The sequence below is a fragment of the Rattus rattus genome, chromosome 1, assembly GCF_011064425.1.
Source record: "Rattus rattus isolate New Zealand chromosome 1, Rrattus_CSIRO_v1, whole genome shotgun sequence".
NCBI lineage: Eukaryota > Metazoa > Chordata > Mammalia > Rodentia > Muridae > Rattus > Rattus rattus.
The window spans coordinates 253,614,551-253,756,725 of NC_046154.1; the positions used below are offsets into that span (position 1 = coordinate 253,614,551).

Sequence of the window (142,175 nt, forward strand, 5' to 3'; positions counted from 1 at the left end):
ATAAATAAATATTTTAAAAAATTATTATTGGGGGTGCACACGTGTCAGTCTTTAGAGGTCAAAGGGAACTTTTCAGGGTTCTGGAGGTCAGTCTTTACCTGCTGGGCCATCTGGCAACCACACACACACACACACACACACACACACACACACACACCTATCTCGAATGTCTCTGTGAAATTCACAAACACATAGGTTCTTCCCTCCCTTTCTCCTTTTCTTCCTCCCTCCCCTTCCCTCTCCCTATATCTGTGAGTGAGGCTGTCTGTCTGTCTACAGGGTAATGGCCTGGAGCCTTCAGTGATTCTCCTGCCTCAGATTGCTGTTGTGCAGGTGTGACCTACCATCCTTGGATCCCCCATGGCAGGTCCTGTTGGACCTGTTGGAGTTGGTCACTGCTGGAGACACATGTAAAGCTTGCAGGACACACTCACCGAGCCTCAGGGCTGGCTAGACCATCGATCTGCTTGGCTGTCCACTGCCTCCAGGGGTTCGACAACAGACTGCCACTCCTGAGACAACAGGCTTTGTGGATGGAGCAGCTGCAGGTCCTCAGCCTGTTCAGTGAGGGACAGCCACTATTGGACTACCCAGCCTATGCCATGTAAGCCAATCTAGTGTCTCCCCTTTTGATGTGTATCTATGCTGCTGGTTCTGGCACCTGTGGAGAACCTGAGCTAACACACCAGGCAAGGGCTCGGCCATTGAGCCACACCACAGCCCCTGCACTGAATCTTGGAGAGCCTCCTTCTCACCTCCATGAGGCAGACCAGGAAATGAGGCTATCTTGGGGGTTATCTTTCCCCAGTGCCATCCTGCAGGTTAGCATTCCTCTTTCTTTTTGTTTGTTTGTTTGTTTGTTTTTGAGACATTTTCTCTGTATAGCCCTGGCTGTCCTGTAACTAGCTCTGTAGACCAGGCTAGCCTTGAACTCACAGAGATCCACCACCTTCTGCCTTTTCGAGTGCTAGGATTTAATGTGTACCACCACTGCTCACATGTTCCTATTTCTAACCTCTGGGACAAACACATGGAAAGCTTGTGTGGCACAGGAAGCTCAGATGACCTCCATGAAGAGAAACTTCATGAGTAGTTTCTCTGTACCCAGCCCTGTGTATGGTCATCTGTGTAGATGGCCACGTGGCTTTGCTTGGGTCTCCCATTTATCACTGTGAAGATAAATGCTGTACCAGGCTGCCCTAGGCTGCCCTCATAGGCCCTGCTCTAGACCACACTTGCCTCCAGTGGTGGTTTCCTAGGTGCTTTGGTTGCCTGACCTTCAGCAGTCCAGAGTAAGCTTACACCCCAAAACTCAGCACCCCTCAATTCTCTCCACAACCATTCATCATCCCCCCTTCCACCAAAACACTGTTCTCAAGATAGGTGGGAGGGGAGAGCAGAGCCTCTCATTTTGCAGGCAAGTGATATGTATGGAGCAGGAGAAGGGCAAACAAATTCAGACTACGTGAGAGTATTTATCAGGCAGGGCAAAAGCACTTGTCTTTTTCACTTTCTTTATTGTTGGAGGGGGTTCTGAGAGTCAGGGAGGCACAATTAAAGGAGCCTGCTTGTAGATCCTTTAAAAGCCAGGGGAGAGTCTCTTCAGGGATTGCCACAGAAGACCATGTGCCAAGTTAGTCACTCATTGCTCACCTATAAAATATTCAAAAGCATGAAGTGTATTCGCGGCTTCAATTGCCTGGTTTGCAATAGGAAAATGCAGAGGGCTTTGCTGCTAAATGCAAATGTGGGCTGTCTCCGCACGGATGCTTCTAGAGTCGTTTGCATGAGAGGCTGTTGGTCTCTACCACTCGCTCCTAGGAGTCCCCCCACAGCTCGCTCACGGGGAGAGTGCTGAGGCAGTTTGAAGATCCCAGGCTGTCTTGGTTGTCTTCTCATGCACTTAGCCTTTCCAGTGAAAAATCACAGACGGCTCTCCTGCCAAATCGCTAAATTAGCAAACAGATTAAATAACATGGCTCCGAACGCCAAGTTTAGAGGTTCTGATTACAGGAGGCTCCGGAACGCCACCCCGAGGTGCAGAGAGATTGCTTCCACGGTGTAATCTGGGGAGTCAAGCATTTTCCTCATCAGCAAATCCATTGGCTCTGCCTGTCCCCTCTCGACACACTTCTCATGCTGCCAAAATTGCTTGGAGGCTTGGAGGTAAGAGATGTGAACATCTCAGGGTGTCGGATTTCCACCACTAGAGGTTCCTTCCCTCTCCCCAAACCTTTAAAAGCTGTTTGTATAAAATGCATATATTTTTGGAACATTTTAGTCACAGGAAACAGAAACACGATGAACTTCGAAGGTGTGGTGGGGTGTGATGGTTTGGATGTGCAGTCTTCCTACATTAATGGTGATCCTTAAGCCCCCTCCCATGGGCCTAGAGAGATGGCTCAGTGGTTAAGAGCACTGACTGCTCTTCCAGAGGTCCTGAGTTCAATTCCCAGCCACCACATGGTGGCTCACAACCATCTGTAGTGGGATCTGATGCCCTCTTCTGGTGTGACTGAAGACAGCTACAGTGTACTTATATATAATAAATGAATAAATCTTAAAAAAAAAAAAAAAGGAAAGAAGAAAAAAAGAAATGCCAACAGTGGGACATACCTGGGTGACTTCTCCCTTGTGTGTATACACCTGTGAGATTCTCTCCTGGGCCGGGCTAGGGAATGTGTGTCCAGCAGAACTCACTGGCGCTCCCACCCGCACCCCACCCTCACCCCCATGCCCTGTCACCACCTTAGTGGAGAATGGAGATAACCTGCTTTTACCTGCTAGTGCGGTGTTCATGCAGGCAGAGCTCTTTTGTGTGCACTTAGCTTCTTGTTGTCTATCAGGATACAAATGTGGCCTGATGTAAGAAGTAGGGCTCCACCCCTGTGGACTCTCACCCTCTGGAACCGTAAGCCCAGATAAACTCTTTTCTAAGTTGCTTTGGTCATGCTGTTTTTTTTAAAGCAACAGAAAAGCAGCTAATATATCCTGTCACTGAGCCCTGGCCTCAGCCCAGTCTTGGCATATTGTTCAGTGATACAGCACGGTGTGCAAACATTGGCTGGCTGCCCATCCCCCCTGACCTCCAATCGCTATGAGTTCTGCTTATGCTGAAGTTTGGGGCCGGGTGAGAGGTGCTAGTGTTTGAAACATCCTGGGATTCCTCTTCTTATAGCCAAGCTCTCTTCTGACCCCAGAGAGAGCACTCCAGACCGTGGGCCATCTGTGTGTATTGCTCTGCGACTCTGGGTTTATGGGGAAGGTATCAGGAAGGTAGGTAGCTGAGGTTTGGTAGAGACCACACAGTGTGGAGCCCAGCGCGGGGCCACTGTGCAGTCAGAGCTCCGAAAGTGTGTGTTCCTGTCCTTCGCTCCGCTTATGGATAGGGACCCGGCATCTCTGGAAACCACAGATCAAAAGCCAGTCAAGTGGATTCTATGACAGGAGCAGCGGTGCCTAACCCGATTTTCCTAATTATCCTCTAAATGGGGTGCATCCTCGGAGCCACGCGGGCTGTGCGTGCTGCATACTAAGAAGCCGAAGATCGTGTCTGCGGAGGTGGGAGCGAGGTCCTTATTTCTGCTTCCCTTTAGGTCCTCTCTTTAGGCAAGATTAGTGTTTATGTGGGCTGAAGTCTGGCATTTTGGAAAGTCTTGGGCCACACCACACAGATAGACAAACCAGCCGGGAGGGAGAGCTTGAGGGTCAAGAGGGGGAAGTTAGGCCAACACTTTTCCTTTCTCTCTATAAAGAAAATGCAGATTAAACTCTAGCCATCAAAGTGTGCATGTGCGTGTGTGTGTGTGTGTGTGTGCACTTGTGTGTGGAACATGTGTGTGTGCATGTACATGTGGAGGCCAGAGAACCTCAGGTACCATTCCTCAGGGCCCCATCCATCTTTTAAAACATTTAATTTTTTTCTTTACACACACACACACACACACACACACACACCCCGCCTTACAAGGTTGTAAGCTGCCTTGTGGATGCTGGGAACCAACTTAGGTCTTCTGCAAGGTGCTCTTTTTTGGTAAAGTTGTTGTTTTTGTTTTTGTTTTTGTTTTGTGTTTTGAGACAGGGTTTCTCTGTTTAGCTCCGTCTGTCCTTGAACTCACTCTGTAGCCCAGGCTGGCCTTGAACTCGTAGAGATCCATCTGCCTCTGCCTTCCACGTGCTGGGATGAAAGGGATACAGCAAGTGCTCTTAACCACTGCACTGTCTCTGTAGCCCATCCGTCTGTCTATTTTGTTTGTTAAAGGAGGGTCTCCCACTGGGACGAGGGCTTGCTGATTCATCTAGACAGGCTGGGCAGTGAGCCTCTAGGGCTGGAGTGTCTTTGCCTCCTCAGGGCTGGGATTACAAATGTGCACCTCCACACACAGCTTTGGATACGGATGTGGCGGGCGGGGGAGTTGAACTCAGGTCCTCATGTTCCTGGAGCAAGCCATCTCCTCAGCCTCCAAGGCTGCTTTCTAATGCTGTCAGTGGCATTTATGGGCTGAAAATCCATTTTTAACCATTGCAGGACTCTCAAATCATCTTCCAAACTGCACTGACTAGAACACCACCTTATCCTGTGCAAGCGGTGCATGAAGAATTGGGTGAGCGCACAGCTCTCAGCCTGAGGCCAGGAAAGGCGTCCCTCACCAGGGAAGGATACTACAAACTTCACCAAGAAGCAGGTATTACAGACTTGCCTTTAACATTGGATTCTGGTTTCTGCAACTCAGATGCAACTCAAACTCTGGTTTCTACTGTCCTGTATAGCGTGTGTCAGTTTTCCTGACAACAAATACCCCTGTCTGTGGCTTCTCTTCTTGAAACACAGGGGCCCCTGTCAGGAGCTGGGAGTCTGAAGCTCCTTTGTGATGTATGGCATTTTAAAAATCAGGAGTAGGGTTGGAGAGATGGCTTAGCTGCTGAGAGTGCATACTGCTTCTCTTAGTTACTTTTCTATTGCTAGAACAAAACACTACGACCAAGGCAACATATTTATTATCTATCTATCTATCTATCTATCTATCTATCTATCTATCTATCTATCTATCATCTATCTATCTATCTTATATGTGCATTGGTGTTTTGCCTGCATGTATGTCTGTGTGAGGGTGTTGGGGTCCCCTAGAACTGGAGTTACAGACAGCTGTGAGCTATCATGTGGATGCTGGGAATTGAACCTGGGTCCTCTGGAAGAGCAGCCAATGCACTTAACTGCTGAGCCATTTCTGACTAAGGCAACTTATAAAAGAAAACATAATTTAGGGCTTATAGTTCAGAGGAGAATGGCAGCATACAGACAGGCATGATGTCCAGGCATCTGATTTGCAAGCATGAGACAGACACAGAGAGAGACAGAGAGAAAGACAGAGAGACAGAGAGAGACAGAGAGAGACAGAGAGAGAGAGAGAGAGAAAATAGGAGGAGGAGAAGAGGAAGAGGAGAAGGAGGAGGAGGAAGACAACCAAGTGGAATGGCATGGGAGTTCAAAGTCAGATTCTAGTGATACACTTCTTTTAACAAGGCCACACCTCCTCATCCTTCCCAAACAGTTCCAACTGAGGTCCAAGCATTCAAATATGTGAGTCCCGTGGGGGCCATTTTTATTTGAACCACCATGCTGTTGTTGTAGAGACCTGAGTTTGGTTCCCAGTACTCACACCAGCGATAACTCCAGCTGCGGGCAATCCATACTCCTGGGTTCTGAGGCACCTGCACACATGTGTACAAGCCTACACAGACACTCACACATAGATTTAATTAAGAGTAAAGTAGGGGTTGGGGATTTAGCTCGGTGGTAGAGCGCTTGCCTAGGAAGCGCAAGGCCCTGGGTTCGATCCCCAGCTCCAAAAAAAAAAAACAAAAAAAAAAAAAAAAAAGAGTAAAGTAAATCTTTTTTAAAAGGCAGGATTTGATTTGCCTCTACAGTATTCAGAGTAGAAACTAACAAAGGAATTTGAGACTTCTGTGTGCTTGCTGGTCTCGGATAAAATAGTCACATCAATTTCTGAGTCAATACCTCCCCACCCCCGCCCTGTGCCCACAGCCCCACAGGTGCCCAGGACAGCATCTGATGCCTGAGTTCAGTACCTTGGCTGTACCCTACCAGGATCAAGACAGCTCTCTTCCATTTTCTTTCTGGTTCCCAGTTCTTTCTCCTTTGTTCCGTCCTGGTCAGTGATCCTCCCTCTGGAGTTCTGGGGCCTCCCAAAACAGCATGCATGTCTTGTGGGAGCTGCTCTAGTGGATTCCTAGAAGCCGTGGGAGCTGGGGATACATGGAGGCTTGCTTCCAGCTCTCAATCCCAAAGTCTCTGTCCTGATCATGTGTGTCCCCATTTCACAGGTAACTCCATTTTGATCGTTCAGTGTCCTCCCAGCTTGTTAGCAACATCCAAATTCTATCTTGAGATGGAGAAGCTTTCAAGACCTTCCTGTCCCTAACCCTGACATACATTCTGCAGGGGTTTGCCAATGTTCTCTGAAGTTCCCTTCTCCCTGTCCCCCTTCCCTCTGACATGCCCTTGTCATCTATTTAGTTGCTTTTCCTGTTACAAATGCACCTTAAGGAAGGATTCATTTTGGCTTGCAATTTGAGGGTGCAGACAATCGGATTGGGGAAGGCATGGGTCTACTCAGGTCACTTTCTCCTGTGTTTGTGTGTGTGTGTGTGTGTGTGTGTGTGTGTGTGTGTGTGTGTGTGTGTGTGAAATTTACTGGAGTGGCTTGCAGTCTGTGGTCCAGCTAGTCCAACAATGGTTGTCTACCAAGTGCAAGAATCCAGCACTTGTTCAGTCCCTGAGGCTGGATGTCTCAGTTGCTTTTCAATATAGACCGGAATCTGGAAGAAGTGGGCTTTGCCATCGAGAGCGAGGGCAAGCAGGCAAAGAGCAAAAACTTCCTTCTCCGTCCGTTGTATAGGCTGCCAGCAGAAGGTCTGGTCCAGATTAAAGGTGGATCTTCCCACCACAAAAGATCTGGATTTAGGATGGGGGTTGTCCCTCCTCAGATGATGCAATTCCCCACAGGTGTTCCCAGCGGCCAGCTAGGTTTTAGTTTTTAACTCTAGATGTAGTCAGATTAACAACCGAGAATAGCCATCGCACCTTTTTATTCACTTTGGAGCTCAGCTCCTGGGGTGCTGCTGTCCACCATAGAGACAGGGTGTTGTCTGTCCCTCCCTCCTCAACCCAAAGGAGATAGATCATCCTCTGGGCACACCCAGAGCTCTGTTTCCAAGGTGATGGGAGTTCTCATCAGGTTGACAATCAAATTAACCATCACGTGGGGTGCAGGAGTTTGCATTTCTGAGATCTCCGGCATCCAGGGGACTCCGGCTCCCCCATGGTTAAGAGGGAAGGCAACCTTAGCACTGAGGAGTAGACCAGGGAAAGCCTGTGCTGCCAGGAGGAGGGTGGCTTCGTAGAGATAAGGGAAGCCAGGAACTGGGCCAGGGTGAGAGACCCCGCCCATCCTAGCCTGTGAGTTTTCTTCCCATCCTACTGGAGGGAGGTGACTCTTTTTATCTTGGTCTGTGGAAACTGTTCCTCCCTCACAACTCTCTCTTCCCTATTTCTTCCTAAACCCTGGCCCTCTCCGACCCTCTTCTCCTCCTGGGATCCCCACTGGCCCCAACCCACCCTTGGGCACCCCATTCTCCAGGACAAATTCCAAGGTGAAACCAGGGGCATCTCAGCTGATGGGCCAGCTTGGCTACATCCCTTTGGCCAACGTAAAGTGAATATTTCCTGCGTTGAACCGAAATCGCTCAGCAGAGGGAGTGAGGCTCTGAGCCAGTACAAAGGGAGAAGGAAGAAACAATCGCCCTCCGCGCCTTCCCCCCGCCCCCGCCCCCGCCCCCACCCTGACTCCCCATGATTAGGTGCTGCATACAGCTTTACCCTCGCCCGGGCCCTGATAGCTCCTATCTCTGTTGAGCCATGCATCTACCCTTCGCCTGGAGCCACAGGCCATTTGGGCTTTTCCTCTGCCTACACCTCAGTTCCCATACTGCCTCTACCCCGCAGCGTCTCTAGAAACCCAGTTACTTCGCATCTAGTAAACCCCCCTGTCTGGTCCCACCCTTGTTCAGCACCTACTGTTCCCAAATCAGCAGCAATCAATTTTGTGCAACACAAAGCTGGCCATCATGTCTGTGAGCCTGGCATCCTTCCCTGGGCCTGCGCTCTTCCTCCAGGTACCTATACTGTCCCTCCCTGATTCTTCCAGCCCTTGGCTCCCATGGAAGCCTTTGGCTGAGTTTGCCTTGTATGAAGCTATTGTCCTGCAAAGGCACCCACTACACCCCCCAAGCATCGACTCAAGGGATGCCCTAGTCCTGCGCCAAGATCCTGGCAGAGACTCAACATCAGACCGTACATGTTTGAGGGACTAATTGATTCTGGGCTTTCAGCACGGTGAGGCCGCACAAAAGGGGGCCGGTCGTGCCTGGCACTACGCGCAGGGTCCCGCTGTTTGGCGGGCGGGGAGCTCAGCTGCAGCACCGGGACCTCGGGGTCAGTAGGCAGGGGCGGGGAAGCCGCGGCCGCGCCCTCCTGGCCACTCCCCGGCCGGCGGTGGGTGGTGCGCACTCGCTTATGTCCTCCGCGCCACCACGGTCGCCCACCCCGCGGGCCCCCAAGATGAAGAAGGACGAGTCTTTCTTGGGCAAGTTGGGCGGCACACTGGCAAGGAAGAAGAAGACCAGGGAGGGTGAGTGTGGTCCCCGCGTCCCTTTGGCGCCAGCGGGGTGCCAGCGGTGTCCCCCATGCGTCCGTTCCCTGCCCGCCTCGGCGGCGCCAATGAGCCCTCCCGTCGCGTTCAGGCTGAGCGACCTTTGGGACAGGCCGGTCCCTGTCCCTACGACCTTTGCGGTACTGGCCCGGTGCCCAGGACTTGCGTCCTGCTCTGGACACAGGCCTAGCAAGCTACGGTTCCTGTGCCCATCCTTGTCGTGTGACACTCTCGTCACAGTGATTGGACACATGCTGGTTGAGAGGAAGGGCTGCTGACTGCGTGATGCCTGCAAGCATGGCTCGGTCCCTAAGCTGCGAGTCAGCGAAAGGGCACAGGACACATAGTCCAGGAGCCAGGGAAGCCTGGAACCAGTGCCACAGGGGGTTGGGAGAGGGGGAGGGGCGTGGGGGGAAGTCTTGTCCCCTGTTCTGGAAAGTAATTTAAAGACGATTTTTACTTGTTAAACTTTTAAAAAACAAAACTGCAAGGGATGTAACTTCTGCGCCCTGGCCAGCGCCCTAAGGTACTGCAGTTCCCGGCCCTCCCCCTCCTTGCAGAAACACTCCTGAAGTTTCTATTGTTTTTGACCTGCAGGCTCTTGCCCTTGGGCTGAGATTCCCGGCGTTCACCAGGAATGGGAGGGGCTTGCTGAGACGGGACAGGTAGAAAGAAGCTTCAAAGACTGACTTCCTGGGGATCACCTGCTAGGGACCATCTAGTTAGGGCGCGTTGAGGGTCTCCTCCAGCCACTGGAGCCAGACTAACTCCTGGAAAGCCTGCCTGGGCCTCCAGGGACAATCCCTGCCTAGGAGGTGACTGATAATCATCCCGTGGCCTGGAAGGACCGGGTGGGCGGGGTGGGGTGGGGTGGGGAAATATGTTTACTCTTAAAGGAGCCTCCAGGCCCTAAATTAGGGGCAGACTCACTCTGGCCGTTCAAAGTATCTTGAAAGGCAGGGCATGTAGGGAAGTGCAGAGCTTGTCTGGAAGTTTGGTACAACCTACACTTTGATAGAACCCGTGAAGATACTGTGACCCCCACACCCTGCCCGGACTTGTCTTCCCAGGCCTTCAACCCCAGAATGCCCTTTACCAAACTAGATTGTCCAGTTCCTTGCGGGCAGGCGGGCCTGGTCTTCTTCCCTAGGGTTTATCCTATGGTTTATTTCTAAGCAAATGGGCTCCTGCCTTCTCGAGTCTTCCACTGCAGACCCTTCAGGTTGGCCCGCGTCTCCATCAGGTCTCCTAAATGAGACTTACGTCATTGTCTCCCTTGGTCACCCACTGCTGTCTTTGGTTTCTCAGTGTCAACATTGTGATCCTGCCTAGAAATCCATTTTCTTCTTCTCACAAGTGAGGACAGTGGCTGACCCGAGTTCTTTCCATCACCCTGTTTGGTTTTTGTTTTTGAGCTGGTGTTTTGCTGTGTCACCAAGTCCCGGACTCAGTCCTGGATTCAACTGATCCTCCTGCCTCAGCCTTGCCTGTATCAGGAACTGCAGATGTGTGCCACCCTTTTGTGGCCCACCATCTATGTGAATCTGATGTCCTTCGGATACCAAGGCCTTTGGGAAGTAGAGGAGAGGCTCAGTCTTCCAGGGCCTTGGAATGTAAGCCTATGGCAGTCCCATGATCCTAAGCAGTAACTGTCAGAGGGCCAGGGAATGGGAGCGGCAATGCTGGGGGATAAAACCAAAGAAAGAAAATCTTGTAAAGAAAAGCGTGTGTAAGAGCATGGATGGTTACAGCTGCTGTAACACACAGCACAGGGCTGTGCACACACAGGTACAGGGCAGAAGTCAGTTTCTTACTATTGTCTATGTTTTTATGTATCTATCATCTGTGTATCTATCTATGTATCTACCACCTGTGTATCTATCATCTATGCATCTATGTGTCTACCATCTATCATTTATGTATCTATAATGGATGTCTCTATGTATCTAGTACGTACGTATGTATGTATGTATGTATGTATGTATGTATGTATCTATCTATCTATCTATCTATCTATCTATCTCATCTATCTTTCTAAATAGATACCAATCAGACTGGCTTGGCACTTAAGAGACCTGCCTGGGTTTGCCTTCAGTGTGCTGGTATTAGCACTGCGTTTTCTTGTATTTTTTGAGGCAAAGTCACTCACTGAACCTGGGGCTCTTTGACTGGGATTAGCAAGCCCTGGGGTCCTCTGTCTTCACCTCCACTGACTTGAGATTCCAGGAGAGCAACACCTGGCTTTTAAAAATCACCAGTGCCGGGGACGGAACTCTGGTCCTCACAAACCCTTTGCCAACTGAGCTGCCTTCCCCACCCCTGTTACAGCTTTCCCCAGGTGGTGCTTACATGATTGGAACACAAGGGCCGCACCAGTGAGGTAATGGGGCTGGCCTCAGTTTCCAATTGTAAGTGCTTCTCTGCTTTGCTTTTGTGAGATCTTGTGTGTCCAGAAGGAGGGAGGGCCTGACCTAGTTTAAATGCATCTGGTAACCCAGCAACACCTTCTCCTGCCTGCTGCTTCTGGTATTGCCATCCCGTGAGTTAGCTTGGCCCTCTGCCTTGGTTCTCAAGGTTGGAGTACCTGTCACCCTTATAACCAGAAAGCCACAAATCCTAATTGGTCTCTGAGGCAGGCATGGAGGGAAGGCTTAGCCTTGGAAGGGCTGAGTAGCTTCCTTGTGGTCCTCTGGGGAGTGGAGAAGGAATGGAGGGGCTAATGTGAATACTGTGTAATGAGGTCTTGAATAATTGAGCTCTGAGAGCTGCCAGTAGTTCTGCAGACCTGTTTGTTGCCTTGGCAACTGGCCCTCCTGACTGCTCTTGGCCTTGACTTTGGGCCATGGGAGCTTATGGACCGATGCCTACTAGGGAATGACCAGTAGGAGGGCACAGGGCTTCCCAGCCTGCCAGTCAGAACACTTAGTTGATTTCCTCCTTTGTTAGAAAGTCCAGGGCGGACTCTGGACATTTCCTGAGTTGAAGACACTGGAAGGGGTGAGGGGATGAATGGCCGGTGAAATTCATGGTTTGGGGTCGTATGGGCATTCAACCCCACCCTGCCTTACAGAGTGGCAGGGAGGGGAGGAACCAACTGGGACAAATGCTTTGTCCTATTCCAGGAGGTGTGGGTAAGATAAGGGGCAAGCTAGGATACCCAGCACAGGAAGTGTCTAAGAATGAACAGGGCGTGATTCAGCCCAGACATTTCGGTGTCATGGGGTGGCCCAGTCAGAAAAGGGAAGTGTGACTAACTCTGCTTGTCGGAAAACGGAAGGGAACGCCTACAACACTCAGGCCTCCCTATGGGGAGTCTGAGTTGGAGTCCTGAGAGATCAGGAGCCAGTTTAACCTCTGGAGGTCAGGGTGTATGTGTGTGTGTTGGGGTATGCTAGGTGCTAAGGAAAGGTGCCCCATATGGGATCTGTTCTATCAATTGTGTCTGTCTGTATCTATTGTCTATCTGTCATCTATCTACTCTACCATCTATCTACCTATCTATTATCTATCTATCTATCTATCTATCTATCTATATTTGTTATCTATCTATCATCTACCAATCATGTCTATCTGTCTAATCTATCTATCATCTATCTATCTATCTATCTATCTATCTATCAATCATGTCTATCTGTCTAATCTATCTATCATCTATCTATCTATCTATCATCTACCTATCATCTATCTATCATCAATCATCAATCATCTGTCTATCTGTCTATCTATCTATCCATTTATCATCTATCTAATCTATCTATCATCTATCTATCAATCATCTGTCTGTCTAATCTATCTATCTATCTATCTGTCTATCTATCTATCTATCTATCTATCTATCCATCCATCCATCTGCCATCTATCTGTCTACCATCTATCTGTCTAATCTATATATGCACCTTACCTATCTATTTATCGGCATGTACTTTTGTTTCCCAGTAAAATGGAGTGAAGACTGAAGATGCCCCCTCTACCTCAATTCTTCCAGGCAGTGTGGAACTTCATTTCAGTTCTAAACTAGCTTGAGAAGTTTTCATCTCAAAGCCCATAGTTGACAGTAGGGCTGCTCTCACAGTAGGGCTGCTCTCACAGTGTATAAGGAAAGATCCCTGCCACTGCACTGCCTGTCTTGCCCTCCCTTCCCCAAGGTCCCAAAACTCTAAGATTTAAAAAAAAAAAAAAAAAGATTTATTTATTTATTTATGTGAGTACACTGTTGTTGTCTTCAGACACACCAGGAGAGGGCACCAGATCTCATTACAGATGGTTGGGAGCCACCATGTGGTGCTGAGAATTGAACTCAGGACCTCTGGAAGAGCAGTCTCTTCAGCCCTGGATTTGTTTTTTTGAGACAGGGTTTCACTGTGTAGCATTGGCCTTCCTAGAACTCTGTGGATCAGGCTGGCCTCAAACTCACGGAGATCCGACTGCCTCCACTTCCTGAGTGCTGGGTCTCCCCACCCCCACCCCACCCCGTGCCTGGCAACTCTTGGATTTTTTTTTTTTTTTTTTAATTTTTAACCATCTCACAGTTTTGCCTTTTTTTAGAATCATGAACTGGAATCTTAGTGCTTGACTCAAGGCTTTTCATACTGACTTCCTTCACTCACTGTCCAGCTAAGTTTCCTCCCTGTGTCTATGGGCCACTATGCCTGGCTAAGAGTCCAACCCGAGGGGTTGGGGATTTAGCTCAGTGGTAGAGTGCCCTAGCAACCAAGGCCCTGGGTTCGGTCCCCCAGCTCTGAAAAAAAAAAAAAAAAAAGAAAAAAAAAAAAAAAAAGTCCAACCGAGGACTGGTGTATGCTAGCTGAGCACGCTACCCATTGGGCTATACCCCCAGCCCCAAACATCTGAAATTTACTCATGCTGTGAAAGAAGAAAACATAATGCAACCAACTTGTCAGATGTCCTAGGGGTGTCCTAGTAGATAGGAAAGGGGGAGGGGAAGCCAGTGTACCCCTAGGGGAAGTGATGGTCCTAGATCTGAGGGCATCAGGAAACAGGTAGCAGACAGCGGGTTGGGGACTGGGGACCTCAGGAGCCAATCTGGCTCAGGTCTCCTACTCAGGACAGCAAGGTCTGGTTGGGGAAGGGGTGAGTAGATGTGGGGACTCACACACCCCACATCTTGGGGGTACACAGCTAGATTTGAGGGGCTGAGGTTCCGGCTGGAGCTAACGACCTGTTGTAGAATTGTACTGTGATAAAACCTTGACCAAAACCAACTCGAGACCAAAACCAACTCGAGGGAAGAGTTTATTTGGTTAACACTTTGTGGTGGTTTGACTATGCTTGACCATGGGAAGTGGCACTGTCAGGGGTGGCCTTGCTGGAATAGGTGAGGCCTTGTTGGAGGAAGTGCGTCACTGTGGAGGTGGGCTTTGAGGGTTCCTAGTGCTCAAGCACAGCTCAGTGTGGAAGAGACCCTCCTCATGGCTGCCTACAAGAGTCCCTTGTTGCAGCAGCCTTTGGATCAGGATGGAGAACTCTTGGCTCTTCCAGTACCATGTCTGCCTGGAAGTTGCCCTGCTTCTCACCACAGTGATGATGGACTGAACCTCTGAGGCTATAGGCTAGCCCCAACTAAATGTTTGCATTTGTAAGAGTTGGTCATGGTGATTCTTCACAGCAATGGAAACCCTAACAAAGATACCCTTCCAGGTCACAATCCACCATTGACTGAGGAGGGAGCCACAGAGGAAGGCAGCTTATTGGTTCACTTGTTGGCTTATAATCAGCTAGCTCATAGAGCCCGGGGCCGCCTGTCACAGTGGCTTGAGCCCTCCTGCATCAATCAACAGTCCAGACCTCTCACAGACAGCGCCACAGGTCAATCTGATCAAGGCAGTTCTTCAATTAAGGCTCTCTCTTCCCAGGAGCGTCAAGGCTGACAGAGAACCCTAACCAGGGCATGTCTTAAGCTGAGAATAAAAGACGACTGTGATTAGGCAGAGGAGGAGGAGAGTGCCCAGAGAAGACCCCTCAACAAGGCCCTTTTAGGAAAGTGCAGGGGGTGCCTTGTGTCTGGGCTGTGGTTTGGCATGGGGGAAACGGTCAGCCACAGAGGGAGATCCTGGGGGTACAGCAAGAATGACCTATTTGGGGGTGACATCCATTAGAGGCCTTGAAGGTCATGGTTGGGAGGCCGACTGATATGATGGAGGAGTTAGTTTCAGCACTGTAGGTTCAGTGGGGTGGGGAGAGAGGAGGGAGCAGGTGGATGTCAGCAGGTGAGGAATGGGGACATTGCGTTGGGGTTTCTAGAATGTTCTGGTGGAAAGAGGAACAGGGAACTTTGACACTCTACAGACCTAGTCAACAAGGAGAACCTGCTCCACAGAGCCTTTCTCCAAACCCACACCTGAGTACAGGGGTTGGAGTCAGGGTTGTGTCAGGCTAAGCCCTTGCAGTACCACAGAGCTGAGGCCTAGCCCCTTTCTTCCCTGATGATCATCAAGGAGGCCATCCTGCTGAGGAGAAAGCAGCTCTTGGTTCATGAAGGAAGGTCCAGTTAGGTGGACCAGGCTCTCACGCCTGTGTCCTCAGGCACTCTGGCCATCGCTTTTCTGAGCTGAGGTCCCCAGTACACAGCCAGCTGTCTGTCACCTGTTTTCCTGACGCTGTCAGGTCCAGGAGCACTGCTCCCCCTGGGGCTTGGGCATCTCCAGAGAGAACATGAAGGGTCTTTCATGGGGGCTGTGTGTGGCTTCATTAAGTTTCTTGTCATCATTTTTCTGACCATAACGTTAAACCTAGGCATTCCTTCAAATGTCCTGGTGCGTTCTATGGTCCCCAGGGAGCATCTTGATCTGTAGTGGCCGCTTTTCTTGGCAGCCTCCTGAGATTTCAAGAAACCAGGCTTCAGCAGAGAAAAAGGTGCATCTTGGCCCTGAGAACTTCGCCTCTTTCAATCTCTGCTTCTCTGAGCCTTTTCTTCTATTGCAATGCCAAGTTCTGCTGCCTGCCGGTCATAGCTTTCCCAGAAAGATCCAGTCAACCAGCCATCCAACCCAGTGATCCTTAGAGGCACCCTGCCTTGAATTCCCATCTCATCTCACTGGAATTAGTATTTACTGAACACTCTGGAGTTGCTCACCGGGTTGCTCTCCTCAGAATAATTAACGGGTGTTTAGACAGTGTAATGGGCCAACACCTGCCGCGCTGGTTCTAAAGTGCTCCTCTGATTGATTCCGCCCCGCCGTGGCTGGCCGAGGTCAACTCCGTGTACCTAGCTATTTTCTTCTTGGCAAATACATGATTCATCACAGAAAGGAAAAAAAAAAAAAAAAAAAAAAGCCGCCCGCGCTTCGAAGAAAACGTTTTCTTCTCTTTGCATTGGCTGCGTGTTTCACTTTTTAGGAAAGAAAACGCCTAATGAGTGCGTTTGGGCTGGAAAACATCCCAGTCTTATGAAGTGGAATATAAACTCAGCTTGGCTTAATGGTGTTAATCTTGTCTATGCAAATGGCTGTCGGGGTAAGAGAGTGCAGACATGAGCAATCCATCGCAGGCGTCTGCATCATTAATTCTTAGTAACACGTATTCAAAAGAGAGAAGTAAACACAGGCTGAGCGAGAGTTTGCATCTAGAGTGCATACCGTCAGCCGTGCGCCACCAGCCCTGGCCGAGCATGGCTGTGTCAAGGAGACCCACACACACTCCATGCTGTGGGATCTCGCCCTCCTTCTTACCGGGTGGAGGGCGGGGCGGCCAGGCCAATGGAGGTAGATGGATTCTGCTGAGTTGGTTCTAGTTGGTCTGTAGAGATGCAGCTGACGGGCATCAAGGGTATCACTGTGGGGGTACACGGCCTGGCTGCGGAGATCCGAGGCTTCTTCTCTACCAGACTCTGTGTCTGCCGTCCTGAACATAGCAGCTACTTCCTTAGGAATGGAGGAAGGAGCCAAAAGCCTTGTCAGCAGGGGTGGCTGCTAAGAAATGTTATTTACCGAAGAATGCCGATAAGTGGTGGTATAGCAAGGGGTCAAGTGGATTTCTGCTTGGGAGCAAGCTTGGCTAGATAACAGAATTCTGAGGGTGTGCTGGAGCCTTCCAGAAAAGGGTGCTGGAAACCCAGGGTCTCCCCACCTGTGTGAGCGGGGTCGCCGGGATGGAAACCTTCCTGGGCTCGGATCTTTTCAGTAGCCCTGGCTGCACTGTCCTTTCGAGCTCCACCCCACTGCAGGTGACTGGATGCTGGTGACAGAGTTGCACCTCGACCCTAACTCTATGCTAATTGCATTCCTGTTGCTCTGGTGACCACCCTGGCAAACATAATACAAGCATCCATTCTAGGTCACAGTTAAGTCACAGCCTTCATGGTTGGGAGTCAAGGCAAGGACTTGAAGCAGCTAGGCACAGCCAGTTACAGGCTTAGTCCTCAGCTTTCTCTTGTTAAGAGCCCCCACCAGGGAGTGATGGCACTGCCCACTTTCAGGCTGGGTGTTTCCACATCATTTAAGACAACCAAGACAATCCCGTACAGCAACGGTTCTCCACCTTCCTCATGCTGCAACCCTTTAACACAGCTCCTCATGCTATGGTGACCGCCAACCATAAAATTATTTTCGTTGCTACTTCATAACTCTACTTTTGCTACTGTTATGAACCAGGATGTAAATGCCTGTACTTTCCCAACGGTCTTAGAGGACCCCTGTGAAAGGGCCTTTCTGACCCACCTCCCAGGGGTCAAGACCCACAGGTTGAGAACCACTGTTCTGTGGGCCTAGCATGATGGCTCAGTGGTTAAGACCATAGACTGCTCCTGAAGAGGACTAGGTTTGGTTCTCAGTGTCCTCGTGGTAGCTTATAACCGTTAGTACCACCAGTTCCAGAGGATCTGACACCCTCTTCTGATATCCATGAGTACCAGCACACTTACAAACATGCAGCACTACCCCCCAAAACGTCCGTCCCCTACAGACACACCCACAGGCCAATGCCATCTACAGAGTCCCTCACTGACAATGAGGCAATTTAGAGTGTGTCAAATTGACAGTGAACTCTAAACACATGGCACCCCCCCCCCCTCCCCCCGCTGTGACCCGGAAGCCCCAGCTGCTGTGACCTGGAAGCACTCCCTTGGAAGCCCTTGCTCTGCAGCAGATACCTGAACCTGCGGCCAGTGAGGGGAAAGCCTTTGCTCCAGCCCGCCTCTCCATTGCGTGTCAGCCCAGCCGGAGGGCCAGGGAGCGTTGACTTCTTCTCCTTTAAAAATGTACAGATCCCAACAATCTAGGCTTTAATATCTAGTTATCGAAAAGTTAAAGAGGCCACAAAGATTTTTATATCTCTTAGGGCTTGTGTGCACCGCATGCTTGAGTCTCGAGGCTTCTGGAAGCAGCTGTCTGGTTCAGCCGCCCAGAGCTGCCTGCTCCGTTGCCAAGGCTCAGGTTACTACGGGGAACTGGAACCCCCAGGCCTTAGCTTTAAGTGTGCGAATGGTGTGGCCTCCAGCTCAGCCCCTGTGCTGTGGGTTAACTGTTTTAGTATCAGATTCGAGGGAATCTTGCCCAAAGCTTAATTTGTACTTTACTTTCTTCTCTTCTTCAACATTGTCTTTCAAAGAAAGGATTATAGGTGTCCACATTCAAAGTGTGTGTGTGTACACACGTGTGTGCCTGTGTATTTGTGTGTGTGTGTATGTATGTATGTATGTATGTATGTATGTATGTATGTATGTATGTGTGTGTGTTAGTTTCATTTCTGTCACTGTGATAAAAATACCATGACCAGAAACAACTCAAAGGTTTATTGGGCTTATAATTCTACGAAGTTCATAATTGTGTGGCAGCCAGGATAGCTGGTCACATCACAACATATCACACACACAGGCGAGAGCAGAGAGAGAATAAATGCGTTCACACTTCATGCTCAGCTCAAATTCTCTACTCTCATACGCTCCAGGGCCCAGCCTAGGGCATGATGCCACTCACAGTGGACGGTGTCTCCTTACGTCGGCCATTACAAACCATGGTCACAGTGTGCATGTGTAGTATAAGCGCGTGCTTATGTGTACGAATGCATGCATGTGTGTGTGCTTAATTTATTTGATCATTTATTAATTCATTTATTTACTGAGACAGGGTTTCTCGCTGTAGCCTTGACTGTCCTGCAACTCACTCTGTAGATCAGACTGGCCTCGAACTCATAGACATCCACCTGCCTCTGTCTCTCCAGTGCTGAATTATTGGTGCCACCACTACCTGGCTTGTGTTTATTCTTGATAGAAAACTACCTAAACCATGAGAGAAGCAGCACATAAATTAAAGACAAAGCAAGCCAGGACAGAAACCAAGTGGATGGTGACAGTGACAGGGCCACTGAGACTCTGGGTCCCCTGACATCATAGCCCATGCTCACCTTATGCATGGTGCCTGGTGAGCTGGGAAGTGACACCACGTAGGATTCCTGCCTTGTGGGGTAGCAGAGGCTGGGTGAGGTGAGGGTCTCTTGTCTCACCTCGGCAGGAGGCATGGCCAGCTGGGAATGTATCCTCTCCTTTACTAACTCTGACCCTGGCATTTGGGTGACACCTAGCTCCAGAGTCAGAGAGATGCTACACAGGATACTGACTGCATTCTGTGCTGAGGGATGTGGAGGACTGGACCCTGGAGGTCTCATTCTGCTACGGGCTGCTGCCCGAGAATGCCTGGCTCAGTCCTGCAGGCCCCACAGTTTTCTGTCACAGAGCTCTGACTGTCCCGTCTCTCTCTCCAATGTCTTGTCATTTTCATGTCACATCTTCTGCAACATGGGGCACTATCCTGACAGTGTCTGCCTTCATGAAGGTTGGCTTGAGACCCATCTTCCCACTAGCCGAGGTTCTGGGTCAGCTGGGTCACAGGGAGGCCATGATGGGGAATACTCATCTATCATTTGTACTTATCAAGCCTGAGCCTGGTTTCCGAGAAACCCCCAGGAGGAGCAGTGTCAGGAAAACAGGTGACAGACAGCTGGCTATGTACTGGGGACCTCAGCTAAGAAAAGGGATGGTCAGAGTGCCTGAGGACACAGGCGTGAGAGCCCAGTCCACCTAACTGGACCTTCCTTCATGAACCAAGAGCTGCTTTCTTCTCAGCAGGATGGCCTCCTTGATGATCATCAGGGAAGAAAGGGGCTGGGCCTCAGCTCTGTGGTACTGCAAGGGCTTAGCCTGACACAGCCCTGACTCCATCCCCAGTACCCAGGTGTGGGTTTGGAGAAAGGCTCTGTGGAGAAGATTCTCCTTGTTGACTAGGGCCTCAAAGTTCCCTGTTCCTCTTTCCACCAGAACATTCTAGAAACCACCGCACACATGTCCCCATTCCTCACCTGCTGACATCCACCTGCTCCCTCCTCTCTCCCCACCCTACTGAGGCTACCATGCTGAAACTGCTGAGCCCTCTCATTGGCCATTGGCCCCTTCCTTCCTCCCCACCCCCTTTCTTCTTGCTTTTCTTTTTCTTTTCTTTTTCACCAATAGGGATTGGACCCAGGGCCTCTCATATGCTAGGTGCGTCCCCAGGCCCACAAGAAGGGTCTTGCTGGAGGAGAGTGAGAGGTGGCAACCAGAGAGGGATCTGGAGAGGGAGCCTAGGAGCTGGATGAGGAAGTCAGAAGCCAGAGTACCTAGTAGTGTCTTGTGCCTGTTCCATACCCTGTCCTATACCCCCTGTCCCACCCCCACCCCCAGCCTAGAAGGCTCTGTAGACAAGTCACGTTTAGTCTTCTGACATCCAGAACTCTAAGTTTGCAGGTCTGAGTGGTTTTAAGTCTCTGATCATTTTTCTACAGTCATTGGACACCAGTGGCTGAGGACAGACTGCTAGGTGGATCTAGAGATGGGAGGTGAATAAGTCAACCTCTACCGTGGCCTCCTGCATAGGGTGAGGAGATCTTTGTGTTCCTACAGGCGTGCGGATTTTAACATAAGGCGGTGCAGGGCGGGGGCTGGGGGGCGTCACATGAGTCACACAGGTGCCAACATCATTCTGTTAGCGTTTCACCTCAGTCAGCCAGGTGCCACCCCTTCCCATCAAACAGAGAAGAGATGCCAGGAGAGAGGATAGGTCCATGCGGGGAAGCCAAAAAGATACAATGGGAACCACCCAGCATGGCGCATTACGTAGCTGCTTTCCTATGGGAAGGCTTGAGTGTGAGGGCTGAGAGCAGGAGCTGGGTGCCCGGGCCTCATCTCTGCCTTCTCTTTCCCGACATCACCTGCTCCAGGCATGCGTATACTTCCACAGAGACAAGGCGGGAAGATGTGCCCCTCTCGGGGACATGAGGACGTTCTTCAACTTCCTGTGTGGCTGTTTGAAAGCCCTTTGCCAGGGGGGAGAGAGTGTTGTCCCGAAATGTATGCAGGAGACTTGTTATTAGTATAATGAGATTTTAATGATTTGAGATTTTGTTGGAGCAGCACACATGGAATTTCAATCTTATTCTATGCAGCTGCTGGTGTTTTTGTTTTATTTGTTTGCTCGGGCCTCATTGGGAGGATGCGTTTCTACAATTATTATTTAGTTCGCTCTCCCAGAGATCTGCTTTTATGCCACTCTCAATGTTCATGTTGAGAGAACCTTGGGTGTGGGGAGGATATACTTTAAAAGTATATACATATAGGGCTGGAGAGATGGCTCAGTGGTTAAGAGCACTGACTGCTCTTCTAGGGATCCTGAGTTCAAATCCCAGCAACCACATGGTGGCTCGCAACCGTCTGTAATGAGATCTGATGCCCTCTTCTGGTGTGTCTGAAGACAGCTACAGTGTATAATTTATGTTATGTATAAAACATATATAAAATTATATATATTCTTTTTAAAACTGGGAGCTGGCGTGACCAGAACTGGGATGTGAGAGTTTCAATTTCTGTTCCGTATTCATAATGGCCACAGAGTGAAAACAACCCCAGAGTCAGTAACTGATAACGAGGAAACAAAACATGGTACAATCACAAAATAGAGTAGTCTACAGCAGTGAAAAGAGAGGAAGCATTGGTATGGGTTACAACATGGATGAACCTGGAAGGTGCTAAGAATCTGTTCACAGAAGGACAAATATTGTGTGATGAGAAAAATCCAGAGTAGCCAAATTCATAGGTTCCAAAGGTAGTCAAGTGGTCATTAGAGGCCGGGGGTTAGAGAGTGAGTGCTAGTGCTTTGGGGTTGAGGAGATTTTTTTTTAAGTTGATGGTGGTGATGGTCACACACTCTGAATATTCTGAAAGTCACTGACTCGGCTCTTTAAATAGGGGAATTATACACACTGTGAATCCTGTCACTATCGAGCAAGGAAGATGCAGAACTCTATAGACATGGAGTTCTGGGCTGCCAACATCTACCTTCCTTCAGCTGTGTGTGTGTGTGTGTGTGTGTGTGTGTGTGTGTGTGTGTGTGTGTGCGCACACGCACAAGGCACATATGTACAGAGGTCATAGGGTAACCTCAGTTGGTGTCCCTCAGGTGCTGTACATGTCTGTCTGTCTTTTCTGTCTTTCTTTCTTTCTTTCTTTCTTTCTTTCTTTCTTTCTTTTTCTTTCTTTCTTTTTCTTCCATTTTGAGACAGGGTCTCTCTGGAATGCACTGATCGCACTAGGCAAGCCCCATGAATCCTTCTGTCTCCACCCCACCCTCACCCCATCCCCGGGTTGGCACGCGTTTCACGCTGGCTGGATGCTAGGCTTGACACTGGGAGTGGATGACGATATGCACTTAGTGTGTGACTTTAAGCAGACACGATCTTCTCGCTGGGGTCTCAGAACAGGCAAACCCCAGACATGGCGTGGTTCTTCGACCCTGTGTTGGTGGTCAGAAAATGTTGGTTCAGTGCTCGATCAAATGTAGACATTGACTGTCACCTCTTTCCCGGCTGACTTCTCTCTCTTTAGAGCTTACCACTGAGCATAGGACATTTTGCATGTGAGGCAAAAAAACATCAGACCATGAGCTGGGTCCCTGTCCAGGGACCTAGCCTTTTTCTTTTTTCTCTTTTCTTTTCAACCCTCCCCCCCCAAAAAAAATTCCTGTTCCAATCATTTATTTAATCTAGGTCTGTCTGCCTGAGCATAAAATGACCAAGTGCAGAGGCACATTACGTACCTTTAATCCCAATATTCAGAAGGCAGCAAGCTGGGCCTGGAAGTTTCCCTCAGGCCAGGGGAAGGTGGGGACTGTGCCCCAGCTGCGGTGGGTACAGGTCTTGCCCATGAGACAGATAGGAGTCACATAGAATCTGGAATGATCCTTGGGAGAGGCTGACCAGAGAGGAGAAAAGGCACATGCATGTCCTCACTGGATAGGGTATCCAATTCTCTGAAGAATACTCCAGAAGAGCCTGCCTCCCTGGGTGGGTAGAATGAGGCAGAATGGCCTTCCTGGGTGGGTGGGTAGGCCTTCCTGGCTGGGTATGCCAGCTCTCTTGATCCTCTGGAAATTTAGTTTTTTATGTGTATAGGCGATTTATCTGTATGTCTGTCTGTGTGCCATGTGTATTTCTGTGCAGTGCCTGTGGAGGCCATAAGAGGGCACAGGATCCTCTGAGATCCAAGTCATGAACAGTTGTGAGCTGCCCTATAGGTGGTAGGATTTGAACCCAGGTCCTATGGAAAAACAGCCATTGCTCTTAGCTATGGAGCCATCTCTCCAGCCACTGCTGTGGGATTCTGCGGGGGATGGGGGTGAGGGTGGAGGGGTGAGGGGCTAGGGCAATGGAGCCTTTCTTGGTTTTGGTGACCTCAACCCAGGGAGCTAGGTGCTGGACGCTGACAGTCACCTGACAGTCACCGACGATGTTCCAAGCCAGTGGTGTCCCGAAAAGGACAAAAAACCCAACAGGGTTAAAGAGTGATCAGTGATCAGAGTGAGATTTATTAAAGTGAGGAGACCTCAGGAGTAGGAGGGGCTCCGAGAACGCTGAGGGACTGACCCGACTTTGGCTTTTAAGAGTTTGCAGCAGGGATTGGACTGAGACCGAGGTCATCTTTATGGAGATTGGTCATTCTGGAGCACATCACAGGTTGAGTGAGTGAGGAGTCCATGTGTCCTGCACATGCTCTCTGAGACCAGCAGGGGACTGGTGTCACACTGGGGATGGGGTCACATGTGCTGTGTGAATAACTCATGATCTCCCATGGGCCCTTGGGCTGTCCTTCCTACAGGACGCTAACTCCTATCTAAATATGAGTCTGGCTATTTGAAAAATCTCAGAAAACCAATGATGTGTTTAAGGGGTTGTGGGAATCTTAAGCACTTCCCTCCCCTCCCCCACACCCTTTTCTCCTCCCCCTTCCCCTCCCCCTTGCCCTCATCACTGTTGTGGATCCCAGCTGCCAGGCTAGGCTTCTGGTCCAAGTAGTTTGCGGCCTTCCTTAGCCTGAAATGACTCATTTTTCAGATAGGTAAACTGAGGTCTTGAGAGAGGCAAGAATCACTGTCTCTCGTTGAGTGATCTCACAGAGTCTTGGTCCCCACGGGAGATTTCTGTGAGGGATTGGCAGTGACAGTGAAAGGCAAGCAACCATGACCAGCACGTGCACTCAGTCTCTGAGCCCAAGTTTAGCCTCTGTCTAATAAACCTGCTATTGCTCTACCCTTTTGAGGGGGTGACTGAATGAGGGCTTCACTCAGGCCAGTCAAGCACCGGGACACTGAGGTGTGTGCCCACCCCACGGGCTCGACTTTTTAACAGGTGTATTTACCCACGGTGTGACGGTGGTGAAGGCCACACAGGGCGAGCATGTGCTGAGGTCGATGGGAGATATTGGATTCCTCTAGCAGTAAAGAGCCCTCTGAGGCCGTGTCCCCGAATCGTCAGCCCTGTTTACTGGTTATTATTTTCCTTGTGTCGGAGTGATCTAATTTTAAACACCATTTCAGAGCACGTTGTAGGGAGCCCAAGGGGCCCACAACAGCCCTAGAGAAGGAACTGGAAATCAAATTCAAAGTGGCACCTTGTAACTGTGAGTGGAGACAGGTGGCTGCCTGGGAGGTGGCTCGTCAGGGGCATAGCCGTGCACAACACAGAAGGGTGGGTGGGTGTTGCTGTTGTTTTTCCTACACCAGAGATCATGCACGGGGCTCTAGTGCAAGTTAGGTGAGCATTGCACCATTGAGCTGCCTCCCATGCCTTATTTTGAGACAGGGTCTCACAGTGTAGGCCAGGCTGTCCTTTAATGTGTCTATCCTCTGCCTCAGCCTCCGGTATGCTGCCATTGCAGATGTGTGCCAGCCTCCTGAGCTGAGGGAGTGGGCAGAGCAATCAGGAAGTTTGCCTCTCCACCTGTCCCACCAAGAAACAGCTCATTGGGCCTTTGGGGTTCTATTTCATGTCTGCTTTGACTTCTAGGTTACATACAAGGCCCTAGGAACCGGCCTGCTTCTGGACTCCCTGACTCAATGTCTGTTGTTATCAGTGTGGGGACAGTCGATCTCACTGGACTTCCTTCTGGCCAGGGTGGGGCTAATCAAGAGATGGTCTCAAGGCCACGCCTTGTTATGACTTCTTGAGTTTATGTTGCTGTAGATACTGGCCTGTCTCTTTGAGCCTAGGTTCTCGCCTTTATTTTCAGCCTTTATCTATAGCTGGGGTCTTTTGTAAAAGGTGTGATCTTCAAAAGGCATGCTGGCTCTGTGGGGCCACTGAACTGTGCTGTGTGGCAGTCATAGATGGTGTGGAAACAGATGAGGCTGGCTCTGTTTCAATAAAGCTTTATTGACAAACACTGGCTGAGGGACAGCTGCTCTGAACTGTTATCAGCCAAGTCTTGGTCTGGGCTATAGTTTGATGCCATAGATCAGAGGCTCTAGTTAGTCCCCTCTCCTTTTTAGTGTGTGTATGCGCGCGCTCGTGCATGCGTGTGTGTGCGTGTGTGTGTGTGTGTGTGTGAGTGTGTGTGAGTGTATGTATGTTTTTGTCTCTCTGTGTGAGCCTGTGTGTGTGCACATCTCTCTCTGTGTGTCTGTGTGTTTGATGTACTCACCTGTGTTTGTGTGTATCTCTGTCTCTGGGAGTCTGTGTGCGTTTCTGTGTGTGTGTTTAATAAACCTTTCTGTGTGTGGCCAGAGATCAACTTCAATTTTTTTTTCCTTTATTGCTTTCCACAGTATTAATTAATTAATTAACTAATTAATTTTTAAACAAATGAGTGTATTGCCTGCATGTATGTCTTTGCAACACATATGTGCCTGGTGCTCATAGATGTCAGAAAAAAAAAGCATCTGATCCCCGGGGACTGAAGTTACAGGTGGTGGGAGTCAAGCCTGGCTCTTCCGGAAGAGCAGTTAGCACTCTTAACCCCTGGCCATCTCCCCAGCCCCCCACCTTATGTTTGGAGACTGAATCTGGAGCTGGGTATTTAGGCTGGGCTGATTGACCACTGAAACCCCAAGATCTGCCCGTATCCTTCCCCAGAGATGACGTGCTACATGTGAGCCAGCATCCACTTTCATGCGGGTACCAGAGATCCGAACTCAGGTCTGTAGGCTTGATAGCAAGCCTTTTATCAACTGAGCATGCTCCCAGAGTGTGGATACTTTCTGTGGATGGTCTTCTGTGTGAGTCGCCTGTCTGCTACAAGCATGGTTAGACGTTTGAAACGTGCAGGGCATGCAAGCACAAGGACCTGAGTTCGAATCTCCAGCACCCATGTAAAAGCTGGGTACCACTTAATCCTCCGGTCCACTTCACAGCCACCTCTATTCTGCTTATCTAGTATTTCAGTAAGTTCTGACAGCTCCCCCACACTGTTCTCCAAGGCCTCACATATTCCAGCCTGGTGGCTCAGTGATCTGGGTGGGGCTCAACCTCATTCCCTTGCCTATGTCCTTGTTGTATTTTGAGACAGTCTCACCTTGGTGCCCAGGCTGGCCTTGAACTCACAACCCTCTCACCTCTGCCTCTGAGTGCTAGGGTCAGAGGCTTTCCCTCCGACCTTCTCTCTCTTCACTTCTTTGCCGCCTGTTTTAGCACAGAAGAAATGCTTGGTTTCCGAGTGTGCGGTTCTATTATGGGAAAATTAAACACATTTAAGAGCAAATTAAATTAGAGGATTCATGATCATTAGCTAAGCAAATTATTTATTTTTTTAAGTAATGAGCCAGGCAGGGTACAGCGTGTGGTGGCATGCTCAATAAGTATTCGTTGGTGGGAGTGATTGTCGCATGAGCCTATCAAGTTGCACGGGAGGGAATTATTTGCCTCTGAAACTAATGGAATCGCTGAGGGGCAGTAACGGCTACTAAAAATACCCTTTGTGTTTATAAAGCCTCCAAAGACAGCACTCCATGCTGGATCTTGGCCAAGGGAGAAGTCGGGGGACAGGTGGCGCACTGAGCCCATGTGTCATCCAAGAGGCTTTGTGACCTTGGTTGGGGCTGTCCTTGCAGTCCTTGGGCATTTGTCAGAGCTAGGAGCAGACTTAGCCCTGCACAGTGGGCCTCCCTTGGCCACTCCAGGAGGGAGCTGGTGGATAAAGTTGGGTGCTCTGGAAGGAGGAGGTGGTTAAAACAGTCATTCAGAATCAAGGCATGCCTGGTGGAGGAGGGAGGCCCGAGGCCAGAGAGCCTGGGGTTGGGGCCTGAGAGCTCTGAGACCGTAGGCTCAGGTTCTAGGGAGTCACAGTGCGGTCAGACATGTGGTGTGAAGTAGGACCCAGAATGGTGACCCTTCTATCCAGCCTCCTGGGCAGGTACTTGGCTTGAAGCTTCGACAGGATCTCCCCCAATTTTACTGCCCCCTTGTCTAGGGAAGGGGGTCATTCTTAGTTATATAGTGAGGTTAAGGCCACTGTATTTCAGCTAACTGGGATCTTGAAAATAATAATTGGAGCCCATCCCAGGGAAGGGGACCGAGGCTGAGGATCATCACAAGTCAAAGCCAGCCTGCACTCACGACAGCAAGTTCCAAGGCAGTCTGAGCTACACAGTGAGAGCCTGTCTCAGAAATCCAACAGCAGCCACAGGGCCAGCCTGGGAGGCGGAGACAAGGGAGTGGAGAAAATTCGAGGCCAGGCTTGTCTGCGTAGGGATTTCCAAGCTAGTCTGGACCAGGTAGGGAGAGTTTGTCTCAAAAACCCACTGACATCCAGGCTGGAGAGACGGCCCAGAGGTTAAGAGCATGCGTTGTTCTCACAGAGGACCTGGGTTCAGTTTCCGGCACCCGTGTTGGTGGCTCACGGCCTCCTTTCATTTCGTTTCCAGAGGGATCAAAGCCTCTGGCCTCTGCAGGTGCCAATACTCATGTGTGCAAACCCCTCCCCCCACAAACACATAATTAAAACTAAAACAAGTCTTTAAAACAGTGTTTCTCAACCTGTGGGGTTGCGACTCCTTTGACAAACTTCCGTCCCCCCCAGATATTTCCATTGCAATCCAGAATGGGAGCAAATCACAGTTATGAAGTAGTAATGAGAATAATTTTATGGGGCTGGAGAGATGGCTCAGCGGTTAAGAGCACTGACTGCTCTTCCAGAGGTCGTGAGTTCAATTCCCAGCAACCACATGATGGCTCACAACCATCTGTAATGAGATCTGATGCCCTCTTCTGGTGTGTTTGAAGACAGCAACAGTGTACTCATATATATAATAAATAAATCTTTAAAAAAAAAGAGAATAATTTTATGGTTGGGGTCGCCACGGCACCACGAGGAACTGTATTGAAGGGTCGCAGCATTAGGAAGGCTGAGAACCACCGCTTTAAAAAAAAAATCCACAAGAAAAGAACAATAATTAGAAAGATGTCAAGACACGGTTAGCTCTGCGTTAGCACCTAGTACTGTTATCTGGCTTGAAGAGTGGGGTTCGCTCCACCCTGTTCTGCGGTGACCACAGCCCAGCCATCCCAGCCAGCCAGGGAGAATCCTTGCTGTCCGTTCCAGCTGCAGCCGTTGCCTGAAGTCTGCCCTTTGTGACACGCCTTTCCCGTATCTCTTGGCGTCCTCCTGGGTATCTGCCTCTGCCATGACGTTCTCTCTGTGCGTCTGCTGGCTGGGACAAACAGCAGCCTCCTGTTTTATCTACTGTCACCTCATCTTGAGCCTATCTTCGAATGCCTTATTTTCAAGTGAGTAGATTCTCAGGCCCCAAGTGGATGAGAGTTCCAAAGGGCATTTACTCAACCCACAGTCATCAGGGTTCTGTTAGTGACTGAATCAAATCAACTCTAGTGTAGCCGGGATGGCCTTAAACTCACTACATGACCAAGAATGACATCGAACTTCTGCTCCTCCTGCCTGGTGCCGGGTTGACAGGCACGCATTGCCACGCCGCTGCCTTTTTATCGGTCTTCTTGCTATTATTTCCCAGACGTGAGGGGACGGTGGGGGATAGAGGTAGTCAAAATGACTGCTTAGAATGATCTGGCCTCTGCACCCAGTGGTTCTTTTCAGACTCTGGAGCTCCAAGGGGATTTGCCCTTGTCCAATGAGGAAGACTGAGAGACCCTGCTTGCATCCACAGTACCCAACTCCAGATGCTGTTGGGTTCTGTTAACTCCGTCTGCTGTGTTGTTTTGTGGGATATGATTTCAGCCCGCATAAATAATCACTTTTCTGACATACACGCTGTTAAAATGAAGACCGTCCATCATCCGCCTCGGGGACCTGAACGAGCTGGCACAGCACCCAGATATACTCATACGGATGCAGGAATACCCCTGTCCCTGACGTGGGGGTGTTCCCTGTTGAGGGTTGAGTGCCGTGCCTCGCATGCGGACGGCCTCAGCTTACGACTTCGTGAACAGCTTCCTCTCAGAAGTCTCGCTGAACTTCTGAGAGGTTGTTTGACAGGCGCAGGCTGTGTGTCATTAAACACAGGCGAGACCTGCTGTCATGCGGCTTTAAATAGCGCTTGACATTCTGCCCGTGGCATGCATGCTGAGCAGAGTGGAGGGGTAGATGTGACATCCCATGACACACTTTCTTCCTTTCTAACCTTCTTCTGCTTATCCTGTTGGAGGCTCTGTTCTTCCCTGAGTCACAGAGGCGGGAAGAGTGGCCAGAGATTCGGGGAGCTCAGTGTTAGGACTTCGTGGCTGAGGGTCATGGAAGCATCATTAACCTCAATATCAGGCTGAGAGGAACTAGTCTGCTTCCCCTCCCTCCCCTCCCTCCCCTCCCTCCCTCCTCCCCTCCCTCCCTTCCTTCCTTCCTTCCTTCCTTCCTTCCTTCCTTCCTTCCCTTCCCCCTTCCTTTTATTCTCCCTCCCTTCCCCTCCCTATTTCACTTGAAGTCCAGGCTGGATTTGAACTTGAGACCCTCCTGCTCCCCCCCCCCCACAAGTGCTGGGAACATGGGCAAGCATCATGGTTCCCTGCAGAATGATTTCAACAGGTGACCCTTGAAATAGCCAGGCAGGAGAAACTAGGGATGAGCTAGAAGATGTGTGTGTGTATGTGTGTGTGTATGTGCGCACTCGCGTGTGTGCATGCACACGTGTGTATCTGCTCTCAGGATGCTATGAAGATACCACCAGCACAGCGTTTGCCATCTATGAAGCAGCTACTTATGAGGCTCTGAGCTTGAGTTGGGCAGATCAACGTATAACCAGGCTTCATGTGTGCTACTGTTAAAAGACATCTTCGTGCATCGAGCCTGTTGAGAGCCTAGCGTTGGGGTACACACCTCGGATCAAATCGCTGGGGAGGTAGTGGCCAGGAGGATAGGGAGTTCAAGGCCATTCTTGGCTACATGTCAAGAATTCAAGTTTGGTTCTCAGGAGATATAACACGTTTCTTCAAAAACCGAAGTCTGTCTCCCACTCTCTCTCTGTTGTTCCATTACCATGGAAACCTCAGATCCCAGTTGTCACTGAGGCTGCTGCCTAAGGCTTCTGTGACAGGTTTCTCCATCAGACCACTGTTGGCTTGTGTTTGGGAGCCCTGGCCACTGCACCAGGTCTGTTATAAACAGCAGTCGCCAACCCAAAGCACAAGGTGTTGAAAGAACATGACGTGGGTACTTCTCAGAGGTAAAGGCTGAAGCCAGGGAGGCAGAGGATGTCTGTTTGACTGTAGTGGGGTGCTTGTACCCCAGGAACTTAAAGTTCCCGCTTCACGGAGCTTGTTCCCAAGTGACTGAGCTGTGAGCACGCTTCATCGGCCTTACGGATTTTTTTTTTTAGCAAGTGGGTTTGTAAACTCAAAACTCACAGAACGATTTGGACAGCATTTGGCTAGTTTGTTGGGAACTGCAGGAGACAGACAGCCGCTGCACGGACAGATGGCCACACGTGGCTCTGTGCACCGCAGGGAGGCATGTGGGGATATCTTGTCACGCCAAGCAGTTCTCTGGACATACCAGCGGGGTGCCCTCCTGCTCACCCAAAGAGCGTCAGAGCTGCGGTTGAGGCTCAGCCCGCAAGACCACCCCACTTCCACTTCAGGCATAAGCGCAGGCTGTAGCTTGTGACAGGGCTGCTGGGATTTCTATGCCCTCCTTGGTTTGGTTCATTTGCAGAACCCTGGGAAACCGATCAGGATGAGCAGTGGGATGAGGAGGGCCATATTGAGTGACTGACCAGAGGAGCATCTGTTAAGAAAGGCCACTGTCCTAGCATCAGGGTGCATCTTGTCAACCAGGGAGCCCTCACAAACTGCCCTAGGTCAGGGATCTTACAGAGGCAGCACACAAAGGCGGGGCAGATGAGGACCTTGGCCCCCAGTTCCTCTCCTCTCCAGAAGACTTGGGGAGCTGGTGTTTCCAAGCTTCTCATGCTGCTCTAGTCTTTCTAGGACCAGGAACTTCCACAAGTTGCCTCCTTAGAACAAACAAACAATAAATATATTAAAGAACAAATGCTCCTGTTGCTTGGGGAATGCCAAGGGTTTTAGGAACGTGGGTCAGGAACCCAGGTACAGGTTTGCCTTAAGGGAAAAGGTGTTTCCTCATGGCCTCGGAGCATAGCCCCTCCAGGCTCTGCAGCATCTGAGACTCTGCTCTTGTACAGGCTAAAGACACTGTAAACAACCCCCACTCCCGCCTTCCTCCTCTGGATGCTGCGTTAATGTTCTCATTGCATCAACAAACACCTGACAGGCAGCTTAAGGGAGGAGAGGTTTATGTGGGCCGGTGGTGCAGAGGGTCCATGGATGAGGGAAGTTGCAACTGCTACCTTGCACATCTTGGTGGGTCCTCCCTCCTGGCCCTGATCTACTGTGGTGCTGCTTTGACTGCCTGTCCCAAAGCTGAGGGATGTTGACCTCCCTGAGGGGTGGCTCCCCCTCTCCTTGCTGAACCTACTTGGGCTGTGGAACGTCTGTGGAGCTCTGGTAGCCCGCTATAGGCTGATAGACCAGTAAGACTGATATAGCAGGAAGATCTTGCCGCTGTTACAGTGGTCATCATGGCGTCAGAGCACAGCAAGCACTCTTTGGTGTCTGGGCATACACCATGTGAGCAACTCCTGAGGGATGAAAGTGCAGCGCGTGTGCCCCACACAGTACGTGGTCCCCACGCAGCACGTGGTCACGTGTGATGTGGTTGAGGTTCTGTTGTGCTGCACTTGGGTCAATAGTGCCGAGTGTGACTGCTGATCAGGGACAGTTGACTCTGAACTTCTGGTGGGGCACAGCAGTCCTGTCCAGTCTGTGTTTCTAGCCTCCTTCGGTGGCTTTGGGAGATCGTGTGGAGTAATGGATCTACGATGTCTAGGTGTTTCTGAAGCGTGGTCCTCAGTCTGAAACTGCCCAACCGGGATTACACACAGCTGCAGTCACACTTACAAGCAGTAGCAGCTGGACATCTTCTGAGATGCCAGGCCTTATAGGAGTTCATCGGTCACAGAGCACCTGAGGGGTACATCGGGGTTACCGTCCTCGCTTTACAGTTGACTGCAGAGTGGCAGGAAGGGCTCAGAGCCCAGGCAGAGTGTTCTGCGACTGCAGAAAAGCGGATATACTGCAGGCAAAGCCTGTGGAGTTCTACTGTGGCTTCCTCTTCCCCACTTCCAGAACCTTCTTTTGCAAAAAAACAAAAGCAGAACCAAGAAGTCAGGACTGCTGGTACACACCAGTAATCCCAGGCTGAGGCAGAGGGATTAGGAGTTTCAGGCCATTCGGAGTTCGTATAGAGATCTGTCCCCACGAAAGCAAAACACAAAACAGGCAGTTCTGCTTGGCTTAAACTGCTGCTCAGATTTGATTTCTGTTGTCGTGGTAACGAGTGACAGGCGCTCAGCACCCTCGAGTTTGGTCTTCTGTGTACTTGACAACCAGGAGATGCTTGCTCCCTGGCCCTCCGTGCCTGTGTCATGTCACCTTCCACTGGGGCCTCATAGAGCTGTCCCCGAGATACGGCAGACCTCTGCCCTTCCCCAGCCTCCAGCCCAGACCCCAGGAGATACTCGGAGTTGGGAATTTCCTATTCACTTTCTCACAGAGTCCTCCCCATTCTCAGTGCCACCCGGGCTCATGGGGGAGTAGCTGGTAGGTGGAATTGCTCCTGTAGTTCTGAAGCTGCACATGATGCAGCCAGTGGCGCTATCTTGTCAAGCAGCCCTCCTGGCCTCTGCGGCTTCCTCAGGGGCTGCACAGTTGCAAGTCATGGTGATGTCCCTGGGATCCTTATATGGTACATGAGCGTCCCCCTGCCTGGGCAGTGCCAGTAGCTGCTTGCTGTGGGCCTGGAGAGCACTGACACCCCCCTCGGCTGCCAGCTCCTGACAGTGAGTTGTCCTTAGCAGAGGCCAGGCTCAGCCAGCCCTGCTGTGGTCCTGGTCTGTGGGGGTTGTTTTGCAAGAATGGAGCCTGGGCCAACCTTTCCATGGAAAGGTGATGGGGAAGGAGGGCCCTTGGCCATCTTGAGGCAGTCAAGGGAGATGAGGACCTGGTTTGTCGGCTGAAGCTTTTGTCACTCTGGTGGGCCATGGGGATCTTGGGGGCGAGAAGAATGGGACTTGGGACATTGTCAGGGACAAGCCATGGCTAGGATTTGTGTGAGTGTGTGTATGTGTGTTGTGTGCTTGTGTGCACACATGCCACCACAAGCATGTGGCAGTCAGAGGGGACTCTATTCTGTCTACCACAGGGGTCCTATAGAAGGAACTCAGACTTGGTGGGTCAGACATTTCACTGCTGAGCCATCTCTCCAGTTCCGTCTCGTCATTGGAGCATCCAGTGGGAGGCATTTAGCATGGGGCAGGTCTGAGGAGAAGCCCTCCCATTGTAGGGTGTCCCAGCATCCATTTGCTCGTTCGTTCGTTTGTTTGTTTTTTGGAACATTTTGATGTGCACCGAGCTCTGAGTCCGTGTAACAGTTTTTCTTTCACTGGAGCCCAGAGAGGTTAAACAACCTGACTTACGTCACCCAGCAAGTGGGAATGGGAGGTAGGAGCTGGTCAAGCTAACTGGCTCTCAGTAGGGGCTCCAAACTCCCCCTTCCCTCTCCCCCCAAGCTGTTAACCTGTTTGTTGAGTGACCTTACGATGCCTTTTTGGCATGTGAAGTGCTCAGTGAGCTGCTGCTTCACTCCATGGCGGCAGGAGGACACCCCACAGGCAGGAAGCAGAGAGAAGTCAGTGCTGGGTACTCAGCTCTTATTTGTGCGTGGGTGTGTGTGCACGCGAGTGTGCGTGCAAAAGGACTTCAGAATTGGCTAGACTGAAATGAGACCCAGCACTTTCCTGCCTTTCCCTGGCCACGTTCCTGCTCCCGGTCAAGTGGCCACACCCTTCCAGCCTGCTGCAGTCAACTACAGGGAGGAAGTGGGTGGCAGGCTTGGGTGGGGGTCTGCTTCCCGCTCCATGGAGCTATCCCTGAAGTCTCTGACCCTTCCCCCGGCATCTCTCTTATTCCTCTGGGCTGGGGACTTCCAGTTGGATGCAGAATGGGACCAGATGAGGAAAAGGGAGAATATAGAGGGGCCAGCTTTCTGATGGGGACCTTGGCAGAGCAACACTTCCTGCCCCTGGCTTATGACACCTGAGCAGGTCACAGGCCCTTACAGCAAAGGATATATTTCCCTGTTTGTTCATGAGTCCCCCACGCGCCAGGAATAGGAGGATGGAATTCATCTTCCTGGCAGGCCAGCCACCTTCAAAACACAGCTCTGGGGCCACCTCCTCCAGGGCCTCAAGGAAGCTGGGGGCCTGTGTGTGGGTTTGAAAATGTCTGCACAGTTCTCAAGAACTTGTTACCCAGGGACTGGAGCAGGGTAGAGAATATGCTTGCCCTGCTGGTTAGAGGCCAAGGAGGTGGCCTCAGGGACAAAGAGAACATGAAGCTTCAGGAGGAGGGAGGCTTATGGGGCACAGCTGTGACTGCAAAGGGCAAGCAATTAGCACCCCTCCGACTGCTCCTGGGAACTATTAAATGGCCAGGCAGGGAGGAAAGCTAGAGGTAGCTGGGCCCAACCACCTTTTAGCCCAAGGCTGCTGGGCTAAGCCTTCTGAAAGGCTAGCTCTGGGGAGGTGGCTTCAGGTGCTGAGGGTCCCATCATGTGGGTCTCTGCACATAAAAGTCAATGCTTGTTGGGAAATCTGTTTTCTAGATCAACTTCCCCAGACCTCAGTGTCAAGGAGTAGGACCAGTGGCTGCCTTGCTGTGAGGATCAGGGCGGCGTTATCTACACTGAGGTCAAACTGCTCTTCCTTTTTTTAAAGTCTTTCTGCTGTGCGACCCAGGCCTCTCTGTTTCAATAGCTCTTGAATGGCCAGCGAGAGAGTCTATCAGGCAGTGCAAGGCTGCTGGTAGCTATTTTTCTTGTTTTCTTCCTTTCCTTCTTTTTGGGACAGGGTCTCCCTATGTAGCCCTGGCTGTCTTGGAATTCACCCTGTAGACCACACTAGCCTTGAACTCACAGAGACCTGCCTGTCTTCCAAGTGCTGGGATTAACGCAATGTGCAACCACACCCTTGTTTGTTTCTGTAGGGCTGTGGCAACAAGGAACCAGAGCCTCCTTAGTTAGAATGGGAGTCCATTTGTAGAACGGGAGTCCGTTTGTTACCTTGCAGTCCTGAAAGTCATGATCAGTCAAGAGTTGGGCCAGGCCTTCCAGCCTTCTGGAGTCTTCAGTGACCTCATCTACTTCTCATCTCTGACCTCTTCCAGTTCTGGGAAGGACCCGTGCTGTCCCACCATCTCCCCAGCCATCAACACACTGCATCTCCCAGACTGTCTAGGCTCACGGTGGCTTCTCTTCCTTCGGGTCACTTGTACTCCCGAGTTAGCTCCAGTCTGCATTCAAAGGCCTTTTCTTCATCACAGAAGGGGAAGCACCATACAGTCATAAAAGATGCAGGAGAAAAGAGGTCCAGGGAGCTACAATGAGTGTCCCTAGGAAGGAATGTTAAGTCAGGTATGGTGGTAGATGCCTGTAATATCGGCATTTGGACCAATGAGCCAGGAGGACTGTGAGTCTGAGGCTAGCCTGGGCTATGTTTCAAGATCCTTCTCCAAAGACCTAGATGGGGAAAATAAAAACAAATAAAAGGCTGGTTAAAGCTGAGGAGGGCTGGCCCAGTGGCTCCTGAACTCACCGAGGATCGGCCAGCTTTCTCTGAGCAGTTTGTGTGCTCTCTGCGTGATGCCATGAGCCAGGAGACAAGCAGGTGACATGCTTACCCTTTACAGAAGTGATGGCAGCTAAACCTTTGGCACAGATGTGCCAAACTGTGACAATGCCTCGGAAGAAAGGAGATGGCAAGGGAACAGAATGTGTTGGGGAAGCGTGTGGGGTGTGTGTGTGTGTTAGTCCCAAGAGTGTCAGGGGCAGGGAGCGTGTCTACATAGGCTCTCAGCCCTGGCTCCTCATCTGCCAAGCTTGCAGAGTCCAGTGCTAGTGTCCCGCCCACCTCCCACCCCCAATCCAGGTCATAGCTTTTATCTCTGCCAAAGAACATAAACTGGACCCGCCCCCCAAACCGCGGCTCATCAGACAGCTATAGTACAGATGACCACTAGAGGGCGCCATGCACATAGCGTTCCCGCTCTCAGCCCAGTGAGGGGGTCTCCCCCGTGGCAGGTGTACAGTGGAGCCCTTTTGTTGTTGTTGTTAATGGCTTAATGATTTAATCTTCTTATTTTCTCAGCAGAACCGCTTTGGACTTCTGGGTATGTGGGGACATTACCGATCAGATTAATTAATGCTAGTTCCACAGCTGGGAAGCCAGCTCTGCTGAGGAGTTACTCTCTCGCTACCGTTTCTGCTTTCTTTCTGTACAGTGCATTTCTCTATCTGTGTTGAGCTTGCCCAGGCTTGTTCTGCTGCTTTGAGTGACCAGCAGATTTCATTCCCAGCATGCCTTGGTGAGCACCCTGTGCAACTTTCTCAGAGGGACGGTGTGATGTGTGACCACCGCAGGCAGTGAAATCTGAGTTCTGTTTTTCTGTTGTTTGTTTCTTTTGGATTTTTGCACCCCCCCCGGTTCTTCTGCACACACCCCACCCTCCAACCATAATTAAAATCACTTGTCAAAAAGGCAGTGTGATTGATTTGCAAGGAAGTGGGATCAAAAGTCATAAGCCAGGGACTCCGAGGCTTACAGCAAAGGCCTGCTGTGGCCTGGGGTTTAGAGTCATTGGTCATCAGCACCTGAGCCTAGGGTCGGGGCCAAGAGAATGGAGCTGGGGAGCCCATATGTGCGGGGCTGGGGTGCAGGGTGCAACTTTAGCTGTTCGTCAGAGGTGGGGAATCAAGTCATGGGGCTGAAGTCCTCTAGACTAGCCACTATGCACTGGTGACCCTGCAGTGTGACCCTGGCTGGACATGGTATCACATACTGTAATCCCAGCACTCGAGAGACTGAGGCAGGAGGATTGAGAGTTCTGGGACAGCCTGAGCCACGGGGCTGGCTAGTTTTATTGCAACTTGACCCAAGCTATAGCCATCTGAGGGGAAGGAACCTCAATTGGGAAAATGTCTCCATAAGGTTGGGCTATGGGCAAGTCTCTAGGGCATTTTCTTAATTAGTGACTGAGGGAGGAGGACCCAACCTATTGTGGGAGGGGCTGTCCCTGGGCTGGTGGTCCTGGGTTCTATAAGAAAGCAGGCTGAGCAAGCCATGGGGAGCAAGCCAGTAAGCAGCACCCTTCTATGGCCTCTATATCAGCTCCTGCCTCTGCAGCCTGAGTTCCTGTCTGGATTCCTGCAGTGGTGGACTATGGTGTGGAATCATAAACCAAATTAACCCTTGCATCATAGCAATAGCAATCCTAACTAAGACAGCCTCAAAAAAGAAGGGCTAGGGACATAATTCAATGACAGAGAACTTGCCTAGCATGTGTGAGTCCCTGGGTTTGACCTTAGTGGTGACCTGGGCACCTGAAGTTGATGTTCCAGAGGTCTCTAACCTTCCCCAGAGGCCTGCACTGTTTGCTTGCCCTCACCGCTCCACGGTTGTGCCTCCAGTCTTCCTTTCCCCCTGGGCCTGCATTTTCAACTTTACCACAGCCTTTTGAGCCTTGGTGTCCCTGAGCCTCCCATAGATGCTGTGCTTGCTGGAGTCTGACACCTGCTCTTTGCAGGGACTTTGGAGGGCCTGTGCCTCTGCGGAGTTGTCAGTGGCCAAGAGGAGTCATCCTTCATCCTGCTTATCCCTCTAGCCTGGTGGGCGTCTGTGAGAGACCTTACTACCTGTACTTCAGGTGCCTGGGCAGAGAATCCAGGAGCTTCCGAATAGGTTGAGCCTCATCTTTAGGGGGTGGTATTTGACATCTGGGTCCTTTGAGAATTGGTGACCGTGGCACCTACCCTGTAAGTCCCCTGAGCATCGTTTGGTGAGGCCCTCTGCCCTAGGCACTGGCAGAGAGCTGAGCCTTCCAGAGCGTGGATTTGACTCAGTTCTCTTCAGGTGAGCTCAGGTGGAGTGCGTCTAAGAAGTACTGGATGTAGCCCAGCTCTGGGATGGGGCGAGGAGGAGGCAGAGAGAGATAAATCTCATCCTTAGCTACTCTCCACATAGCAGACGGTTGTCACAACAGCCCTGCGATCCTGCCCACCTATTATCCATCTCCCGTGGTGAGGGATGCTGTGTCCATGGTTGTTCTGTGACGGGGGAGGGGGAGCTTTCCTCCCTGTTTCTCTGTCTGGATTGTAGGGATCTTCAGCTCGGGGCTCAGAACTGGGAGATGACTTCCTGGCACACAGAGGCAGAGGGGAAGTTCTGGTTGCAGTTCAGTGGTAGCCTGGGGATGTGGCACCAGGGAGGGTGCACAGGCTAAGTAAAGTCACTGTGTTCTGAGCTCTTTAGGGGAGGCAGCTTCCACCGGAGGGAGCAGAGGAAAAGGTGCTGGAAAAGTCAGCTGGGCCAGGTGGTTGGTGACACCGTGGCAGGTCCGTGGAATGGATTCTGAAGGCAGTAGAGGACTGTGCTGGAGGAAGGACTGGATGGGTCAGTGGTTAGGGAGCACCGTGGACTGGGTTAGAGAAGGGTGTACCCAAGGTGTAAGAGACCAGTAGCAGCTCACCTCTGGCTGACAATGGGCTAGCCTCCAGAATTCTCCCTGCTGTGTTTAGAGCAGTGGTTCTCAATCTTTTTAATGCCATGACCCTTTAATACAGTTCTTCATTCTGTGGTGACCCCCCACCCCTAGCCATAAAATTATTTCGCTGCTACTTCATAACTGAAATTTTGCTACTGTTCTGAGTCAGAGTGTAAATATCTGATATGCAGAATATCTAATAATGCAACCCCAAAAGGGGTCTGGACCCTTGGGTTGAGGACAGCTGGGCTAGAGGGTGGGTTGAAGAAACCCATGATGCTTTGCATGTGAGGAGACAGCTAGGCTGCCTTTTATTCTTCAAGGACCATGTTCTCTGTGAGTGAGCTGCCCTGGCCCCCCCCTGCTCCTGATTCAGCCTGCCCAGGGGACCTATATGCCAAGTTTGACATTTTATTGTGAACCTGGAAACCTTCTTCCTATTCAAGTCATTTTTCTGTAGTTCTAACATTTTTCTGATCACCCTGGGGGACAGAGGGGAAAGAAAAGGACTCTGTTTTGGGGCTGAAGGAATTGCCTGTTTAACTCTAGCTCTGAGCTTCAGCTACACACACACACACACACACACACACACACACACACACACACACACACACACACACACACACACACACACACACACACACACACACACACACACACACGATATCAGGCAGCGTGCGGCCATCAGACCTAGTTTAGACCTAGTTCCTGAGACAGATGCATTCTGCCTGCCATGGGCGTCTCTGTGTCAGAGAAACCTGTGTGAATAGTTGCTCTGCCCTTCAAAGTAGAAGAGGCTGAGGGTGGCTCGAGGCTGGCTGCCCCAATCAACCCCCAGTCTCCAGGCGACATCCTTCTTCTCCTTGCCTCATCAAGGCTGCATTGTAGTAATTGGGTTCTTGGTGACCCACGACTGCTGGGCTAATGTGAACCTTAATGGGACACCACTTTTCCATCAGTGAAGTGGCCGGAGGTGAACTGTAGGTGACAGCCACTAACTGCGTTCTGGGTAGCTGTCCCCGGCTGAAGTCCTTTGCTCTCTATCTCCCATGTGTCCTCTGTACATGAATCCTGGGCCTGGTTTTGTGCTGGATGCATGACCACGGTGATAATCTGAGACCTCAAGCTAAGAGTTTGCCTCTGTCACGAGAATGGTGAACTGTGGGAACGTGGAAGAGTGGCCCTAGCACCTAGAGTGGTAGGTGCACTCAGAGTATATCCTGGGGACTTCTAAAGACATAAGAGGAGGGTTCTCCCATCATCAGGAAGTGTAGGGGTGTGATCTACAGGATCTGACTCCAACAGGCTTTGAGGAAGGTACAGGGGTGGGGAAGGAGAGGGCACTGCTGGATTTGTGGGAGGCCAACCTCTTATCAGGAATCATTAGAAACCCCCACGGGCTTTACTCAGGAGATCTCCACCCTGGGCAATGACAGGGACACCTTGGGGTGCTGGGAAAATGGCTGAGTCTGATGGCATCCCCTCTATTTAAAATGACCCAAAGGCCCAGAGTGTCCCCGTGTCAGGTACGGCTCTCACAGGCAGTTGCATCACGCTGGTACCCGTGGAGTGAGCCACTGTAATCTTGGCTATTGGAGCCAGAGCATGATGGCCGACAGCGGCCATCAGCAGGTGGGCTGGAGGTAGGCCCCACCCTCCAACAGCCTTCCTGGATCCCAAAGGCTCTAGGGATCTTACTTAGACAGTCTCAACCAGACACGTCTTCCGCAGTGGCTTCAGATGTGGGCTGATGGCCTCCTTTTTAATGTACCTTATTAAAATGCACACACTTTTATTTTTAGTGTCTGAACCTATTGTGCCTTGTGAAGTAGAATGGAACCTTATGCCCCAGCAGAACAAGCTCATAAATCAATGGTTCAAGTCCCCATTGCATCCTATTCCTAGGCCTTGCCAACACAGTTCGGAAATTGCCCTGTCTTAGAAATCACTGAGTTAACACACCAGAGCGTTGTCCTGTGCTCAGTACCCTCCGTCATGGTCCGTGTGAGAAGACCAAACCCATCTCTCATGAACAGCCATCCAGCTGGGCCTCTTGATGGTGAAGAGGCCATTTTTCTGATGTTTACCGCACAATGTTTGAACATCATTCCTTCTTTGCCCTGTCTGAGTCAGACACTCTCTCCCTGGGCTCCTAGCCTTGCCTCACTTCAAGCCTTGTCTGTCCTGCCTGCTGTCCTCATGTTTGGTGCTGAACTTGGTGGGTGTCACGGATCAGACTCCTACATCAGGGTCTTCGCGTGTGCCACCATCAGGAACAATCCCCCTCCTTGAGTTCTGTCCCTTGCCTTTTGTGTGTCCGTGGATGTCAGAAATGTCGCCGGCAGCAGTCAGTCCCAACTCCCAGGCTGATGATATTTTCACTCTCACTTAGATCTTATTTAGGTCAGATCTTGACTTGTCTGAGCTGGAAGAGCCTCACATGCAGCAGTGTGATTGCTTTTCAGAGCCGCTTTGAAGAAGCCCTTCATGGACGGTGGATTAGAACGTCTTCGGAGTTGGAAAATTCACAGAAAACTCTTGTTTCCTGGACTTGTTTATCAGAGGTGTCCTGGGGTCTCGATGCCGGCTCACGGGGTGGGGCCCCTGCTCGTCCTTTGCTGAGAGCAGAGATGGGAGAGATAGGCAATGGACTCTTTGTCCCCTCCATTCTTCTGAGGCTCCGTAGAGTGCTCTGTCTTTGAGTAGATCTGGGCAGGGCACTGCTGGGCACCAGCCTGTGGCGGGCTGGTTAAGTGGCCCAAATTGAGGCAGCTTCCTACCGGTTTCAAATTCTTCTTTTGATGTGCAGCAGGTGTGGTATGGCCCCTTTTGTGAGATTTTTGCTTTGATCCTGGTTCAGAGTGGGTTTGCTGAGATTTCCACCCCCAAGCCCCCCCCACCCCCGCCTTGGTCCTTTGTTCTCTGTGAACACCAAGAAGAGTATGTATGGTACACAGGTCCCTGGGGGCAGTGTGATGCAGTTGCTATGTCAGTAAAAGGGGTCACTGTTCCTCTGGTTCCCAGAGCCTGCATCCCCGAACTCCCTTTAGGTTCTCATATCCTTCCACTGTGAGGGTCTTGCACCCCACTTTTCCAGAAGACGTGCTCTATCCCTTGGAATGAGAAGCTGAGGCAGGCTGCAGGTGCTGGCCGGCCTTTCTCCTCCACCTAGAGGGAGGCTTGTTCGTCACCCAGCCCGCTTTCAAAGCCCTGCTTTCCTAATAATGTCAAAAGGAAACAACAACAACAAAAAAGGCTGCCAAAAAAAACCCCCCTTTTTTTTCCTTAAGAGCCTGGGTATAAATAATAAATATATAAATGGAGCCATACAAAGAAAAAGGATAAAAAAAATAAAATCAAAGCTGTGAGCACCGGGCTTGGCCCGAGGTATAAATAGCTTACTCTTAGGAGGCGCCCGGGTGAGCTTCTGAAGTCATAGCTTCCCTCTGTGACTGTAAGTCAGGAAAGGTGGCTTTTTTTTTCTTCTTTTCTTCTCCAGGTTGCTTTCTTTTAAATCTTGGTTAAGAAAAATTTGAGACAGGGTCTTCAGTAGCCCAGGCTAGCCCCCAACTCATTGTGGGTCTGAGAGCGACCTTGAGCTGACCCTTCTGCCGCCATTTTTCTCCATGTCAGGATTAAAGGCGTGCGTCCCCACATCTAACTTTTTGCCTTTTAAGCCTTGCCAAGTCTTTGGAGGCCCGTGAGTAGACAAGAGGCTCATCACAGTCAGGCTCTGCGCTCTCTTTCTTCTCTGTCTTCCCCTTCCCTTTCCCTGACCTCCAACTCCTCTGCCTTCCCTGGCTTCCACACTCCACCCCTCTCGGGCCTCCATCTCCCTCCTAGCTTCCTCCTCTTGGTCCTCAGATGGTATTTCTGTTCAGCTGGCTCACCTCAGGCCCTGGAGACTGGGTGCAGTAAGAGGGCCCCTTGGCCAGAAGGACCGGGTCGATGCCCACTCCTCAGGTCTGGCTGCCGAGTTGCCTGTGGAAAGGCACTTACCTCAGAACAGTGAGGATGCTTGGGAAAGCCAGGCCGGCAGGTTCCTGTGAGTGCCATCATTAACCTACCTCAGGACTGGGACTGGGCACGGCCAGTGGCATCTTTGAAGTGTGAATCCTTTTGGGCACCTGGACCATAACTTTAAAAATCTCAGCATTCCTGAGATTCGATGAAACCCACTAGCTTGTTGGGGTGGTTACTGGTCGGGTAAAAGGTACTGGCTCTTCCAAAAAAATCCTCTGAAAACTGGTGGGTCCTCTGAAGCTGCCCATTGGGTTAACACTGGAAACCATTCAGTGCAGAGTGGGAGACCTCGACGAACCAAGCCGGGGCAATGGACTGGGAGTCTGTCTACTCTTGGTTTCTGTGGGTCCCTGGACTGGGTCCCTCCCACCATACATTGCTCTGTAGTCTTTTTTTTTTTTAAATTTATTTTTAGGTACTCCTCCCAAGTCTGCAACTTTTTCAAGACCAATTTGGTTGGATGCCTCCTCTGGAAGGAGTCTCCCCATGGTTCTCTCACCCCTGCTGTTCTTCTGCAAGTCTCTCCTGAAGCCAATTTATTGGATGCCTCCCCAGGGAGTCTCCCATGGTTCACCTTGTTCTTCTACAACAGTGTCTCTCCTGAGCCTCCTCAGGGAGCCACCATCAGTCACAGCAGACCCTCCATGGCTTTGGAGATCCATAAGTAGGCAAGAGGCTTGTCTCAGTCACACTCTGTGCTCTTTCTTCTCTGTCCTCCCCTCCCTCTTCCCTGACCTCCAACTCCTCTGCCTTCCCTGGCCTCCACACTCCATCCCTCTCTGACCTCCATCTCCCTCCTATCTCCTACCTAGGTTTTAATATACACCATGTGTGCAACCCAGGCCAGCTGCAGAGGGCGCCAGACCTTCCTCTGAAGAGAAAGCAGGGACTCCTCCCACCTTTGTGCTATAGTGGGGAAACTGAGGCGCAGTGAGATGCAGGGGGCTTGCCTGAGGCAGAGTAAGGTTTGAGTTGGGACTTGGTGGCTTTGGCCAAGTTCTCAGTACTTTTCCTGGGTTCTGAGTCTGTTTCCCCAAGGCCTTGAACAGGAAGGACCACCCCAGGGAGAGCATGTGGCTCACAGCCTGGCAGGCTCTGGTGTGTACTTCTTGTTTATTAAGGTCACGAAGTGCCTGGCCCTGTTTAGTGTTGTTTTTGATGTTCAAGGGCAGCGCGGAAATTTTTGTTTTATGTGACCTAGTTTCTGTGCTTTGATAATGGCATTCCACTGCACGTCACCAACTGAGATTTCCGACCCCACCCTTCACCCCTCTACCCCCCCACCCTGCATCCTTCTCCCCCAGCCCTAGGCTTCATGCCCCTGCCTAGGTAGGAGCCACCCATCTCAGCCTCCCTAGTCCTGGGATTACAGGGGCCATCATGCCTGATTTTTTTTTGTGGGGATTTTGTTTACCTGTTTTTGTCTTGCGACAGGGTTTCTCTGTGTAGCCCTGGCTGTCTGTCCTGGAACTCACTCTGTAGACCAAGCCTGGACTTGAACACAGAGATCCACCTGCTTCTGCCTCCTCAGTGCTGGGATCAAAGGCTTGAGCCACCAGTGCCAGCTATGCCTGATTTTTACTGTTGGGCTCAGGCTCGGCCCCTCATGGTTTCTCAGCAAACACTTTGCTCACCAAGCTGTCTTTCTAGCCCCGTGCTCTGGGGTCTTTCTGAGAGGAATGGTGGCTCCTTCGTGTGATTCTCCTGTGTGGCTCACTGAAGTCTCCCTGGAGAACCTTATTCTCAACCAAAACTCTTATTCTTCTTTGACCGTTACTCTAACCACTGCACGTGGCCTCAGCATAGGGGACCCGCCATACTCTTCTCTGAGAAGTTAGCGGGGTGGAACCGCTGGTCACTAGGGTGCTGTGGTTGCCTCTTTCTGGTACTCTCTATCTCACCTACGAAGTGCAGGGCTTTGCTGGAATTGGGCCTGCTTTCTGGTGCCCCAGGATGGACATTTGGGAGGTGGGGCAAGGGGAGTCCACACCCCTTGGTGGTCACTGACTCATGAAGCTGTTTGATGTTTGCACGCTTCCCTCTAGCGTCACACACACGAACACACGGTGAGGATTGGGGGATTAAGAAATGATTAGTAGGGACTGGAGGGATGGCTCAGCAATGAAGAGCTTTCTCAAGACTGAGTCACATTTATGGATCCCCATGGGTGTGGCCATCATGGTTTTTCCTGTTTTGTTTTTTGTTGTTGTTGTTGTTGCTTTTGTTTTGTTTTGTTTTTTAAATCCATGTGTTGATTTTGCTTTTGGCTGTTGTGAATAACATGGCCTTGAACATGGGTTTACAAAAGGGTCTCCTTTTCAAAAAAAAAAAATCCTGAACGTCAGCGTCTTTGATGATGTTAGAGCTGACATCTGTCCTTTGGAGGCAGAGGATGGGTTATCTCCAGAGCTGCATCCACGGCCACGTCCCAAGAGCCTGTTGTGTGTCCTGTTCCAAGCTGGGGATTGGTGCTTGTCAGCCTGCCTGGAGACCTAACAGAGCAAACAGGAAACGCCGCCTGAGGCAGTAGGGTCAGAGGGGTGAACAGGACTGGCTTGAGGTCTCCCAGCCATCAGGGTAGGGCCCCCTGCTCCTACCGGCCTTTGTGGTATACATGATATTGTCCCCGTCCCCTGCTGTTGTACGTGCTGGGTGACCACCACGTAAGGTGCTGAAGTGTTGAGGTGACTGGTATTTAGGGAAGAATTTAGAGGGGTTGTCTCTATATGAGTTCCACTATGGAGGTACAAAATGGTGGGACACCTGCTCCCAGAGATCTCAGGCAGGATGTGTGGTCAGCAAGTGATTCGTGCCTCTCTCAGGGCTATAAAAAAAGTGGCAGGCGGTGCTGTCGCTGTCACCTCTGGATCTGAGGGCCAAGCCCTGCATCTGTACAGGCTCCTGTGTCATATTGCGTCTCCCCGGGCACACGCATACCTCATAGCTGTGACCAAGGGCCATTGGAATTTCTGGGGAGATGAAGGATCCTGTGTGGTGCCATAGAACTGGGGTGCACACTGTCTGAACCCTACAACTGCTCCCTCCCCAGCCTGTATACCTACTGCTTATGAGCAGATAGCAGCCTCAGGGCCCATAAACTGCCATCATAGACTCTGGGCTCCCTTCCTTAGTCTCTTCTTTTGCCTACTGGCCCTGATCCCAATCCTATGACCTTCTATAGAGATTTAAGATCTTAGGAGGAAGCGTGTCCGTCCAGGGGCCAGGAGAGACTGAGATGGTAATAAAGGTTTAGTAACTTATCACCTGGAGCACATGTGTGCATGCACCTACAGAATTTGTGGGGTGTCTGGGGAGAAAGAGGGGTGTGGACCGTGCCTTCCCTGGGTTCAGGACATCGTCCAAGCAGATTTCCATGCAGGCCCAAGTATCAGCAACTGAGGCCTGGCTGTCATGACTCTGCAGAGTCCACGTGGGAAGTGAGGTGAGAGGGGACATCACAGGCTGGATGTGGGTGGACGCCCTCTAGGAGGTTAACTGTTCCCAGGGCAGAGAGCTGTGCCCAGCTGAGGCAGATTCTGATCTGAGATGCCAGCCTCTAAGGAAAGTGCAGAATGTAAGAATGGCAACTTCATCAGACGTCCATCCTAAAGGACGTGGCACACTTTAAATTCCGACCACCATGTGTGCAAGTAGGCCTGTTGGCACCTCGAGTCTAGAACCCCAGATCCAGAGAGAGAAAACTTCCATCCATCTTCTCTGGTCTTGCTGGGGTCTAAGCTTTGTCTATCAAAGCAGCCTCGGGCAGGTCTGGGAACATTAGAAGCTCCCATGTCTCAGTCACATGTTTCAAAGAACAGTGTGGACAGACGGGTCATGCTTGGGAGGCAACAAGAACCGCTCGATGTCAAGCAAAATGGCAGGTGTCTGGGCTGGGAGTATTTCCCCCAGCCGCTCTGGGCTTCCCAACAGGAAGGGATGCCCATGTCAGCGGCAGGTTAGAAGCACAGGACTTTTCTCTTGGGCTCCCTGCATACTGACCTGGTCTCTCTTTGTCCCACAGTGACTGACTTGCAGGAAGAAGGCAAGAGCGCCATCAATTCTCCAATGGCCCCGGCTTTGGTGGACATTCACCCTGAAGACACCCAGCTAGGTACCATGGCCACTTGGCCTCCTTCGGTGTCCATCCCTGGTGTGGGACCCTACGTGGGTGGGTGATGCTTGAGAAGCGGGGTCTTAATTCCTAGATCTCTAGGGAGAAGCAGGCTTCCACCCCAGTCTTCCGGGGAAGGTTTTATTGGCATGCAGGTGTAGATGACTTAGCATTGGGAACATGGCTGGTTATGGTCACAGATCCCAGGGGGTTGGGAGGTAGGGGGTGGTTAGGCATGGTTGGGTAAGCAGTGGAGGAGAGGGAGGAAGAGTTAGATTGGTTACTGAGCTGAGGACTGGATAGTGTAACTCTAGAAACGCCAGGCCCAAGGTTCTGGCTTGAGATAGCTGATAGCTGATCTAGGAGATGAGGAAAGATGAGTCTTGATTGGATCAGGGTGTGGAACCCAATGATCCCCTAGAGGAGGCTAGGGGACAGTCACCCTTGGAGGACAGTCTCCCTGGGACGAGTGGGTCTGTCTTAGTCAGGATTTCTATTCCTGCACAAACATCATGACCAAGAAGCAAGTTGAGGAGGAAAGGGTTTATTCAGCTTACACTTCCACATTGCTGTTCATCACCAAAGGAAGTCAGGACAGGAACTCACACAGGGCAGGAACCTGGAGGCAGGAGCTGATGCAGAGGCCATGGAGGGATGTTTCTTACTGGCTTGCTTCCCCTGGCTTGCTCAGTTTGTTTTATAGAACCCAAGACCACCATCCCAGGGATGGCACCACCCACAATGGGCTGGGCCCTCCCCACTTGATCACTACTTGAGAAAATGCCTTACAGCTGGATCTCATGGAGGCATTTCCTCAAGGGAGGCACCTTTCTCTGTGGTAACTCCAGCTTGTGTCAAGCTGACACACAAAACCAGACAGTTCAGGGCAGTGAGGTCTCAAAACATGAAGAAATTAAAAAACTAGGCACACATCCCGAACACCCTATACATCTCCTTGGCTACCACAAAGAGCCATCCATCCATGCTGGGCCTGTGGCTGGCCATGTGGGAACTGTGATTATGGAAGAACCCTGGGTCCTTGGAGCTTGCTGACAGGGCGTCAGCCAAGGTACTTTTTTCTGACTTTGCTGTTCTGGCAGCAAGTCACTGTGGACAGCAGGTTGGGACACTGCTTTTTTCTAAACCCCGGTTCAGAGGGAGATCCCCGTCTAGTCAGATTTTCCATGACAAGGCTGTTTAGGGTCTCATGGTGGAAGCAGGTGTGGCCCAGAGATGGCTTGGTACCCAAGACTACTGGCTTGTGATGTCTCTCCCCACAGAAGGGCATGCCTCTGTCACGGCTTCTGCAGCTGCTTGTTGCAGCAGGTGCTTCCGGGCTATTCGCCTGGGAAGCTGGACTTCCTCCCAGCCCCCACTGTGGTCAGCGAGCCCACGGCACCCTGGCTTCTCTGGGACACTGGTCTTTTCTGTTCTGGCTCCTCTACCTTCATTCCCTCCCCATCTTCCTGTCCTGCTCTCCCCATGAACTCCACCAGACTCTTGTCTGTCAGAGCCAGGCATGGAGGGGGAACGCACAGGGGAGAGGGGTAAAATGTCATCTTTCTGTGTGTTTTGGCTGTTTCTAGTACTTCCGTGCAATACTGTTTTGTATATGTTACTGCCTGCCCGTCTGTTTCCTTGTGTTCCGAGGCACCACGCAGCCTCCTGTATGACTAGTTGAACAGTGACCCAGGTACTGATGCTCAAAGCTCTCTTCAGCTCTCTGGTTCCGGTAGAGCATTTTTGAGGCTACTCTGTCTTTTCTCTACTCATGCCGTCGTGGCTCAGACTTGCTGCCAGAGCAATTGGAGCCCAAGACTGAGGAGCTAGAGTCCAGCTGTCCCGTATGATTTATCTCTGATCTTGTCTGGCTGACAGAGCCATGTGAGTTGTTCTCACAGAGAACGTGATGGTCTCTGCTTTACCACCAGCCTCCTGACTCATGTGGGTGAGCAGGGAGTTCACCCCTGGCATCCCTGTCAACCCTTCCCCCAACCCCCATTCACTCTGGTCCTTTCTGTCTTCGGCAGAGGAGAATGAGGAGCGCACCATGATCGATCCCACCTCTAGAGAAGACCCCAAGTTCAAGGAGTTGGTCAAGGTGAGTTATAGTCTGATGTGGTTGGACCATCCCTGTTGGTTCTGGGCCTTCTTCTGGGGGATCCGGACTCCTGTGGATACAAGAAAGACTTGAGCCTCTGGGCTCCTGAAAGGGTCATCGAGGCTACATTAGAAAGGGGTGGTGAGGAATAGAGTGTGGGCTGAAGAATGGATGGAACTTGAGTCTTCTAGGTGCTCCCATGCTAGGGCATGCTGACCAGGGCCTTTACGGGCTGTCACATGGTCCTCATAAGAACTGTGTTGGGTCTGTTTTGAGCCAATATACCCTACCTACATACTTGGTTGTCTGTGGCTTCATGGGGTGTGGATTTAAGTTGTTTTGGGGAGCAGGTTGTTGTCTCCCCCTACTGGAGCCTCATCTGAAGAGGCCTTGGTATCCAAGTTAGCTAGTTAATGGTCAACTTAGCCCAGCCCTGGATTTACATGAAAAGGGAGTCTCAATTGAGGGATTTCCAAGATCAGACTTGACCTGTAGCGTGTCGGTGGGAGATGGTCTTGATTGTTAATTGATATCAGTAGACATAGCCCACTGTGGGTGGCACCATTCCCTCAGCAGGCAGTCCTAGATTATATTAGAATGCTAGCTATGCATGAACCTGTGAGTGACCCAGCAAGCAGTGTCCCTCCATGGTTTCTGCTTCGAGCTCCTTCATGAGCTGAATTCTGCCCTGAGTTCCCTTGGATGGATTGAGCTGGTAGAGTGAGTCAATAAATTCTTTCCTCCCCTCAACTGCCTTTGACCAGAATGTTTTCACACAGTGACAGAATGAAACTGAAACACTTGGGGACCATGTGTGGTAGTGTGAATAGGAGCCAGGTGGGACAGCAAAAGGCTTTGTTCACAAAGGTCACAGTAACAGGCAGGTGGCTTTGTGTCTCCGTGGCTGCCAGGGACATCTGCCTGCTCTTCTCTAGCACATGGCTGATCCCGTCCAGGGACAGCCTGAGGCTTTGATTGCTCAGATCTAAGCCATAGTAGGGCTCCTGAAGGCCACCCACCAGAGACAGAGGCAAGCAGATGGTGTCCTGCCTTGGAGATCCAGAATTGGCTTGGGTGACCAGGTGCTTTGAAATGCTGCATGTGACAGACAGTGTCCTGAAATAGATGGCTCTCTATTGGCTGTCCCACCTTCACTGAAGCAGAGAGCCTGCTCAGGCCACCCCTTGTGACTGAGCTTTCATAAGGGCTGATTCAGGGGAATCAGGGTTGCGTGCCAGCTATGCCCTTGTAGAAACGTGAACTGGAAATGTCTGTTACAGCTATCCAAAGATGGTGATTCATTTTTCTTTTTCCTTTTTTTACCCCCTTTGGACAGGGTCTCACTATGTAGGAGACAAGGAGTTTATTTAGTTTGTAGTTCTGGGTTACAGTCCAACTCTGTGGGCAAGCCAAGGTGGCAGGGGCTTGAAGCAGCTAGTCCCATCCACAGTGAGAGCGGAGAGGATGAATGTAGGCATGCTTACTTGCTTGCCTGATGTGCTCAGCTGGTTTCATTACTCTTATCCTATTTGGACCCCTTAGGTCTAGGGATTGGTGCCGCCCACGGTGGGCTCGGTCTTCTCACATCAACTTACTAATTAAGACAGTCCCTCACAGACATGCCTGCAGGCCAAACCAATGTAAGCATTCCTCTCAGTTGATTCTTGATTGTATCAAGTTGACAATTAAGATTAACCATTGCATTGGGCAGTGGTGGCACACCTCTTTAATCCCAGCAGTCTGGAGGCAGAGGCAGGTGGATCTCTGAGTCTGAGGCCAGCCTTGTTTACAGAGCGAGTTCTCAGACAGCCATACCTCCATGGGTACCCACTGTGGGGGTGCTGTTCAGTTTTTTGCCTTTTGCCATCTCCTACCCAGGCACCCAGGACTCTGCTCCATTGCTGACCCATACGCCTGCCCCCACCCCCATGGAGGTATTTTAAAACTTAAAACCTCTCTGGTATGTTGGTCTGAGCAGGTCAGAGGGCAATCTGGCTGACAGTCTTGTCCTGCTGGACATGGTCATTGTGGCCGTCTGTCCTTCACAGACTCTCGGAGTCTTTGGGACCAGGGCTGAGTTTCTGAGGAAGCCTGGCTGGCTTTGTTTCTCCCTCTCCTGGTTGGTGTCTGCCCTCCCTGACTTCCCTCTGGTGTCTCGGTGGCCTTCTCTGTCGCCCACTATTTTACGACTATCATGTTTGCAATGCTGCGAGCTGCCCTCTGCCTTTTGTCTGAAGTCCCTGGCCCTGGCTGGGCAGGCGCTGGAATGAGGTTGACTATTAAAAACTATTTTGAGCATCTGTCGTGCTTGTTGGGTTATTAAAGGGTGAAGGTCCAGTCCCAACTCAGAGGAAAGTGGAGTGCCATTCATTATCTGATGACGGGTACGGAGAGGGGCCAGGTCTGATGGGGAGCTGGGCATGGGCATCTCTTTAGAAATGGACCTGTCTGTATTCTGTGGGCCCAGGAGCCTCAAAGACCCTGGTGTCCTCTGCTGGTGTTTCTTCCTGTGGCCGTTTATTCTAGTGCTGCTGGAACCAACCAGATTCCCTGTAGGTGGACAGTGTTGGAGGCTTATGGCTGAGATACTTCATGGCATTAACTGTTCTGTTAAAAGTGTCCTGCATTTTTCTGCTAAGCCTCTGTGCTCAGTGTCTGATTTGGACCTTGTCCCTAGGGCCTGACACAGAGCTAGGGAACCCTCAGAGTTACCTGAGTGTGAGATCTCTGCAGCACACACTCTTGGTCACACCCAGGTCACTGCTAATGAGGGCATTTGGAGAGTCCCCAGTTAGCTTCCGATGCAGGATGATCCTAAGGGGACCCATGCATGCATGAGGTCAAGGGCTTGGCACTGTTGATCTCTGGGAGGGAAGCCGTTTGGAGGGTGTTTTTTTCTTTTCTTTCTGATGATCAATGACTGGGCCAGTAACCTGGGGTGCTGGACTTTGGGCAGTGAGTCATAGCACGCTGACCACAGACCCCTGAGGTCAGAGAATTACTGTTGGGGTGATGCATTTTGGAAAAAACCCCAACACAATTACGCAGTCCTTTATTAAGCACGCTAGCCAGAAGCATCAAGATACCTCACGCTGGACTGTGCCTCCTTCCAAAAGCAGATTTCATATCTCGCTGTTCAGTTACTGGGAAAGGTTTACCCTTGTCATGTGGCTGTTTTCTCCCCTTTGGGGCCAGGGTCGTGTGGAGTTGCTCTGCCATAGTCAGGGCGCACCGACTCCCACCCCTTTCCGTAAGGTGTCCGCATCTCCATCCCCCGGGGGACAACACAGCCAGGACTCTGTTTGGAAGTGATTAAACCGTAACTGTCATGGCTCTGGGGAAGACAGACTGCAGACCCGATTATAATTCAGAGGGAACTAAGGGGAAAGTAATTTTTTATTCTGGTTAGAGCAAAGCTCTTAGAGCTGGCCGTGATCGAATGCCACGTAAAGATGTAATTAATATATGTCCTCCTCATTCGCCCGCGGGACTTGGAGCTCACAGACGAGCGCCTCCCCAAAAAGAATGGCTGATGCTATCTTTAACAGCTCTTTTGTAAAACGGAAGATTAAGAAGGATGGCCGGGAGCAGAATGATGGGGTGATGGGTGGTGTTGCCAAACCAGCTTCACCTCTTCGGGGTGGTGGTGAGACCAGAGAGGATTTTTTTTGCCTCCTGGACCTGAAAGCCTGGGCCATTGTGTAGACTTTTTTCTTCTTTTTCTTTGAGCTTTTGGCCTTTTGTTCTTGCTTTTGGGCTTGGGGCAGGTCAGAGATCTAAATATGGGTTTTTTTGTTCGTTTAGCTTTCCTTCCCTAACTTTTCGATTTGCGCGTAGAGGAAGCATTCTCTCGAGATTTCCTAGCAGGACTGCGTTTGAAGAAGGACGCATCCGGAAGCAAAGTCCTATAGAAAGGTCTACGCCCTTTCTAGATATGAATTTCCCCAGGCGGTTCTTTGGTTTGTTCGAGACCTTGAGTCTGCTCCTGTCATAGCCACTGGGGACAAGTGCTGAGCCAAACAGCTCACTCACCAAGCTCACGCAGTGTACCTGGGAGACAGGCGTGATGAGAGCCAAGTGAATATGCAATGCAATTAGGCGGCAAGCGGGCACCTCTAAGCTTCACTTCCTTCTGCCGTTCCCTGCAAAGAAGTCAGGGAGGTGGCATTTAAGCAGACTTAGTCAGTACCTAGGCAAACATCATAGCCCACCGCCCAACATCAGGTGCAAAGGTCCTGTGGCACACAGGGGTTCAGCATGTTCTGGTGATTGTTGAGATGGGCAGAGTGACAAGAGCCTCGTGAGCGTGCAGGGCAGTGACCAGAGAGACACGGCGACAGAGGTCCACTTTCCACGCCTGCACCCTTCTCAGCCTAACACGCAGGACAGGTAACTGCCCTTGTGGGCAGGGACCGCACTGCATCTCTCTTCATCCTTACTGCCCAGGGTGGCACCTGGCGTGGACACTCACTCGTGTTTTATCCTCAGGGGAGACCCTAGAAATAAGGGCTTAGCAGCTTTCCCAGATGGAGGTGGGACAGGAAGTTGGGCACACGCTTCTTTTCCCTTCTTGACAGCAGGCAGAGAAGACTCACCCTTTCCTGTCCTCTGAGGGTTTCTGTTGCTGTGCTGGACACCATGACCAACAAGACCTTGGAGAGGGAAGGCTTACAGCTCATCCGTCATTGTCTAAGGAGGTCAGGGCAGGAACTCAAGGCAGGAACCTGGAGGCAGGAACTGATGCAGAGGCCATGGAGGGATGCTGCTCCACTGGCTTGCTCAGCCTGCTTTCCTACTGCACCTAGGGCCACCTGCCCAGGTGTAGCATTATTCACTGTGGGCGGGGCCCTCCCATGTCAATCACCAATCAAGAAAATCTACCACAGGTTTGCTTACAAGCCAAGCTAGTGGAGGCATTTTCTCTTCCAGGCGACTCTGGCTGTGCACAGTTGATGAAAGCCGCCACGGTAACCACGGTGACCTCGTCACGCCATCGCTTTTTCATTCCTTGTGAAGTTGAGATCTTACCATTTTGTAACAGGAATCCTTGCTGTGGTTTGCAGCCCCCCGTGTGAGAGCAAACATTAGACTCTTAAGCATGAGGACAAGTAGGCATCCAGGATATGACCCTTTGCAACCTGTTTCCTCCAGCCAGGCCCTACCTCCTAGCTTTCCTTGCCCAGAGGAGACAGCCCAGTGGGCAGAGAACACAAGCCAGACTGGAGTCCACTCAGCCAGAGAGCTGGAGAGGGCTCCGACTCTGTCCCCTCCCCCTCGTGCTTGGACACAAGGGCTACAAGGCTGTGTGACCCTTTACCCTAGACACTCGTGAGTCATAGGCTCTGTGCTCCCTGTGAGCATCGGCCTGGGCTAGTCTTCTGCGGTCACTCGGAAGCTGGTCAGGACTGGATGGGTCAGGACTTTGTGATGAGTTTTTCAGGTCACTGCTGTGTCAGGGAGTAAGGGGACACTGCGTTTGGATCTTGAGCACTTTGATATTTCGGAGAGTGGTCACAGACCTCCCCCTCTTAGAGGCTCAGGGGTCCGACTAGATGGCTTAATTTATTTGGCCGGCATGGAAAAGCCACAGTCTGAGACTCGTGGCTGCAGCCTGGGCAGGCATCTGCTTCATTCTGGGAGTTGACAGTGAATGAGTGCTGTCCTTGAGACGCCCCCTGCCCAAGAGACACTCGACAGTGCAGGTGGCTTGCTTCCGTAGCGTGTCTCCCAATGCACTGAGTGGAGTCGGGTCTGGGAAAATGGAAACCTTGACTGTGAGGGTTCGCAGCAGAGTGATGGGCAGAAAGTAACACAACCCCAATGGTCCGCCGGTGGGGAAGACAAGTAAAATGTACCTACATTTGTGTCATGCGGTGGTAAAGGGTTCGGGCAGAAGTTGGGGAGAGATAGGGGTTGTGATGGGGACGGGTTTCAAACACTGCACTGAGGGAGAAGCCAGGAGTGAGGGAGGAGTTGCATACTGTGTAATCTCATTGACTACGGGAGATTGGGGTAGGGGTAGGCCTGCTCTCTCTACAGGGACAGGAGACATTCTAAAGTGGATTGGGGTGACCATCACACAGCTCTGGGATCTGAGCGGTGCGGTCTGTTGATTCTCCATTGGCCAGTCTACAGGGTGCGGCGAACAGAAGCCATGCCGGGACTCTGGACTCTGGGCTGCTGAAGTGCAGGCTAGGAGGGGACAGGTGGGGGTAATGGCTCACGGCCCCCTTTCCTCCCTCTTCCCAGCACCTGCTCATTTAGTGCCTGCAAGTGGAACATCTTTTATAAACGTAGCAGTTCATGAATCTGGTGGCTGTATTTCTTTACCTCACACTATTCCCCAATAACCACACAGAAAAACCAATTATTTATTTAAAACTGCGCCTCCACAGCTGAGCAGTTAAATGATGTAATTTAAACTTCTATGCTAGCCTGCTAACTCCCAGACACATCCCATGACACTTGCAGATTACTATTGATCTGACTCTTTGGGCTTCAGGTGTGTTTTCATGATCTCTTACCGGACCCTTTCCTCACGGCTCCAAATCCTACACCCTCCTCGCTGATCTGAGTCTCTCTCTCTCTCTCCCTCTCTCCCTCTCTCCCTCTCTCCCTCACTCCCTCCTCTGGTTGGCGGATGTCCCACCCTATGCCTTATTCTGCCCAGCCATTGGGTGATCAGCATTTATTGACAAGGCAGAGAATAAATGGTAAGAGTTGTTTACATAAACGTGAGACAGGAGATTCTTGGTATAAGCATTTACAGTGCCGTGTCCAGACTGAAACAAGATCCGAGGGCAGAGAACTCAGTATTTGAAGAACCCAAGGGTAAACTTCACACAGTGTACAAAAACATCACGCCTTCAAGCGCTCCGTCCTTGAAGGTGGACTTGTGAGCTCTTCTGCTGGGAGATAGGTGTCATCTTCTCCCACGGTCTCTGCAGGTTCCCAGCCTGTCTGGTCCTGCCAGGGTCTGCTGGGAGCTGTTAGGAAGTCCTAGCTCCATGTGTGGGTCTAGCTCTCCACTCCTACCTTGGCCGTGGACCAAGAGACACCTGTTGTCTTCCGCGGTCACCAGGCAGGTGTCTGGTAGCCCTAGTGTGTTTGGGCTGCTGCCCACCTGAACCTGCCCTGACCCTGGCTTTATCTAGCAACTCTGACAGCGCCTCTCTCCTCTCCCAGGTGCTTCTGGACTGGATCAACGATGTGCTGGCGGAGGAGCGCATCATTGTGAAGCAGCTGGAGGAGGACCTGTACGATGGCCAGGTGTTACAGAAACTTCTGGGTGAGTGCCAGGACCCCGCTATGTAACACCATCCTTCATGCCCTGGGCTCTTGGGACCAGACCCAAAGCTTGGCTTATACCTCCTAGTGGCCCCTCTGTGGGTTCACTGCTCTCTGTCTCCATGGTTTCTCTGCTGGACGTGTGTACCCAGCCCTGGGGCTGCAGTAGGTCCTTTCGGATGCTCATGCCATCACGGATAAAGAAATGGGGTTCAGAGAGGAGAGAGAGGAGTCAGGACCCTTATGTCATCTCTCAGGCCACTGGCGTTTCATGTAGTTATAAACACCATCAGGATGGGGGAGGGGAGCAGAGGGCTGGTCTCCAACAAACCGGTGTGAGAGAGCATGCCACTGTCCTGACTCGTGCTCCCAGCTTTGCTGTCCCCCCAAGTTCTGTCTGAGGATGATTGAGTGCGTTCTCAGGAGAGATGGGCGGAAGGAAGGAAGGAAGGTCAGGAGGTGGGGCCTCACCATCAAGTGTTCCTGAGCCTTGCTGAACACTGGCTTCTAGGTCAGTGAGTCATGAAGCAGACATTGATCCACCCTACCCTTCTGGGGCATGCGGTCTGTCTGAGCAGACGGTGACAGATGCTGTGGGTCTCCAGGGTATTTAAAGGCCATACGGGTGCCATTTGGCTAAAGTGGGTGGCCATATGAAGCACTGGGGTCTGAGCCTCAGGGGGAAATGAGGGCAGAGTGGCCAGGAGAACAGAGAAGAATGAAGTTGGGGCTGAGGAACGGCAGTGCCCTAAATTCACGATGCCTCACCCTAGCTCGGTGATTCATGCCTGTCGTCCTAGCACCTGGGATGCTGAGGCAGGGGGATTGCTAGTTCAAGGTTAGCCTAGCCTACATACCAAAGCCTCTCTCAAAAAGAAAAACAGTGGACGACACAGCCTCAGGACTGGCTCTTACAGGGCTGGGCCTGTTGTGAGCATGTCTTGTGGGCTATGCTGTCACCTCTGGCTGCCTTGGTGGCTGGGGGAGGGGGTGAGGCTCTTGAGGCTTCTCTTTCTCAGCTGTTTGTCGGGTGCCTTGGGCACAGGTCCTGTTTATACAGGTCCTGTTTTTCCTTACCACAGCAGCACAAGGTCAGGCCCAGGGACCCAGTCTCTCCAAATGCCTTTCCATCCAGTGAATACCGATCACTTTACCCTGTTCTTTTCTCCTAATATCCCTCCCCCTTTTCTCTTCTGTCTCTTATGATATCTTTGAAGGTCTTGAGAATCTTGTCCTATAGAAGATGGACCAATGTAGATCACTCGTCTATTTTTCTTTTTTAAAAGTTTATTTATTTTGATTTTAAGTGATGAATGCTTTGCCTGCACAGGTGTCTTGGGTACCACGTGCATGCAGTACTTGTGGCGGCCAGAAGAGGGCATCAGATCCCCCTAGAACTGTAGTTTATGGCCGGTTGCGAGCTGCCCTGTGGATGCAGGGAATTAAACCCAGATCTTCTTGAAAGAGCAGCCAGCACTCTTAATGGCTGAGTCATCACTCCAGCCCTGATGTGCTTTCCTTAGTGTTACTGAGTTTGCCTTTTTGCCAGGACCAGTGCAGAACCCATAGCTTTACCTTGCTGTACACGCACAGTGTCAGCCGATAGGGAAGGTCAGATCCTTAGATTGGCAAAGGAGGGAGTAGTGAGATTATAGGATGCTGAGTGCCTGGGTGGCCATGGTAGCCCCTCTGGGGAGCTCACAGCCCAGTAGAGTTCCATATCCAACCTCAGAAGCAGAGGGTCTGTGGCCAGGCGAGCAGGGCACAGAGGCTGAGGCAGGTTGTGGCGCAGGGAGGGAGATGAGATCTAGAATTTGGCTGGGCTGGGAAGATAGACAGGGTCAGACCTGGTAGACATGGGCTTTTCTTCCATGTCTATCACAAGAGCTACTCGGGGTTTGAACAAGGTTGTTCATTGTTCATTGGAGCAATCCCTCCGGTCGGTGCCACCTCTCATCATCGCTGGGCGAGTTCTGGCTTTGCGTCTACTGGCCGTGGTTGGTTGCCATCAACATTGACGAATCTCCATCTTTGAGGGGCAGGAAGGTGACCTCTTGGGCTCATCTTTTTTGGTTCCATCTTCTGCTTGCCCGGCCTGAAGTCCAAACGGCTGTGACTCCCATCCAGTTGCTCCTCCAGGCCCTGTCCTGTGAGGCTCGATGCTTGCCCGGGGCTCTGCTTCCTTTGTATTGTGAAGTGGTTGTTATTCCCTCTCATTTGAATATCTCCAGTCGGTACTTGAAAGAAGCAGCTTGTAAGCCTCTTGTGTCGAGTGGGTTGGACAGAGAAAAGGACAATGGGGAGAGCATTCGGGGCTGAGAGGATGTCCGCGAATCTTTGCCGGGCTGTGTGGGCAACTGTGCTTCTGATACGATGCAGTGGTACCTCACGAGGCCCCCGAGACCAGAGATTCCAGGAGTGACCTTGACGGAAGCGGTGACCTCTTGGTGGCTCTGACGTAAGCAGAGACAGAGCAAATAAAGTAGCGTTGGCTGAACAACAGGGCCAAGGCTGATTTCAGTGGTGGAGCCAGGACTGGTCAGGATGACCAGGGCAGCCAGCAAAGAAGTCCGGTGAGACCAGCATGTGGGAAGGGACCCTGAGGAGTGTGTGGGAGTAGGAGGAGGAAGCATTCTTTAGTTATTTGAATTATATTTTTTTTGCATGTGTGTCTACATGTGAATGTGGGCGTGTGTGTCATGGTGCACGCGTGGAGGTCAGAAGACAACTCAGGTGTCATTTCTCCTTCCTCCGTGTGTGAGGCAGGGCTTCTTCGCTTACCTTTGCTCCCTCCAGGATGGATGGCTCATCAGCCTTAGGGTCTTCTCCTGTGTGCGCCTTGATTCTTGCTCCTAAAGGACATAGATGTATGCGCACAGATATATGCTGGGACACAGATGTATGCACACAGATGTATTCTGGGACACAGATGTATGCTGGGACGCAGATGTATGCTGGGACACAGATGTATGCTGGGACACAGATGTATGCTGGGATGCAGATGTATGCTGGGACGCAGATGTATGCTGGGACACAGATGTATGCACACAGATGTATGCACAGATGTATGCATGTGGGACACAGATGTATGCTGGGACACAGATGTATGCTGGGACACAGATGTATGCACAGATGTATGGTGGGACACAGATGTATGTTGGGACACAGATGTATGCACAGATGTATGCTGGGACACAGATGTATGCTCGCACATGGATGCAGGGACACAGATGTATGCTGGGACACAGATGTATGCTGGGACACAGATGTATGCTGGGACACAGATGTATGCTGGGACGCAGATGTATGCTGGGACACATAGGTATGCTGGGACACAGATGTATGCTGGGACACAGATGTATGCGCACAGATGTATGCAGGGACACAGATGTACGCGCACGTGCATGGACACATCTGGTCTTTTGTATTCTTGGGATGGAACTCAGTTTCCCACACTTCACAGAGCAGGGGTGTCGCTTGCTGAGTCCCGTCCCCAGCCTGAGGAGATGTTTCAAGTGGACGACATGGGCCTTCGGACTTGGAAGTGTGGCATTCATCAAGGCTGAGCCATCAGAGCACCGAGAAGAGCCCCTGTTCTTGAGAAGGAATGCTGGGGACAGCTGGGGATCCCTGTGGCAGGCTAGGTTTCAGCGTGGCTGGGCTTTACCTCAAGGCCGTGGGCTGGGTGGAGTGCCCTTGTAGGGTACTTAGGGGCTCCTGGGCCAGCGGGTACTCCCTGGAACACCTTTAGCCCTTTTGAGGTACACTTTCACCCCCAGTTGCATGCTGTGCTCTAGGGTCACCTTAACCTTTCTCTGTCTTTTCTGTGTCAGAAGATGACACATCCGCCATCCCAACCAGATCAATGTGTGGTTGATATTCAGAGAACTCTCTCTTCCCTGCTTTGTAGAGTTACTGCATCATGGACGCTTAGGGCATGACAGTGGGGTGCAAGGCCAGCTTTCTGGGGCTAGGTCATATCCCCTAATCCCACGTTCATATATTGACGTCAGTGCTGGCTAGTTTTCATGTCCACTTGACCCTGGCTGGACTCATCTGAGAGAAGGTCCCTCTACAAGATTGGACTGTAGGCAAGACTACAGGGCAGTGGTGCTCAACCTGTGGGTTGCAACCCCTCCGGCAAACGTCTAGCTCCAAAAATATTCACATTGTGATTCATAACAGTGACAAAACCTAGCTATGAGGTAGCCATGAAAATAATGTTGTGGTTGGGGGTTGGGAGTCACCACCACAGGAGGAACAGTATAAAACGTTGCAGCATTAGAGAGGGTGAGAACCACTGCTTTAGGACACCTTCTTAATTAGTGAGTGAGACCACCCCTGGGCTGGTGGGCCTGGCTTCTTTAAGAAAGCAGAACTCGGGAGGCAGAGACAGGCAGATCTCTGTGCGTTTAAGGCTAGCCTGGTCTACAGAGTGAGTTCTAGAGCAGCCAGGATTATGTAATGTCTTGAAAGAAAGAAAGAGAGAGAGAGAGAGAGAGAGAGAGAGAGAGAGAGAGGAAGGAAAGGAAGAAGGAAGGAAGAAGAGAAAAGAAGAGAAGAGAAAAGAAAAGAAAAGAAAAGAAAAGAAAAGAAAAGAAAAGAAAAAAAGAAGGGCGAGTAAGCCATAAGGAACACCCCTCCATGGTCTCTGCATCTGCCCCTGCCTCCAGGTTCCTGCCCTGTTTGAATTCCTGCCCCGACTGCCTTTGAGGGTAGACTGTGATGTATCTCGAAATAAACCTTTTCCTCTGGTGCTGCTTTTGGGCGCGGTGTTTCACCAAGGCGATAATATGATAACAGTCTTAACTAAGACGTCACCCTAACTCTCAGACCTTAGAATGTGGCTGCATTTAGAGACACGTTTCAAGGAAGTAATCGATTTGAAACGAGGTCGTAACGATGCCAGTGTGACTAGGGCCCTTAGGAGAAGAGACTGGATGGGGAGGTGCTGCACACCCAACCCCAGCACTTGAGATGCTCAGGCAAGAAGACCCAGAGTTCAAGGCCAGCCTCAGCTACATAGGGAAACCCTGACTCATAAAAAACATGTGTGGGTGGGAGCTTAGGACACAGCTGTACACAGTGGGGACAGTCATGTGGGGACACAGAGAGAAGCCACGGGAAGAAAACAGCCAACGCCTTGTCTCAGACCTCGGATCTCAGAGCTGGGAGGAGCCCCTGTAGGCCACTGCTCTGCTCTTCCCCAAAGCTCTCAGTTTCTTCCCCTTCTCTGCCTCCTCCTTGTCATTCCAGGTGACATGGCTGGTGGCAAGGGACAAGAGGGCGTTCTGGGTTCTCTTTGACCCTCCTTCCCTGTTTCCTTCCCCGATGCCCTGCTTTGCTCGATGCCCTTTGGTTGCTGTACCCCTGTGGGCGTGGCTTGCTGTGTATTTTCTTGTTGTTTCCCCATGTAGCTGTGGGTGTCCCTGTGACACAGGTGACAGGTAGTGAGAATCCATGGATGCAGGCACTGCTATCCCCAGAGGCAGCGTGGGACCACCAGTGTTTTTCTCCCTCACGCTCACCTCTGCCCAAACTGTCACGCGTCTCTTTACTGTCCTCGATTGTCACATCCGTCTGTCACCCCACTTAGGGCCTCTCTTGTTCATGCTTTCCCAGCACCTAGGCTAGCCCAGTAGCTGTTTGTGTAGTGAACGTGTGGTGGCAAGGCTGTCCTGTGTGTGGTAGATGGTCATGTGCCATCTCACCCTGAGGACTGCAGAAGAGCTGGCCCTGCCAGCTGCAGGAGCCAGAAATCAGGGGACAAGAACGCTGAAGTCCTGGGCCCAGTTAAAATGTGTCGGACAGAGCTTTGTGTGATCTCACTGGGGTTCACAATCTCAGTGACAATGGGGCTGATGGCAGCCATGCATCCTCGGCTAAGGACGCTGTAATCACACTCTAGAAAATTGCCTGCAGTCACCCCGGGTCTGAGCCTTTGCTGGTTGGCAGAGGAGACCTGTCAGGAAACATCGCATCTTGGAATTAAAGACTAAGGGGGAATAGGGCTCCCGACTTTGAGCTTGAGCCCCGGAGCGCTGGCTGCTGCGTCTGTGGCTACCTGCTCTCACCTGCTGCCTCCCCCACTCCCGAAGGGAATTGAAGGCGGCTGGGTCTCGTCCAGGTAATTGAATTCCGAGTGAATGTGACAATTCTCACCAGAGCTCTTCCTGCTTGCTCTTAGAAATGACACAGTCACAAACTCGGCAAATCTCCAGTCAAACTTCATACGGTGTGAAAATGTTAGAGCCGGGAGAAGGGGAGCCTGAGAGCGCCTGTGAGTGCAGGGAGGCAGCGCTAAGATTTTCTTATTGTGTTAATGAGAATCCGCAGGGTGGGACACCACTGACGCCTTCCCCTACTCACACCCTCAGGGCATCAGGCATCCGCCCTCTGCAGTCACCCCAGGAACCTCCTCTTCTGCACCCCCAACTGCATCTTTTGCTTTTGCTTTAAAATTATTACCAATAGTAGTGGTACTGTATGGTGGTTTGGGGGAGTGTGTGTGCATGTGTAGGGGTCCGATGACAACCTTTTGAGACAGGGTTTCACTATGTAACCCTGACAGACCAGAGTTGGCTATGTTGTTCAGGCTGACCTGGAACTCACAGAAATCCACCTCTGTAAGTTTTTTTTTTTTGTTTTTGTTTTTGTTTTTTGAGAATTTCATACATGAGTACTATCTTATACCATTTCTACCTTCCCGTGTCCCCCAGTCCCTCTCAAGTTCATGACTACTTCTTTATTATTTTTATCCCTCCTCTATCTCTGTCTGTCTGTCTCTCTGTCTCTGTCTCTGTCTCTGTCTCTGTCTCTGTCTCTCTCTCTCTCTCTCTCTCTCTCTGTGTATGTGTGTATGTGTGCATGTGCACGTGCATGTAACATAATGAGTCCATTTTCTGCTGTTCATGTGTGTGTGCATTCAAGGCTGACCACTTGGTGTTGAATAACGAGTTAGGGGCTCCATCTCCCGGGAGAAGACTGGTATTCCTTCTCTCAGCAGCCTGTGGTTCTTCACCTGGGGGGGGGCTTTGAGGCATCTCCATCCGTGTTGTCATGTCAGCTGATGCTGTCACGGTCAGGTCTCAGCCATGAGGTTGCGGTTTCACAGGTCCAGCTTTCCAGGCAAATCTAAAAGGTACCAGCTAACAGCAGGCCAGAGGCCAACTTTTGAGCCATCTCTCTGTCTGCTGAGGCTTCTGGTGCTTGGCTGTCCCCATACTTGGTCTCCCCAGCTACATCTTGAAGGATTCTTTTCCATTTCTTGCACATAAGCTGTTCCCTGCCTTCAACCTTGCTTCCCCTTCACTTGCACTGGAACTTTCTCTCAGTAGAAATGGCCTCCCAAGTCCAGAGCTTCCCGGCTCAGCACAGCACTACTGGCCCAGGGGTTTGGGCTAAGAGGCTGGATCCCTAGTGCCCCTGCTCCAGCCAGGGCACAGGTGGCTCCAGCCCCTCCTGCTCTGACACTCTGCCTAATGACAAGTGTCCTTGTCTCCACAGAAAAGCTAGCACACTGCAAGCTGAATGTGGCAGAGGTGACGCAGTCCGAGATCGGGCAGAAGCAGAAGTTGCAGACAGTTCTGGAAGCCGTGCAAGACCTGCTCCGGCCCCACGGCTGGCCGCTGCGTTGGAATGTGGACTGTGAGTGGCCTCTGTGTGGGGAGGGACTGTTGGAGGCGTCATCTGTCATTGATCATCCCAGGTAGTCTTGTGATTAAGAATCAATGTACCCTCTCGACCTGTTCTGCCAGAGGCCAGTGGCAGAAGAGAGGTCTGGGGAAGCTATTCTGGGGAGCACCCAGTTACAGGCACAATCATATACCAACGCACGGTGCTCCCCACCCCAACCGCCTGTCCTTCAGAGGTACAGCTCTAGGATTAATTTTGTGTGGGTCCGAGTGCACGTGTATGGAGGTCAGAGGTCAACCTCAGAACCATGCACCTCGTTTGTTGTGAGACAGGGTCTCTCATTGAGACCTGCAGCTCACCAGCGGTGAGGTGGGGCTGGCCAGCAAGCTCAGGATCCTTCCACTGCCAACTCTCCAGTGCTGGGATTACTAGGGCGTGGCACCACAGTTGGCTTCTTTTAACTCCAACTCGAGTCCTCATGCTTGCGTGGCGGGGATTTTATGAACTTGAATCATCTTCCCAGGCCTTGTTTTGATTTTGAGAGTCTCATGTAGCCCAGGCTAGCCTTGGACTCAATATGTAGCCAAGGCTGGCCCTGAGTTCCAGATTCTCCTGTCTCTACCTTCTGAATGCTGGGATTATGTCTAGCCCAAGGAAGTCTTGTTGGGACTTGCCACCAAACACCCAGGACAGTTGCAGAAAGTGAACCTATCTGGGGATGGCCCACTGAGGTAGATGCCCAGGAGTTCATGATAGCTCAGGAATGTCACTTGTCAGTTGGCTTGAGGGGGTTGTGTCATCACAGAGGGAGCAGGAAGGGATGAGATGACTAAAAAGGTGATGGCTTCTGTCCTGTTTATGTCCCTACCTCCTCTGTCACTTTGCACAGCAGGTATGATGTGGTAGGATGCCAGAGACTGCCCTTTCAGGGCCAGGTCTCCGGGGACTGCATAGGGAGCCCAGATCTTGGCTATAGGGGGCTGTGGGTAGGAGATGTCCCACCAGCTGCAAATCCCTCCAAAGGTGTACTCCAACCCAGCCTGAAATTTTACATTCAGGGAGTCAGGGCAGACAGCCAGGACTGACTGCAGCCTAGAGCAGTCCCTATCCTTGTCACCCATCCCCATGGGGGCTGCCGATTGCCTAGCAGCAGAAGTTAGCCCAGTGTCAATGATAATGACATGTGTTATTATGGTGGGTGTGTGGCTGTGACGTGTCCTTCTCTCTGTAACCTGCCATTCTCTTCAAAAGACGCAGTGCTCTTAAACGTGGTTTCCAGGGCCTGGCATGGTGTCACACACCTTTAATCTTTGCCCTCAGGAGTCTGAGGCAGGTGAATCACTGTGAGTTTCAGGCCAGCTGATGTAGGCCAGCCAGGGCTATATAGTAAGACCCTGCTGTAAAACAGACAAACAAACCAACAAAACAAAAAAATAAAACCACGGTTGTCAAGTTTCCTTGGAGCAACAAGAATGGAACAGAGACAAGTCAGGCATCCGCAGGCAGAAGCCCCCTGGAACCTTATCATCCCTGTGTATCTGGAGTCTCTTTGTCCTTCCCTAGAGGTCCCCTTAAGAGGTCCCCTTAAGGAGCTGGAGAGATGGCTCAGTGGTTAAGAGCACTGACTGTTCTTCCAGAGGTCCTGAGTTCAATTCCCAGCAACCACATGGTGGCTCACAGCCATCTGTAATGGGATCCAACCTCCCCCTTCTGGTGTGTCTGAAGGGAATGGCAGTGTACTCATAAAATAAATAAATAAATAAATAAATAAATAAATAAATAAATAAATAAAGTCTTAGAGAGAGAGAGAGAGAGAGAGAGAGAGAGAGAGAGAGAGAGAGAGAGAGAAACCCTTGTGATGGGTGCCTTGCTCACTACAGCTTCTGACTGGAGGCCTCTGTTTCCTTCCCTCTCCACCCCAAAGCTATCCACGGGAAGAACCTGGTGTCCATTCTGCACCTCCTCGTCTCCCTGGCCATGCACTTCAGGGCCCCCATCCACCTTCCTGAACACGTCACCGTGCAGGTGGTGGTCGTCCGGGTGAGTACGCTGGGCCGTCTCGTCGCCCATCTCTGCCAGCCGAGGCAAGCTGACTTTTTTCTCCTTACGGTTTTTCAGCGTTTTTCTCCCCTGCATCCCGAGAGCCTACCTTTTATTTTCCGCTCTTGACAAAATGCATACCTCACCCTGGTTCTTCGGGAAATGATTGGAGCGGGAACAATGGCGTTGATTTCAAGAGCGGCACACGGGTGTTGAGGTTTAATTTCCCAGATTTCTGGAGAGAGCGTTCATTTCTCTCCAGAGCCACCGAGTCGGAATTCAATCCCCTTGAATGTGCTTATTACTCACTGGAGGAGGCTGTGACCGGCAGAATGAAATCGACGCCCAAATTAAAGGCTCTCCACATTGGCTCTGTATTATAAGCCATCATCCCCCATTATCTCTTTTTTTTAGGTTCATTTCTCTTGATTTACTCAGAGAAGGGAGCCAGGACCTGGGGTCCTGCTAATGGGGGTGGGAGGCAGGAGTGGGTCTGCTGTGTGTACTGTCGTGTGCTTTAGTGTTCAAGCACACAGGTGTGGGCCAGACTTGGCACAGTTTCACCAGGAATCATATATTAAGCACCTACTGGATGCCAGACATTGGCCTGAACTGCTGGGGACCCTGAGTGAGGATAACCCATTTTGGCCCGGAAGAGCCATCCTATCTGCCAAAGGGCTGCGGTCACATTTGGGACCTGTAGGTCGGTGTTTATGCGTCTGGAGACACTCAGCTACATTCTGTTCTCTGAATTTTTAACTTATCTGTTTTGTGGTCTGTGGTCCACGGAGACCTGGCTGAGCCTGTGTTTTCTGAAGCCATTCTGACCTCTCCACTGCCTTGGGAACTTAGTGGTCCCCTGCTGGGAAAGCCCTGTCTGACATTAAGCGGAAGGTCACCTGCCATTTCTCCCTGCTTCCTTCCCAATCAGGATGTTTGTGGTCAGCGAGAGTGACGCAGACTCAGGGGGACCATTCCTGCGGCCCTAGTCTTGGCTGCTGGCTCATAGGCAGCGGGCCGGGAGAGGCTTCCCAAGGACACATGGGAAAACGGTTCCTAAACCTACCTACGTCAGCCCAGGCCTCAAGAGTACTGAGCGGCCTCACCATCTGGGTATTTTCTTTCAGTCTTACATGCTGGTCCAAGACAAGCTTGGGTTTTTGGAAAATCTGACTGCCCCTGCAAGCCCCCTCCAGCATACCGTGTCTTGACTGCACTTCCTGGGCTGTCTACACTGAGCCCAAAGTAGAAGAAACTGGGCAAGGAGGTCCAGCTAGATAGCAGCTTCTTAGTCCCCCAGTCCCTACTCAGAGCTTCTTTCTGCCTCTCCTGAGGTCCTCTGGACAGTCCGTGTGCTTCCTTGGGTGACCCACCAGCTTATTTGAGATGGGGCAAGTCCAGGCATGTGGCGTTTCACGGCTGGAAGGCATGACAGCCAAGCCTTGTTTACCACCCCAGCCCCCCAGCATTAGAAGCAGTGGGCAGACCTCTTGATTTCTCAGGGCTTCAGCGATCGGCCTACGGACTTGGGCCGATGTTGCTAGCCTTTCAATTATCCATCTCTGAGTTTACCAATGACTTCGCCAATGCCCAGCAATCAACAGGGACCTCATTCATGCTTATGCAAATAAGTGAACCAAATACCCAGAGTCTTCCTTGGTGGGCTCTGTGGAGAGCCAGTTGGAATGAGACCGGGAGTGAGCCACGCCAAAGTCTCCAGCTGCATTTACTTGTTAACAAGGACCAGTCTACCAGATCCCTAGGGCCAGCTCAGGGAAGGGTGAGAAGACTGCCTAGTTAGGTCTCAGGTTCCTGTCTTGTCCCTCAGGAGCTTCAAGCAGGGAGCTGTGGTTGTGGCTACTTTGGCTAGCCTCTGGGAACCCCTGATGTATGTGGGCTGCCCCTGTGTGCCTGCCAGGGTTGCTGGGGTGAAGGACCACTAACTGGGGCCTCCGGGTGGCAGGTGGATTTCCTAGCACTGCCAGCTTCAGGAAAGCAGCCCTCTTTGCCCTGTTCTGTTTCTGCCTAGGATGGCTGTGTTCAGTGTCCCTGGTTCATGGCCATGGCCCTCTGCTTCTGTTCTTTTCTTTTGGGGTGGCCCATTCACCCCAGCTGCAGAGCTGATCGCTATGTGGCCATTCTTAACTAGCATCAGAAGGCGCGAAGGAAAAGCAGGTTCTGGGAAGACATGTTAGGGGGATCTTGTTTGTCCAGTTGGCCAAATTTTTTTCCTCTGGAGTCTCCCCAGCATGACTTATGAACTGCCCATCTCTCCTGCCTCAACTACAGAATATGGTCTTTATTTGGTGTTTCTTGCTTGGGATGTTTCTCTCAAGTCTCGTTTAGTGACCATATGGCAGGATACCATGGAGAACAATTTGGGGGTAGTCCCAGGCACTGAAAGGGTCTCCCTTGTGGTCATCTGGAGTATACCTGTCCAGGTGTGGAGTGTACACTGGGGTGGGGCCCTTTCTAAGCTGGCGTCCTGCCCAGGGTCACCCATGAGGGGATTTCCCATGAGATCAATGTGTGTTCTCTACATTGCTCCTGCCCTGTGGTTTGTGTCTTGATGATTTGTCTGCTTTGGGGTTTTCAGAAGCGGGAAGGCCTGCTGCACTCCAGCCACATCTCAGAGGAGCTGACCACGACCACAGAGTAAGTGGATGGCGGCTGCTCCTCAGGGTTCTGTACCTCATGCCAACTGACCCTCAGGGACCCATGCCTCCTGCAAGGCCCCAGGCCCTGGCTTTAGCAGGGACATGGGAGCCTGTATTCCTCCACACTCTTCAGTCTTAGTGTGTGATTTCTTTGTGCAAGTACTTGTCTGCCTTCTTTCTCCACACAGTTTCTCCCAGGTTTTCTATGTCCGTCTCTCACCTCAGAGAGTCTCTCGTTCCTAATTTTCCTTATTTTAGGAGGTGAGCTGATGGGATGGGTTAGTCAGAAAAGTGCTCACTGTGTGAGCACGAGGACCCAATCTTCAGCACCAAATTAAAAAACAGTTCAGGTACAGGCTTATATATCTATAACCCCATCATGGGGGTGACAGAGACAGGGGGATCTTCGGAGCCCATCAGTCAGTGTTTCTAGCCAAATCAGTGAGTTTCAAGTTCAATGAGAGACCCTGTCTCAAAAATAAGGTGGAGAGTCAGTCTCTGGCCTGTACATGTGTGCGTGCGTGCGCGCGTTCACACACACACACACACACACACACACACACACACACACACACACACACACACACCACAAACATTATACCCAAGTAAAAAAATTGAAAGAATGTTACGGGTTGCCACGTGTGTTAGCTCAGGATGGCCGCCGAGGCTCAAGCTCACACAGGCCAGTCATTTCCTGCTTTTTCCTGGTCTTTCTCTTCTCTCGTCTATCAACAGTTGTTCTCTTAGAGGGAGGGACCGTGTGACCAGTCAGAACTGTCCTAAGGTGGACAACTGTCCTCTGGTCTCTGAGAAAGCCAGACTTTTCAAAAGCCTAGAGAGACTTGACCTTCTCATGACACCACCCCTAAGTCATTGCGTCTCCTCATAAGCCCGCACTCAGCCATATGAATGGCTCAGCCAGGCGGTCCTGCTAACCTTGCTGTGGTGGGTCCTGTGATATGTCCCAGAGTCTGGTGGACCAAGGTAGCTTTGTATACTGCCTTTTGTCCTCATGGGTTGAGCTTCCTCTCCAGTTCCTGTCATGTTTTGAGAGGGTGAGTCCCCTCATCCTGGATTTCTGGACCATGTCTCTTTTTAATCTGTGGGTAAGTGTAAGTCTCTGGTCATTTTGGGTCAGAGATTTAAGAAAACAGACTCGGGGTTGGAGATTTAGCTCAGTGGTAGAGCGCTTGCCTAGGAAGCGCAAGGCTCTAGGTTCGGTCCCCAGCTCCGAAAAAAAGAACCAAAAAAAAAAAAAAAAAAGAGAGAGAAAACAGACTCCTCCTTTTGAACGAGTAGTCCAGGGACCTGCACAGCTGTGGGAAGCCAAATCCATCTATTGCAGTCTGCTCAGGGAGAGGGAGACCAGAGAAAGCAAGAGGTGCTGGGGGCTCCACAATCATTGGGCGTCGAAACCTGAAGAGAGAGAGAGAGAGAGAGAGAGAGAGAGAGAGAGAGAGAGAGAGAGAGAGAGAGGGAGGGGGGGTTGGTTGATGCAGTCCTAACAGCCCAGCAGCTGTGTCCAGCACCCTGGTGTGTGTACATTGGAGCTGGTCATGGGAGCAGGGTGCATGCTGACTATGGTTCCTCTGCTCCTGGCCTGGGGAGAGAGGGTCAGGTTGACAAGAAGAAGATTGGGAAGAATGTAAAATCGGGCCCAGGGTAGGGGCTTGGAAAGTTCTGTAATCACAGTGGCTTTTTCAGGGGCAGGAGCACCCTGGAGTCAAGGAGGGTGACACATCTATTGAGTCATTTCTGCTGGATGTCATACTGTTCTAGGCAATCAAAGATTGTTCTAGGTAGTCAAAGACTGTTCTAGGTAGACAGTGACTGTTCTAGGTAGACAATGATTGTTCTAGGCAGTCAAAGACTGTTCTAGGTAGACAATGACTGTTCTAGGCAGTCAAAGGTTGTTCTAGGTAGTCAAAGATTGTTCTAGGTAGACAATGACTGTTCTAGGTAGTCAAAGACTGTTCTAGGTAGACAATGACTGTTCTAGGCAGTCAAAGATTGTTCTAGGTAGTCAAAGACTGTTCTAGGTAGTCAAAGACTGTTCTAGGTAGACAGTGACTGTTCTAGGTAGTCAAAGACTGTTCTAGGTAGACAATGACTGTTCTAGGCAGTCAAAGGTTGTTCTAGATAGTCAAAGATTGTTCTAGGTAGACAATGACTATTCTAGGTAGACAAAGACTGTTCTAGGTAGTGAAAGAAGTAGCTGAGGGTTTTTAGATTATTTTTTGTTTGCCTGTCAGCCTCCTGTCTCCCCCCCCCCAGCCCCAAGTTTAGGGTTTGTTCTGTCTACCCCACCCCTATCCTTGTGATCAGGGAATGCAGAAGTGATGGTTAGGTTAGCTGTAGCCAAACGATCTTAGTTTACTTTCCATGATTGAAATAAATACCATGACTGTCTTAGGGTTTTATTGCTGTGAAGAGACACCATGACCATGGCAACTCTTGTAAAGGAAAACGTTTAATTGGGGGCTGGCTTAAGGTTTCAGAGGCTTAGTTCATTATCATCAAGGCAGGAAGCATGGCAGTGCGCAGACAGGCATGGTGCTGGAGGATGAGCTAAGAGTTCCACAACTGGATCAGAATGTAGCAGGCAGGAGACTGTTCCACACTGGGTGGAGCTTGAGCATAGGAAGCCCCCTCCCAGTGATGTACTTCCTCCAACAAGGCTACACCTCCTAACGGTGTCACTCCCTATGGGCCATGCATACATATGCGTCAATGGGGGCCATACCTATTTAAACTACCATGACCAAAAGCAACTTAGGGAGGACATGGTTTAGCTCAACTTACAGTTGAAGTCTATCACTGAGGGAAGTCAGGTTGGGATCTCAAGGAAGAAACGTGGAGGCCAAGGCCATGGAGGAATGCTGCTCACTGGCTTGCTCAACCTGCTTTCTCAGACAATACAGGTCACAGTCACAGAGAGCTCAAAGGAAAACTAAATCCCAGCAGTGCAAATAGCTTAGTGTCTGATATGTGGGACTCTCTATTTTCTGGGCTCCAAGGAGCCTGGCCAGCTCTACCTCACCTCTCTGCAACATACACAGCTTGTCTCCTTGGCTCACTCTGACTCCATTCCACCCCTGCCAAGGTCCTTGGTACTCATCCCATGTACTGGCATCTCCAAAATGCTGTGGTCTCCATGGCCTTCTGGCCTCTCTTCAGGGACACTAACCCTACCACTTTTTGCCAAGCCTCGGCCTTTCCCCAGGACCCCTTTAATCCCAGGTCTTCTACTGTAGCAGTGGCTGTCCCTTCATCAATGGCCTCATCTGGTCTTTCACAGTGCCAAGCCTCAGCTGTTCTCCATGACCCCTTCCTGCCTTCAAAACCAGCACCACCTCTTACACATTACCAATGTCAGATGCCAGCCCCAGAGGCAGCCTCTGGAACACAGCTTCTGAATGCTGGCCCTGAGGAAACACTTCCCAAATTTCACCTTAATGATGCTGGTTTGATCCTTCAGTCCCAGCTGACCAGAGCCACAGATTATCTTTAAAATATCACATAAATACCCCCATAGAGTATTTGAAGGACTCTTAAAATTCCGTCTGAAACTTCACCAGCCAGGTCTCCCAGCCTATTTTCCAAGTTCTCACAAATGCTCACTCATCTTTAAGCATTCAAATGGCTTTTTCTAGCCCAAAGTTCCTTCCACATCTGCCCTCTATCTCAGTGGTTCTCAACCTCCCTAACACTGCAAACTTTAATACAGTTCCTCATGTTGTGGTGACCCCTAACCATAAAGTTATTTTTCGTTGCTACTTCACAACTGTAATTTTGTTACTGTTGTGAATCATAATGTAAATATCTGATATGCGGGATATCTGATATTCGATCCTGGTGAAGTGGTCATTCCACCCCTAGAAGAATCTCAGCCTACAGGTTGAGAAACACTGTTCTATCTGATGGGCGTGGCTGCCAGAGTCAACATGCTCCTGGTTCCCATGATCCATTATGTCTGTCCCCTCCAAATGGTATACCAGGGTGATCACTGTGTCAGGAACGGGGCAGCTTGCTGTCACTCTTGTGCCGATTGTCAGTCACCTGCACACGTCCCTCACCTCTGTGAGGCTAGAACGGGGTGGGGGTGGGTGTCCATTCCTATTGGGGGCCTTGGGTCTGGTTGACTCTACCGGTTCCCCTCATAAGACTTGGTCCAAGTCACCTTCTGACCATTTCCTCTTGTTCACAGGATCATGATGGGCCGGTTTGGTAAGTACCTTGGCTTGGGCTAGGACAAGCTGAGACACCTAGGCACGCACAGTCCAGAAAGCTCCGGGGTTCTCAAGGTTGTGCATGTGAACTTGGGTGGGAGGAGCGAGATTGTAGGGAGGGAGGGGATAGCCTAGAGAAAGTCTCTAGCTTACCTGCAGGGAGGGAGAGAGAAAAGGAGGTAATTACCTAATCACCTGACCTTGTCCCTTGGGCAAGAGAGGGCAGACAAAGGGATCAAAAACCCATGGCTTCATTTAAATTCCCAGAGGTGAAGCCTGGCTGCACAGGCTGGGGAGAAGTTTAAGACAGAAAGCTACAGTAGAGTGTTCTCCAGCCAGGCAGGAAGGGGAAAGGCTGTTAGAGGAAAAAATGGAAGCCAGATAGAAGCTCCCAGCTCATTTCTAGATGTGTGTGTGTGTCTGACCCTAGGGATTCCTTGGGGTTGGGTGTGGAGGTGCAAGTGTCACCTCCAAAACCCTTCTCTGACCTGGAGCTTGTAAAGGAGGGATAAAGGATGAGTCATCTCCTCAGAAAGCTCTGATAGTCAGGAAGGTCTTGAGTTTGAGAGAAAGCTGTGGCCATGTGGCCCCTGAGCCTTTCCGATGGACGGGTGCTCTGCTTGCTGGGAAAATTCCCAGGGGAGACGGGGGGGGGGTGGTGGGGGGTGGGGGGTAGCAGACATGGGTCATGTGGGACCCCTGCTGGTGTCCAGGTGCAGGTTAGTTTAGAGATAAGTCTCTCCCTGTCACCTCCTCTACACAGAGGAGGCTCTGAACCCCCGGGGATCTCAGAGGCTGGAAGATGACGACTGAGGACCTGAGAGTGGAGTTGTCACTTCTGTGTTTGGGTTGGCCCTGTTTCAGGTTCAGGGGGTTTGAAAAGAGTTGGCTTGGCCGGGGGATGGGGGGTGAGCCTGGGCCAGGTATCTTGGGAGCCGGACAGCTGGGAAGAACACCTGATCAGGTGCACAGCGTGTGTCTCCCGAGGGGAGAGCCAGGTGCACCAGGATTCAGTCACAGTGCTGGGGACATCTAAGGCCACAAGAAGCCTCCTCTGAGGCTGTACGCACTTCACTTCTTGCAGGCTCTGCGTAAGATGAAGCAGGCTATTAGCCAGTGACAGGCAATTAGTTCCGCCCCCGCCTCGCACTTGTGCTGACGCAAGGAGGTCTCCTGGTTACGCGGCTGACAGCCTTAGTTTTGGTACAGTGAGTCCCTGGGCTCCCAGGCATCCTCTTGGGGGAGTAGCACATGGCTGTCCCAGGATTTCTGGTCACTTCTGGCCTCACCGCTCTGCCAGGGTCTGGTCACACTCCTACCATTGGTGCATTGTTTATTTCCACCCAGCATTTACTTTTGGCTTCAGAACACAGTGCTGAGGAGGAAGGTCAAAGCACCCCTTGTCATGTCTGTTTCCTGTCCACAGTCTCCTACGGCGGTCTTTAAGGATGTTCCAGATATCACATCCCCTGTGGTCTTGTTCCCTCACCTCCTGGGAGTCCAGGCCCAACCCTGTGACTCCTTCACTCCTACTCCTCTCAGCCTAAGATGCTAAATTACCCAGGGTTCCCTCCTGGGTTGGCTTAACTGTCACTCACCAGGTATCCCCAGACACAGACCAGCATGCACCCTCCTCACCACCCTTGGGTTGTCTTTGTAATGTCTACAGTCATTTGACAAACTTTGAGCCAGCCCTGCTCCCGGGAGCCTCAGGGTTTGTGTGTGTGCTCCCTTGCCCTGGGACTCTGGAGCAAGTGTTATGCTTGTGGGCACATGGAGACGCATCTTCCCTTCTTCAGGGCTCTTGGAGTACCCTGTAGGCAGCCGCTCACCCCAAGCCTGTATCATATCAGCAGCCCTCCCTGAACCATTGTCGGGCGTGAGGAGGTTCCAAGCCAACAGGCTGATCCCCCTAGGCTGAGCTTTGCTTGAACAAGTTCCCTCAGCTTCCTTGGCCTTCTGAGTGCTGTGCAAAGGTGGAGTGTGTCCTCTCTGGTCACTTTCCCCTAAGGCCAGTAAGGTTAAAGGGTGCCCAGCCTCTTCCCATCAGCATCTTGTCCTGCCCGAGGTACAATCAGGTTTTTCTCTCCCTGGAAACCAGTCTCCTGGGAGCTAGGAGGTTAGAGCCTGGTCTCCATAGCAACGCCTTTGCCGGTTGCCTTTTCTCTAGCTAGTGGCCCTTCCTCCCTGGTTCCCCCACTCGGGAGCCCTTTCTGATGCTGACAGGATCGGGTGGGCAAGGGCTGAATCTCCCTCCTCATCCCAGGCTCAGTTTGCTGTGACCCAGTCTTTCCCATTCACCACTCCAGCAGAGCAAACCTCTGACCTGATGTTCACACTCTGGTCACTGCTAAAGGATGCAATTCCTGTCAGCCTCCCTCCCAGGCCACCCTGCTCTCGAATGGACTCTAGCTCTGGGTGTTTCTCTTTGCACGTTCTGTCCACTCTGGCTACAATGCCCTTCCTCTTCTCATCTCTCCACCCAGCCTGGCTCAGACTCTTTCTTCCAACCTCTTGTCCATGGGTGCAAACGTGGATGCTGCCAGAGACCAGCCTGACACAGTTGGCCAAACCCCAGAAGCTGAAGGTTATAGGAGGGGACCTGTGGAAAGCAGGTGCCCCCATCCTTGTCCTGGGGGCAGCACCTTGATGCCAGGTGGCTATGTAGCTCACTGTGGCTCCAACCTCTGCTTTCAAGAGGAATCAGAAACGTAAATCAGGGAGAACCTTCTAGTCTAAATGAGGCTGAGTTAAGCTCCGGGTACAGATCTGGGACCCTCCTGTCTATGACTTTCTAAGTTACTGGCTTCTCCAGTGCAGGAGGGAAGTTGATGGGGACCCAGACATGCATGGGAGTTGGGCTTGTCCCAGTGGCCCCACCCTGACTCTTGACGCTCACAGGGGTAGTAGGGAACAGACGCAGTTGTCCCTGCTTTACAGAGGAAGAGCCCTTTGGCTAGGGAAATGACTTAAAGTCTGTGGGCTTTCAAGTTACACAGTGAGGATCTGAACCCAGCTCTGCCCTATCCCCACCATCCTTTTTTTAGAACCTCCTGGCTATGGAGTCACATGGTGGGTCCTCTAGGCCCAGGTAAGCAGCCAGCGTGGGAGGCGCCCAGCAGCCTCCCACACACACTCTGCCTGCCCAGCAGTGGCCCTGCTAAATAAACCAGTGACGTCAAGAGTCTGAGCTCTTGGGGCTTTGCCTAAGCCGCTTTGCAGGGCTGCACCGCTTTGAGAGGACTAAGCTCCTTTTGCCCCTCTACAGATTGTTTTCTGGGGGATAATCTGACTTAGCTGATTATGGAAGTGAATGACATCTGGTGCTATCTGAGGGTGGCTTTTTGTCCCCACCAGCCCTTAGAGCAAGGCACTGCCTCCTTTCCCCTGACAGACACACGCTCATGAACACATGCGGACTCAAAAGGCCTCTTCTCTTCACTTAGCTTCTCACCTTCCCCCAGGCTGAGGAAGAGGCCTCAGATTGGATGGAGCTGGAATCTCTGACACCATCTTGGGGCTAGGTTGGTAGGGGCCTTCTTTGAGACTGTTCTGTTTGGCTCTTCTCCTAGGAACCCTGGCTTTCTCAGCTCACCCCAGCCTTCTTTGTTCCCCTCCTTCTTCTTCCTCAGCAACCCCTATCCCCTGAGGTGGGAGAAGTCTCCCTGTGCTCTTCCCGCCAGAACTCTCTGTGTTGGAGCTGGAAGTGGAAGGCCTCTTTGCTAGCTCCTTCTTAGAAGCACAGTTCCCCAAGAACCGAGAAGACAGAAGTCAGAGCCCAGGTCCCTCTCAGTGCCTCCCCTCCCCCGCTACCGCATGCTCTTGGCCCTGGAGTTCCCTGGCCTCTGCTTGACCTGGGCTCCAGTCATCTATCTAAGCAGACACTTGGGTTCAGAGGGCACCTCTGGAGGGATTCCAGGTCCTTGTGTCCCTGAACAAAGAGTAGAGCCGAGACACACAGTCGCAGCGAGGAACATCCGCTTCCGAGGGAGAAAGTGGCCCTCCCAGTGCAGAACTGGGGCTTTCCTGTTTCTGTGGAGCAGGCTTTCCCCTCCTTTGCATAGCGAGGGTATTTTGGTTCATTTGCATAGAGTAGGCTTTTCTAAGTGTGTGTTTGTCACGTGTAGTTCACACAAACTCATGTGTCAGCACGTCTCACTAGCATTATAATCTGCCCCCAGGGGCGTGCCACACTGATACAATGAGCCCCGGGCCACCCGAAGACACTTTGGAGTGCCTGTGTCCTGAGCCAGAGGCACACGCAGATGTTCAGATTTAATTTGTTTTTCGTTGTCAGCCCTGGTGGGCTGGGGGTGTCCATTGTGGTTAGGGAGAAGTCTTGGGGTTCCAGTGTTCCCCTTTGCCAACTTGTTCTTCTTAGATGCTAATTTTGTCCTCTGGTGGCCTCAAGTAGGGAAGGATGGGGACTTCTGTGCTGACTCTTTTCCGGCGGCAGCTTGCACACATGCGGCAGTTAGAGCGAGCAGGTCGTGGTTCACCGGGGAAGAGGGAGGTCATGGTGTACCTCAGGGAGAAGTGAGCCGCCTTGCAGCCCCTCTCTGAGCTTTCCCTGTCGCAGGAGTCAGAGGCAGGGCCAGGAGTAAGAGACTCATCCACCTCTCCTGGAGAGTTAGGAGCTGGAAGTGCAGCAGACAGCATGCAAGGAGAAACTGTATTTTCAAGATGTGCTAAGTACAAGCCTGGGTCCCTCAGAGGAGGCGACCTTGGAGAGCAACCTGGTGGAGGGGTGCAGTGAGGCTCTGCCAAAGACCCTGGGGGCATGTTAGTGCCTGAGGGATGCAGGTGGGTCTAGAGGCCATCTTGTAAAGGCTGGGAGACATGTAGGAGCGTGGCCATCTCCTTATGCCCATGAGGGAGAGGATGTGCCTCGGTCTAAGAGCATGAGAGGCAGGGTTTTGATGGGCCAGTGGTGAGAAGCTGTCCGGCTGCACTTTTAGAGATTCTGGCTGCAGAGGGAGAGGAGGCCAATGGAGCTAGGGGCTGTGGCCATCCAGAGGTAAGAGGTGAATCAGGCATGGGGGCAGCAGACCTGTGGCCAAGAGAAGAAGTGGGGGTCACAGTGAGCATTTAGGAAAAGAGAGACAGGGATGCTTCGAGTGATGAGAACATGCGGGTGCCCACATGCGATCTGGTAGCCCATACCCAAAGCTTTCCTGCTACCAAGGCAGCCTCACGCAGCCCTTGTTCACTAGACAGCTCATGACTTCTGCTTCACTTATGCTCGGGGGCAGGGTCAACCTGAGGGCTCCTCTGCTCTGGCAGAAACCAGAGGGATCAAGCTGGAACCTCAAGGCAGAGCATCCGGAGAGGGCAGAGTGGCTATTTCTAGAGCCGATAGTTGAAGGTTGGGATCAGGGCAGGCAGAGTCCTTTCTAGAACTCTCTGTGTTCTCTCTTGCATGTCACGCAGAGCGGGATGCCTTCGACACGCTCTTCGACCACGCGCCGGACAAGCTCAACCTTGTGAAGAAGGTAGATTATCTCCCTCCCCAGCCTGCCCCCCATGGGACCTGTGCCTATGCAGACTCTGTCTAGACTCTCTGCAGACCCAAGGCAGGCCCAGATGGGGATGAGAGAGACCTTTGACATCTCTAAAGTTTGCCTTGACCCCTCTCAGCAATGTGTGCTGTGGCCATGCTCTCTTACAGTAGGGTCATGTAGACGGAACGTACAGCTTAGTTCTGGCTGGCACTGGGCCATTAAAACTAGGGCTGGCTTAGAGCACAGAGCTCGACACAACCTTTTTTGTGATAGCCGTCAGAGGAGGGAGGGTTTGGAGTATGTCAGCCTGCCACATTGGGGGTTCAGGTCAGGGTGTCTGGAGAAGGCTGCTGATACTGCCCTTACCTCTCTGCCTCGACAGTCTCTCATCACGTTTGTGAACAAACACCTGAACAAGCTAAACTTGGAGGTCACTGACCTGGAGACCCAGGTAAGCGGGGCTTTGGTGGAGGGTCCCTCTGGCCTATGCTTCTAGCAGCTTTCAACCCAGGTGGGGTGCGGGAATAGGCAGAACCACCTTGTTTCTCTCAGGAGGAGCTCCCAGAGTGTAGCTCACGGTATTGCTCCAGCCCTAGCAAGCTGGATGCTTGGACCCTCTGCTTCCTGGAGCTGTGGCAGCCAGAGATGGAAGGCCAAAGCCAGGGGCTCTGCGAGCTGGGAGTCCAGAGTCACAGTGTGGGCAGGCTGGCTCCTTCCCGCTCTCGCCGCGGCTTCTGCTGCATTTCTGCAGGCAGGCTCCCGTGTTCTCCCATCCATAGATGTGTTACCTCCGTCTTCTGTGGCCTCCTCCTGTGTCTGCATCTGTGTCTGCACGTCTGCGTGCTGCACAAGGCTGTCTGTGCCCGTCTGCTTCCCAGAGTTAGGGTCCAGAAATGGATGCCTGAGAGCAAGGAAATGTCATGCTTGAATAGAGCCCACCCTCAGGACACAAGGGCAAACTGAGACCCTGTGTCCCAATGATGTCACAGGCACAGGATGTAGGGATTAGGATTCCTACTTAGTTTGGAGAGAGACAGTTCAACTTTTAGCATCCATCCGACCCTGTCACAAGTCCTTTGTTGTGAGGGTCCCTGGGTCTAGAACATTCTGTGCCCTCTACTTTAGTGGGGGAGACACGGCAGCCTCATGTTTGATCCCGTGACAGTGTGGAAATAACGCCCATCCAACCTGGGGCCAGCAAGATGGCTCAGCTGGTAAAAGTGATTGCCGAAGAAATCTGATGACCTGAGTTTGATCCCCGGGGACACACAGAGTGGAAGGAGACAACTGGCTCCTGCAAGCTGTCCTCAAATTACTTAGGGACTGTGACACTAACCTGATGCCCTGCCCCATACGTCGTACACGTTACAGGAATAGTAATAAAATTAGCCTCCATTTGGGGACTAGGGACCAAACACTTCTGCCATCTATCTGTACCTCAAACACTCCTTCCTCAAGTCAGACGTGCCCTTGTGGTGTGGTGACCGTCTCCAAGCACACAACACGCCTGGAAGGCCCAACTGAATTTTCCCCGGCTTAGTTGTGCGGTTGAGTTTTGAGCCGGAATCCATGGTGCAGACATCCCTAATATGCTGGTGATCCCTCCTAAACCCCTGGGCATTTTCTTCTATTGCTTCCTCTTTCTTTAACTTCTCTCATTTGCTTTTCTAATTAAAAAAAGTAATTCAGGTTCATCGTAGAAATGTCTGAAAATGAAGATAAAGAAAATAAACAAAAGTTGCCCTAATCTATCACCCCCAGGGCGCTGCATCCCTGGCTTTGTTCCAAGCACTTCTCCTGGGTATTCTGGGTGTAGGCCGTGTGGTCTGCAAGACAGTGCAGATTGTGTGTGTGTGTGTGTGTGTGTGTGTGTGTGTGTGTGTGTGTGTGTGTGTGTGTCTGTGTGTCTGTGTGCGTGCACGCCTTGCCTGTGCATGTATGTGTGTGTGCTTTGCAAGCTCATCACTTATTCTTGGCTGTTTGCTCATGCAGCACGCTGGCTGTGTGACACTTTAGATTTCCTGAAGCTCGGGAAGCTAAAGTGGAAAGCTGTCTCCCTCCCTCCCTGCTGTCCCCCCACCCGCAACTCCGCCTGGGTCTGTTTCAAAGTGCTCATGCATAAAACAACACACTCCCGTTAATAACAGTCGATCACACCGGACAGCTGTTGTGTAATGCGTTGTTTTTTTTTTGTTTTTTTGTTTTTTTTTCCTCCCTAAATACATGGGCATCTTCTTGCGAGAGATGGATGTCTCTGTCTGAAGCTATTTCGCTGTTCAGTCTGTCAGTTATATTCATCCTCTCCCTCCTTCCCTCCCTCCCTCCGTCTCCTCCAGACAGGGGATTCTCCTTTGCCCTGGGTTCACTTTGTAGCTCAGGTTGGCCTTAAACTTTTGGTCATCCTCCTGCCTCAGCCTCCTGAGTGCCAGGGTTATAGATATGCACCACTATGCCTGGCACTGTTTTTTTTATCAACAATAGCCTTCGTGGGTTGGGAGTGCAGCTCAGTTGGTAGCATTTGCTGAGCGTGTTCAAGGCCCTTGGTTCCCTCCCCAGCCCTGTTGAAATAATTCCCTTCCCTTCAGGTGTGAGGCTGCACTGGAGTAAAGCAGCCCTGGGATTGGACGCCTTCCTGCACACGTGCATGCTGCATGGCAGGCGAGCTGCCCACAGTCATTTGTGCCCTGTCTGTTTCCTCGGGGGGTTAACATCCAGAAATGAAATCAGACACGGAGTTGTAAGCACAAAGCAGCACGCACATGAAGCCTTGGAAGGTCTGATCATGGAAACTGGCACTGTGTGGGCAGCTAACCCACTCCTGCTGTAGCCCGTCCAGCATCTCTTTTTTTTTTTTCTTTTCTTTTTTTCGGAGCTGGGGACCGAACCCAGGGCCTTGTGCTTGCTAGGCAAGCGCTCTACCACTGAGCTAAATCCCCAACCCCCGTCCAGCATCTCTTATGTGACCCTGCAGAACACACAGCCAGGGTGCCATTGCTCAGGGGAAAAATCTGCATTTTTTGCTTGTTTTTCTTTTTTCTTTTCCTTCCGGGCTACCGTACAATGTAAGGTTGGTAAAGTCTGCTTTAGCTGTCTCTGGAATCCACTTAAATCTGTGCTTGGTGGCTGGTCCCCGAGTGGTCTCCTAGAAGGCCTGCCACCCGCTAACCAATGACTTGATGCCCTTTGCTTGTTAGAGATGATTTCTCCCTAGGCTCCTGGCTTTTAAAATCAGGTATTTGTGATGTTCCCTTTTCCATGTAAACGCCGTTGGGTGAGAGTCTCCAGAGGGACGCCTGCCCTGCTTCAGGCTCTCACTTACCTATTTGGAGTCTCTGGAAGCTGAAGGCCTCCAAGGCTTCCCATCCCTCTTACCTCTCCGGAGTTCAGCCTGGGCATCCCGGAAGACTGGTGGAGGTGTTCTGTGGGCATGCCATTCACTCCTGGAGTCACTGGCAATGAGAACCGGCCCCATTGGAAGCTGCCTTTTGCATGTTAATAGGTTTTTAAGGGCCAAATTCAGGGGCCAGCAAAATGGTTCATCAAAATGGTCAGTGAAGACACTGGTTTCCAAGCCTGACAACTTGAGTTTGATCCTGACCTCCACATGTGCACCCTAGTGTGTGTGTGTGTGTGTGTGTGTGTGTGTGTGTGTGTGCACGCACACAAATAAATAAAAAAGAATCAAGGGGGATGGAGAGATGGCTCAGTAGTCAAGAGAAGTTGTTGTTCTTGTAGAGGAAGGACCTGGGTTTAGTTCCTAGCACCCACACAGTGGCTCACAACCATTTTTAATTTCCAGGGGATCCAATGTCCTCTTCTGATTTTCGTGGACATTAGGCATGCATATAGGTACATACATACATACATACATACATACATACATACATACATACATAATTATAGATAGAACACTCATACACAAAAAATTCTAAAAAAATTTTAAAAATAGATTCAAACTCAAGACTTCTGAATATTGCTTGCACAGTAGTGAGGTTACCAGCTGTTTTAGTTAGGGTTTTACCGCTGTGAACAGACACCATGACCAAGTCTTATAAAGGGCAACATTTAATTGGGGTTGGCTTACAAGTTCAGAGGCTCAGTCCATTATCATCAAGGTGGGAACATGGCAGCATCCAGGCAGGCATGGTGCAGGAGGAGCTGAGAGTTCCACATCTTCATCTGAAGGCTGCTGCAGAAGACTGACTTCCAGGCAGCTAGGATGAGGGTCTCAAAGCCCACGCCCACAGTGACACACTTACTCCAACAAGGCCACACTGACTCCAACAGGGCCACACCTTCTAATAGTGCCACTCCCTGGGCAGAGCATACACAAACCTTGTCTACTTTAAGCGGTGAAGATGTATAAGTCACCACAGTTAAAATGGTTAGACAGGGGAAGAAGTCAACAGAAGTTGGGGTGTGAGAGGACAGGTGCCATGTGACCCACATGTGTGAGGCCCCCCAAGAATAAAACCCCTAGAGACAGAGGCCGATGGTTCATATTCCTGTTATCAGTTCCCAGTCCCCACACAGCTCATAACTGTATGTAAGTAACTCCAGTTCCAGGGTATCCAATACTTTCTTCGGACCTCTGTGGGCACATGTGGTACATATACACATGTACACACAGGGAAAAAACTCTCATTCATATAAAGTAAATCTTAAAAAGTATTAAAAACTGTTTTAAACGGTTAATTTGGTGTAATAAATCTCAGGCACTAATTGCTACCTTTGCAAATGGAGCTGTTGCTTCGTTGCTTCTTCCTGGCTTGCTCAAAGAGGAACATAGGTGTCAAGAGTGAGGTCCTGGGGTTGGGGATTTAGCTCAGTGGTAGAGCGCTTGCCTAGGAAGCGTAAGGCCCCGGGTTCAGTCCCCAGCTCCGGAAAAAAAGAACCAAAAAAAAAAAGAGTGAGGTCCTTTGTTCTGTACCCCTGGTCCCCTCTTGTGGGTGTCTTAGGGCACTGGCCTCCTCTCCTCTCCTCTCCCCTCCCCTCCCCTCCCTTCCCTTCCCCTCTCCTCTCCTCTCCTTTTTTCCTTTCCTTTTCTTCAATGAATTTATTTATTAATTTTTACATCCAGATTGCTGCCCACCCTGTCCTCTCCCCTTCCCCCCTGTTCCCCCATCCCGTGGCTTCTTTTCTTGAACTCTGTTGAGGGTTCACAGGATAGGGTGGGACTGCTGGGTCGAGCTGGGGTCCTGGAGCAGGCACTGCAACCTATAGGGTAGTCCCGCCTTCTCCTGCACACACGTAGGGTGTCTGTCCATCTCACTCATGCCCCAGGATTGTCATTGAGTTTTGCCTGCAGTTTGCAGATGGTGTGTACCTGGTCCTACTCCTGGGCCTCCTTGAAGACTACTTTGTCCCCCTCCACAACTTCTACCTGACTCCTGACAGCTTTGACCAGAAGGTAAGAGTCCTGTTTCCTGGGAGTGTCCCCAGCCATGCTCACTGGGGTAAGTAGAAGGAATGTCCCTTGCTGACAATGAACAACTGTGTCACTGTCTATCCAAAGTTGGTGTCATCTGAGGCTCCATGTGTGTGTGAGTGTGTGTGTGTGTGTGTGTGTGTGTGTGTGTGTGTGTGTGTGTGTGTTTATCGGTATCCTTTAGAATGTGAAGCCTCACAACATCTGGGATTCAATCTGAGCTCCCTGGAGACAGACTGGGAAACCCCTTCGTGGCGTGCATGCCACTGCATGATGCAAGTGTGTTGCTTGGTCATGTCCCTAACATGTCTTTCCCCCAGGTTAATACTGTTTTTAATGATGCTGGTCATAGCCCCCTTGGTTTCGCTGTTTTGGGAGCCTCCAAATGTCATGTCCCGGGATGACACATGTGGCTTTGCAGCACGTGCCTCCTGTTATGTCAATTTTCTTTTATTTTTCCTCCTGCCACACTGGGCTTTTTCTCAAATATTTACAATAGTCCTTCTGAATCTTCTGGGGACCAGTTCCAGGGCCCCCTTGGGTACCGAAGCAGGCAGATGCTCAAGTCCCACAAGTGAAGTGTTGCATAAAGCATAAAGCCTACGCACTTCCTCCCGTAGATGTTAAATCCTGTCTGGTGGCTTATGATACTTAATGCAAATATGCAAATGATGTGCAAAGTAGCTGCATTCTGTATTGTTAGGGAGCAATGGTGGAGGTTCAGTATGCTGCAGAGCCCCCAGACACTGTCTATCCAAAGTTGGTGTCATCTGAAGCTCCGTGCGCGCGCGCGCGCGTGTGTGTGTGTGTGTCTGTGTGTCTATATATGTGTATGTTCCTGTGTGTATCTATACATGATTGTGTGTGTCAATGTGTGTACGTATGTATATGTGTATATGTATATACATTTATGTGTCTGTGTATAAGCATGTGTCTACATATGTATATATGTCTCTGTGTTCATGAGTGTATATATACTCATGTATGTATATATATGTATGTGCATTCATTTATATAAGTATGCATGTCTATGTATGTGTGTATATGTGTTTCTGTATTTATGTATGTGTGTATGTATCCTCATATACGCCTGTTTGTGTATGTGTGTGTATGTATGTGTTTGTGTGTATACATGTCTGTGTATATGTGTGTGTGGTGGGACTGTGTGTATGCATGTATATTTTATTTCTGAGCTTTGAGCCAGCCTTGAGCGTGCCCCCATATCTGCTCTTCCCATGCCCTCCGTCCTTCCCAGGCTCTCTGCAGTGAGGTCTGTCACTGAAGAGTTAGTGCTTCACTTCTGCGGACTTGGCAGAGACTAGTCTGGGTTGCTTGGGACTCATGGCACCTGCCACTTTATTTTTCCAAAGTGCGAGGCCCATGAGGTACGGAGGCAGACGGTGGCAACCGCGGTGGGAGCCAGGGTGACAGCCGAGAACGAACGGGCCAGTGTTTATCAATCTGCCGGTTCCTGGCACCAAGCAGTCTGTCTGCTCATGGCCAAATGCCGTTCCTATCGTGCCTGTGGAGATAGAATTGGACAGATTAGAGAGGTCTTGGCATGCTGGAGTCCATACTGGGGATGGAGGGAGAATGAATACAGTGAGGATGAATGGTAGAGAGCTTGTTAGGACCACGGAGCTCCTGGAGTTGTAGAAACCAGAGGTCAGACTGTCTGGTGAACAGGTTCTTGCATATTCAGGCCACTATGTGGCTGTATTAAGGAGGCCGCTGGGAACAGTGGATTTAACCAGTAGAACTGGGTCTTTGTCCAAACAAGTCTTTGTCCAGATGGCAGAAGCCACGTTCTTCAGCTTGGCTTTCTCTCTTTGAAACCAGGATGAACAGCCATGCAGGCCACTGCCCTGCCCTACAAATCAAGGAAACCTCTGGTGATGAGCATACAGGGAGACGGGAGGTCAGGGTGTTGGACTGTGCAGGCGCATGGGGCCTCCTCCTCAGGCAGGCATGAGGATTGGGTCCCTTTCTTACATATTCACATATTTATTCTGACCTCTTCCTCCTGGGGGTCTTGGTGAGGGCCACCATAGCAGTGATTGCCACACCTCTGTAAACCTTGACCTGTCTTTGTCTCCTGGTCCCAAGGGCTGGGAGGACCGTATGCCAGACTGAGGCAGGCAGTTTCTCTGATCAGCTCTGTGGCCTGAAGCTGAGGGTCCTTTGCTCTGGCCCCAGGCATCTTGGTGGCATCTCAAGAATGTTGAAGGAGGCGAAGATTTGGCAAGCAGAGTGGGGGTGTGTAAGGGGTGCTCCCTCAAGCATAGCAGAATCATTAACCAAAGATCTTAGGCTGGGGAGCGTGGCTCAGTTGGTAGAGAACCTGTCCAGCAAACACACGCCCTGGGTTTGATCCCTGGCGTTGTATAAACAGGCACAGTGATGAACATTGGTAATCCCAGCACTCGAGAGGCAGAAGCAGGAAGATTAGAAGGTCAAAAGCTATCTTCCTATACTTAGTTTGAGGATAGCCTGGGCTAAATGAGAATGTTTCAGAAAAAAACAAAAAACAAACAAACAAACAAACAAACAAACAAAAACAACCACAAGGCAAAAGCAAGCGTTAGGTTGGAGGAATAGCTCCAAGCAGAGAGCATTTGCCAACTGCACAGGAAACCCAGGATTCACTCTTAGCACTGGGGTGGGAGTGGGGGTGGGGCTGCAGTGAACCACAAGACTGGGCAACCCTGTGGGTTCCTGCCTTCTGTTAATGCATAACGGACATGGCTGGCATTCCTGGCTCACTCAGGGTGGAGTGACAGACAGTGCTACCACTGGAGAGACAGTTGGTCACTGAACCCTAAGGCCTGTCCAGCTGGCGGCTACGCACTTGCTGGTTTGATGGTCCATCTTCCATCTTCCTTTGCTCAGGGCAGGTCTGGTTGGCCTTGACTCCTGTAGCCTTTAAATCAGACAAAGAGGCTCCCACTTGGAGCTTCTCCAGCCGACGTTCGCAGAATGGAAGCCTCAATTGAGTGTCCAATTGAATGGGCAGGGCAGGGTGATTAGGGGCCAGGGCCAGGGGCCTCCATGCTGGCCCTTGAGCTAACCTCAATTCCAGCAGGGTCCCCAATTACCTCAAGGGCTGGTTACCCCACAGAAACACAGCCAGGAATGCCCGGATCGCACAACTCTTTAGTTTTCTGACCAGGTAGCACAAAGCTGCCCTGTGTTCAGAGAAGCACCCTGAGGGGCTGAGCGCCTTTGCCAGGGACTTGTCTTCTCTCAGCCTCAGTCTCCCTCTCTGTCATTTCTCACCGTGTTGTAGATTCTGGCTCAGAGGGAGCACTTGGCTAGGATCCTGTGAGGGGGAAGGCAGGCTGGGAGCTGCCATTCTTCCATCGAACCCAGATCTCTCATTAGGGGAAGAGGAAATGTTGAGTTATCCCTGTGTGTGCTTTTCCCTGTGTCCCGTCCCGTGTCCTAGCGAGCTTTGTACAAAGAGAAAGAGTCAGTTCTCTCTACACAGAAGGAAGCATTGGGTGAGCATGGTCGGGTGTGGGGGGTGTGGACCTTAATGTCACTGACCCTGCTCCTGTCTTACCCCTGGCAGGTGCACAACGTGGCCTTTGCCTTTGAACTGATGCTGGACGGGGGACTCAAGAAACCCAAGGCACGCCCTGAAGGTAACAGCCCACCAGAGCAGCTCAGAGCATAGAGAGAGAGAGAGAGCGCGGAGGCAGGGTGGCCCCAGGCAGCCTTCCCGTCCTGTGGATAGACGGCAGCCATCTTCCCACCGCATGTGTAGTCCACACTGTCTATTTCTTTTTGCAGACGTCGTGAACTTGGACCTCAAGTCCACTCTGCGGGTCCTTTACACACTGTTCACCAAGTACAAGGACGTCGAGTGACAGAGCAGCCGATTCTTCAGGGACAAGTTTTAGACAAGAAAAAATGGTCGTGTCCATCCACAGTCCCTGATTTCCCAGGAACCGTCTCCTCAGGGAGGCCTCAGGCTTCCCAGGTCTAGCTGTGTGATGCCTCTGCTCTCTGCTCCCTGCCTGGTTTGGTTTTAAACCCTTTTCCCTTGTGGCTCCCTAGCTGATTAGATCATTGAGAACTTGGTGCTTCAAACACCCACTCCAGTTTGAGGCCTCACTTCCTCTTTTTCTCTGCCTCCCCCTGAAGATGAAAAAGAACAAAGGCCCAGCCTAGCCCTCAGCTGGAGAGGGCTGTCCACCTGTGCTCCAACCCACGGAGCAATTACAGCAACAGCCCTGGCTCCAGGGACTCCGCCCCATTTGTCCTCAGGAATCCCCTGGGCTGGGCTCTCCCTGGAAGCAGGGTCTCGCCTCAGTAAAAAGATCCTCTCGGGTTTTTTTCTTTCCTGAGTCTCGGAAGATTTAAACTCCCGACGTGTGTCTCCACCCCCATCCTGTCTTGCGGTTTGCTGATTTTTAACTGACCTTTTACATGAACTCTCAGGACCCAGAATGCCTTGGGGCCCCAGGGCAGCTTGTACAGGGCATGTCTGGGTCTCTTGCTGGCTCTGAACATGCAGCTTGAGCCGGCTCGGAGTTGGAACCTTCCATCTCTGAGGCCCTGTTAGGGAATGGATACATTTTTAGAGACTTTACAAGAGGGAGGGAATCCATTATGAGGGCTGCCTGACCACAGGCTACCGGCAGCCAGAATTACAGAGGCGTGCGTCTGGCAGCTCTGGAGGCTGAGAGTAGGAGACAGAGGTGCTGGCAGGTTGCCTCTCTCTGCCTTCACACCATTCCTCCTCCTGTATTAGTCTCCTCTTCATTTTGAAGTGGAACCATCCCCTGTATGACCTTGATGACCCCATGATATATGCAAGACACCCGTCTCCAAGTGCAGCCTCCCTCCGACCAGCCAGGAGTAGGTTTGTGGGGAGTGTCTTAACTGGCAGTGGGACATATGAAATGCCCACATCCCTCCTAGATGCTGCTGGTATCCCCTGCAACATGGCCCATGAGAGAAAACCCTGTTGCTCCTCAAGCCATTCATCACTCACTCCCCTTGACTCTGGAGGTGGGCTGGCTCTTGTCTCAGGAATCCTGCTTCTGTGGTTCACTCCCCCTCTCATGATACTCCTGCCTCTCACCTGCCATATGACAGGATCCATGCAGCTACAGGGAGCCTTCCTTTCCTGATCCCCACCTTACCACAAACCAGGGCTGTGGGGTGAGGTGTTGATACTGAACTGAACACCAACAGTGAAGTTCCAGAAAACAGTTTAATGTCTCCCCTTGCTTCCGCTGTTGCTAAGCTGGGGACAGGGCTTGGAATAGCCGCTCTGGTGAAGGAGGCTTCCCAGTAGGGGAGAGAGATAATTAAAACGGCATTACCGTGTCTCCCCGTGGGATGCGGTGACATTAAAGAGCCACACTGACAAAATATCCGGGACTGGAAGGTTCTGTGCCGCTTTCCTCACAGGCTCGGAACCACCGCAGCATCTGGGAGCTGCTGGGTCCGGTTTGTTCTGCTCACAGGTGGTCTGGGGCGGGGAGCTGGGTGCTGTTGAAGGGAAGGATTGTCCTGGGAAGGGTGGTGGTTCTCTGGGATTCCCTATCTGGAGGACACATGTCCCCCTTGGAACCCAAGCAGGCTCCTTTGCCTGGTCCTGTCTGCAGGACCTGGGAAGCCAGGGTTCCATGAAGGCGTGACCTTCCCCATTGACTGAGCATGGAAGTGTGGTTCTTACACACCAGTGAAGGGCTGTCCTCGCTGTCTCTTCCTGTGGAGTTGGCATTCAAACCATAGTCTGGACAAAGGCACCAATAAGTAAGATTTCTAGGCCAACTCCAGGGTCACCCACGTAAGGCAAGGCTTTCTTGATGGAAAAAAGGGAGTACCCCCCTCCATGTAACCAGTGCCCACCCCCAAACTTTCCCACAGTTCTCCCTGGGGTCCCCTGGAATGCAAAAACCTCTCTTTGAGCTGCTAATTCAAGGAAGTTCTGGAACTTTATACTGCTTGGATCTTCATTCTCTCCTGATACTGTTTATTTGAAGAGAGGTCTGGTCAATGAAACTGGTAGAAATGTCATCATCTGTCACTCCCTTGGGGTCTTGAGGAAGGGACAGGCAGGTCTGTATCCCTGCCCCCAGGTCTGCAGGCCAAGGCTGGAGCTGCTCCCTTTTGTCCTGTACTGATTGGCGCACCCCCTCCAGCTCTCCAGACTTCTGTGGACCTCCAGGCAGCTCTCGTGCCCCCTTTGCACCCAGTCGTGCAAGCCCTGAGCTCAGGGGCCCCTGCATCCTCATCGCAGGCCAACCAACAAAGGGGGAATCTTATATCCAAGCAGCCAAAACGGTGACGCCCCCCTGTGCAGTAATACTTCATTGTCTTTTTAATTGTTTGAAGCAACGTGTCCTTTGGATTTCTGGATATTAAATAAAAACCACTAAACCCCCGGCTGTGCTTTGATCAGACCTTCCTGGCAGACAGCAGGGACAGCGTGCTTGCGACAGCTCAAACTCGTGGCTTCCTGTGCCAGACATTCAGGCGGGAGACGGAGCTGGGGGGTGTCACAGTGTGCTCCGACGTACTCTAGTTATGAGCTCCGATACACCAGCTGGCCCCTGGCTCTTTGCAGAGCTGCTTCGCACACATTTCCTGTCCGTTCTCCCTGCCCAGAGCTGGGACTGCATCACTTCACATTGCCAGGCTGGCTTGAACGCTCCCTCTGATGCTCCCAGGCGGAGTCTGATGGAAGATATTGGTGAGGAGCAGAAGGGCTGGGGGATGGGCTCCCCTGCTCTCTCTGTGGAAGGAGTAGGAAGTCGAAGCCAGCCTGTGATAGCAACCTTAACTTGGCATTTTGTTCCCCCCTCCTTTGAAGAAGTCCCACGCTTCTGGTCCATTTTCTCTACAGAGTGATGCTCACTGGGAAACAAAGAGTTCAAGGCCAGCCTGGGCTACATAGTTCAGGGTAGCCTGAGCTATAGAGTGAAAGCCTGTCTCAAAACATTTTCCCCTGCTCACAAATGCATAGCTGGCCTGAACAGCAAGCAACTAACACTATTTAAACAGACCGACTAGATAGCCCAAGGGTAAGATGCATGTTGTTTAATTGGGAAGACCTGAATTTGAATCTCCAGCTTTATTTATTGGGTGAGGTATTGGGAGTCCATGAGAAAGACTCTCTTGAAACTCAAGGGCCAGCTACCCTGGTGAACACAGCACGGAACATCAGAGTCCCTGAGAGCTGACACCCGAGGTTGATCCCTGACTGCTCGCACATGCTATGACGTTTGTGCGCCCTGATTCACAACAAAAAGGAACATGTGTGCACACACGTAGACTCTTTTAAAAGGCTAGCTAAAAATGTCACACTGTGGCTGGGAAGGATTTAGGCGTTGGATGGTTTCTTGGGCTCCAGCCCAGCATTGTTTTTCAGTGACTGCTGGTAGGTTAATTCACCAGAGCCTTCCAATTCTGAAGGAGAGACACCAGCCATCTCCAACACCGTGTCCCTAGGCGATGTGTTGTAATGTCTGGCTATGGTTTGCTTCTCACAACTTTGAGCTACCCGCCTGTGGGGGAGGCTTGGCTTGCTACTGGCGTCCTACAGTTCACTGGACAAGAAAGAATTAGTGTTCCCAAATGTTACCGTGCTCGGTCTGGGACACCCTGAGGTAAACTGCCAGTTCCTGGGATAGTCAGTTCATCTTCTTTTGTATTATCTGTTACTATTGATGAAGGGGGCGGGATCTTTCCTCAGCAGTCAGGGCCACAGATCAGTTGGTAGAATCCTTGTCTAGATACTCCAGGTCTCTGTTAGGAAGCTGAGACAGGAAGAGAGCCTCGAGTTGAAGAGCAGACCGGACTACAACATCAAACCCCAACACTATAGATCACACACGGTGGCGTAGGTCTATCACCTCAGCACCAGGGGGATGGAGATGAGGAATTCAAAATTACCCTCTGCTCTACAGTGAGTTCAAACTAACCTGGGCTACATGAGACCCTGTTTAAGGAATAGGTGTGTGTGTGTGTGTGTGTGTGTGTGTGTGTGTGTGTGTGTGTGTGACTGTGTGAGTGTGTGTGTGTGACTGTGTGACTCTGTGAGTGTGTGTGACTGTGAGACTGTGTGTGTGAGTGTGTGTGTGACTGTGTGAGTGTGTGTGTGACTGTGTGAGTGTGTGTGTGTGTGACTGTGAGTGTGTGTGTGTGACTGTGTGTGTGAGTGTGACTGTGTGAGTGTGTGTGTGTGACTGTGTGGGTGTGTTTGTGACTGTGTGAGTGTGTGTGAGTGTGTGTGTGTGAGTGTGTGTGTGTGTGTGTGTGTGTGTGTGTGTGTGATGTCTTAGTTCGCTTTCTATTGCTGTGATAGACACCAGAGCCAACCTGGAGAAGAAAAAAAAAGGATTTATTTCAGCTTCTACTTTTACATGACACTCTTTCACTGAAAGAAGTAAGGCAGGTTCTAAAGCGGGGCAGGAACCTGGAGGCAGGAACCGAAGCAGAGGCTGTAGAGGAATGCTGCTTACTGGCTTGCTCCTCATGGCTTGCTCAGCTCTCTTATAAAATCCAGCAACACCTGCCCAGGGGTGACACTGCCCACGGTGGGCTGGCCCCTGTCCCATCAATTATTAATCAAGAAAATGTCCCACAGGTCAATCTGATAGAGGTGTTTTCTCAGTTGAGCCTTTCTCATCCCAGATGACTCTAGTATATGCCAAGTTGACTCAAGAATGTGTCAAGTTGGGGGGGGGCCCTAAAGATCACATGCTAGACACTAATGATTTGAGACCAGCTGTGACACGTGGTCCTCCAGGGACCTTCTGTTTGGTTCTTCTCATAGGGTCTTTTCCTAGGGTGTAGGGGGTGTCCTAATTGATCAGAGTCAGCTGAGTTCTGGATCAGGAGACTGTATGGATGGCTCCTAGTCAACTAGGGTGACAGAGCGCAGCACGGTGTGGTTAAGCATGTAAAGGAGCTCAAAGCCAGCTCAGAAGAGGACACAGAGCTGAGGGCTCCATGGGTTGCCCAGGCTTTCATATCCCTTTTTTTTTCTCACAGAAACTCCCAGAGTCAGACTCCCCAGTTCAGAAATCTCTGGGCTTGTGTGGGGTCCCTCCTTCCTTTGTCACCACCAGTCTGGGGATTGTGGCCAGAGGAAATTCAGACCAGGAAGGGGATACATGCTGTGACCTGTGCAACCTTTCCCAGACTAGAGCCGGGATGCTGCTAACCTCGGACAACCTCTTAGAGCTGGGAAGGTGAGGCCTATTGTAGAGCCCCACCCCCAGGTATTGTCAGGAAGCTATTGTCAACACCATGGAGAGTGGTCTTTGCCCTGGACAAGGTGTGGGGACCCCTATGCTGGTCCCCACACAGAAGGAACTATTTACTGAACATCTACGCTGTGCCACACTTGCTCATGAACTCCAGTGATGAGGGACTGTTGGAGTCTGGCCTGGTGTGTATCTCTCCGCACTGACCATGGAACATTTTGACTCACTGGCTTTGTGGACCGACATATCAAATGACTCGCAGTGCCTGGTGAACAATTCAGCGTCCACGGTTGCTTGGGGTACGGTCTCAGTTTTGTTTTCTGTTGTTATGACAAAACGTCTAAGATGGTAATTTATAAAACACGGAGGTGGTTTGGCTCCTGGTCCTAGAGGTTGGGGAGTGCGTTCTCCAGCGGAATTGACATCAGTTATGGCCTTTCCAGGACAAGAGGGTAGAGCACAGTTTATGGAGACGCAGAATAAAGGTTCTAGCTTGGGTCCTCCCTTTTCTTACAGCACCAAGCCTGAAAACCCCACTTTCAGAATATCATCTAATCCTGTCTTTTTCCCTTAAGCCCCACCTCCAAACACCATTAGCATGTGACTAGGGATCAGTCTCAACTTGTGAACTTTTGGTGAGGGACACGTTCAAACCACAGCCTTCTCGAGTTTTAGTCTATCCTAAAACTTGCTAGCAAGCTGTCTGGGGCGTGGGTCAAGTTTCTCAACAGGAGGAAGTTGTGAAATAATTGGGCACCATTGTGCCCACAGCTCTGAAGACAGGACTGAGACATCTGCACTGCCCACTGTCTAACATCCTCGTGCACTCTGCACTCAGGAGCCTCCGTGGACCCACTGGCTCAGAAGAACCGGGTGCCTGAGCTGTGGTCACTACCGATAGGGTCAGTTATAGACCTCTCTCCCCAGTAGGCAGCCTTGCAAGCACTGAGGTCCAGGCATTGGCATATGTGGCCTTGGCATCCAAGGAGCCTCTATCACCAAGCACACAAGGCCTCCTCCTCAGCTGCAAGAGAAGGGTCAACCCCTACAGTTTCATTTGGGAGGGATTGTCCTTAGATTTCTAGACAAGTAGATCTCCAGAGGGTCATGGACGAGCGTACAGGTGTCCCCACAAGGCATCTAGAACAGGGCTGCCCACTGTTGCCATGACGGGGGGGCGGTCTATGAACAGAAATAGAAAGTTCAGAGCACACTGGATGTATAGATAATCTCTTTTTCTTTTTTTTTTTTTTTTTTTTTTCGGAGCTGGGAACCGAACCCAGGGCCTTGCGCTTCCTAGGCAAGCACTCTACCACTGAGCTAAATCCCCAACCCCTCTAGATAATCTCTTATAGGTTGAATCCCACGTGCTGACTGAGCTTCAGGGGAAGAGCTGAGGGTCTGGTAAGAAGGTCGCTGGGAAGCAGCTGATGTCCTTGGAGTCCTCCTGGCGAGGCTCCCTCTGGATCTTTCTCTGCAGAGGCAGTGGATGCACCCTTGGAGCTTCAATCTGTCTTTCAGATTGGGCAAAGATGGAGATCTCAGGGCCTGGCCTTGTTTTGTTTTGTTTTGTTTTGTTTTTAAAACAAATGCTTTACCCCGCCCCCAGGGGAGCAAGCCATTCTGTGGACCCTGGTCTGGGACTGGTTTAATATGATCCTCTGTTACTGGTAGCTGCACTCAAGGCTACTGGACTGGCTTAGCTTTCTCTGCTGTTGAGTGAGTCGATCCTCAGTGGTTGGTCATCTGTTTCCATGCTGAATCAATTGTCCCCAGCCTGATGGCTCTGGGCTAGACCCTGTTGAGCACAGCCCTGACCCTTACCACAGCGCCCAAATTCATCTCCTCCCACCGGTGTAATCTCAGCCCATCCCCCCTCCCCCAATCCATGCCCTGGGGTAACACACCTTCCTGTGCGGACTCTTGCCTTGGCAGTCTGGCTTGCTTCGCCCAAAGGGACAATAACAAAAAGTGACACTAAAGGAGATTTGAAGAGTAGGTCATGCAGTCAACAGCCATAAACCCTGCTTAACCAGAGCCTGGAAGAGAAGCTGCCAGCTGGCTGCATCTGTGGAGAGAGCCAGTCAGGGCCGAGCTAGCCAGCCCAGCCCTGCTCAGCCTACTCAAAACCGTACAGTAAAGAGGGGCTCTATCAGCTCCCAGACTGGATGGTTCCTATGGCATTGTGAGCCTGGAGGTGTGGGGTTATGGAGCCTGGAGGGAGGAGATAGGCATTCTCTGTAGGGAAGACACCTCAGATGGCTGCTGGGACTTTTCAGGGTGGGCACGGTCTTTTTCTGTTGATCTGGGGTGCGGCTCACGGTTACAAGACCTTTCCTGGGATTTGGAATGTTCAGGTCCTCTCTTTCTGTACACTTTGCCCTGCCTTCCTGTGGGGACTTGGTGGGCTGTGACTTTAGTCTGTGTCACAGTTCCATAGCTCACAGATTGAGGTTCTACACCCATTTCTCCAGCTGCATCTGCCCTGCAGCCCTGACACAGTGACACCATTAGCACCATCGTAAGTCTCCTTGGTGTGCGGACCAGAACTTGGCTGAGCAGGCAAAGCCTAAGCTGCTTCCTCCCGTGTGTTAGACTGTCCAGGAACCCCCAAGAGCATGCCCAACACAATGTTGGAATAGCCTCACTCATGGTATTTTGTGCAGAAGCTCCCAATTGAGCCAAGGCAATAGACTCTTAGCTGTAGGTGATTTCCCAAGGATGATGTCACCACATCTGTGGGGCTCACCCAGAATTCTTCTCTCGTGGCTACTGGGTTCTCATGCACTTAAATCCACCAGAGAGAGAAGCCAACCCCTAGGACCTGTTCCTGAAGACACACCCTACCAGTGAGACAAGCAGCATTTACTTTAAGGACCCAATCCAGTCCTTGAAAGTCTGTGGTGAAAGGCTTGGGGTGGAGGTTGGGGGAGGGGCAGGCTGCAGGTGGCGCCTGTCAACAAATAGCACCAACTCCAGTGTCAGCTCCTAGACAGGAGCTGCCAGGGCCAGGAAGCTGTGATGACCACTGCCCCTGTTTGTCCTGTCTACCCACTCTGTGTACTTATTCCTGTTCCATGTCCTGATCCTCATGGACCCCACTGCTGGGCTTTCTTGGGGGGAGGGGCTGTTGGCAGGGAAGTGTATGTGGTTGGTGTTGGGGGTATGTTCCTCTTTCTGTGCCTTCTGCCAGTCATTATGTGTGGCCATGTCCCTAGCTCAGCCTTTCTCCAGTGACTTCCTGCTTCTGGACTCAGCATCCATTGGTTGCTTGTTTTCTGGGTCTCAGGGTCCCCCAGTACTGCTTAACTGGGTACAGTGTCATCCCTTCTGATGACCCCATCTGGCGCTGTGTTTCCTTCTGTGAGGGTGTTTTTAGAGAGGTTTAGCTGGGGAGGGAAGATCCACTTGGAAGGTGTGTGTGTGTGTGTGTGTGTGTGTGTGTGTGTGTGTGTGTATGTGTAGTTGGAGTCACCTAGGAGACCCACTTCTGGGTGACCTGTGATGGTGGTTTTAGAAAGGCGTAACCAGGGAGGGAAGACTCACCCTGAACAGCTACGTGGCTTTGTTACCATTGGATACAAAATAAAAGGGAGGTGAGCTGAGCACAGGCATCCATCTCCCTCTGCTTCATGACTATAGATACAATGTGACCGGCCACCACACACTCCTGTTGCCATGGATACAGATGAACCAAAAGGGAGGTGAGCTGAGCACTAGCATCCACCTCCTTCTGACTCTAGATACAGTGTGACCAGCCACCACATTCTCTTGTTGCCATGTTTTCTCTGCCTTTGACTACAGCCTCAACTGTGAACCAGAATAAACCCATATTTTTTTAAGTTGCTCTCTTCAGTTTTTCTTTCTTTTTCTGTATTTAACTTAAAAAAAAAACTCTTTTTATTGATTCTTTTCGAGTTTCACATTATGGACCTAGTTCCGCTTATCTTCCCATCTCCTTGTATCCACCCTCTGCCCTTGCGCGTGCGGCATACAAAACATCTCATCGTGGAAGCTGTAGTATGTCACAGAGTGTGTCCCACAGTATAGCCCTCTGCCCATACATGGACTTCTGGTTATCCTGGAGATCTTGCAGCTTTGGAACACCTGGACTGGCCCTTCCATATGTCTTAACCATCCACAGATGATATAGATGCTGGGGTGGGCCAATTCAGAGCCCTGGATCTGGGCCTGGGCCATGGATCTGGGCCTGGGTGGTAGCAAAGCTGGTCCTTCCACCCGCTCTCCTTTGTCTGTATGAGTAGAGTGAGTTCTCACAGCACTGCTCCAGCTAGGATACCCGGTGCAGCCATTGGTAAGATGCAGGGTCAACTTTCCTGCTCTCTTGCCCTCCAGACTGCTTGCCTGCTGCCCAGTCAAAGCATATGGTCCTTTCTCCCCACTCTAGCCAGCTTTCCGACTCTCACACCCTTGGAGCTGGCTCACTCACATCTTTGCCATCAGGGCCAGCTCCACTGGGTTGCTCAGGTGAGGTGCAGAGCTAGCTCTCCCAACCGCAGCAGGTGGCAAGGGGAAAGGGGAGGAGGGCATTACCTCCACACCCACACCACCTCAAGGCAGATGAGCAGCAGGGTAAGCTTTCCCACACTTTCACCCTCGGGGCTGGCCCACCTGTGCCCCCACTACCAGGGTTGGCTCTGCTGTGCTGTCCAATCGGGGTGCAGGGTTCACTTTCCCAAGCGCTGTAGCTGGTGAAGGGCAGGGCCAGCTCTCCCGCCCCATGACACTGTGGACAGCTTTCTTAACTGTTGGAGGTGGTAGGGGTGGGGGGGATCAGGGCAGACAGAGGCAGGGTCAGCTCTTCCACACTCATCCCCTTGGGACCTGCTCACCCACACCCCCCACTACCAGGGCCAGCTCCACTGTGCTGTCTGGGAGGCTGCATAGAGTCCGTTCTCCCTAAGACTACCACCAGTGAGAGGCGGGGCCAGCTCTTCAGAGCTGCAGCCAATGAGTGGCAAGGCCAGTTCTACACAGCCCCTGGACATCCGTCCATGTGGTCTCCTGTGGCTGTCTTGACTAGGGATGTTCCCTTGTTCTCTAGTGGTAATATGAGTGACAGACATCCACATTGACTCCTGCCACTGCATAGCCACGGACCCAGACATGGTTGGTGATCACCAGCAGCTCAGGCTGGGACTTTATTATGACCCCAGGTGGCAGGGCTGGCCACTCACAACAGGTCACTCCTCTCCTCCCTTGGGTCTCCAGTTCCTTCTCTCTTCACAATGCTCAAGCTGCTAACCTTCTCTTACCCTTCCATCTGACCACCACATACTCACACATTGTGGTGGCTCCCACTGAAGACTGGCCATGTGGCTGGCAGGCCCCTGGGTAACAACGTCCATCCATACTTTGTGGCATGGTGGCAAGATAGTATATACAGTCTTCTCATGCCGTGCACCAAAAGGCTGGTCTCTGGGTAGCATGGTTCTGCAGGTCTCTGTTTTTTTCTCCCATGCTGGGCTCCATGGTGGTAGGCAGTATGTGTGTCTATGGCCTACCCATGCTGTGGGGCAGAGGTCATCTCTGGGTGTCTTTCTCCACTCACACTACACCGCATGGAATGGTGGAATGCAGGTCTCTGTCTGTCTTCTGTCTCCCATACTGTGCTGCCTAGATTTGATTTGATTTGATTTGATTTGATTTGATTGTTATGTGTCCTAGGCATAAAACAGCTTTAGCCATCAAGCTAGGCATCAAGCTCAGATGAACAAAGGGCTGCCAACCGCTCTGCCCCTGACTGATAGAACAACACCACCAACATGGTGTCTCTGCCCATTGCCAGGAGGATTTTCTTTTTCTTTTTTAAAGACAGTGTCTCGTGCACTCTTGAATCCTAGGCTGCCCTAGAACTTCTGGTCCTCCTGCCTCCAGCTTCTCAGAGCTGGGTTACACGTGTCAGCTACCATGCCTGGTTTAATGAGGTGCTGCAAATTGAACTGGGGCTTCCTGTATGCTAGGCAGGCACTCTCAATTGCGCTATATCTCCAGTCTCTACCAGGTGTTTTGTCATAGCAACAAGAAAAGCGACCAGCACAGTCCTCTAAGCAATAATAGCCATCAGAGTAAGTTCACCGGGACCATTTGTGCCAGGTGCTATTGTAGGCACTGACTTTTAATAGTGAGCAGGAAAGATGGGGCCCTCCCTACAGAGCTCCTGGTTGGATGGAGAGACAGCTGCCAGGCACTGGCCAGTGTCATCGACTTTTTCCAGCCTGGTTGCAGACCCAAGCCACTTGTACTAGACAGGGATGTCCTAGAAGGTTTCCTAGAGAAGGAAGTAACGAAGCTCATGCCAGGAATGAGTTGTGAGCCATGTGAAGAGCAGAGTAGAGCTTACAAAACACGGGGGCAAGCTGTGTGATGTCAAAGTAAAAGCCTGTGGCCCTGGCAGGGGTCAGTGGGGTTTACAGGAGGGTAGGGAGGGAAGGTAGCTTATGGATGCCAAGACTCGGGCTGAGACCTGTACACTGGCTTTTATTTAGGAGCTGTTAGCTGGGTGTAGCTGCTCCTTCCTGTAACCCAGGCACATAAGAGACAGAGGCAGGAGAATCAGGAGTTGAAGGTCCACCTCAGCTTGGTGAGTTTGAGGTCAGCCTGGGCTACATAAGACTGTCTTGAAGTCAATCAATCAATCAGTCAGTCAGTCAGTCAATCAATCAATCAATCAATCAATCAATCAATCAAGGTTGGAGTGGTGCTCAGAGGGAGTCAGAGATGCAGGTTGGGCACCATGAGAACTCAGTGGGGAGCTCAGTTTGCTGTTGGGGCCCAGTGCTCAGTTTTATACTCAGCGATTGCTTGGACATGGAGAGGCAGGGGCGGGCAGGGGGAGGGAGTCTGAGAGACCCCAAGATGCCATGGAGTCTTGGAAGACCAGGGCCAGGGCCAGGGCTGGGGTTCTGGTAGTCTTTCAGTGGATTTAGGGTCTCTCGATCACCAGCAACTTAGAGGAAGAAGCTGTCTGCGGTCACCAGCGTGGCAGAGGAAGTGAACAGAAGCCCTGCCTTCCACCTCCTGACGCAGAACCTGTCTCTGTTAGGAACCTGGTCACCCTCTCAGCTAGTGGGTTCCATTTCCTGGTTTGAAAAGAGGCGGCGGGTGAGTGCATCTAGTCTTTGTCCTGTGGGATCCCTGAGCTACTAGAATCTTCTACCTGTTCACATGCCCAGGTACCGGATCTCAGAGAGGAAGGTAGAGAGGTTCCTTAAATAGGAACCCAGAGGCGCATTTCAGCTGGGACCTCACAGGAAGATAGTCTGCCAAAGGGGAGCCCCATGTCCAGCCTCATTGCTGAGGCCACCGCATCATTTTACTGAGGAGCCGTGAGACCCATCTCCACAGAAAAGCTCTGGCTACCTCCCCCACAGCCAGATGAACAGCTTTCAGACCAGGGCCCCTCAGAGCTTCACTGCATGAGAGAAAGCTGAGCTCCCTCCTATGAAGAAACCGTCATGTGAGACAGGGAAGGGACCCACCTGGGATGGGTCACCAGAGGCAGTTTCAGGTCTGTGTGTACTTGCTGGACACAGGGTCTAGCCTCTCCCTGTAGAGTTGTATCAGGGCCAAAGAGAGAGTGTGCTGGCCTAATAGAAACTCAGCCTTTTGGGAGGAGCTGCCTGGGGCCCAGGCTCCCCACCCCAGCCCATCTCTCTTTCTTCTTGCTCAGGTCCTGGGGTTTGAGACTCATTCCCGGGGGCTCTGTTCTTTCACTTTTGGTTTCAGGGTAGGACTAAGCTTCCTGAGGTTCCCAGGCTGTAGCCAGTTTCAGGATGGTGGCTCTCACTCCCCCACTCCCCAGTGCCTTTTTTTTCCCAGGCCCAACTCTCAGGTTCCTTGTTTGAATTTCTTCTGGTTTGACTTCAGACCTCAAATATCTGAGTGATCCTGGGAATCCCAGGCAAATGCAGAGGCTGAACCGGGGTCGTAAGGGGAGAGTCAAAGGTGGTCATGCAGCAAATGAAATTTCCAGAGGGGAAGTGGGCAGAAGAACCAGAAGTAGGTTAGGGAACCAGAAGGGGTCCATTCGCTTTTGAATCTGATCCTTTCTGGGTATGGACAGGCCTGACGTGCTTGTCATGAGGCTGGGGTGGGGGTGGGGCTAGGGGAGACACGACACACTGATGGTCTGGGCCCCGATACTGCCCATCACAAGGATGAGGAGGGACTGCTGGTCTTTCACAAGGAGTATGAGTTCTGGGCTTTGTGATCAAAAGCCCTGACAGACCACACCCCAATTCTGGGGGTTTCAAGTCAATCGGAGAAAGTCTCATTCAAAACAGGAGGCCAGATAGGCCAAGTCTCCCTCTGTAAGCCAAGCTAGCACGGAATGGGGAACATGTCTGGGTGGCTTTAGCCTTTAGCTTGGTCCACCCCATCTACATATGGGCGAGTCTGGTCTGTTTTTACCTGTCTTGGATTCAGGGACCCTGAAGGGATGGATGGCCCCTCACCCCCAGCACCCCCCCAGACTGGTGGGTGCTTACCCTCATACAGATTAATCCAGAGCTGGCTTCCCACACTTGTCTGATGCTTTGTGGAGACTGGGGTTCTGACCTGGATGTAGAGGGAGGGCTGGGGCTCCTGGCCAGGGGTAGGGCAGGCTTCCGTGGGCCTTCTGACAAGAAACTCGCTTTCTTACCAAGCCTTTGCCCAGCTGTGTCCTCAGTCTGTCCATTATTAACTTCGCTTGTTGCCGTGAGAAAATACCTTGACAAAAGGGACTTAAGAAAGGGAGGCTTTCTTTAGCTCCCACTTAGAAGGCACAAACCCCTTCAGAGGGAGCAGGAGGCTGCTGGTCAAACTGCATCAGGAAGAGGAGAGCAAATAAGGCTTCTCCATTTTCACTCAGCCCAGGACCAGCCCATGGGTGCTTTCCTTCTCATGCTGAGGGAATCTAGGCATGCCCAGAGCCCTGCCTATCAGGTGAGTCTAGATCCTACCAAGGTGAAAATAAGGATTAATCGTTAGTCTGGTAGCATGCCTGCCCTTGCAAGGCTTGGCTGGCTTCAGGTGCCTCACAGCAGTCCTCACTCCTCACACTTGGTTGGCCCTCGTTGTCTTGACCAGTCAGAGTCGGGCTCCCATCCCCTGTCTCTCCCAGTCTGAATGAAAGAATGAGACATGGTGAGCCTTGACCTTCGGAACAGTAATGTGCTCTCCTGTCTCTTCCAGGGAAAGCAAGGAAGAAGATGGAGTCAGAGTTCCTCTACGACCTGTTGCAGCTCCCAAAGGAGGTAGCTCAGCCCACGGAGGAAGAGCTTCCACGAGGTGCTGGTCCTAGTGGGACAGAGTTGTTGGATCAGGGGAGGTAGAGAATGTGTGATTAGCTCACTAGAAAGAGACAGGCTGTATCTGGGAACTACCCATGTATTCATCCATCCATCCATCCACCCATCCATCTATCCATCCACCATTCATCTATTTATTATCCACCCATTCATCCATCGACCATTCATCCACCATCCGTCCACCATTCATCTATTATCCACCCATTCATCCATCGACCATTCATCATCCATCCATCCATCCATCCATCATCCATCCATCATCCATCATCTGTCATCTATCCATCCATCCATCATCCATCATCTGTCATCTATCATCCATCCATCCATCATCCATCATCTGTCATCTATCCATCCATCCATCATCCATCCATCCATCCATCCATCCATCCATCCATCCATCCATCCATCCACCTTATTCATCTTATCCACTCACTCATCCATAAATAATCCATCCCTTTATCCACATAACTATCCACACATTTATCCCTCCCTCTCTCCCTTTTTCCTTTCTTCCCTCCATATTCGTTCACTAGCTCACTCGCGTCTTCAGGAGCTGAGCCCAGGCCAGCACATGATTGCAGTGTTCTATGTCTTCTCCCACGCGGAACGTGTATGTTCCTGGGTTTTGGGAGATGGACGTCTAGGGAGTCACATAGCAGATTATATTTTATGAGCTTGGGCAAGCCATCCCCATGCCCTGACTCCGATTCTTCATGTTCATTGAGATCGGCTGACCCACAAAAGTCCCTCTGGGCTTGATGCTTTGTTGGTTCCACAAATTTCAAATGTGGAGACCCTGCTGACCAAGGCCTCAGGGAAGGGAATGGCCAAGCCAAAGTGGCCACAGTGGGGGCCTCAGTGATCCATCCTGGGCAGAGCTGCTTGGCAGCATAGGCGGTGCCCACCTTGACCTGGCATGCCCCTTTCTCTCTTGGGTTGTTTTTCACTCTAGGCAGGTAGGCAGAGTTTCTAAAAGATGCTACACTTCTGACTTGCGACCTTCAGGGTAAGGGATGACCTCTGAGTTTAAGTGTGCACTCCCAGTGTGAAGTGCTCATGAGGAAACATGAATGAGGCTCCACCAGGGGTCTGGGATCTGTGGGTGACCTGAAGGGAGAAGCTGACAAGGGCCCTCGGGGTTCTCACATGTCATACTCACCTCTGCTTCCAGGAGGAAAGAAGAGATATCTGTCGCCCAATTCCAAGAGGAACCCCAAGTTTGAACAACTGCAGAAGGTACACCACCACCATCCCCAGTCTTGAAGTCTCTGGAGCCAGGCTTGGTGCCCCTGACTTATAGACACCACACCCTTGTCCACACCCCACCCCAACGCTGTTCCCCTCCATTCCAACAACACCCTCCTCTGGAAACCTCTATGCTTTTATAGCCCTCTCTTGGAGGCAGACTAGGCTTTGCACCCAAGTGCCCATGGCAGTTACTGCCATTTCCCAGTTCCACAACCATGGTGTTTGCTACAGCAACAGCGACTCCCAGGATCGTAGCTCCTCAAGACTCAGGCGGGTGTCTGGGAGATCTGGGGGTGGGGGTGGGGTGTTTTCGAGAGCTCAGAGCAGTTTCCAAATGACTAGGGAGATCAGGGAGAACTTCCTGGAAGAGCTATCACTTGACTAGACTTTGAAGGGTGGGTAGGAGTTGCCGACTTGGCCAGATGATTCCTAATCCTGTTAATTATCCCTGTGACCAGCAGGTGCTGATGGAATGGATCAACGCCACACTCCTCCCAGAGCACATCGTGGTCCGCAGCCTAGAGGAGGACATGTTTGATGGGCTCATTCTGCACCACCTGTTCCGTAAGCAGCGGCCCAAGCCCTGCCCCACCGCACCCATGTTTCCTAAGCAGCTGCTCCCTGGGATTTGAAGCCAAGTGCATGTGCCTTGGCTCCTCAAGTGGCTTCCTGCACTACCACAGCCCTGGATGAAGGGAACCTCCTATGGATTTCTAGATTGTAGAGCTGCAGAAGTGGAGACCCTGCCCACACCGGGATGTGGCTGTGAGTCCAGCCAGTGACTGTTGTCACCTTCTGCAGCACTGTGGCCTCGCCAGCATTAAAAGTGTCTGATAATCATAGGAGCTGGGGCATCGGCTGTCCCTGACCTTAGAGTGTCCTGTGCTGTTGTAAGGACCCAGGCTATCCTGGGTGAGACATTCCAGAGGCGGAGGCAGGGGTGGCCCCCTGGAAGTGATATCCAAAGTCAGGCCAAGTTCCTGCCTCTGGCTGGTTTTCCTGCCCATGTCTGGTCTGCAGATGTCTTGTGTAAGGAAAGGGTTCTGAGAGCCATAGGGCCCAGAACCACATTTTCAAAGCCTGCTCAAGCCATGATTCTATAGAGCTTGGCAGATAGGCTCCAGAGTGATTCTCTGGCCTCCGCTGAGGCTTCTGGGCACTTCCTTCTTAGGGAGTAGGCACTATTAGTTTTCTGAACAGCTCACTACCATTCATTCCTCTCCCTGGCTATGAGTGAGGCCAAGGCTCCCAGACGCAGAATGGTATGCCCAGGTCTCAGTGGAGAAAGCAGGGGTTGGCATAGGAGCTTAGTGTTAACCACTCAGCCATGCTGCCCTGTGGGAATGGCATGGCCACCACAGGACAGGGACCGAGGTGTGGGTAGAATGGTCAAGGTGAGGTGGACCAGAGGGGACAGTTCAAAGGGTTGCAGCCTGCTTGTATATGTGGTCCATGTCCCCTTGGAACCCCCATTTCCTATGTGGATGGGGGTCCCTTGAATGATGACTATGTTTGATGGAGGCCTCTGGGGTTGCCCAGGGCTTAGTATCATATATTCATGGCTCCATGTACTCTAAGTGTGGTCCTGGATTATCCTCATAGACAGTCTGCACCACAGCAGCCGGGCCCACTTCCTGGCCCTGACTGTCCTTTTGCTCTCAGAGAAGCTGTCGTCGCTCAAGCTGGAAGTGGAGGAAATCTCTCTGACCTCAGCCAGCCAGAGGCGCAAGCTAGGGGTCATCCTGGAGGCCATCAACCAGAGTCTTCAGGTTGAAGAGCAGCAGGCCAAGTGGAGTGTGGAGAGTATGTGGGGCTGAGCCAGGCCTGGGGGTGGGGGTGGGGGTGGGGGGCCATCTCTGCTGACTTCTCACTTAACTGATAAATGACACACTCATCTGCGCATAAACCATCCGGGGCTGGGATGGTCACAGGGCCTCAGGCAGTCCTAGAAGGAGCACAAGCTAGACGTTAGAGCCAGGCATCTGGTGGAAGAGAAACTGGCCTACACCCATGGTCCTGGGGCTATCACTGCAACCAGGGTAACACAAGAATAATGGCTTCCCAGAGGCACAGCCACTGCTGTGTGTAGAATCACACTGCACTTCTCAGCCTGGTCGAACGGAACTCATAGACCAGCTTCCTTCACTTTCTGCCTGTTGACAAATGGGTATGCTATGTGTAAGACAGTTTAGTGAATACACACACACACACACACACACACACACACACACACACTCCTTCACAGGACAATTCTGAGGGTGGCTGCAGGTGTTGGTGGCCCCTCATCGCCGACTTTCTGTCTTCTCCTCTCTAGCCATCTTCAACAAGGACCTGCTGGCCACCTTGCATCTCCTGGTGGCCCTGGCCAAACGCTTCCAGCCAGACCTGCCCCTCCCAGACAACATCCAGGTGGAAGTCATCCACATAGAGGTATTTGCTAGGCGGTGGAATGGGGCTGGTCATCTGAGAATATAGCTCCATGCCACTGTGTCTACATGGGGCCATTGTATGGGAGTGACTCCAGGGGGCTATGAGGAACATTATGTCATATCAGGACAGCAGTTGGGGACTGGGGTATCGGAGACCAGGAGGGGAAGAGGAGGGCCCTGGCCAGCAGCCAGCTCACTAGTCAATAGGTGCACTAGTAGGGAGGTCAGTGGCGCCACCGTAGTTCCTGGGGCATCTCTCCATGGCCACCCTCAGTAAATGCCTTTCATTTGTCACCCATGACCACATCCTGTCTCCTCTTCTGAGAATCCTTTGCTCTCTGGCAATGATAGCTTTTCTTCTATGGTGTGTGTGTGTGTGTGTGTGTATGCACACACATGTACCTGTGTGTATGCACACATATGTACGTGTGTATATGTGTGTATTATATATATGTGTATGTATGCATGTGTATATGTGTGCAGGCATGTGCATACATGTATGTGTGTATATGTTTGCATTTATATATTTGTGTGCATGCATGTGCATGTGTATGTATGTGTGTGTGTATGTATATGTGTGTATGTGTGTGTCTGTGTTCCTTCTACTCTCCTTACACACCCTGCTATGTCCAGCTGGGCCTGGTCAAACCCATTCCCACCTTTCCCAAGTCTTTGATGAAAGCATTTTCATGGCTTTCTCAAACTTCTGTAAATCAGAGGTAAGACTGGCAGACAATTTAGCAGGTAAAGGTGTTTTCTGTCAAGCCAGATCACCCGAGTTCTATCCCTACCATCATGGTAGAAAGAGAGAATTGGCCCCTGAAACTTGTCTGTGGCCTTCATATGTCAAATATGACATGTGTGTACTCCCCCACGTACGTGTGTGCACAAACACACATACACACACAAAAAACAAATGGGGAAAAAAATCAGAGGTGACCATTAATTTGTTCATTCATCCATATCAACACATATTCATTCACACACACACACACACAAATGCACACACACACAAATGCACACACACAAATGCCCACACACAAATGCCCACACAAATGCACACACACACAAATGCACACACACAAATGCACACACACAAATGCACACACACAAATGCACACACACAAATGCACACACACAAATGCATACACACACAAATGCACACACACACAAATGCACACACACAAATACACACACACACAAACACACACAAACACAAATGCACACACACAAATGCACACACACACAACATACACACAAATGCACACACACACACACACACACACACACAAATGCACACACAAATGCACACACACAAATGCACACACACAAATGCATACACACACAAATGCACACACAAATGCACACACACAAATGCATACACACAAATGCATACACGCACAAATGCACACACACGCACACACTAATGCACACACAAATGCACACACATACAAATGCACACACAAATGCACACACATGCACACACACAAATGCACACAAAATGCACACACAAATGCACACACAAAATGCATATACACACAAATGCACACACACAAATGCACACACACAAATGCATACACACAAATGCACACACAAATGCACACACACAAATGCATACACACAAATGCATACACACACAAATGCACACACAAAATGCATACACACAAAATGCACACACACAAATGCATACACACAAAATGCATACACACAAAATGCACACACAAATTCACACACAAATGCACACACAAAATGCACACACACAAATGCACACACAAAATGCATACACACAAATGCACACACAAATGCACACACACAAATGCATACACACAAATGCATACACGCACAAATGCACACACACACGCACACACTAATGTACACACAAATGCACACACATACAAATGCACACACAAATGCACACACACATGCACACACACAAATGCATACACACACAAATGCACACACACATGCACACACACACACACACAGAGGACTCTACGGTGTCTTAGGAATGAGGCATCCATAGTGCTATCCTCGTAGGTTCAGTGATCACAGAGAAAATGGACAGGGAAGCTGCCTCCCAGCAGCATCCTGTGATGGGGGCAAAGCAGGCCATACTAGGTCCTCTTCCTCTGCCGTGGCCCTGTGGACTTGGATCTGCGATTCGCGGGGTCACACAATTCTCCTTTCCCTGCTGTAGAGCACCAAGATGGGCCTGAAGTCGGACAAGCAGGTGGAGCAGCTCACAGAGTGCAAGTAAGCAGGGGCCGAGCCTTGGCCGGGTGTGGGTGCAGGGGCTCTGGGTCAAGGAAGCCCTCATTGTGCCTGCTGACTTTCAACCCCAAGCAGGCTGCAGGGACCTACAGCCTAGGCATCCTCAGCCACAGATATCCAAGTATTCTGAGGTGTGTGCATGCAGGGCAAGGCTGCCAGCCTCTTAGCCTTGCTTTCCACACACAGGGTCTCTGCACCTCCCCTGCCTTGATTGCCCAGGAAAAACGAATCTATTTCTTTGCCACCTGCTGGTACCAAGCTTGTTACATTAGGCGATGAGAGGGCTGCAGAATTTTTGCTAACTCTTTGATTGCTTTTCTGTCTCCTGCAATTTCTCTTCTAGCTCACCCAAGGACCAGCCTTCACGTGAGTAACTTAGTAACCGAAGGGAAACCTTTTCCTTCTGATGGGGTTGGAGCAGCTGTGATGGGGATGGGCTTCTCCCACCTGTGGTCTGTTACTTTTCTGTGACAGGATCTGTTCATGAATTCGTCCTTCCTTCTGTTTGCCTGGCCTTTCATTACTTAGTGCTATTGTCTCATCTCAAGCACCTGGTGAATGATGTCTGCTAGGCGGGGTCACCTTACAGGTCAAAGTGGGTGATGGGCGTGCACCTCAGTGGCTGCAGTGGTACAAGTGGATGGGTAGAGAGAGGGATAGATGGTTGGATAGTATATGTCATAAGTGGGTACACACCAGGTGTTCGAGATGAGGAAATTAAAATACAGAGAGAGAGAAGCCTCTCACAGTCAGGGAGCCGCGTGTCCCAAACCCAGGCGTGTTTCATTCAGGAACCGGAAGATCTAGCTGTAGCTCCCGTGGGACTGGTTGTTCTGAGAAACTTTTGTGTGAAAACATTCTGTTTGGCACAAAGATAACAGCATCGTAATGAGCTGTTTATCGCTCTGGTCTGCAGAGGATGCCTTTGATGAATTATTTAGGCTGGCTCCGGAGAAAGTGCACGCCGTCAAAGAGGTAGGGCAGATCAAAGCTTCCCGTCCCCATAACCCACCTGCCTGCCAGTGTCTCAGGGTGAAGTGGGAGGGCACAGGTCTCACCCCATGTCTGCTGGGTGCTGGGTGGGGGGAAGGCCTGCTGTCACTCTGGGTGGGAAGGAAGCATGAGGGTCCCCCAAGTGGTTCTGAGGTCCTTGCTCTTCTGTCTTAGGCCATTGTGAGCTTTGTCAACCAGAAGCTAGAAGGCCTGGGCCTATCTGTGCAGAGCCTGGACACCCAGGTAGGGACACTTCTGGGCCACCATGCAGGCATGAGGTCTCCTGAGCCCCAGAAACTCACTTATATGACTGGAAGAGTGAGTTGTCACTTCAGAGGTCTCAGGGCCTTTTCTATTGGGGTGTGCTGCTGGCAGGCAGCATTGTCCGAGGGGACCCCTGGAGATCCTGGGCAGCAGTGAAGGCTGAGCCACTCTACCACAAGCGTTGCTGTTACCCATTTATCAGAATGGCTCCTAGGGCACGGGACATCTAGGATATCTGATAGGTGACCCCCCAAAGGGGTCAGGACCCACAGGTTGAGAACCACTGCTTTAGGCTGTTCCGCCACCAGACTGAGGGTCCTCCCCTGTAATTACGTTTATTCAGATTAGCAATGAGATTCATGATGGGGCCAGGGGTGGTTAGAGGAGCAGGCACGGCCCTGCCATTGATGGGCTCTGTCCCCCTGATCCCTCAGAGCTTAACCCACTGTGATGACGCAAACTCAATTATCCTAAGGTGGGAGCAGGACCCTGCAGATCCAAAGGCCCTTGCCTAGCAATGGCCTTCACAGAGATTCTGTGTCTCCAGTGTTCCCACAACATAAGGTGACAGAAACACAGAGATCTGACATTGCCTGGGCCAGACAGGGCGGTGACAGGATCTGATGAACTGGGCAGGCCTTCCTTGACTGTCAGTATCAGCCGTGTCTCAAGGCCTGTACAGAACCCAATCATAGGGGGACAGGCCACACATTCCTGACATTAGGGCAAAATAGGAAAGTGCTTAGTACCTGCTGTCTGAAGCAAATTATTCTCTGCTATCAACTCTGCAGCTTCCCCCACTCTCCCCTCCCCCACCCCCCGTTTCATGTGAGAACTCACAAAGTCCCATTCAATACATGACACTATTAAGGGCTCAGGGGGACAGAGAGGCTAGGTCACTTACTGAAGGTCACATAGCAATTAAGTAGTGGTCCTAGGGTTTGGACAGAGTCAGTTGGGGCCCAAGTATCTACTCATAGCAACTGCACATGGGTGGCCATGTGAGCTTTGTGGATGCCGTGGCAACATGCTGGGGTGAACACAGACTTCAGAGCCATATGCATATGAGTTTCCATCTTGTGCCTGCCACTGGGTGCCCTTGGGCTCTGAGGGTATGTCCACATTGGCTGTGTGACCTTGGCTGGCTTACTGAACTTCTCTGAACTTCAGGCTCCTTGCATTATGAAGTGGGAGTAATTCTACCTCACGGGATTGTGAGTGTGTGTGTGTGTGTGTGTGTGTGTGTGTGTGTGTGTGTGTGTGTCATTGCTATTCAGTAACATCCATGTCACCTGACTCACTGTGACTTTCCCCAAGCAACACATCTCCGACTGTATTTTCTGTGGGTAGACATAGCGCCATACCTCATGTTTACAGCCCACTTCTGGCAGCCTTCTCTTCTCTGCTTAGACAAGAGTGAGTGAGCAAGGACGGAAGACATGTTGGGATGGTAGGCCCAGAGTTAGGTTTCTCAGCTATGTTTTGGGGACAGCAGCAGAGTGGCTTCCAGGCCCAAACTAATAACATCAGAACAGACTTAATCAGGGGAAATTCCATTAAAGGCGGAACAGCGTCTTTTCACAGCAAAGAGATTCAGCCGGATTATGTTAGCATTTGACGTGCTCACTGCGGCATTATCTCAGACCGTGCAGACGGAACAGACAGAAATATTAATGGGCCCGTGTATTCCTCTTTTCCTTTGCTGATGGGGGAGTTTTATACTGACTCTGTTTTCACACATGGATCTGTAGTCCGTGGAATAACTTGTCATTTAAAAATAGACACAATTGGGGGTGGTGGCGGAAGGTGCCACAGTTGGTGAAGTGTTTTCCTGGCAAGCCAGATCCCTGGGGTGTGGTGGCACATGTGTCCTTTTTTTTTTTTTTTTGTATGTATGAGTGCTTGCCTGCATGTATGTATGGGCAACATATGTGCTTGATTACCGAGGGGGCCAGAAGAAGGTGTCGGACTCCCTGGAACTAGTGTCACAGATGATTGTGAGCTGCTGTGTGTGAGAGAAACAAACCCAAGTTCTGTGTTAGAGCAGAGAATGGTCTCTAACCACTGAGCCATTGCTCCAGGCCCTGGCACATCTTTAATCCCAGCATGGGGGAGGCAGAGGCAGGAGGATTCCTGGGGCTCCCAGACCTGCCAGTCTAGCCTACTTGGCAAGTTACAAGCCAGTGAGCCAGTGAAGGATTGTTCTTCCTGCCCCCAAATAGGTGGACTTTTTCTAGAACAGTACCCCAAATTGTCCTTGGCCTCCACATGCCCCCCCCACACATGAACACACACATACACACGAGAGAGAGAGAGAGAGAGAGAGAGAGAGAGAGAGAGAGAGAGAGAGAGAGAGAGAGAGAGGGAGCCCAAACTGCTTCATGCGACTATTGATAACCCCCTGAGCTGGGAATGCCAACCCCACTTTTCAGAAGGAATGTGAAGCTCAGAGAGGTGGTGTGATTTCTTTCAGCACACACAGCATACAAGAGGCAGAGTGGAACCCCTCCAATGTCAGCGCCCCCCACTTCACAGCCCTGGTTCATTTCCCTCGTTAGTCCCTTATATGTCACTGTGACAAAGAGGAAGGGTTTATCTCGCTCACAGTTCATGTTTGGTCTCTTTGCTTGGCCTCACATGCTTGGGCAGAATATGACGGGGACAGGGATGTCTGGTGGAAGACAGCTGTTCACATCATGATGGACAGGAAGCTGAGAGCCCAGCAGGAGAGAGCCAGGGAGACGGTAGCCACTAATCTGCTGTACCCCAGTATCTACTTCCTATAGCCGGGCTCTACCTGTAAAGCATCCATGACAATGCACCAGCTGGGGCCCAAGTGTGCTCAGCGTGCTATCGGGATAACAGACTGAAACACAACTCCTGCAGTTTGCAGATGGCGTCATCTTGCTCCTGCTGATTGGACAGCTAGAAGGCTTTTTCTTGCATCTGAAGGAATTCTATCTCACTCCCAGCTCTCCCACAGAGATGGTAAGCTTCCGAAGTCTTCCTCCGTGGCCTTCTTTGGGGGGGGGTAGACAGATTTATGGCATTGGCCTGACATTCTTTCTTCTATTCCAAGCAATGAGGAAAGTGGGAAGGAAGTTTGTTCATATGCCTGTCTACCCATCTATCTTCACACCCATTTGCCCATCTATCTACCCATTCACCCACTCAGTCACTTACCCACTCATCCACCCATCCACATGTCCATCCATTCATTTATCCACTCAGCCATCCATGGATGTCATCAACCTACCTATTCACCCACCAGTGTATCTACCCATCCACTCATCCAACACCTAAGTACATATTTATATATCCCCTATACATCTATTTATCTACTCATCCATTGATTCATCCCTCCACCCACCCATCTATCCACCCACCCATCCACCCATCCATCCACCCACCCATCCATCCATCATCGATCCATCATCAATCATGTTCCCACCCATCCACCCACCCATATACCCATCCATCCACTCACTCATCCATCCATCATCAATCCATCACCAATCATGTTCCCACCCATCCACCCACCCATACACCCGTCCATCCACTCACTCATCCATCCATCATTAATCCATCATCAATCATGTTCCCACCCATCCACCCACCCATCTACCTACCCATCCATCCACCCATCCATGCATCCATGCATCCATCCATCATCTGTCCATCCATCCATCTATCCATCCACCCACCCATCTATTTTTCTACACATCTGTCCATCTACTAACTCACCTCCCTGTCTGTTTACATATCTACCCATCTGCCTTTCTCAACTCACCTAACCACCCACTCACCCACTCAACCACCCACCCACCTACTCACGCATTTGTGCACTGGACTCCCACTTTCCAAGGATCTGCTTAGGGCCATGCCATGTTGTTCAGTATACAGGACAGTCCCTCATGACTCTGGCTTTCAAGCTCCTCCATCTCTACTCGTGGTTCTCTTGGGGTGGTGGCCTTCCAGGACATCAAGGCAAGGCACTAGCTTCTGGTGTGCTGGGCAGAGACTGCAAGAGAACAGTGCTGGCTGGGGTTTGTTTTAAAAAATTGAGGAAGATGGAGGATGTCTTGAAATGAGGGAGCAGACTCAGCAGAGGTTCAGGAATGCTTTGGGGGAGCAGTCTGTGGTTCACGAGGGCTACAGGGACTGGACAGGGCAAGTTTGGTAGGTAAGGCATTTCATATGGACCCTGGATCCCAGGGCTGCCAAAAGACACCCTTAGTCCAGGCAGGCAGCTAAGTTTGACCCCAGGAAGAGGGATAGGAAATGACAGGCCAGGGAGTTATTGAGTGCCAGGGCGTGCTTGCCTTGAATGTGCACCATGCATCACAGCCCATGGAGACTTTAGCGCCCTTCCTCTCTGTCCGCTGGAGCAAGCTTTTCACTCACCTCCTTTGGGCTAGCCCAGGGTATTCCCTGAAGAAATCCTTTTTCAGAGCCTTCCTGACCGAGGAGAAGACTCCCACCACCTTCCAAGTAAGGACCCTCGCTAGCAAGGGAAGGAATAATTCCTCCTCCTGGGTCAGAGCCCAGCTTCTCTCCTGCTTCTTGTCTCTGAAATGGGTTGTTAGCACTGCTCTGCCCACTGTCAGGTTGTGTGGGGACTAAACAGTAAGCAGTAGTGGAGAAGCCATTGGGGAGGAGGCTTGGAGGGACACATATCCTCGTCCCCTGCCCTGTACTTTCTGGGGCTACTGTAATCTCCCAATCTTCAGGGAACTTCAGGGTGATGGAGGTGGGACAGTTGGTAGCCTGTCTGGGACCACACCACTGCCCCGTCTCTGTCCACATTCTTTTAAGTAGTGACTTTTCTTCCTGAAGTAAAACCCAGTCAGGATGCCTGTCCCCAAGTGTGTCACCTGCAGGCTGGGTCCACCACACCCATAGATGGGCCTTCTTCCCGGCCTCTTTTGCTCTCTGTCTGCTGTAACCTCTGCCTTTCTTTTCCTATTGCAAGGCCCCTGCTGGTCCTCAGAGCTCAGCGTCGGGCATCTTGGCCTTAACTGCCATAGTGTTGCTGTCTAGACGTTTCCCTAGCTTCCAGCTCTGCTCCCTTCTTGTTTTCTCAGAGGTCCCCTGGCACTTGGCAGTCCTCTATGAAACTTCTCCCAAGTCCCTTGACATTACTCTCCCAGGTCTGCCCTCCCTGGCCCCTTCCTTCTGTACTCCGGGAAGAGAGAGGGTGAATTGTGTCCCCACTTTACACAGAACAAGACTGAGTCCTTGAAAGTCTGACAGGCTCCCCTGGACCACACAGTCCGGACCTTAGGAACAATCCCTGAGGCCTGCTTAGGAACAGGGTGAACCTCCTACAGGTTCACACTATGGGACAAATCTGCATCCATCCAGTGGGACATCAGAGATGAACCATGAGGTAAGTCCGAGGAGGGAGGCAAGCACTGTAGGAATCCAGGCTCAGCAGCACGGACTCATTCCCATGTCATTCAGCAACCAGACTTCCTGGGACACAAGGCCTGTGCTTGCCGTACCCCATCTAGGCCAGGTCAGGCCAGTGCACAGAACTGGCCAACGTTCCTGGCACGGCTAACTTGGGAATCCACCATTAGAACCTCTTCCCACACTGCATGGGAATAGGTGCAGAAACATGGCATTAGCTCAGAGCCCTAAAAGAAGGGGTTGGGCATTGTAGAAGAGAACTTGGCCAATCACAGCTACAGGTCCTTAGCTGGAGACTGGACTCTGACACATCTCTTGTAGAGCAGCCTCCCAGAATGGCCATTTTCATGGTCAGGTGGTATTTGATTGCAGTGTAGATGCAAGGGAGTCAGTGTTCAGTTTAGAGTAAAGTTAGAGTCGGGGGGGGGGTCACTTGCTCTGCAGAAACCAAAGTGCCAGAGGCAGGAAGCTCTGGCTGGCTTCCTCCCACGTTCAATTTTCTCTCTCAGGAAGATGGGAATGCACGGCCTGGGTCCTGGTCTTCCTTGGCTCTGCAGAGCATCCAGCTCTTTCTTCATCGTCTCAAACTGCTCAGAAGCAAAGGACAGGCTGGGGGTGGGGGTAGGGGATAAGGGATGGGGGTGTGGGGGTGAAGGAGGCCTTTCACCTATCATGAACCTGGCCAGATCTTTGGTTTATGAGCTTCGAGGAGGAAGAGTGTGCTTAGGGGAGCCCCATGTTCTCTGAGTCACTCATACACACCCATCAGCATGGACTCCCTAAGAGCAGGTGCTATTCTGATTCTGGGCTTCGTGCATGGCCTGCACGAAGTTGAGGGTCAACAAGTATTTTTAAAATATGAACATTGATGAGTCTGGGCAGATGGCTCAGTGTAGTTGCTGCCAAGCCTGAGTTTGATCCCCAGAACCCATGTGGTGGAAAGAGGGAACGGACTCCCGCAAGGTGTCCTCTACCCTCCCCCTCCCCCTCCCCCTCCCCCTCCCCCAGGCTGTGGCACGCACTTCCCTCCATAAGTAAATAAATAAATGTAAAAATAAAACAAGAACAGTGACAGGCCAGGCGTATAACATTCCTGGCACCGTCAGCTCTCAAGCCATGATGTCACCACATGCTTCAGACCCCGTGTGGGAATAAGGGAGAGGAGCATGGTAACTGCTTAGCTCGGAGCCCCGAGAGGAGGGATCCAGTGGAAGGAACTGCTGAGCAAGAGACCTGATGGCTGGTGTATGCTTGCAACCCCAACTATTGGAGAGGCTGAGGCAGAAGGGTTGCAAGTTTGGGGCTAACCTGGGACACAGAGTGAGGTCAAACCCAGCCTGGATAACTTAGTGAGAGCCTGCTTCAAATTAAAAGTACATACAGGCCCTGACTGCAGCCCATCTCCAGCAGTGCGTGAATGAAGGGTTTCTCAAAATTGGCCACATGGGGTGCTGTGACAAATGGAGTCTCTAGCCTCAGGGAAAGATAAATACCCTTGAAGCTTTTGACATACAAGGGTGTATTCAAGGCTCGGAGAGGTCCTGCAGTGAAGGACCTTAGAGTGTCCAAAACCGTTGGCTACAGATACCCTCTCCTTCGGCATCCCGGATCACTCTCTGGAGATACTGGCTTGTTAAGACCATACAAGGCAGACTTTGGGGTGCAGAGCAGGGGCTGGACCCATTCCTGACGAGAAAGTGTCAATAATGGGGAGTCTCCCTTCCCATGATATTCCTCGGGGAGGGACTTGGGAACATAGAGGAGGACTGCACTGTGTGCCCTAGTCTGCATTTGCTCAGACTACTTCCCCGTTGGCCTGGACCTTATGAGGATGCCTAGCCTTTGTAGAGCTGTGGGCCAAAGACCCATCTTTCCCGGTGTTCTTGTTCTGCAGCATGGCCCTTGCCCTGTCTCATCTGTTCTATATCTGTTCTGCTCCTCCAAGGCCCTCAAGCAGTGACAGACTGTTTTTCACTTTCTAAGGGGACTCTACCACATACAAGCTCTGGTTACCTCACCTGACATACTCATGCAGGGTGTCACCTCCACCAAGTCCCCTCCCAATCTCAGTGAGGATCTTTCCTAGTAGCAGTGTCTCATCGACCGTCCATGTCCAGTGTGTGGCATCTGCTGATGAGGGCCTCTGTGTGAAGGAGTGAACTCTCCATTCACAGAGCATGCCACTGGGGATAGGAAGGGCCTGGTGCCTGGACCCAGGCTCTCATTGGCTGACATCTGATTGGCTTTATCATCACAGCTGCACAATGTCACCCTAGCCCTGGAACTACTCAAGGACGAAGGCCTGTGCAGCTACCCCATCAACCCTGAAGGTGAGTGCAGAGCTCCCCTTGCCTGGAGGACCTGCCGGGCTTGGATGTGACTGAGGGCAGTTGCAGAGAGTGGAGAGACAAACATTGTTAGTGGGGTCCCCCTTCTTGGTGGTCTGTGAAAAGATAGCGTTTCCTAGGCATCCTAGGAGAGATGCTACGGCCACCCTGCCTGCAACAGGGTCTGAAGTCCCTCAGGTAGAATGTTCAGAGCACCCAGTCACTGTTGGGGGAGGGGACATGATTGCAGGGGACGCCCAGAGAAGAAGGACACACCAATATATGTCTTGTGGTTGGCACTGGGTCTTGAGTTCCTTGTCCCTGTTTGCAGGAGATTTTTCTTGTAGCATGGACCCTCCCCTGTCCCTAGGGACAAATGTTCCTTCCTGTCCTGGCCTAACAGGCTGCTTTACTCCCTCTGCCCACAGATATTGTGAACAAGGACACCAAGAGCACACTGCGAATACTTTACGGCCTATTCCAGAAGCATTCACTGAGGGCAGCGGGCGACAGGGCACACCATGGTACCCCAAAATAGTCACCACTACCTCTCCAAGCTGTTTCTCAGGGGCTGCCACCTCTGGAGGACACAGCGGTCCTAGATCTTCCCACACCAGCCTTGTTACTGTGGGTTGGTGACATGCTTCCTTCCCACACCTGTCTTGCTTGCCTTTGACCCCACCAGATGGGGACCAATCTTGTACCCACCCCTGCTTTATGAATTGTATTTAAGTGGGTGAGGGGAACTCTGCATGCCTGGGTTAGCCTTTAACTGTGGCAAAAAAAGAGTTTGGTTCCCAGGCTAGACCAGCCTTATCAGCCCTCCAGTCTGTCTACTGGAGCAGTTAGTGGCTGCTCAGACCCCACAAAGCTGACCATCCCCAGCCAAAGGCTCTTTGGCATCAAGACTGATGGTCTCAGGCCATGGTCTCTGCATACTTAGTTCCTGATCATCTCCCTTCCACTTGGGGTGATGAGCCCAGAACCATCCCAAAGACCAGAGAAACATGTAGACCCCATGTCAGAGTACCCTGGCCAGGCTCTCCTTACAGCTGCAGTCCTGAGCTCTGCCCTGAGCCCCAGGGAAAGAGAACTTGGAGTTGATTCTTGGGCTCAAGTTATCTCTGGTCTGCATTGTGTCCTGTGAGACTTAGTGTCTTGTGCAAAGAGAGAGAAACAGCTAAAGAACTGAGCTGGGTCCAGGCTGGAGGAGGAGCCGTGGGGGAAGATGCATGGTATGGAGGTCCAGGGGTACAGAGATATAGAGGAGTAGGGATTCAGGGGTGCAGGGATGTAGGAGGTTAGCCTCATCGTTACTCTTCTGGGCTATTCCTTGTTTGCCCAGCTCCCAGCCCCTGCGAGCAAAGTCTTTGAGGTTTGGGGTGAGCTTTGCCTTTGGGGAACTTTGGAGTAGAGTCTGACAGGGCAGGTCACCCCTACAAAGACAGTGGGTGTAGCTAGGTGACCTGGGGCTTCTCCCTACCCAACTCCTTCTACCTGTCCCTTTGGCCCTAGGCAGGCCACTCATCAGTCTTAGAGAGTCCCTTCAGATATCTGTCCTGCTGCCCCTGGGACATGTCCCTCTTCCATATCAGGGCCCTCCTCACAGTAGCTGAAGCCCGGCTCTCTCTACCTGCTCAGGCAATCCTTCCATGGAGACCTTCCTCTGTGCCTTGTCTCTTCTCTTTGGAGCATCTGAGGCACCGTACAAGCTTGAACCCCTCTGCTTCTTTACTGGGGACTTGGTAGACCAAAGCCGGAATCCACAGTCACCTCCTAGGCTCTTGGTTCCCTCCCTCCTTCCCTGCTTACTTGTCCCCGTGGCCCCTTCATGTCCTTACCTCCACCTCCTCACCTCCTGTCTGATAGGAGATTTGGACATAAGGAAAATCATTTTTGTAACTTTATTGAGGAATAAATAACACGACTTAATGATAGCAGACTAACATAGGCAATCAAATCCCTCCAAGCAGAAGGCTCAACCCGGTCACCTGATGTCCCTCCTGTCAGAGCCCTGGCCTTAGAAGGGGGGATCCACTTTGTGTCCTGCCTTTTCTGCATCGTTTAGAAGCTGCATCACCGAGCGAGTGGCCTTCTTCACTGTGGTGGGGTTGGTCTACTGCTCTGCATTGCTCTGCATCCCAAGTCTAGTTGAATTCTCACGTATACCAGCTTATGTTCTGCATACTCTGCTCCTTAATTTAAAACTACTGTTTGAATAAAGACCCCTACAGCCAGGAGCTGGGCAGAAGAGAGGTAGGCGAACCTTTGGTTCCTGGACTGGGGGTCTGGGGCAGAGGCCACAAGGGGAGGGAGGGAAGAAGGAAGAAGGTGCTATGGGGTAAGTGGGTCATGAGCTCATAGCCATGAGGGCCGGCCTGTTGGAGCAGGAGAGGCGGGGCGGATCACACAAGTGCTATCTCAGAGTTATTGACAGGAAAGAAGACAGAACGGCCCAGAGGGTTGATATCTGCCCGGCTCTAGTGCTTTAAGGCTTATCATAAATTTAGAGGCTTGCTGTCTTTTATTTGGGAGCGAAATGATCTAAGGTGGGATAGAAACCCCCAAATAATATTTACAGAAACAGTGTGGGGTTTCTTTCCCTGATGCAATTCTGCTGTTTCCACAGTGACCCTACAGCCCACCCTTCTGTTTGCTGAAGACAACCCCCGCCCCCGGTGGGGGCCAATCATTCATTTGTGCATGCACTGCCTCCAAAGCTCGAGGGCTCTCTTTACTCCAGTTTCTATGGAGTCTACAGGGATCACCATTCATGGTTCTCAGATTGCTTTTCATGTTCAAGTCTGTGTAGGAACACTTCCTATCCCTTTCCCTAGGTGAATGCACAAGACTGACACGGTTGATTGGTACAGTAATTGTATGTTTTGTTCTGTAAGGTACTGAGATATGTAAGTTCTTTCTCCGCTGGTGAAATGAGCCAATTCAAGCCGTATGTATGTATATATGTATGTGTGTATGTATGTGTGTATGTGTGTGTATATGTGTATGTAAGTGTATGTGCGTACGTGTGTACATGTATGTGTGTGTATGTGTGTGTATGTGTGTACGTGTGTACATGTATGTGTGTGTATGTGTGTATGTATGTACGTGTATGTGTGTGTATGTGTGTATGTGTGTGTATATGTGTATGTAAGTGTATGTGTGTATGTAAATGTATGTGTGTATGTGTGTACGTGTGTACGTGTATGTGTGTGTATGTGTGTATGTGTGTGTATATGTGTATGTAAGTGTATGTGTGTATGTGTGTACGTGTGTACATGTATGTGTGTATGTGTATAAGTGTATGTGTGTATGTGTGTACATGTGCACATGTATGTGTGTATATGTGTACGTGTGTATGTGTGTACATGTGTACATGTATGTGTGTATGTGTGTGTACGTGTGTGTATGTGTGTATATGTATATGTGTGTATGTGTATGTGAGTGTATGTGTGTATGTGTGTGTGCATGTGTGTATGTGTATATGTGTGTGTGTATGTGTGTATGTATGTGTATGTAAGTGTATGTGTGGGTGAGTGTGTGTGTGTGTGTACATATGTGTGTATGTGTGTGTATGTGTATGTGTGTATGTGTATGTGTGTATGTATGTATGTGTGTATGTATGTATGTACATACATATGTAGATATGTATATATGTACACACACACACACACACACAGGTTTATTGGGAAGCTGCTTTCAGGCAGGCACGTTCACTAGCCCTCAGTGAAAGAAGCCAGGGAAGCCACCATGGGAAGGAAGTGGGGAGGGGGAGAGCAGGGAGACCAAATCATCTAGGTTATATATACTGGGATCGAAAGTTTAGGGTTGGATGTACAAATAATGCCAAGCAACCAGAGCTTCCAGGGACTAAGCCACTACCTAAAGACTATACATGGACTGACCCTGGACTCTGACCTCATAGGTAGCAATGAATATCCTAGTAAGAGCACCAGTGGAAGGGGGAAGCCCTGGGTCCTGCTAAGACTGAACCCCAGTGAACTAGACTGTGTCGGGGAGGCGGCAATGGGGGGGGTGGGGAGGGGAACACCCATAAGGAAGGGGGGAGGGAAGGGATGTTTGCCCGAAACCGGAAAGGGAATAACACTTGAAATGTACATAAGAAATACTCAAGTTAATAAAAAAAAAAAAAGAAAGAAAGTTTAGGGTTGGGAACAGGTAGGGACTGAGGGATGCTGGGAGAACCTAGAGGCCAGGCCTGTTTTGGTGTGTAAAATATGCACCTCAGCCCCTTGTTGCAGGGTCTGAAACCAGACAAAAGGGTTTTTGGAAGTCAATGTACTGTCTTCAGCCCCACCTGGGATGCCCAAGGGCTCCCTTACTCTGTATCTTGCGAGCACTTGCCATCATCTATCTTTTCAATGTCCGCCACTCAAGAGGGTGGGCTGGTGTCCACAGTGTTTTTGATTTTCACTGTTTTTCCTCTAATGACTAACACTTTTGAGAATCCATATTAGTCAGTTCTGGATACTGTAATAAAATTCCCAACAGACTGGGCAGTTTAAATCACTGGTAGTCTGTCCCACAGTTGTGGTGGCTGGGGCTTGCACTATGGAGGGACTGGCAGATGCTCCTATGGTGGCTGTCAAGAACTCTCGTCCGGGCTCAGAGATGCTCCTCTTTTGTCTTCATGAGGAGGGTGTGGGTTGGGTGGGTTGGTGTCTGTCAGAGAAGAGAGAGAGAGGTCACCACCCTGCCATTGCCCCCCACATCATGGCGTCCATCTAAATCTTATCACGGTAAACTTGCCTCCACATAGCACGGGTGGGCAAGGGGCAGCATGCATCTCAGGCAGTGACTTCTCTTTCCCACCCCTGTATCATCCTTGGTAAATTGCTTAAATAATTTGCCATAAAAAAATAATTGCACGTTGGATCCCCTGGGACTGGGGTTCCCGGCCTGATGTGGGGGCCGGGGATGGAGTCTGACCCTCTGGAAGAGCTGTAAGCACTTTTAGCCACAGAGCTATCTAGCCCCATTTGCCTTTCTCTCTCCTGGTATAGAAAAATTACTGCACTTTAAGCTTCATATGTAGTGTTGGATGCATTCTGAGTTAATCCTTACACCGAGGGCAAGGGGTGAACTGTAATTTTCCCCGGTGGGTACCTCCTCATTCCAGCCCAATTTGTTGTAAAGACTTCCCTTTGCCCACCAATTCTCCCCGGTGGCTCGGCGCAAAATCAGTTTGCCATGCATTTTCCATCCCGGGGCTGGGCTGTGCTCATCTTGTGTGCAGTGTGCACCACGGTACCAGCGCCAGTGTCCTTACTACTGGGTCCATGAAGCCATGAAGCCAAGCAGTGGGTTCCCCGGCTCTGTTCTCTCTTCGAGAAGCAGTGTTGAATCTTGAGAGCCCTTTGAATTCATTCGATCTCGATATAAACTTGGGGTCAATTTGTCCTTCTCTATTTTTAAAAGAGCTTTGAGATTCTGACTGGAGTTGTGCTGACCCTTCAGTCAAGTGGGGGATGACTTATGGCTTAGGACTTTGGGAAGCTGGGTCACTGAGTTGGGGACCTCCCCTCCACCTGTCACCCTCTGCTCCTCCTTCATCTCCTTTTCCCCCAACCTCTCACCCTTCTTCATCTCCTCTCCACCCTCTTCTCCGTCCCTCCTTTATCCTGTTGTAATTTAAAATATTTTATTAGTACTTTGAGAATTTCATCCAACTCCTCCCCTTACCTCCTTCCAGATCAACCCCTATCTCTTTACCTCCCAACTTCAAGTCCTCGTTTAAAAAACAATAATCTGGGTTGGGGATTTGGCTCAGTGGTAGAGCGCTTGCCTCAGTGTTTAAGGCCCTGGGTTCAGTCCCCAGCTCAAAAAAAAAGAAAAATAAAAAAAAAAAAACAATAATCCACTCTGTTGCCCACAGATTCCTAGTGTGATCTTGTATTAGTCAGGCTTCTCTAGAGAAACAGAACTTATAAAATGAATGAATCTCTCTCTCTCTCTCTCTCTCTCTCTCTCTCTCTCTCTCCATATATATACACATACATATGTATATACAGTTACATATATATATATGTAGTCTATATGTATGCGTGTCTCTCTCCATATATATGTGTGTACATGTATGTGTGTGTGCATATGTGTGTGTGTGCATGCATGTGTGTGTGCGCGCGTGTGTGTGCGTGTGTAGAAAGGGGAAGGGCTTTTATTAGAATGGCTTACAGGCTTTGATCCAACCAGAGCAACAGTGGCTGCCTGCAAACGGAGCATCCAAGGGTCCAGTAGCTGTTCAGTCCCTAAGGCTGGATGGCTCGGCTGGTCGTCAGTATATACCAGAATCCTGAAGAAACAGGCTCTAATGCTTCAAGGAGTGAACTTGCTAGTGAGAGTGAGAGCAAGGGAAGGTAGCCAGAGAGCAAGCTTCCTTCTTCAGCATCTTCTACATCGGCTGCTACCAGAGGTGTGGCCTGGGTTAAAAGGTGGCTCTTCTCAACCCGATAGATCGGGATTGAAGGTAAATCTTCTTACCTCAAAGATCCCAATTAGAAGTGGGTCTTCCCTCTTAAAACGATTTAAGTAAGAAAAGACCCCCCACAGGAGTGCCCAGCGGTTTGGGTTTTAGTTAATTCCAGATGTAGTCAAGTTGACAACTGAGAACATCTACCACAGATGGCGTGTATCCCAGGCTGGCCTCTGGCCTCACTATGTAGCCCAGGAAGACCTTGCATGGCTGGTCGCCTGATTCTGCCTCTGTGTGCTGGCATTACTGCTATGCGCCATCATGCCTGGTCCTGAACACCCCGCTTTGATTACGGTGTCTATTCCATTCACGCTTTTTAAAGATTCATTTTTAAGTCTGTGCATGCAGGATGAAGGGGCTACGCACCTGAGTGCAGGTGCCCGCAAGGTCCAGCTAAGGGGTTGGATCCTATAGAGCCAGAGTTACAGGTGTGAGGAACTTTCTTGTTCTTGGCGCAACTCTGGTGTAAATCTACGCCATTCTCCTATGGCTGCTGTGCTCCCATGGTTCTAAATGGTAGAAGTCTGGAGTTAAGGTGCTGGCAGGGCTGTAACCAGGGAGGACGTCTTTTTCATCTCCTGGTAGCTGCCTGCATTTCTAGCCCACAGCCATTTGTTTCTTCTTCTTGCCTGCCTACTTTCCTTCCTCCTCCTCCTCCTCCTCCTCCTCCTCCTCCTCCTCCTCCTCCTCCCTCCTCCTCCTCCTCTTCCTCCTCCTCCTCCTCTTCCTCTTCTTCTTCCTCCTCTTCTTCCTCTTCCACCTCCTCTTCTTCTTCTTCTTCTCTCTCTCTCTCTCTCTCTCTCTCTCTCTCTCTCTCTCTCTCTCTCTCTCTCTCCTCCCAGGTCTCACTATTTAGTCCTGACTATTGTGGAACTCATGATGTAGACCAGTCTGGCTTCGAACTCACAGAGATCTGCCTGCTTATCCTCAACTCTCACACTCTATTCCTTTCTCTGGACTCCCTTCCTGGGCCTCTGATAAGAACACTGGGATTTATAACCCCAGTGACCTGAGACCATTTCATGTCACCCCCCTAACCTGGAAATGTGAGGATGACACAGTTGCTAGATATGGGCTTTGTAATCGCAAGGGCCTCAGTTTGGTTCCCAGGCCCTTGTAAAAATGCCAAGTGTGGTGGTGTCTAGTCCTTTTCTGCTGCGATCACAGGATACTTGAGGTTGGAAGATTTATAAAGAACAAAGGTTTGCCTCTTAACAATTCTCAAGGCTGGGGAATCCAGGATGAAGGGGCTACACTCCTGGCTCTCATCTCATAGTAGAAGGAAAAGAGGGATGGACCTTGGAGAGGCAGCTTTGAGCTGCATGTACTCATGGAGGTGGACCCTGGCGACCTGAAGCTTCCCATAGTTCCTCTTCCAGCACCTGCATGTGGGGGTGTATTATGTTTCTAGCCTGCGGGCTTTGGGGGACAAACTCAGCCCAGAGGTGAGCAGCTTTTTTCAGCCTTTACCAGAGTGGCAGGGAGTCTGTTCCTTCGGGAATGGGTTCACTTTAAAGAAACAGATCTCAGGATTGGAGAGATGGCTCAGTGGTTAAGAGCACTGACTGTTCTAGAGGTCCTGAGTTCAAGTCCCAGCAACCACATTGTGCTCACAACCATCTGTAATGGGATCTGACGCCCTCTTCTGGTGTGTCTGAAAAGAAACAGATCTCTGCGTATGAAACTTCAAATGGACAGGGTTTTCTTTTTCTCTTTTTATTTGTGTTTAAGGTTTACTTTATTTTCAACTACGGGTATGTATGCCTGTGTGTCTGCAGTGCTTGTGGCAGCCAGAAGAGGGCACCAGATCCCCTGGAGCAGGATTTACAAGCTGTTGTGAGCTGTCCTACTGAGATGCTGAGAACAGAACTCGGGTCCTTTAGAGAGACAAATATCTCTCCATTCGTTTGTTTGTTTGTTTAGTATTTATTTTCACCTCTTTGCCCTCTATCATTCTGTCCTGCTTCTCTTTCTTTAAATTGTTCTTTCAGGATTTTCCTATGGTGTCTTCCAGCTTATAAATTTCACAGCAAGAAGGCGGCCATTCCTCCTCTCTGGTTTGTTGGCTGTGTCTTTTTCTACTTGCCTGTTTTATGTGATTTTCAATTTATTCTGTTTTTTTAGTCATGGGACCCTGAAGAGTCTTGGCGTGAGTTTGTACATTTGTCTTGTGTTTTGAGTCTGTGGAGAATTTTGGTTCTGTGGGGCTATGAAATCTGGGAGGGCTTTGGCCATTATTTCTGCAAACAATTGTTTTCTGTCACCTTCTCCCCAATTCTTCCTCAATGCCAGGTCGAGTAGCTTTGGACCTTGTCACACTTGGATGCTGTATTTTTGGTTTTCCTTTTATTTCCAGTGCTGGGGAACAAAGGCAGGGGCTCGCACACACCCGCTGGGCCAGTGCTCCATCTGTGCTGTAGCTCTTTGCAGCCTTCCCGTGTGTCAGGCTTTCTCCTGTTTTAAAGTCCATTGATCCGTCCTAGTCACCTCTGCTTTTATCCCCGTTGTGTTTCCAACCTGAGACGTTGAGCTCTATATTCTCGGGAATCCATTTAGGTCATTTAAAATATCCCCCAGTTCTCACCACGCTCACACTTCCTTCTACCTCCGTTGCACCCGAGGCCTATTTATACGTGTGTTTAAACACTTCCGTCTACTGATCTGTCGTCTGGGATGTTTCTGGGCTTCTTCCCTTTGATCGATTCTTCTGATTATGATTTATGGCTGTCTTGTCAAACAAAATTGCACGCCCAGCAAAAATGTACATTATGGATTTTATGTCACCGAGCACTGAGTTTCTTTTACAATATTTCTTGGGGCCTGTGAGATGGCGCGGGGAGTAAAAACAGTGGACAGCAAGCCTCGGGGCTGTGGGGTCTGGTCGCAAGCACAACGGGCTCTGGGGGCTGGTGGCAAGCACAGCACTGGCCAGGGAAGTACCCCACCCCCAAGTCACACCCTCACCTTCATCTGGTCTTAGGAGGCAGAACAGGAGCCTGTTTGGTGGGTCAAGAGGACACCGGCCTCACCACTGAGGTAATGCTGACCTAAGCACCCTCCCTGTGATTGGAGGTTGGGCTGCCTGCGCTCTGAGACTGCGCCGGGTCTGCATGCCTTCTGTTCCCAGACGAACACTCCAGGGAGATCTCTCCCCTGACCCGTGTGACGAAGGGCAGTGTTTGCCGGCCTCAGGCCTCTCCCTGCAGTTCCCACAGATTATGGGGCCCCACAGATTATGGGGGACATGGTGATTTCAAACTCTAATCCCCATTCCTCTATCTGGGTCCTGACTTCCTGCTGCAGACTTCGCCACTTCCACTTCCGCTTTCTTGGAGGAGGGGCTGTTGGTTGGGTCCTCCGTTCTCTACAGTTCCCACCCCTCCCCCACGAGGGCACTGCTCCAGCTCAGCTCTGAGTTTCTTCTCATGTGCTTGTGCTTATGAGCGTCTAAGGACATTCCTGGGTATCTTTCTTCAGTTGTTGTTTTCTTTCTAACTTTTTATTTAATTTTTTTAGACAGAATCTCCTTTTGTTGTTACTGTTGCTTTTGTTTGTTTACTTTTCAAGACAGGGTTTCTCTGTGTTGCCCTGGCTGTCCTGGAACTCCCTCAATAGACTAGGCTGGTCTCAAACTCAGAGATCTACCTGCCTCTGTCTCTCCAGTGCTGGGATCGAAGGCCTGCACCATTACCACCTGGCTAGACAGTCTTTTAATGGCCTGGGTCTCAACAGGTAGACTTGGCTGGCCGGTCAGTGAAACTAGAGATCCGCCTGTCTCTATTCCTCAGTGCCAGTGTTATAAATGTCCATCACCACACCAGGCTTTCAAAAGCGGATTCTTGGGGCTCTGGGCTGGCTAGCTTGGTCAACTTGACACAAGCTAGAGTCCTCGGAAAGAGGGAACCTCAGTTGAGAAAATACACCCACCAGAGCAGCCTGTGGTGAAGCCTGTGGTGCATTTTCTTAATGATGATTGATGTTGGGGGCACAACTTACTGTGGGCAGTGCCACCCCTGGGCTGGTTTATCTGGGTGCAGGCTGAGCAAGCCACAGGGAGTGAGCAGGTAAGCTCTGTCCCTCTATGAATTCTGCTTCAGTTCTTGGGTCCCTGCCTTGGCTTCCCTGAATGATGACTGATAAGCCCTAAACGGAAACAAACCCTTTCCTTCTCAAGTTGCTTTTGGTCCTGGTGTTTTACCACAGCAATGGGAACCCTAAGGCAGGTTTGAACAGAGGTCCTTATGCTTGTGAGGTCATGGCTTTAACATCCGGGTCATCTCCTGGTCTCCATGATGGGTCTCCATGTGGCTCAGCAGTGCTGGGTTCATTCATGTGAATGAAGGACCATCACCCTCTCTGGATTTCTTTCCACACAGAAACCATCCTTAATGGGTAATAACTCTGCCTTCTTCCCTCAGCCCTGGGCAGCTAGACTCAATTTGTCTTTACTATCCAGAGCCTGGCTACTCCTCACCTCCAAATCAGGGCTTACTGTCCTGACTCTGCCTCTGGCCTCCCTGTCTTGCTCTCTTTGATCTACCCTTCTAAGGTCATGATACTTGAGATCTGCGGTCCATTCTTTCCAACCTGGGCACTAAAACCTGTGCTTCTCTTCAGCTCATAATCTGTCTTCTTGCATCCTGAAGTCTAGGTCACTTGTCTCCTTGCCTTGTCTCCGCTAACTTCAATCCTACCACAGCCCCAGTGATCTTGTTTCAGGATCCTGGCCTCTGTGAAAGCTGCTCTCACCCTCGTCTAGCCTCTGGGCACCTCGGGAGCTGCTGACTCATAGTCTAGTCTCCCTTGTGCCTCTCTCCGGCTTCGCTCGCTTGGTTAGTGCCTGACATCCCCAAGCTCTCTCCAGGCTGATGTCATTTCTGCTCAAGAGGCTTCATGCTACCCAGCCAGAGAGACACCATCCCCTGAGGGAATGGGGTGTTAGGGGTGCATGGGAGAAGTGGCCCCACAGGAGGCTGACGGGAGAAAAAACTCTTCCCAGGCCTGTTCCACTGTCCAGCCGCTGTTCCCTCCTCCTCCATGACACGAAATCTGACTCCAGTTGCGACTGCTGTTGGAGAAGAAGTTAGAAGCAGGATAATTATAGTGGGCTGAATGGGAAGACATCCAGAACTAGAGGAGCTGGCAGCCCTGGTGGGGCATGCAGACAGCTTCATGAGTGATGGGAAATGCCTCGAAGGCCGGGGTGCCTCCGAGTTGAGCCGCTTCCCAAAATAATCTAGGGGCAGCTGTCTCAGCTTCTGAAACTGGGTCTGGCCACAGGAGCCTGGGGAGCCCCCGGCCCCAAAGCAGCCCCGCTCTGGGAACAGATGGTGTTAGTGATTTTTATTTCTTTTTACCGAAGTCAGCTGGTGAGGAACAGCTTGTCTAGAGAAGTGTTGCCCACTCCCCACTCTTTTGGCTATGGATCAAAGCCGCCCTTCCCCCCACAGCCTCTGTTTCCTTTCCTTATAAGTCTGGTGGAGGGCCTGCAGCTCATTCCATTTCAGAACTCCCAGGGGTCCTCACCAGCTGCATGGCGGGGACAGCCCAGGAAGCATCCCGGTCCTCTCCATCAGCGGGGGTCACAGATTGTGAGGAGGCCCGGGTATGTGGAGAACAGACAAGGAGAATACCCAGAAATGAGTTTTCCAAGGCTTGACCCATTGGCCCCAGGCTGGCCAACAAGTGCCAGAATTCTTTCATTCACCCACACGCCTTTCATATGGATTGAAACACCAAAAAGGAGATTCACCACCCAAGAGCCCTCACGTCCTCCCTAAGTCCTTGGAGTCCTTGTCTCTTAAGTGGGAGCAAGAAGGAGTCAAACCTTCATGAGATTTTAGTGAAAGTTACTAAGAGAATCTATCTAAGGAGCTGGAAGTATGAGTAGACATGTCACTCGATAAAGTATTACATGATACCATGAGCATCATCATCACCACGAACACCATCATCACCACTGGCAACATCACAGTCACTGCACCATTATCTTTACTGCCACAATCACCATCACTACCATCATCTCTGTTACCATCAATACCAGATGATCACCATCGTCATCATCATCGTCATCATCACCATCATCATCACTGTCATCATCACCATCATCACCACCACCACCACCATCATCACCGTCATCATCACCACCATTATCACCATCACCACCACCACCACCATCATCACCATCATCACCACTGGCAGCATCACAGTCACTGCACCATTATCTTTACTGCCACAAACACCAACACTACCATCATCTCTGTTACCCTCAATACCAGATGATCACCATCGTCATCTTCATCGTCATCATCACCACCATCATCACCATCATCACCACCACCACCACCACCACCATCATCACCATCATCACCACTGGCAGCATCACAGTCACTGCACCATTATCTTTACTGCCACAAACACCAACACTACCATCATCTCTGTTACCCTCAATACCAGATGATCACCATCGTCATCATCATCATCACACCATCATCATCACCATCATCACCACCACCACCACCACCACCATCATCACCATCATCACCACTGGCAGCATCACAGTCACTGCACCATTATCTTTACTGCCACAAACACCAACACTACCATCATCTCTGTTACCCTCAATACCAGATGATCACCATCGTCATCATCATCGTCATCATCACCACCATCATCACCACCACCACCACCATCATCACCGTCATCATCACCACCATTATCACCATCATCATTACCACCATCACCATCACCATCTTCACTGTCATTATCAGCTTCATCAATACACTGCCAACATCACCATCCCCCTCTTCCTCCTGGCCACTGCTACTACCACCTCTTCTCTAAAAGACAGGGCTGAGGGTCCCCTCCTCCATCCCAGTGAGCCTGCAGTGACGTGAGGTATCTGGCCAGGGATCTAGTTCACAGTTGGCATTTAGAGCCAGGAACTGAGAAGCATTCTATGTATCTGTGGTGATTTGAGAACGTTTGGCCCAGGGTGTGGCACTATTAGGAGGTGTGGCCTTGTTGAAGGAAGTGTGTCACTGTGGGGGTGGGCTTTAAGACTCTCATCCTAGCTCCCTGGAAGCCAGTCTTCTGTTTGCCTTTGGAACAAGATGTAGAACTCTCAGCTCCTTCAGCACCATGCCTGCCTGGATGCTGCCATGCTCTTGCCTTGATAATTGACTGACCCTCTGAACCTCTAAGCCAGCCCCAATTAAATGCTGTCCTTATAAGTGTTGCCTTGGCTATGGTGTCTGCTCATTTCAATAAAACCATAAGACACTATCCTTGTCTGAGTCTTGCCTGTGGACTCGCAGGTGGCATTGTATAAATACCTGGAAGACACACTGGTGGTGACCTCTTAAATCTTCCAGGTCAGCATGGCTCCAACTGCATATGTAGCAAAGGATGGCCTTGCTGGGCACCAGTGGAAGGAGAAGCTCTTGGTCCTGCCAAGGTTGGACCCCCAGTGTAGGGGCTTGTGGAGGGGAGAAGCAGTAAAGGGGGGGTGGGTGAGGAGGGGAACACCCTTATCAAAGAGGAGGGGGAAGGGTTAGGGAGCTTATGGACAGGAAACCGGAAAAGGGAATAACATTTGAAATGTAAATAAGAAATACCCAATTAAAAAAAAATCTTCCAGGTCAGGCGGATCTGGGTATGCTGCCTTGCCTCCCAGTCCCCAACTTTTGGCAACCCTGGCTCCCCACCATGCCTGTGTTAAAGCTATAACTAACTCCTAACACTTCCCTGAGCCCTGGTCTTGACTTGTGGGCTCCTTAGCTTAGCCAAGAAAACAGGGATGACAGAGTTCACTGTTTTATCCTCCCCCCTCCCTCTGTCTAGAGGGAGAGGCAGTGGTGTATGATTGGAAGGCTGGGCTCCATCTTCAACCAGATCTCTTAACAGCCATGTGCTCTTGGGTAAACCATGGCCTCTCTCTGAACCGGAGTTGCCTTGTGTGAAAAATGGGAATTTTCCTCTCTACTTGGGTTAAACAGCCAGAAGGGAGCCAAAGTGATGGATAAAGAGCTAGATGAAGACCACAGCCAGCCTTGGCTACATTCTCCATTTCCACCAGCAGCCATGCCCCAGACAACCTGGATGCTTACCAAGCTCCTTCCTCCCACTGGGCTTGTGCTGGACTACATTACCCAGACTCCCTTGCAATCTGATGGAGCCCAGTGAAGTCCTACTCAATAGAGATGAAATAAATGAGATGCAGATGAGCCTGGTTCTGATGGATGCTTGGGTTCTCCGATGATTGGGAGAGGATCAAGCAACAGTAGTCTTGGAGGCCATGTCCTCAAGCTTCCATGTGACTCTTGAGTATTTTATAACTGATGCCATGAATCTTTTCCCACTGGCCATGCAATCCAAAAGCCCAGAGCTAAAGGATCACCAAGAAATGAGGACATGGGTAGCAGAGGTAGCCTGAGGTCCAGTGGGAGATGGGGCCCCACTGGGCTCGGTAGACAGCAGAGTGGGTCATGCTGTCACCCCTAGGTACCAGCTTAGTCCTTCCCTGAGTAAACAGAGAGAGTGTGTTGGACCCGGGTTTTCTCTGATTTGAAAGCGTCTATGGGTCAGCATGTCGTGCGCAGAGGGAGCTGTGCCAGATGCTGGGAACTTCTAGGCTGTTTAATTTCCAGGAACAGACAGGGTTCCCATTCTCTCAGGCACTGTGGGAGAAGGCAAGCCATCCATCCAGATGGACTTTAGCTATGCAGGGTAACAAAGGTCATCTTGGCCCTGGATTTCTGAATGCCTCTAAGGAACTCTTTACGCGAGAGTAAAATGCTTCAGACACGCTTAGCTGGATGTTGGTCAAGCACCCTCTGTGGGAAAGAGTAAAATCACACAGGAGGAACATCAACCTCAGGCAGACATGCCCTGGGTTTGGTGTAACGTACGGAGTAGTGATGGCGTGGTGGGAAGGTGGACTAGAAACATTAGTGCTTGCTGCCCACACACCCACTGTGGCCTGCTCTTGGCTATGTGTTTCCAATCCCCTTTGGTCCGTACATACCAGGAGTGCATACATACACATTGGCCAGGATGTGTAGTCTCCAGGCCACAGACTGACAGGCTGAACTAGGGAATCATGCATGACAGGCATGGGGGCAAGGCTGAGATTTCTGAGGGAATCAGTTGAGGGGAACTTTTGGTGTTAGCAGCAGGAAGGCCAGGCAGAGAGATGCTTGGCTTTGTGCTGAACCAATCACTCTTCAGGCTAATGTTTGCAGAGCACTGGTCTTGTTAGCAGGCTTTTTCTGTTTTCTTTTTTTTTTTCTTCTTAGTGCTGGAGATGAAACCCGGGTCTTGCCAATGCTAGGCAAAACCTCTGGTGCTGAGGCTCAGGTGCGCGAACAAGCTGGACAGCTTCGTAGAACATGACTGGCTTCGCTCACAGCTCTGAAGGTTGGCGGCTGCAATTCAGGTGTGCACTGGGCCAGGGCTCCTGGAATCCTTGAGGGAATCTGGTCCAGGCACTTTCCAGGTCTTGGTGGGTCCTTGGCTCTCTCCTTCATCGCCCCTGCCTCTGCCCCTGCCCTCATTTGCCTGCCCACTGGGTCTCCTCCACATTGTGTGGCTCAGACCTCTGTCCCAAACACTAACTTTGCTGTTGTAAAACGCAAAGAAGGGGGTCTGGGGAGATGGCTGATTTAATAATGTGTTCTCTGCCCAAGATCTGAGTTCGGTCCCCACACTCTTGTAAAAACGAGGTGCTGTGGCAAACACCTGCAATCCCAGGGCTCTGAACTTGGGAGGGGAGAGGCAGGCACTTACTCTCTAGCAAGTCTAGCCCAATTGGTGAGACCCTGTCTCAGAAACTGAGGTAGAGGGTGATTGAGAGATAGCAACCGAGGCTGCCCCCTGGATACCACACACACTAGAACACACGCACACCACACACACACACACACACACACACACACACACACACGAATGCACACATGCATGCATGCACACTTGCATGTGCCCATAAACTAGGCTGAGCTTGGTAATCCTAGCACTCAGGGCACTCAAGGCAAAGACAAGAGGATTGCCACAAATTTGAGGCCAACCTGGGTTACATAGCAAGTTCCAGGCTAGCCAGGGCTTTACAGCAAGACCCTCAAAACTCCTAAACAAAACCAATAAACAAAAGTCAAACTAGAAAGGGGAGTCTTAAGCACTCCAAGCTGCCCAGGGAGCGGTAGCCGAGACAGGATGACTCCGTGCAGGGAGCTGATCTCAGTAGTGTCAGATAACGAAATGAATCTCAAAAAAGTCTTTACATCCACAAAGCCTGGATCCTCAACACCCAAGAGGCTGATCGGAGTCTGGGTTTCTGTAGGCTGCCCACCCTTGTGGGAACAAGCCCCTCCATCCTCAGCTGAGGCCACACAGCCCCCGCTTTGAGACGACTGCACCAAGAAGAGAGGCTCCCCAATCGAGCCAGCAACTGGCCTGTCACCAGGCGCTCGTACACATTTCATAAGAGTCTGAATCCTTTCTCAGGGGGACATTTTAATCAATGTGTTTTATAGAAGAAAACTCTTTGTTTTGAAATGAACGCTTTTGTGGATCTAATTTAACAGCAGAAGCTTAATAGGTGAACAATTCTGCACTGTTCAAAATAATTCACAGCTTCAGGGGAAGTGTTCGATTTTAAAAAAGCAGCCAAGGTAAGAGGGTAGCTGTCTGAACAGTGGGATATTAGAAACCAGCCCGTGGTGGTCTGGCTGTGTAGGCCTGTAGTGTTAGCTACTGGACAGGCTGAGGTAAGAAGGAGGGTCTCATGTTCAAGTCCTGCCTGAGGACGTAATGAAACCCTGTCTCAAAACAGAGACAAAAGAAAAAGGCAGGGTTTGTAGCAATGAGCATTGGTTACACACACTGTGGTCCTTGAGGCTACGCTGGCTGGTTTTCTGTCAGCTTGACACAGCAAGGGTCATCTGGGAGGAAGGGAGATCAGTTGAGAAAATGCCTCTCATTTTGACCTGTAGATAAGTCTCTGGGTCATTTTCTTGATTAATGATTGATGTGGGAGGGCCCAGGTCTCTGTGAGTGGCACTGCCTGGACAGATAGACTTGGACTGTATAGGAAATCAGGCTTGAGCAAGCCGGTAAGCAGAATGACTCCATGGTCTCTGCTTCAACTCCTTCCTCTGGGATCCTGCCCTGACTTCTTCAAAGATGAACTGTGATGAAGAAGTGTAACCCAAACGATGATGATGGTGATGATGGTGACGATGATGACGATGATGATCATGATGATGATGACGACGATGACGACAATGATGGCGATGACAATGACTATGATGAACAACCTTTCCTCTCCAAGGTGGTTGCTTTTGGCCATCGTTTTATCACAAAAGAAAGCACACGAGATGGAGGCCCTGGGCTCAGACCCTAGTACTGCAAATAAATTACAAAACCCCAGCCAGTCATGGAGTAACCAAGGCAGGTTCTCCTTGGTGGCACTGGGCTGCATTTGCAGCAGGGACACTGACATTATCCTCTTTGGGTTTCAGATGCTCTGGTGAATTGGATCTTTTCCCCCTGCTTCCTCAGTACCACTTTGAAAAGCGATTTAAGATTATTAGTGAGGGGCCTGGAAAAGTGACTCAGTGGGTAAGAGCATTGACTGCTCTTCTCAAGGACCCGGGTTCAATTCCCAGCAGTTCACAACTGTCTGTAACGCTAGTTCCACGGGACCCGACACCCTCACACAGCCCTGTGTGCAGGCGAAGTACGAATGCAGATAAAAGCAAGTATATTATTTTTAAAGCGATTATTAGTGTTCTTTCTGGTCAGAGATGACCAGCAATGGCCACCATGGGTGAAGGGCACTGGCTGCCCAACTTCGCCTGGCCACTTTCCTCACTTCCTGCACTGGTGCTGGCTTAGCCAGCCCCTGGCTTAAGCCTCTGGGACGTATGGGGGACAGGCAGGTCTCTGCCACTCTCTCAGGAGGGATGTCTGTTGGAGTTGGCAGAAGCCTGGCTTGTAATGAGTTTGGACTGAGACCTATCTTGCACACCCCCTGCCGCTATAGAAGCTTCTGGATAACTTGGGGGAATCTTCTCTTAGTAGTCCGTGAGTCTACATACAGCTTCCTTACAACCACCTCTTCAAAGATCCAACGGCTTACATCATAACTTCTGGGGCATGGAGTGTGGACGATTCTTTTAGGGACACTATTCAGCTTGTCCTGAAGGGACAAGATTGGGGGTCTCTGCAGGGCTGTACCCTGAGAAAGACATGGGTCTCCAGAGCAATACTGGGCAGTGGGAGAGTGGGGGAAGACATACTTTCTGAGGGACCAGCTCACTGTCAGAGCCTCTCCCCTCTGTCCACACTGTACCCTCCTTGCTCTGACTCCCAGCATTCTGCCTGTCAGTTCTCAGCTGTCACAGCTTGTTTCTTTTTCTAGACACCCTTTATTCTCTGCCACCACTAGATCCCCTTGCAGCCGTGGTTTCCCGTGAGTCTCTCCCCTGAGGTCAGGAGCCCCGTAAGTCTCAATCAAGGCACTCTGGGTGTAGAGCAGTACACAGATTTCAAAAGCAATTTTACCGGCTGCAGAAGTTCGGTCCCTCTGACAACAGAACAGACCAGCAGAGAGCAGTGAGCTCCCCACTCCTGGTGGCACGCAGCCCGTATCACAGGAACAAATTATCTATGTCTCCTGCCCCTCAAGACTCTGGGTGACAACCTATTCTTCCTCAGGCATTCCTGTAGTTCCCGAAAAAAAAAATGAGAGACCACAGCATCCCAGTGTTTGTAACGTGCAGACACATGCTGCAGAAGGAAGGGCAAAGTAGTCATTATCGACTCCAGACATTAGACGGAGAGCCACAAATAGACATCTCTAACAACTGTTTCTGCCTGCAGGGCCCGCCGCCCTCTCTTCCCTCCTCACGTGTCGCCACCTCCTGCTCTGGGAATTGGATATCTGCCAGTCGCTTGGTTATTTCCTGGGGAATTAATGAGAAGGTGGGTTGTCCGAATGCTGGCAGGATGTTATTCTGAAAGCATGTGTGTCCCCCCTCATGCGAGCGGTGAGGTCCCACGTACAGAGGCTGGCCTCCTTTTTGGAATCGGCAGCAGGTAGAAGAGCTGTGAACGATGAGGGCCTCTGGATGAGAGACGCCCTGGCAAAGCTGGGGCTTCAGCCTGAGTGCAGTGCATGGTCGTCCTTCTCTGCTGTGCACCCGGCTCGGGACAGATGTGTCCCAAAAGCTGTGCCCACCCAGCCTCTGTTTCCTGAACCTCATCTCTCCCTCTCTTACCTGCCCACTCCCACCTCCCCGCAAAGCTCTGTGATAAGATGCTCAGCTCCTGGAGGGGTGGGCAGGGATTAATCTGAATGCTATAGAAGAAACTGGAAGGAAAAACTGGATGTTATAGAGAGGATCTACTAAGCTGTCTTAGGAATTATAGAATGACACAAAGTGTAATTTAGCCAGAGGAGTGTTCAAAGCTGAGGAGTATACAAAAGGAGAGGAGGCTGGATCTCTGATCTTGAGGTCACCCAGGTCTACACAGTGAGCTCCAACACCGCCAGGGCTGCACAGCAGAACTCTGTCCTGGAGGTGGGGGAGGGGGGAGAAGACTCATTCACTCAGGTGCTATTGATTAGGCTCCATTCGCACAGCAAAAGGAGACAGCCTTGGCTGCCAGCTGGCCATCAGGCCCCTGAGGAAAGAGTCTCTACAGGACTGCTCGAAGGGGACAGCTCTGGGTCAGGGCTGCATTAAGTAGGTCCTGCTCCTTCATTAGAGCCTGTGCCTCGAATCAGGAAGAATGTAATTCTGCCAGGCAGGCAGGACAACCCTGGTGACAGCCCAGGACAAGCAGCACTGCTGGTCTGTCTCGGGATAACGATGGCAGTATTTCTACACTGCATATCTCACTTCTGTGGACCGTGGGCAACTGCTTGAAGCATCAGTTGGGGCCGTACACCTGTATAAGCAAAGATTTCCTTTCAGGGCTGCTTCCTTTCTGTGCATTAGCCAGAACAGGTTGTATGCTATTATTACAGAGTTCTTTCTTTATTAACCTCCGTGTGCTTGGAAAGCTCTCCCTAAGCCGGAGCTCTGCATCACTCCTCAGCCCACACCAGCCTTCAGGAGCATTCGTTCCCATCACTAAGTCCCTTCCCTTCCTGCCCTGGAGACCTTCTGGCCCCCTGACCTTGAATGTGTCGGTGTTTTCTTGAAGCCCTCCTCGCTTGGCCAGACTGCAGCTCTCAACCTTCCTGCTTTTCAGAGCTTAAGAGGCCCAGGCTAGCCCACGAGGTTCCCACTCAAGCCCCAGGCTGTCAGAAAAGCCCACACCTGTCTTCCAAAGGCATCAGAACTCGTTTGCCTCTCTCCACCACTCCCCTGGCCCTTCCTCACCACTCCAAATCCTTATAAATCCCTCGTCTCCAAACCTTCCTGAGCCATCCTGCCTCATAGAAGAGTATAGCTGAAGTTCTTTATAAGGTCCTCAGAGACCACTGCAAGGTCTCCCTGTGTGTCCTCTTACGTGACTCTCCTCCCTGCTTCATGGACCAATAGCACCCACCTTGAGATTCCCTTGACAATGTGCAAGGCACCCCCACCTCAGGACCTTTGCTCTTGACATTCCTCTTCTTGGTGGTTGTGGTGGTTTGAATATGCTTGGCCTAGGGAGAGGCACTTTTAGGAGATGTGGCCTTGCTGGAGGAGGTGTGTCTTTGTTGGAGGTCGTGTGTCACTGTCGGGGTGGGCTCCTCCTATCTGCCTAAGAACGGTCTGCTCCTGGCTTCTTTTGGATGAAGATTGTACTGGCTGGTTGTGTGTGTCCACTTGACACAAGCTGGAGTTATCACAGAGAAAGGAGCCTCCCTTGAGGAAATGCCGCCATGAGAGATCCAGCTGTAAGGCATTTTCTCAATTAGTGATCAAGGGTGGGAGGGCTCATTGTGGGTGGTGCCATCCCTGGGTATTCTGTGTTCTATAAGAAAGCAGGCTGAGCAAGCCAGGGGAGCAAGCCAGTAAGCAGCACCCCTCCATGGCCTCTGCATCAGGTCCTGCTTCCTGACCTGCTTGAGTTCCTGTCCTGACTTCCTTTGGTGATGAAACAGCAATGTGGAAGTGTGAGCTGAATAAACCCTTTCCTCCCCAACTTGCTTCTTGGTGATGACATTTGTGCAGGAATAGAAACCCTGACTAAGACAAAGATGTAGAACTCTCAACCCTCCAGCGCCATGCCTTTCTAGACTTTGCTGTGCTTCCTGCCATGATGATAATGGACTGAAACTCTGAACCTGTAAGCCAGCCCCAAGTAAATGCTTGCATTTATCATAGTTGCCTTGGTCATGGTGTCTGTTCACCGAAGTAAAACCCAAACTAAGAGTTGCTGTGCTCCAAGATACTCACTGGGCTCACACCTTCACCTGCTCTCATTTGGGCGTGGCCCTTCCCCACACTGCACTCTCTTGTCTTACTCTACTTCCACAGTACCCCCTACCTTCCATCACATGATATTTAATTAGTTATTGATGCTTCCCCATCTTCTACTTTTGGAGTGGCCACTCCTTCAAGGGCATACATTGGGCGGTCACTATATGTGTGCGAGATCTTAAGTAAACAGATGGGAGTGTATAAAAAGGCGTGCGCACAGCTGACCCCAGCCGGCACTTTATGACACTAGTTGTCACAGGCGTCATTGCTAATCTTCCTGACCCTCAGCATTGCCATCCACAGAAGGAGATGACAGTGTGACCAACTTCTGAGGTTAGTTATGAAGAAGCAAGGCAACGGACTATCGCAGTGCCCAGTGCCATGCTAGAAGAAAAGCCTGCATTTCCCTATGAGAGCCACATCACCAGGATGCTGGATTCTGACGGTTATGCTTTTAATGGTGTCTCTGAAGCTAGGCAACCATGAACATGCTAACTCGTGTGGTGCTTGCTCAGGACCTTGGGAGCATCTGTCTTTCCTGGGCGCGGCTCCCTCCTCACCTGTCCATCAATGAGAACATGGGTGAATCTCTCCATTCAGCTGTGATGTAATGCTACTCACAAGCCACCCAACCAGACTTCTAAGACTGTCACTGAAGGTTAGGGGCTGGAGACTTACCCCAGGGAACCGAGGACTGAGGAAGGAGGGCTGAAGGAAACACAGGAGACAGACATCACAGCTTTGCCAGTGTTTGATATCCAGCCTGCTTCCCCGGGATGTGGGTGGGTGTGTGGATGGGTACAAATGGACGTGTGTGCAGTGTATTGGCTACCTTACACATTGGGTGTTAACATACCTGACAAGAACAACTTAAGGCAAGAGGAGTTCCTTTTGGCTCACAGCCCAAGGACACAGTCCACCGTGGAGGGAAGGGCACAGGGCAGAAAGATGAGGCAGCTGGTCACAGTGTGTCTGCAGTCGGGATGCAGAGAGAAACGAACACAGGTGCTCAGATCTCTTTATTACACTTGATCTTAGTCAAAGGCTGCGGAGTGATCAACTTCTCCTTTTTGTTCAGTCCAGGAACCCCCAGCATAAGAGGTGGTCCCACCTACATTCAGGAAGCCTTCCCTCCTCAGTTAAATCTTCATGGAAACGCTTTATATGCACATGCCTAAGTGTGTTTCCATGTTGATTCTAAATCCAATCAAGTTGACAATGAAGATTAATCATCACAGACAAATAAATGGATAAGCAGATGGATAGATGGATGGACAGATGTGTGTAGGTGTGTAAATATCTATGTCCCTAAGTATGGATGGATAGATAGATAGATAGGTAGATAGTAGATAGATAGATAGGTAGATAGATATATAGGTAGATAAGTAGATAGATAAGTAGATAGATAAGTAGATAGATAGATAGATAGACAGATAGATAGATAGATAGATAGATAGATAGAGAGATAGATAGATAGATAGTACAGTTCGAGTAAGAATGTCCCATGGGCTGAAGAGATAGCTTAGTGGTTAAGAGCACTGTCTGCTCTTTCAGAGGACCAGGGTTAAGTCCCCAGCACCCACATTGCAGCTCACAACTGTCTGTAACTTCAGTTCCATGGGATCTGACATCCTCCCATGGATACACACATAGGTAAAACACCAATGCACATAAAAATAAAAGTAAAGGAATTAAAAAAAAAAACCCTGGGAATATATTTGAATGTTCAGTCACCAGAGAGTGGCACTATTTGATAAGGATTAGGAGGTGTGATCTTGTAGAGCAAGTGTGACCCTTGGGGTGGACTTTGAGGTTTCAAAAGCCCATACCAGATCCAGTCTCTCTCTCTCTCTCTCTCTCTCTCTCTCTCTCTCTCTCTCTCTCTCTCTCTCTCTCTCTGCCTATGGATCAGGATGTAGTTCTCAATTACTTTAGCACCATGTCTCCTGCATGCCACCATGCTCCCTGACATAATAATATCGAACTAACACCTGAAACTGTAAGCAAGCCTCAAATTAAATACTTTCTCTTATAAGAGTTGTTTGGTCATAGTGCTTGTTTTAGGGTTTCATTGCTGTGAAGAGATATCATAACCAAGGCAACTCTTACAAAGGAAATATTTAATTGGGGCTGGCTTACAGGTTCAGAAGTTCAGTCCACTATCATCATGGCGGGAAGCATGGCAACATCCAGGTAGACATGGTGCTGGAGGAGCTGAGAGTTCCACCTCTTGATCCCAAGGCAGCCAGGAAGGGACTCTCTCTTCCACACTGGGTGGAGCTTGAGCACTAGGAGTCCTCAAAGCTCACCTCCACAGTGATACATTTCCTCCAACAAGGCTCCACCTATTTTAACAAGGACACACCTCCTAATAGTGTTACTCCCTGTGGGTCAAGCAATCAAACACATGAGTCTATGGGGACAAACCTATTCAAACCACTGCAGTGTCTCTCACATCACTAAAACAGTGACTAAGACATAAATATATATGGTTGGATAGATGGTGAGTGGGTGAGTGAATGGATGGATGTGGATAGATGGATAGGTAGGTAGGTGGGTAGAGGGAGAGAAGGATGGATGGATGGACAGATGGATGGTGGATGAATAGTAGATGGATGGTGGATGGGTGGATGGGCGATGAATGGAT

General features: G+C 50.9%; 2 protein-coding genes and 1 non-coding gene across 3 annotated transcripts; 2 read left to right on the plus strand and 1 right to left on the minus strand.

Moving 5' to 3' along the window:
- The first annotated feature begins 8,573 nt into the window (after positions 1 to 8,573).
- Positions 8,574 to 90,535, plus strand: Parvb (parvin beta). Its single transcript, XM_032918861.1, has 13 exons — positions 8,574 to 8,711; positions 47,167 to 47,256; positions 49,287 to 49,357; positions 56,543 to 56,645; positions 64,151 to 64,291; positions 66,204 to 66,319; positions 68,916 to 68,974; positions 73,184 to 73,203; positions 78,636 to 78,697; positions 79,089 to 79,157; positions 84,015 to 84,116; positions 87,706 to 87,778; positions 87,927 to 90,535. The coding sequence occupies exons 1-13, from the start codon at positions 8,597 to 8,599 to the stop codon at positions 88,001 to 88,003; spliced, it is 1,098 nt and encodes a 365-aa protein (XP_032774752.1). The 5' UTR covers positions 8,574 to 8,596; the 3' UTR covers positions 88,004 to 90,535.
- Positions 90,536 to 99,036: 8,501 nt separating this feature from the next.
- LOC116890493 lies at positions 99,037 to 99,175 on the minus strand. The gene has a single exon (XR_004386680.1). It is a non-coding gene; the product is annotated as a small nucleolar RNA SNORA48 (small nucleolar RNA).
- Positions 99,176 to 102,564: 3,389 nt separating this feature from the next.
- Parvg (parvin gamma) lies at positions 102,565 to 118,811 on the plus strand. The gene is made up of 12 exons (XM_032918873.1): positions 102,565 to 102,655; positions 103,847 to 103,911; positions 104,385 to 104,487; positions 105,586 to 105,726; positions 106,238 to 106,353; positions 108,550 to 108,605; positions 108,967 to 108,989; positions 109,540 to 109,598; positions 109,791 to 109,859; positions 112,767 to 112,868; positions 117,550 to 117,622; positions 118,048 to 118,811. Exons 1-12 carry the CDS (start codon positions 102,577 to 102,579, stop codon positions 118,155 to 118,157), a joined length of 996 nt encoding a protein of 331 aa, XP_032774764.1. The 5' UTR covers positions 102,565 to 102,576; the 3' UTR covers positions 118,158 to 118,811.
- The last annotated feature ends 23,364 nt before the right edge of the window (positions 118,812 to 142,175 follow it).

Bases quoted from the DNA above. Each gene is read 5' to 3' on its own strand.
- Parvg (XM_032918873.1), top strand. From the start codon at position 102,577: ATGGAGTCAGAGTTCCTCTACGACCTGTTGCAGCTCCCAAAGGAGGTA. The intron at 104,488-105,585 runs GTAAGCAGCGGC...TTTTGCTCTCAG, and splicing joins CATTCTGCACCACCTGTTCC to AGAAGCTGTCGTCGCTCAAG. The intron at 108,990-109,539 runs GTGAGTAACTTA...TCTGGTCTGCAG, and splicing joins ACCCAAGGACCAGCCTTCAC to AGGATGCCTTTGATGAATTA.
- Parvb (XM_032918861.1), top strand. From the start codon at position 8,597: ATGTCCTCCGCGCCACCACGGTCGCCCACCCCGCGGGCCCCCAAGATG. The intron at 47,257-49,286 runs GTACCATGGCCA...TGTCTTCGGCAG, and splicing joins CCCTGAAGACACCCAGCTAG to AGGAGAATGAGGAGCGCACC. The intron at 56,646-64,150 runs GTGAGTGCCAGG...TTGTCTCCACAG, and splicing joins GGTGTTACAGAAACTTCTGG to AAAAGCTAGCACACTGCAAG.